Source organism: Stenella coeruleoalba, assembly GCF_951394435.1.
Source record: "Stenella coeruleoalba genome assembly, chromosome: X".
NCBI classification, from domain to species: domain Eukaryota; kingdom Metazoa; phylum Chordata; class Mammalia; order Artiodactyla; family Delphinidae; genus Stenella; species Stenella coeruleoalba.
Window position 1 is genome coordinate 39,967,352 of NC_137152.1, and position 144,179 is coordinate 40,111,530.

The 144,179-nt window shown below is 39.0% G+C and overlaps 1 protein-coding gene and 1 long non-coding RNA gene across 3 annotated transcripts; one reads left to right on the plus strand and one right to left on the minus strand.

Annotated features, from left to right (window-relative positions):
• Positions 1 to 25,424: 25,424 nt before the first annotated feature.
• On the minus strand, positions 25,425 to 32,670 carry LOC307179993 (diphosphoinositol polyphosphate phosphohydrolase 3-beta). 2 transcript variants are annotated; one of them, XR_013825634.1, is made up of 3 exons: positions 31,449 to 32,670; positions 29,019 to 29,097; positions 25,425 to 27,255 (listed from the first exon to the last, which is right to left on the minus strand). XR_013825634.1 is itself a non-coding variant. In XM_079909895.1 (2 exons), coding segments are annotated over exons 1-2 (495 nt in total). In that variant the 5' UTR covers positions 31,943 to 32,669; the 3' UTR covers positions 25,429 to 27,254. The 2 variants fall into 2 exon arrangements, 1 of the variants encoding a protein (XP_079766021.1); XM_079909895.1 differs by lacking the exon at positions 29,019 to 29,097 and having other exon boundaries at positions 25,429 to 27,255; positions 31,449 to 32,669.
• A 2,633-nt stretch (positions 32,671 to 35,303) lies between these two features.
• Positions 35,304 to 79,128, plus strand: LOC307179994. Its single transcript, XR_013825635.1, has 4 exons — positions 35,304 to 35,579; positions 69,967 to 70,013; positions 77,331 to 77,375; positions 78,915 to 79,128. It is a non-coding gene; the product is annotated as an uncharacterized lncRNA (long non-coding RNA).
• The last annotated feature ends 65,051 nt before the right edge of the window (positions 79,129 to 144,179 follow it).

A 144,179-nucleotide genomic window follows, 5' to 3' on the forward strand; every position in this document is an offset into this window, starting at 1 on the left:
ACATCTTCTTTATCCATTCATCTGTTCATGGACACTAGGTTGCTTCTATGTCCTAGCTATTGTAAATAGAGCTGCAATGAACATTTTGGTACATGACTCTTTTTGAATTATGGTTTTTTCAGGGTATATGCCCAGTAGTGGGACTGTTGTGTCGTATGGTAGTTCTATTTTTAGTTTTTGAAGGAACCTCCATACTGTTCTCCATAGTGGCTATATCAATTTACATTCCCACCAGCAGTGCAAGAGCGTTCCCTTTTCTCCACACCCTCTCCAGCATTTATTGTTTCTAGATATTTTGATGATGACCATTCTGACTGGTGTGAGATGATTTCTCATTGGAGTTTTGATTTGCATTTCTCTAATGATTAATGATGTTGAGCATTCTTTCTTGTGTTTGTTGGCAATCTGTATATCTTCTTTGGAGAAATGTCTATTTAGGTCTTCTGCCCATTTTTGGATTGGGTTGTTTGTTTTTTTGTTATTGAGCTGCATGAGCTGCTTGTAAATTTTGGAGATTAATCCTTTGGCAATTGCTTCATTTGCAAATATTTTCTCCCATTCTGAGGGTTCTCTTTTTGTCTTGTTTATGGTTTCCTTTGCTGTGCAAAAGCTTTGAAGTTTCATTAGGTCCCATTTGTTTATTTTTGTTTTTCTTTCCTTTTCTCTAGGAGGTGGGTCAAAAAGGATCTTCCTGTGATTTAGGTCATAGAGTGTTCTGCCTATGTTTTCCTCTAAGAGTTTTATAGTGCCTGGCCTTACATTTAGGTTTTTAATCCATTTTGAGCTTATTTTTGTGTATGGTGTTAGGGAGTGTTCTAATTTCATTCCTTTACAGGTAGCTGTCCAGTTTTCCCAGCACCACTTATTGAAGAGGCTGTCTTTTCTCCACTCTGTATTCTTGACACCTTTATCAAAGATAAGGTGACCATAGGTGCGTGGGTTTATCTCTGGGCTTTCTATCCTTTTCCATTGATCTATATTTCTGTTTCTGTGCCAGTACCATATTCTCTTGATTACTGTAGCTGTGTAGTATAATCTGAAGTCACAGAGCCTGATTCGTCCAGCTCCGTGTTTCTTTCTCAAGATCCCTTTGGCTATTCGGGGTCTTTTGTGTTTCCATACAAATTGTGAAATTTTTTGTTCAAGTTCTGTGAAAAATGCCAGTGGTAATTTGATAGGGATTGCATTGAATCTGTAGATTGCTTTGGGTAAGAGAGTCATTTTCACAATGTTGATTCTTCCAATCCAACAACATTGTATATCTCTCCATCTATTTGTATCATCTTTAATTTCTTTCATCAGTGTCTTATAATTTTCTGCATGCAGGTATTTTGTCTCCTTAGATAGGTTTATTCCTAGATATTTTATGCTTTTTGTTGCAATGGTAAATGGGAGTGTTTCCTTGATTTCAATTTCAGATTTTTCATCATTAGTGGATAGGACTGTCAGAGATTTCTGTGCATTAATTTTGTATCCTCCTACTTTACCACATTCATTGATTAGCTCTAGTAGTTTTCTGGTAGCATCTTTAGGATTCTCTATGTATAGTATCATGTCATCTGCAAACAGTGACAGCTTTACTTCTTCTTTTCCGATTTGGATTCCTTTTATTTCCTTTTCTTCTCTGATTGCTGTTGCTAAAACTTCCAAAACTATGTTGAATAAGAGTGGTGAGAGTTGGCAACCTTGTCTTTTTCCTGATCTTAGTGGAAATGCTTTCAGTTTTTCACCATTGAGGACGATGTTGGCTGTGGGTTTGTCATATATGGCCTTTATTATGTTGAGGAAAGTTCCGTCTATGCCTACTTTCTGCAGGGTTTTTATCATGAACAGGTGTTGAATTTTGTCAGAAGCTTTCTCTACATCTATTGAGAGGATCATATGGTTTTTCTCCTTCAGTTTGTTAATATGGTGCACCACATTGATTGATTTGCGTATATTGAAGAAGCCTTGCATTCCTGGGATAAAGCCCACTCGATCATAGTGTATGATCCTTTTAATGTGCTGTTGGATACTGTTTGCTAGTATTTTGTTGAGGATTTTTGCACCTATGCTCATCAGTGATATTGGCCTGTAGTTTTGTTTGTGACATCTTTGTCTGGTTTTGGTATCAGGGTGATGGTGGCCTCGTAGAATGAGTTTGGGAGTGTTCCTCCCTCTGCTATATTTTGGAAGAGTTTGAGAAGGATAGGTGTTCGCTCATCTCTAAACATTTGATAGAATTTGCCTGTGAAGCCATCTGGTCCTGGGCTTTTGTTTGTTGGAAGATTTTTAATCATGATCTCAATTTCAGTGCTTGTGTTTGGCCTGTTTACATTTTCTATTTCTTCCTGGTTCAGGTTCAGAAGGTTGTGCTTTTCTAAGAATTTGTCCATTTCTTCCAGGTTGTCCATTTTATTGGCATATAGTTGCCTGTAGTAATCTCTCATGATCCTTTGTATTTCTGCATTGTCAGTTGTTACTTCTCCTCTTTCACTTCTAATTCTATTGATTTGAATTTTCTCCCTTTTTTTCTTCATGAGTCTGGCTAATGGTTTATCAATTTTGTTTATCTTCCAAAGAACCAGCTTTTAGTTTTATTGATGTTTGCTATCATTTCCTTCATTTCTTTTTCATTTATTTCTGATTTGATGTTTATGATTTCTTTCCTGCTGCCAACTTTAGGTTTCTTTTGTTCTTTTTTCTCTAATTGCTTTAGGTGCAAGTTTAGGTTCTTTTTTGAGATGTTTCTTTTTTCTTAAGGTAGGATTGTGTTGCTATAAACTTCCCTCTTAGAACTGCTTTTGCTGCATCCCATAGGTTTTGGTTCATCGTGTTCTCATTGTCATTTGTTTCTAGGTATTTTTTGCTTTCCTCTTTGACTTCTTCAGTGATCTCTTGGTTATTAAGTAGTGTACTGTTTAGCCTCCATGTGTTTGTGGTTTTCACAGATTTTTTCCTGTAATTGATATATAGTCTCATACCATTGTTTTCAGAAATGATACTTGATAGGATTTCAGTTTTCTTAAATTTACCAAGGGTCGATTTGTGACCCAAGATATGATCTATCCTGGAGAATGTTCCATGGGCACTTGAGAAGAATGTGTATTCTGTTCTTTTTGGATGGAATGTCCTATAAATATCAGTTAAGTCCATCTTGTTTAATGTATCATTTAAAGCTTGTGTTTCCTTATTTATTTTCATTTTGGATGATCTGTCCATTGGTAAAAGTGGGGTGTTAAAGTCCCCTACTATGATTGTGTTACTGTCGACTTCCCCTTTTATGGCTGTCAGTATTTGCCTTATGTATTGAAGTGGTCTGCTGTTGGGTGCACTGATCCCTTGATCATTATGTAGTGTCCTTCTTTGTCTCTTGTAATAGTCTTTGTTTTAAAGTCTATTTTGTCTGATATGAGAATTGCTCCTCCACCTATCTTTTGATTTCCATTTGCATGGAATATCTTTTTCAATCCCCTCACTTTCAATGAGTATGTGTCCCTAGGACTGAAGTGGGTCTCCTGTAGAGAGCATATATACGGGTGTTGGTTTTGTATCCATTCAGCCAATCTATGTCTTTTGGTTGGAGCATTTAATCCATTTACATTTAAGGTTATTATCTATATGTATGTTCCTATTACCATTTTGTTAATTGTTTTGGGTTTATTATTGTAGGTGTTTTCCTTCTCTTGTGTTTCCTGCCTAGAGAAGCTCCTTTAGCATTTGTTGTAAAGCTGGTTTGGTGGTGCTGAATTCTCTTAGCTTTTGCTTGTCTGTAAAGCTTTTAATTTCTCTGTCAAATCTGAATGAGATACTTGCTGTGTAGAGTAATCTTGGTTGTACCTTTTTCTCCTTCATCACTTTAAATATGTCCTCCCACTCCCTTCTGGCTTGCAGAGTTTCTGCTGAAAGGTCAGCTGATAACCTTATGGGGATTCCCTTATGTGTTATTTGTTGTTTTTCCCTTGCTGCTTTTAATATTTTTTCTTTGTATTAATTTTTGATAGTTTGATTAATATGTGTCTTGGTGTGTTTCTCCTTGGATTTATCCTGTATGGGACTCTGTGATTCATGGACTTGATTAACTAATTCCTTTCCCATATTAGGGAAGTTTTCAACTATAATCTCTTCAAATATTTTCTCAGTCCCTTTCTTTTTCTCTTCTTCTTCTGGGACCCGTATAATTTGAATGTTGGTGCATTTAATATTGTACCAGAGGTCTCTGAGACTGTCCTCCATTCTTTTCATTCTGTATTCTGCTCTGCAGTAGTTATTTCTAGTATTTTATCTTCCAGGTCACTTATCCATTCTTTTGCCTCAGGTATTCTGCTATTGATCCCTTGTAGAGAATTTTTAATTTCATTTATTGTATTGTTCATCCCTGTTTGTTTGCACTTTATTTCCTCTAGGTCCTTGTTGAACGTTTATTGTATGTTCTCCATTGTATTTCCAAGATTTTGGATCATCTTTACTATCATTATTCTGAATTCTTTTTCAGGTAGACTGCCTATTTACTCTAAATTTGTTAGGTCTGGTAGGTTTTTGCCTTGTTCCTTCATCTGCTGTGTGTGTCTCTGTCTTCTCATTTTGTTTAACTTACTGTGTTTGGTGTCTCCTTTTTGCAGGCTGCAGGTTCGTAATTCCCATTTGTTTTTGTGTCTGTCCCCAGTGTCTAAGGTTGGTTCAGTGGGTTGTGTAGGGTTCCTGGTGGAGGGGACTAGTGCCTGTGTTCTGGTGGATGAGGCTGGATCTTGTTGTCCTGGTGGGCAGGTCCACATCTGCTGGTGTGTTTTGGGGTGTCTGTGGCCTTATGATTTTAGGCAGCCTCTGTGCTAATGGATGGGGTTGAGTTCCTGTCTTGCTAATTGTTTGGTATCGGGTGTCCAGCACTGTAGCTTGCTGGTCGTTGAGTAGAGCTGGGCCTCTCCACAGATGGAGATCTCTGGGAAATTTTCGCCGTTTGATATTACGTGGAGTTGGGAGATCTCTTGTGGACCAGTGTCCTGAAGTTGGCTCTCCCACTTCAGTGGCACAGCCCTGACACCGGCTGGAGCAGCAAGAGCCTGTCCTCCCCACAGCTCAGAATAAAAGGGAGATAAAAAAGAAAGAAAGACATAAGAAGATAAAATAAAATAAAATAGTTATCAAAACAAAAAATAATTATTAAGAAAATAACTTTTTTTTTTTTTTTTTGCAGTACACGGGCCTCTCACTGTTGTGGCCTCTCTGGTTGTGGAGCACAGGCTCCGGAAGCGCAGGCTCAGTGGCCATGGCTCACGGGCCCGGCCACTCTGTGGCGGGTGGGATCTTCCTGGACTGGGGCATGAACCCCTGTTCCCTGCATTGGCAGGCGGACTCTCAACCACTGCACCACCAGGGAAGCTGCAAAAAAAAAATTTTTTTTAATTAAAAAAAAAATGTACAGACAGAACCCTAGAACAAATGGTAAAAGCAAAGCTATACAGACAAAATCACGCACAGAAGCATACACATACACACTCACAAAAAGAGAAAAAGTGGGAAAAAATATATATATATATATCTCGTTGCTCCCAAAGTCCACCTCCTCAATTTGGGATGATTCGTTGTCTATTCAGGTATTCTACAGATACAGGGTACATCAAGTTGAGTGTGGAGCTTTAATCCGCTGCTCCTGAGGCTGCTGGGAGAAATTTCCCTTTCTCTTCTTTGTTCGCACAGCTCCTGGGTTTCAGCTTTGGATTTGGACCCGCCTCTGTGTGTAGGTCACCTGAGGGCGTCAGTTCTTTGCTCAGACAGGACGGGGTTAAAGGAGCAGCTGATCTGGGGGCTCTGGCTCACTCAGGCCGTGGGGAGGGAGGGGTACGGATGTGGGGCGAGCCTGTGGCAGCAGAGGCCAGCGTGATGTTGCAGCAGGCTGAGGTGCGCGGTGCGTTCTACCAGGGAAGTTGTCCCTGGATCACGGGACCCTGGCAGTGGAAGGCTGCACAGGCTCCCGGGAGGGGAGGTGTGGGTAGTGACCTGTGCTTGCAGGCTTCTTGGTGGCAGCAGCAGCAGCCGCAGCCTTAGCATCTCATGCCCGTCTCTGGGGTCCGTGCTGATAGCCGCGGCTTGCGCACGTCTCTGGAGCTCCTTTAAGTGGAGCTCTTAATCCCCTCTCCTTGCATACCCGGAAACAAAGAGGCAAGAAAAAGTCTCTTGTCTCTTCGGCAGCTCCAGACTTTTCCCCGGACTCCCTCCCGGCTAGCTGTGGTGCACAGCCCCATTCAGGCTGTGTTCACGCAACCAACCCCAGTCCTCTCACTGGGATCCGACCTTCGAAGCCCGAGCCTCAGCTCCCAGCGCCCACCCGTCCCGGCGGGTGAGCAGACAAGCCTCTTGAGTTGGTGAGTGCTGGTCGGCCCCAATCCTCTGTGCGGAAATCTCTCTGCTTTGCCCTCCACACCCCTGTTGGTGTGCTCTCCTTGGTGGCTCCGAAGCTTCCCCCCCGCCGCCACCTGCAGTCTCCGCCCGCGAAGGGGCTTCCCAGTGTGTGGAAACCTTTTCTCCTTCACAGCTCCCTCCCAGAGGTGCAGGTCCCGTCCCTATTCTTTTGTCTCTGTTTTTGTTTTCTTTTGCCCTACCCAGGTACGTGGGGGAGTTTCTTGCCTTTTGGGAGGTCTGAGGTCTTCTGCCAGCATTCAGTAGGTGTTCTTTAGGAGTTGTTCCACATGTAGATGTATTTCTGATGTATTTGTGGGGAGGAAGGTGATCTCCATGTCTTACTCTTCTGCCATCTTGAAGCTCCTCCAACATACTAATTCTTTAATTATTCTACTGATGATCAAAACTAGAATTCAAAGTAGACAATTTTAATTCAGGAAGTCTCACAACCTCAGGTCAGAGGGCCTATATTTATTACCATTTTACAGATGTGGAAATTGAGGCTCAGAGAAACTTTCTGACTCTTGATATATCATTGCTAGTTGTGCTTGGCTCTAGAATCAGAATTCCTAGTTTAAATTCTGATTTTCTGTTGACTCACTATGTGTTCCTACATAAGTTAAGGAACCTGGGATCCTAAATTTCCTCATTTGTTAATGAAGCACAATAAGAGTGCATGCCTCCTAGATTGTTGCAAGGACTAAAATGGATGGTGTGTGTTAAGTGCTTCCGACAGCATCTGGCACATAGTGAGTGCCCAGTAAAGATGGCTCTTATTCTGATTAGGATTATGATCATATACCCAGATACTTCTAACTCCAGCAGCTAGATTCTTAACATTTTACAGATCTTTCTCAAGCAATAATCCTTTAATTTCTTTTAAGATTTTTTTTCATGTGGGCCATTTTTTTAAAAGTCTTTATTGAATTTGTTACAATATTGCTTCTGTTTTATTTTTTGGCCACGCGACACGTGGGATCTTAGCTCCCTGACCAGGGATCAAACCTGTACCCCTGCATTGAAAGGTGAAGTCTTAACCACTGGAACACCAGGGAAGTCCCGTCAAGCAATAATACTTTAAAATCAAATTAGCTATTTCAAAAATAGAAAGGACAACTCATTATTGTACTTACTTTATAATATGTACATATTTCTACAGGCTATTGAGCAACATTTTTGCCAACACCAGAAGCCACTGCATAAAAATGTAAAAAGCAAAGTGTTTAGCTTCCAAAGTACAAACGCTAGGAATTTAACAAATTTGCACTTGAAGTATTTATGTAAGTACTTATGAGAAGGGTATTTTCCTCCAGGAATTTTTTGCCTTCTTAATTCGTGGATGAATAGAATACACCTGGGATTTACATTATTGCCTGCAAGTTATCTTTACACATTGCATGACATGTAGATATAACAGATAACAATCATAGTATGTTTATCTGTGCTAAGTCCTGTACAAATTTTAATATTTGTACATATACTAACTCTTCTAATTCACAAAACAGTCTTAGGGAATAGGTGTTCATACTGAGCTCAGTTTTATGGATAATGAAATTCAGGAACAGTGGTTACTGATTAATAAGATATAATAGGAAGGAAACGCGATAGTTCAGACACATTAATATGCTGCTGTTTAATACGAAGAAAGGTGTTGTTTTGTATTGTGTAAAATCACTCTATTCACACAAACTTCAAATGGAAAGTGAAAAATTCCAGCTCAGCCAACATTATCTCAAAGGCACATGTGAAAATGATCATAGCAAGAGATTATAATTTATTGTACAGGGAAGATTAATCTACCTAGAATCAGGAGCAAGCTACTTAGAAAGTGACATTACTGAGCTCTTCTTGGAAATTTTTGCACCCTCTCTAGTATTATGAAAAGATGTAGTCTTCCTTTGTGTCCCTGCATCTAAGAAGTGTCCAATCCCCTGAAACAGCTGTGAACTGGGAAAGGGAAGGGGAAAGGCCTATGTCAGAGAACTGCATCATTCACAGCTAAGCTGAGCTTTTACCCCAGGGTTCTATTGTGATGAGGAACCAGGAAATACCAGAAAGACCTTCTGTAGTCTTTTCCCTGGAAGTTGCCTGCTGATTGACTACTATGCTGTACAGGGCTGGTTTCGTGGCATGTGACATGTGCAGTTGCTAAGGCCCCTGATTAGTTTAATGATGAGCTACCATTGTCTTAAAATTCTTAATGAGTTTTTGAGCAAGGTACCCAGCATCTTCATTTTGTACTAGGCCCCACAAATTATGTAGCCAGTCCTAATACTGTATTTTATAGGATTTTTAAAACAAAAATTCTGGGCAAGTAGAGTCCCAGGAAATGTAGTGGTGGCTGTGAGTTAAAACAGATGACATTCAACTTTAGGGTGTTGGTCTGAAATCAAAAAATAATTATGTTGATTAAATGTGGAGTAAAAACAAGGCAGAGAATTATCGCTTAAATCTGTGGGCTTACAATTACATCCACTTTATAATATGTGTTTAACATGGTGTGGTGGTAAGCACACTGTGGAAAGATTTGCCAGTACCGTGAACATATAAAAAAAAAGCAAAACATTTGGTATAAAAGAAGCTTTACAAAGATTGCAAAATCTAGAGAAGTGAATAATGCCTATAATGGAAACTTATTATTTGCTTATTTCAGATTTGTATCACACTTGTTAAATGCCCAGTATTAAGACATGACACATAGATTTTAGAGAGTAGGGTTATGTGGTAGTCTGATATGTGTTTCTATATGTCACATGGTTTTGATCTCTCCTTTTGTGTTGAATTTTAATGTATAAGTCAATATAAACGCTAATAAAACTCCCAAACATTAAACTCAGAAAAAAAAGAAAAAAAAAAAAGATGACATTGTCATAACAGTGACTGCAGGGTTGTATTAAGCATATTTTTTATTCCAATGCTTTGCCATCTTGTGGCCTTGCTGACACTGGAAGGGACTACCCCTCCCAGGGTTAGCTCATTCCTAGAGATAATACTCCTTCCAAATGCAAATCAGCCAATAGAAGCCCACACCCGAACTACATTCTTTATCAGGCTCTCATGGGTGTTCTCACACTTAGGTCACTATTCTCCTGCCCTAATTACCCAAGAGCCAGGTACCAGACAAGTAGGTGGAGTCCCTATGCCCCAGAGCCCACTAAAATTATTCAAACTTGCCAATCCTAAACCTGCTTACCCTGCCCTGACCGTTTCTTCCAGCAAAAACCACAATAAAGGCTCTTGCCCATGTTGCCCTCCCCCAGCCCCCTCTCCCTGCCTGCTGACTAACCATGGTGCTTCCCCGTGGCCCTGCCTGTCATGGCATGCCCCCTCTTCTAGGGAACTGTGAGTAACAAACTGTCTTTTCAATGGCAATCCTCTCTTGGTCTGTTGGCCTAACCATACGTGAATAATAATAAAATCTACATTTTAAAACAAGGGTAATGTACCAGAGAAATTTACTATCGTCTATGTGGCATTTTTAAAATGTCCTTCTAGTCCTTGTTTTCTAAGGTCTTTTAGAAAAATAAAGAATGGCTGTTAAGTTTAAATAAATAAACAAACAAACAAATAAATAAATAAATAAAACAAGGGTAATGTAAACTGCAGAGGGCACTGAGATCACACAGACTTGGGTCTGAAAACTGGCCATACCTTGGGATTACTGTGTGACTCTGAGCAAATATAACCAGACCCTTGGTCTCCTCATATGTAAATTGGGGTTAATAATGGTATCTAGTACATAATCCTTCCTCTGAGAAGTACCTATCCTGATCCTGTTCACCCACCCCTCCAGCTGCGATTTAGGGTCTTTCCTCTGTATTCCCAGAGCCCCTTGTTCTTAACCTTGCCAGAGCCTTCTACACATTTCTGGAAATTACATTTCTGTATAACCATCCTCCCATTGGACTGTGAGAATTTTGATAACGTGAATGGAGCCTGAATGTTTTGTATCCCCAGAACTCAGGAAAGTGCCCTGGGGCCTGGTATCCAGAAATAATTATTTATTGAATTAATGGTGATACCACAAGCTATGTGCTTAATAAAGAATAAAAACTAATTTACAAAATATTTATTTGTTGAAAATAACCTATAAGAAATGCATGAACTCAGGATATTTCTCTAACCTTAATTTTCTTCACTCAGGGAGGGCTTGTACCTATCATTCTTTTCCTTTTTCAGAACCATCAAGAATCAGTGTGTCCCAGATATAGTAGGTTCATAACATAATTAGGACCTTCTGTTACTCCCTCAGCCTCAGATCTGGCCTCACAGTGGGACTGCATTGGATATGACACTGAAGGCTTCCCAAACAAGTACTATTGATGCTAAACAGCCCCTCAAAAATATCTGCTGAACGGATGTCTGGTTGGATGAATAAAAACCAGCTAATTACAGCTAAAACTGTTATGTTTTGTTTTATAGGTAAAAGGCTTACATATCATTTGATCTTAAATTGACAAAATTGAAGACATGAACCAAAAAGTCAGTAGAACTGTGAAAATCAAGTGATCACTTCCACACAGAGAGAGCCTGCTCTACTGGTGTTCCTCCCTCTTCCATGACCTGTCATCTCCAGTCAATTTCACTTTCTTATCTTCTCCTGTGCCTTTTATTTTCATGTCAGTACACTGTACCTGCAAAGACTATCTAGTCCAGCTAATGATCATGTGACCTTTATTGATCATATGATTGCCTTCCTCAACAGAATGTGAGACCATGCTTCCTTGGTCATTGCCAGAGCCAGAATCCAAGCCAATGCCTAAAATATGGTGGGGATCACTGAATAGTTGTCAAATTAATTAATCTTTTGTTGTGACATTTATACAAAAAATATCTACCTTCCAATCTGGGGATCATTCTAGATACTATCTGTTTAGCCAACATATGTGCATCTTTTGTATATCAGGTACCAGATGCACTCTGGTATTCAGGTGTGAGTTGAGGCGGAATTATTCCAATTCCTTTTTCTATATCATTTTGTATAGTAAGTACTACAGTTTTCAGTACAAACCTTAAATAAGGGTAGCATTTTACAGACCTCAGGCATTTGTAAGAAACTTTAGGATTTTTTCTTTTCTGTTTTCTTTCTCTAAGTGTTTTTATCTTTCTCTTTATTTCCTTCTTTCTCCCTTTCTCTCTTACTTTCTCTCTCACTTTCTTTCCTTTCCTTCCTTTCCTTCCTTTTCCTTCTTTCCTTTCCTTCCTTCCTTCCCTCATACTTCCCTTTCCCCTTTCCCCTTCCTTTCCCTTCCTCTACTTTCCCTTCCCTTTTTTACAGCTTAATTGAAGTATAAGTGAGATAAAATAAATGGACATATTTAAACATATGATTTGATAAGTTTGGACATACATATATTCCCATGAAACCATCACCAAGTTAACAAACAAATACATTACCCCCAATGGTCCCTTATGTCCTTCCCCACCAGGCCTCATCCATGGACAATTACTGACCTGCTTTCTTTATGTACTGTGTTGCATTTTCAAGACAGTTTTATATAAATTGAAATATGTAATGTATACTCCTTTTTGTTTTGTCTCTTTCACTTAGCATGATTATTTTGAGATTCATCCAAAACAATTGTGTGTATCAGTAGTTAATACTTTTTACTGCTGAGTGGTATTCCATTGTATGGATATACCACAATTTGTTTATTCAAACATGTGTTGATGGATATTTGTTTTTCATGTTTTGGTATTAGACATAAAGCTTCTGTGAACATTTATGTACAACCCTTTGCATAGACATGCTTTCTTTTCTCTTGGGTAAATACCTAATAGTGAAATGTCTGGGTCATATGGTAAAAATATGTTTAACTTCTTTTTTAATTTTTAAAAAAATGTTTTATTTTTATACAATTTTAAAGGCTACTTTCCATTTACAGTTATTACAAAATATTGGTTATATTCCCCGTGTTGTACAATATATCCTTGAGCCCATCTTACACCCAATAGTTTGTACCTCCCACTCCCCTACCCCTTTATTGCCCCTCCCCCACTGGTAGCCACTAGCTTGTTCTCTATATCTGTGAGTCTGCTTCTTTTATGTTATATTCACTAGTTTGTTGTAGTTTTTAGATTCCACATATAAGCAATATCATACAGTATTTGTCTTTGGCTTATTTCACTTAGCTGCTGCAAATGGCAAAATATCATTTTTTTATTGAAGTATAGTTGATTTACAACATTGTGTTAGTTTCTGGTGTACAGCAAAGTGATTCAGTTATACATATATATACATATTCTTTTTCAAAGTCTTTTCCATTATGGTTTATTATAGAAAGTTGAATATAGTCCCTTGTGCTATACAGTAAATCCTTGTCTATCTATTTTATACATAGTAGTTTGTATCTGCTAATCCCAAACTCATCATTTACCCCTCCTCCATCCTCTTTCCCCTTTGGTAACCATAAGTTTGTTTTCTCTGTCTGTGGGTCTGTTTCTGTTTCGTAGATAGGTTCATTTGTGTCATATTTTAGATTTCACATGTAAATGATATCATATAGTATTTGCCTTGCTCTGACATACTTCACTTAATACAATAATCTCTACGTCCATCCATCTTGCTGAAAATGGCATTATTTCATTCTTTTTTACAGCTGGGTAGTATTCCATTGTGTACATATAAAACATCTTTATCCATTCATCTGTTGATAGACACTTAGGTTGCTTCCATGTCTTGGCAATTGTAAATAATGCTGCTATGAATATTGGGGTACATGTATCTTTTCAAATTAGTGGGGTTTTTTTTTCAGATATATACCCAGGAGTGGGGTGTGTGTATGTGTGTGTGTGTGTGTGTGTGTGTGTGTGTATAGTCATATGGTAGTTCTATTTTTAGCTTTTTGCAAAACCTCCATACTGTTTTCTACAGTGGCTGTACCAGTTTACATTTCCACCAACAACATACAAGGGTTCCCTTTTCTCCACATCCTCGCCAACATTTGTTATTTGTAGACTTTTTGATGGTAGCCATTCTGCAGGTGTGAGGTGACATCTCATTGTGGTTTTGATTTGCATTTCCCTGATGATTAGCGATGTTGAGCATCATTGCATGTGCCTGTTGGCCACCTGCACTTCCTCTTTGGAAAAATGTCTATGCAGTTCTTCTACCCATTTTTTAATTGGGTTTTTTTTTGATGTTGAGTTGTATGAGCTGTTTATATATGTGGGATTTTAATCCTTTAACAGTCATATCATTTGCAAATATTTTCACCCATTGAGTAGGTTGTCTTTTCATTTTGTTTATGGTTTCCTTTGCTGTGCAAAAGCTTTTAAGTTTAATTGGGTCCCATTTGTTTATTTATGCTTTTATTTCCTTTACTTTAGGAGATGGATTGAAAAAATATTGCTTCAATTTATGTCAAAGAGTGTTCTGCCTATGTTTTCCTCCAGGAGTTTTATGGTATCCAGTCTTACATTTAGGCCTTTAATCCATCTTGATTTTTGTATATGGTGTGAGAAAAATTTCTAATTTCATTCTTTTACATGTAGCTGTCCAGTTTTCCCAGCACCACTTATTGAAGAGACTGTCCTTTCCCCATTGTATATTCTTGCTTCCTTTGTTGTAGATTAATTGACCGTAAGTGTGTGGGTTTATTTCTGGGATATCTATACTGTTTCATTGATCTATATATCTGTTTTTGTGCAGGTACCATACTGTTTTGATTACTGTAGCTTTGTGGTGTAGTCCAAAGTCTGGGAGCCTGATACCTCCAGCTTTGTTCTTTTTTCTCAAGATTGCTTTGGATTTGGGGGATGTTTTGGGGTTCCATATAAATTTTAGGATTATAAGAGCTTGGTCTCTGCCATCTGGAACATACACATACAGTGTACATTTGGTAGCCAGTGAAATAGAATGGGATTCCAAGCAGTCTTTTGTCTGTCTGTGCCAACTCTCAGGGGCCTTTGTCATTTCAACCTTCATTGCATCTGCCTGTGCAATGAAGGTATTTACTTTCTTAGACTAATTTTGGGAGTTAACTTTCTGGATCTTGTAAAGGCTGCAAATCCTTTACAGTATCTTGTGGGGACTCCTCTTGCATCTTTTTGGTTTGAGTCACTATTAAGATGCTACTTGTCAAAGGCCAGATGATGGATCCTTTAAATTTTAGAAACTTCTAAATTGGTAAATTTTAAGAGAGCTCTCATATGAAGAGCTGTTTTGTTGGTACCTATGAAAAAAAACAAATTAGAAGGTGGATACAAAAAAAAATAAAGGCTAACTAAGAACTCGCTTAGTCAAAAACAAACAGAAAAACATTTTAGGAAGCCTTATTTGTGGTCTTGGCTTCCCCTCAATGGGTCTTACAGATGCTAATTAAAACATTAGGTTAATTAATGTTAGGTTGATTAACGGGGGGAAAAATGCTGAAGGGAAAGTCAAGAGTCTTCTTCCCAGCAAGGTGAAAACTTCAAAGGGACTTGTTCTGGTAGGATAGAAATCTTTAGATGATTATAAAGAAATGGGATAAATAAAACAGACATTAATAGGATTAAAACAAATGTTTTGATAGAAAAATACCTAAGGTTGGGTGGGGCAAAGGGACCGGCTATTGGTCCCCAGAATTAAACGGCCCCCAAAATGTCTCCTCTATTTACCCCAGTTTAAAACATATATGCATTTGAAAGGCTGGAAGAAAATTACACTAAGATACATGACCAGCAATTACTTGCTGGAATGTGCACCAGGGTGGTCATAGTAAACTGGTCAGAGTTCCATGCAGTTTCAATCTGCTTTCTCCACTTTGTTTTGGAAGTAAGTAAGTGTGGGTGCACTCTTCTTGAGTGGAGTCTAGGTTTCTTACAGCCCTCATGTTAGTCCCACTGGTTTTCTAACCATCTACAAGTCTCATCTTCCTGGGCTTTGCCCCCAGGCCTGGGGCACCCAATATGCTGCTTCACCCAGTCTTAATAACAATTATAACTTAGTAAATGACCTCTCAAGATCTAATCAAATAACAATATAATGTGGATCTTTATACAGATACTAGAATTTCCTCCCCTGAAACTCCTCCATTTGACTATTCACATCAGTGAAAACTGGACTTGGAGTATTATAAAAATCCTGCTCGAAAGCATATATTAAACCATTACCATTTACTATTAAGTACACATTTAAAAGGGCCAATTAAATACATGCTGCACATGGGATTTCAAAAAGCTAGCTTCTATCACTCTTAAATGATTTTCCCCTCGCCTTTTGGGTATCTGGACTTCATGGATCAGAAGTAGTAGTATCCTAGAATGAAAAAAACTAAAAATAAAACTTTTCCTCCATTTTCTTCTTTTTTTTAAAATTTATCTCTACACTATACAGTGACCTTAGTGAGAAAAACTGTGATAACCAAATATGTGTGTGTGTGTATTTCTGAATGGTATATTTTCAACCATTTATGACCATTGTCTGTAGAGAAATTGCCTAACATTTCTGATTTTTGGTTTCCCCTTATGTAAAATGTTGGGTGAAACAACTACTTCCCAGTGACGGTGTGAGTATTAGATGCCATTATTGTATGTGGAAATACTTTTGTGAACTATAAAGGGCTATATATGTGTTATATGCTCCTTAGGAACATTCTGGTGCACTACACATGTAAACCACTGAAAATGCAATTTTTATAAAGGCAAACAGTTTCTCTAGCCCAATTCCTGGTATGCGATAGTGCTGCATAATATATTTTATTGTACCAATGAATTTATGCACACTTAACACATTTGGAAGCCATACTAAATTATGCTGACACCACACTAGGAACCTGAGATCCAAATGGACAAAACAGGGTCCGTGGAACTCATGGTCTAGTAGGAGAACAACCTGGAAGCAAATAACTCAAGGACTATGACAGGGTACACAGAAGTGTATACTGGGTAAAGTGTGGTTGTATAGGTACTCCCAAATTCTTTCACCCTCTCAAGCTCTTGTTCCATTGGTTACCACATCTTCCTATGTCTTCATCCTCTCACTCTCTACTGGCTCCTCCCCATTAACAAATAAGCTATGCTACCATCTCTGTCTTAGTCACAGTTTAGTGAGTCAGACAAGTACTTCCAAGAAACTGATGGATTCACAGTGGAATTTCATTTTAAAGTTAAATGGGAAGGGATGGCTGTGGAATAGTGGTAGGGTGAGGTGTTTGGCTTTAGTTACTGAGAATATGGTGGGGTCATTTGCCAAGACAGGGAACCCAGGAAGAGGGAAGTTATTAGGGAAGAGAGGCTTTGCAAAAAGACAGGTTCAGATGTAGATGAATAAATCAGAATAATGTTTAATGCTTTGTACTTGGCAAGAAGTGGAACAAGATAACTGTGGAAGAAGATAGTCTTTGTCAGGCCAAATTCAGCTCACATCCTGGCTCTGGTGTACATTAGCTCTATGACTTTGGGAAATTGACTTTTATGTGTTAAAGGTTCAATTCACCCAACATTATTGGTAAAATTAAAAACAACAGTATAAGACATACTATGGCACAGTGGTTGAGACTCTGGAATTGGATTGCCTAGGTTTGAAGCTCAGTACTATCCCTTACTTGCTATAGGAGAGTGAGTAAATTTTAACCTTCCAAGTATTCTCATCTATAAAATGGCATATTAAATACAGGCATACCTCCTTGTTTTATTGCACTTAGCAGATATAGTGTTCTTTACAAATTGAAGGTTTGTGGCAATCCTTTGTCAAGGAAGTCTATTGGTGCATTTGCTCACTTCCTTACTCTGTGCTACATTTTGGTAATTCTCCACCAGATATTGTAAACCCTCCACCAGGAAAATAATTAAGACTCCCTGAAGGCTCAGATAATGGTTAGCATTTTTTGACTTCTTACTTTTGTAAAAAGTGCTTTTGTTTACTTTTAAATTAAGGTATACACATTGGGATTTTTTTAGACATAATGCTATTGCACACTTAATGCAGTGTAAACATAACTTTTATATGCCCTGGGAAACCAAAAAACTGGTGTGACTCACTTTGTTGCAATATTCACTTTATTGTGGTGGTCTGGAACTGAACCTGCAATATCTCCGAGGTATGCCTGTAATAGTGATGACTTCACAGGCTTCTTATGAAAATTCAAATGCTTATTATGTTAAATAGTATAGAACAGTACCTGGTATATAGAAACTGCTATGCATTTTCTAAATATATTTAAAATACATAATTAAAAGTTTATTGCAAATCTCATAGGACATGAAAATAATAAATAGTAGTTGTTATTATGCCATTATACTCTCTTCTAAAATCCTGTTTAAAAAATGTCATGGCATGTCTTCATAGTTTAGGATTATCTTTAACTTTAAAATAGAATTCCACTGTGAATCCTATGGTCACTTGAAGTCCTCACCTGACTCACCCACTAAACTGTGACTGTGACAGAGATCTGCTGAAGATGTGACCCCCATGCTGAGGGTCATAAGACCTGAGATCACCAAGTTTGCTTTTCTCCTTTCCTTCAGAACTTTCCCCTACATTCCCTCTGACATTTCATAGGGCACACAAATGTCCTAGTGTCTGGCAAAGTGCTATTAAGACAAGTAATGAGACAGACTGAATATGTGGATTTTGAGCTTCCTGAAATAGGTAAAGTACAAAATCTAAATAATGGATAATATATATTCAAATAGAGGCATTGTTTTTTTGTTTTGTTTTTTAACATCTTTATTGGAGTATAATTGCTTTACAATGGTATGTTAGTTTCTGCTTTATAACAAAGTGAATCAGTTATACATATACATATGTTCCCATATCTCTTCCCTCTTGCGTCTCCCTCCCTCCCACCCTCCCTATCCCATCCCTCTAGGTGGTCACAAAGCACCGAGCTGATCTCCCAGGGCTATGCGGCTGCTTCCCACTAGCTATCTATTTTACGTTTGGTAGTGTATATATGTCCATGCCACTCTACCACTTTGTCACAGCTTACCCTTCCCCCTCCCCGTATCCTCAAGTCCATTCTCTAGTAGGTTTGTGTCTTTATTCCCGTCTTACCCCTAGGTTCTTCATGACGTTTTTTTCCTTAGATTCCATATATACGTGTTAGCATACGGTATTTGTCTTTCTCTTTCTGACTTACTTCACTCTGTTTGACGGACTCTAGGTCCATCCACCTCACTACAAATAACTCAATTTCGTTTCTTTTTATGGCTGAGTAATATTCCATTGTATATATGTGCCACATCTTCTTTATACACTCATCTGATGATGGACACTTTGCTGGAGAGGGTGTGGAGAAAAGGGAACACTCTTGCACTGCTGGTGGGAATGTGAATTAGTACAGCCATTATGGAGAACAGTATGGAGGTTCCTTAAAAAACTACAAATAGAACTACCATATGACCCAGGAATCCCACTACTGGTCATATACCCTGAGAAAACCATAATTCAAAAAGAGTCATGTACCAAAATGTTCATTGCAGTTCTATTTACAATAGCTAGGAGATGGAAGCAACCTAAGTGTTTTTATTTTTTAAGGTTTTGTTTTATTTTATTTATTTTTTATTGAGGTGTAGTTGATGTACAATATTGTATAAGTTACAGGTGTACAATATAGTGATTCACAATTTTTAAAGGTTATGCTCAGTTTATAGTTCTTATGAAATATTGGCTATATTCCCTGTGTTGTACAATATATCCTTGTAGCTTATTTATTTTACACATAATAGTTTGTACCTCTTACTCTCCTACTCCTATATTGCTCCTCTTCCCTTCCTTCTCCCCACTGATAGCCACTAGTTTGTTCTCTATATCTGTGAGTCTGTTTCTTTTTATTATATTCACTAGTTTGTTTTATTTTTTAGACTCCAGAAGTATTGTTTTTAGAGTGGAAGCAGTAGAAGTTTATTTAGTCTGTCATTTAACTGTAAAGAAACAGGGTCACATTAAATAGTTTCTGTGGGTCTATAGCCACTTGTCACCACACAGGTGTTTTCCGACCTCACCTCTCACTGCTGCCTAGAAATCTTGCTCTATTTTCTTCGTTCTCTTTTCTGTTCTCCACAGAGTTATTCAATACATCAATTCTGCTCTTCTTTCTCCTAACCTCTTATATTACACATTCTCTCCTCACACAGTAGATGATTTGACTCTTACCTCCCCAAGGGAAATGAATCTCTCAAGTGTAACATACCTCAGTTTTACAGCACAAATGTACAACCTTCCTTATACATAATCCAGCCTTTCTTCCTTCCCTCCAGGTATGGTGGAAGAGGTAGCCTTCCCCCCATCTAAGATAAATTCCTTCACTGTGCTTCACACACAATTCGTTCTACCCTCTTGTTCCATTGGTTACCACATCTTCCTGTGTTTTCAGGCTTTCCCTCTCTGCTGGCTCCTCCTCATCAATAAGTAAAGGTGGTCAAGTGTCTGCCACCTTGAAAACATTAAAACTGTCCTTCAATGTGACATCAACTTTGAGCTACCATTCCATTTCTCTCCTCTTTCATAATTAAACTGCTTGAATGAATTATTTAGACTCACTGAATCTAATTCCTTATCTCCCACTCATTCCTTAGCCCACTGTCATCTGTCTTCCCACCCTTCTATTTTATTGAGGCAGTTCCTATTAATCATTTTTTCTACTGTCATTGTCACTGTAACACCCCATATGCCTTAAACTCCCTCCTTAAAATGTTGTATGCCCTCAACTCTGTCATTACTTTCTCCCCATTTCCCTCTTATTTTGATAACTACTCCTTTTTTTGATGATCGTTTTGTATGCAGTTCTCTCTCTGCCCAACCCAGAAACTTTTGTTAACGGTTTTATTAAGATGTAAATTACATATCATAATCTTCACCCATTTAGTGTATAAGTCAATGGTTGTTAGTGCATTTATAGAGTTGGGCAACCATCATCATAATCTAATTTTCAAATATCTTCATCATTTCAAAGAAAAACCTTGTACCCATTAGAGGTCAATCCCTATTCCCCTTTCCTTCAGGCACAGGCAACCATTAATCTATTTTTTTGATTCTATATGTTTGCCCATACTAGACATTAAGTGAAATTGTACAATATGTGATGTATGATGTCTGGCCTCTTGTTCATCCATGAATAGTATAGTACTTCATTCCTTTTTACTGCTGAATAATATATCCTGTTGTATGAATGTACTACATTTTGTTTATACATTCATCAATTGATGGACATTTGGGTTGTTTCCATTTTTTGGCTATTATGAATAATGCTGCTATAAATATTCATGAACAAATCTTTTTTATGGAATATGCTTTTATTTCTCTTGGGTATATATCTAGTAGTAGAATTGTTGGGTTATGTGGTAACTCTATTTAACATTTTAAAGAACTGCCAAACTATTTTCCAAAGTGGTAGTAATATTTTACACATATGAGGGCTCCAATTTCTCCACATCCTCAATAGCACTTGTTACTTTTAGTCTTTTTCATTATAGTCATTCTAGTGGGTGAGTAGTATCTCATTGTGGTTTTGATTTGCATTTCCCTAATAGCTAATAATGTTTCATGTACTTATGGTCCACATGTGTATTTCTTTGGAGAAGTCTATTCAAATCCTTTGCCCATTTTTAATTGCATTATTTGTTTTATTATTGACTTATACATATTCTTAATATTCTGGATATAATACAGATTGTTGATCATTTCAAAGAGCCAACTTTTAGTGTTGTTGATTCTCACTATTGTTTTTCTATTGTTTAATTTATTTTCATTCTATTCTTTTGTATTACTTTCTTTTTGCTTGTTTTGTGTTTACTTTGCTATTCTTTTCATAGGAATTAATAATTATGAATTATCCTTTAAAGTACTGCTTTAGCTGCATCTCAAGTTTTGGTGTTTTGATTGTATCCATCTCAAAGTATTTTCTAATTTCCATCATGATTTCTTCTTTAACCCATTGGTTATTTAGGAATGTATTGTTTAATATACACATATTTGTTAGTTTCCCATATACCTCTCTCTTGTTGATTTCTAATTTAATTCCATTTTGGTTAGAGAACATAATTTGTATGATTTCAATCCTTTAAATCTTTTGAGGCATGTTTATGGCCTAGCATACAGTCTTTTTTGGAGAAGGATCCATGTTCTTGAGTGGAATGTACATTTTGTTGTTTTTTGGTGGAGTAGTCATTAGATGTATATTAGTCTAGTCGTTTTATAGTGTTGTTCCCCTGTTGCTACTAGTATCCTGGAGCTACCAGGCCCCTCTTAATTGCTCACCATTAAGATCCCCATTGTTTTTTTCAAAAATGCCCTTAGGCATAAATATTTCCAGGTTCTTTTCCAAATAAATTCAGTCCCTTCAGGCAAAGCTGCTGTGCTTAGTTCTTACGGCCTGCTTCTGCACCCAGGGAGAAACTTCAGACAACTATACCTGAACTGGGGGTGGATATAGCAGGACACTTCTCCTGCAGTAACACCCCATTGGGCATTCAGGGGAGATAGTAACACCTGGTTATTTCAGCTTGCCTGTCTCCATGTAGAAACTTCACCCTATAAATGAACTTGGGCAGAGGAGATTGGGATCCTACTTTTACTGGCCTCTCATGCCTGAGGACAAGCCCTCATCCTATAATTGGGAGTTAGTCCTCTAGCCCAGGCTTGCCTGGAATAGTGCCTTGTCAACTGTGGTGGAATAAAAGACACTGGTGACCACCTCCTGGGATGAAAGTATAGCCCTAGACTAGGAACTGAGGGGATAGGGAGCCCTCGTCTTCTTGGGCACATCCATATCTGGAGTAAAGCTTGTCACATAGAGCTGTGGGAGATGGAACAGGTTATAGCTCAAATGCTAGATTCTATTTTTACAGAGATTTAGTAGATCTTTTTGAACAAATGTTTATCCATTTGCTGTATGCCCTTATGACAATTTCTAGGGACTTTAAACATGTGTGTGTGTGTGTGTGTGTGTGTGTGTGTGTGTGTGTGTGTGTGTGGTATGTGTGTCTGTATATACATATTTGTCACCAATTAAATGGTGTTTTACTGGAGAGTGGATCCACCAAGATCCTCACACAACTATTCTGGAAGTCCTGCACCCACCCTTAAATGTTGATATTCCTCAGGGAGATTTTCACTGTCCTCTCTGTACACCCTCTCCTGGATGACCTTGACCCACCTCTTCACCTATTATCCATCTACTGATGATTCCAGAATCTACACTTCCAGCTCATTCTTCTTTCCTAAGCTGCTTGACTATGTATCTCTGGCCTTTTGGACATGTACAAGTTAATGTCTCTTGGGCACCAGAAACTAACAGTTATAAAACTAATCTCATCTTCTCAGTCCTCTGTAACTAATGCTTTCCCTCTATTAGATTCCACCTAAGGGAATGGTACCATCAACTCAGTTGCTCTAGCCAGATATCTTTAAATATATCTATATCTACCTCTCTCTAATCTCCTACATCTAATTAATCAACTCATACCCCTTTAAACCCTACAAATTTCTAAAATGTGTTCATGCCTATAAATATACTCAATTACCCTAGTTAAGGTCAGCATCATTTCTTACCTGAACTACTACCACAGTCTTCTTTCCCTTTACAAATAGTTTTCCATTCTTCAGATAAATTGATGTCATGTCTCCTCTCCTCAAATCCCTGAACAAGTCACATCAGACCCTCTGTAATCTTTTTCTTACCCCATTGACTTCATCACTAGATCCTTTCTTCTTCTCTACATGCTCAAACTATGTTCCAGACATAATGAACAAGTTCCTGTTCCTAAAAGCATCATACTTTATCTGTCTTCTAGAACCTCACACCTGCTCTTCCCTCCTTCTGGAGGAATACCCTCCCACGACTTCTCCTGGCTAAGCTCTATTCACCCTTCAGGTGAAGGCACTTTCTCTGAGAATCTCTCATCCCCGCTAAACTAGGTTAGTTTACTATGTGCTGCCAGAGCCCACTGAATCCCTACTATCATAAAAACTGTACATTTTGCTGAGATTTGTTTTATCATCTGTATCCCCAGTACACTGAGAGCTCCAATTGTAAGGACTGAGGTACTAGATAAATGCAAATACTTTCCTATTTATATACCAGGTTAAAGATAGATGAAAGAACACAGCTTAAAGACTCAAAATTTTATTGATTGGGACATGATAGAGGGTCTTTCTTCATATATAACATATTAAGATTTAATTCAGGATTATGAAAAAAATGTAAATAGACTTGGACAGCAAGTGCTCTTGGGCAGCAAAGTATTGATATTCCTGGGATGGGTTTCCTTGCTCTAAACAGAATGCATCCAGGATTGGGTTAATTCCTAAAATGCCCACTAGGGATTGTGATGCCATCGCTGATACCACCTACTAAGAATGATTTTGCAGTCCATTTATCTTTTGTAACACCCAAGAAATGAGGTCTAAGTTTGAGTGCATAGACAAAAGGAAAAGAGAGAATTGATACCAACTCTGTTCCAAGTCCTCTATGCCCTCAGCACTGGCCCCAAAGAATTCTAAACTTCTAGAGGTCCTGCCTGCTTTTTCACACTGCTGTGTAGGATTACACAGGGGCAGGGTGTTAAGTCTTCTTGGACCATGGATGGACATTTTGGTTCCCTATGTTTACTATCCTGGGAAGAGGTGGAGCACTGAGTTCACTGTAAGATATTGTCAGCCCTGTTCTTCTTCATCTTAACGTGAATCATGATCTTTGGAGTAATAGGAGACTGAATTTCTATATCCAACCCATCACATTCTAGCCCTTTGATCCATTCCATTGATTTCAGGTAAATTTGAGACACTTTGAGTACTTTTTAGAGATTGAGTTGTGGGAGCAGCTTTCCCTTCTCCATGGTGAGGATGAGTTTATCCATGATTTGAAACTGCAAACTCTCAGGTTTTTGGTAGTGATGGGGAGTGGGGGATTGAGGGACTTTCCTAGGCCATTTGGAGTCAACCTGCATTAGGGAATTGGTCTAGCAATGGAACCTAGAAAAGATATGAACTGTGCAGTAGGTGTAAATTGTGTTCTTTGCCTCACATAATCTGGTAATCTTCAATAAAATCTCATCAAAAGTTACGGCCTTGTCTCTGGAGTACTGTAGGAAATTAGGGATGGATGAGGGCACATTCTGGGGTAAAAAGGTAGAAGGGTGAGAACGGGGTTCCATTTCCTGAGTCCAGAGTGGTGGTGTCCTTGTTTACCAGTTGAAAATCACTGTCCCCAGAAGAGCACATGAGGGTCAGAGGCTACAGACATGGTAGCTTGCTGAGGATTCAGAAAAGACAGAGGGAACTTTCTGGAAAACAAGGTAGTAGCAGGCCTACTTTTAGCCAATACATTGCAATGTGTGATTTAACAAAGGGGCACTCCCTCTGAATTGATACTTCCCCCTCCCCTGCCAGCCTCAGTGCTTGGTGAGTAGGAAGTTTGTGTGGGAATTAGAAGAAAAAACAAACCAAACCAAACCAAGCCTATTCTTCCCTACATCAGGACTTGGTAGAGAGCTTGATCTGGATTTGACACCCAAGTTTTGTGCCATGCTTGCCGCACTTGTGCAGGAAAGAAGTAGCACAAATTCCATGATGGCCCTGAGCATTAGCCTAAAAAACTGAGGAACAGCAAGGTGCCTGTGTGGTGCGTGCTTAACAAAAGGGGTCATGGATTTTGGGAAATATTCTGGAGGAAGGGGCTCACCTGTGCCATCTGTGTCTGGGTTACATATGTTTATATTTGAAAAGAAAAAAGGCTGGAATACACACACACACACACACACACACACACATATTTTTTGAACTTGGTTATTCTGTGTAGGGGGTCATGTGATTTTTGATTCATTTATTTTGGGGGGAATTTTACAAATTTTCTGAAATTAAGATGAATTAATTTTGTAATCAGGAAAACAATTCAATTTTTTTAAGGTAAATTGTAGAATGGGGAGTGGAACCTAAGCTTATGTCCACCACTGGGGTTCCAAACTTTCTGGTCATGTCTGACATACTGATGCGACTAAAAGTCTTTTTACATGTAGAACTGGGAGACCTCCAAGGAAAGAATTCACACTAAGGGAAGAGCAAGTCTGCCAACATGTCAGCTCGGGAACAAAACCTAGGTTTTTGGAGGGGAGGAGAGAGTCTGGCAACTGGGCTGTAGATTAATGTTCCAACCAAACTTCTCTACTTAAGTCTTAGGGATAGAGGGGGTCCTAAAAGTAAACTCTGAAGAATTTTTTTTCAATTTTTATTATGGAAAATTTCAAACATATACAAAAGTATAGAGAATAGAATAATAAACTCCCAAATATCCATCACGCAGCTTCAATAATGATCAATTTATCACCAATTTCAACTATATGCTCACTTACTCCACCCTCAGATTATTTTGAAGCAAGTATCAGTAGCATATCACTTCATGTGTCAAACTTACAGTACATTTCTCTAAAAGATAAGAATAAAAAAAAACATAACCACAGTACCATATCACACCTAAAAAACCCCAATATGTTGGGGAGGTGTGTTTTTATTTCAAATTCTGTAAAGGTTGGGGGAACAATTAATAAATAAATATATTTCACTGTTAACATGAGGAAGGGTGTAACACTCAAATGGAGCCCATTTTTTTCCTGATGTAATTGCTTTACAATGCAAAAGAAAGAAAACTACCATATTAAAGCCACTTTAGGGCCTGTGTAGGGAGCTGGGGAAGAGTGCTGACATCACAAACCCCATGGCAGAACTCCATAAAACTTCCTCTAAACACCTTTGTCATTTTCTTAAAGTTGATCTCCTGGAGGTAGCTGACCCAAGTCCTCTCTAAATCTTTCATTTTCGGTCCCCCCGCCAACAGAAGTTTTTTTTCCCCCCAATGCCTTTGCCAAGTGACAACAATTTAGTTGTCTTTCAGTCCTCTGCATTCTCACATGCAGAAACCAGGGGGGATGAGGAGCTAGCTGATGTATTGGAAAAGGGGAGGAAAACTGTGGCTAACTGAATCACTAAGAGATGCAAAAGAAACCTAGGCAAGCTAAGAGGCATGATTAACTTTGGAAACTGCCTATAGCAGTCTTTTTGCCTCTGGCATCAAATAATACAGTATACTGAATCTGAAAAATAAGAAAAACCATCTTTTCTTCAAAGAGATGTTAAGATTACATGGAAGAGGTGGTTAGGGCAGTGCAAAAACATTAAATTTGTTATTTGTATATCATTTTAAAATTTTATAAAAAGCACATTATCTTATGTTCATTGTATTTATTTTTATAGTTACTTTTATAGCAAGTGATATTTTTGAATAAAATTTTAAGCAAATTAACAACAGTACAAAAACACTGAAGTTGTTACATAAAGGACTGATTCTACAGAATGTTGCCTTAAGTGATGGGTAATCTTAAAACTGTGCTAGCCACTGTGCGGTATGCCTTAGAAATATGAGTAATAATTCTTGTCCTTGAATATCTTACAACTGCCTTGAAAAGTTTCTGAAACACCTGATACAGAAAAGCCACACACGTGGTGCCTGGACAGCATATACTCTACTAGCACCAGATTGGAAGGGGAACGTTTTGCCATGTAGTGATTATAAAATATGAGTTGAATCAAAGAACCTTCAGTGATGCCAACCATATTTCAAGTAGTGTCTAAGATGCAGAATATGCAAAGAGTAAGGAAGTGTGGTCCTTGCTCTCAAGGATATCATAGTCTAATGGAGAAGGCAGACATATCAAAAAAGCACAATAAAAGGCTACGGGTGCTGAATAAGAGTCTGTTCACATACAATAGTACAATCACCAGGGCAAGAGGAGTCAGTGGAATAGACAGGGAAGGAGTGTCCCAAGATGTAGGAGGAAAACCAGATGAGCTGTCTCCTTGGAAGCATGGAAGTGCTCACCTATACTTGCCAATTCCATTCATCAGTGGTTCACATCAATGACTCTTTCAAAGCAATCCTGGGTATCTTTGCTGTTCATCTGGAGAAACAAACCAACATACAATTAGCAGGCTCATACTAATTTAACAATTCTTCCAATTGATAAATTTACAAAAGGTTTATTATCTGTATCACTCACTTTGCATTTGGAAAGCCTTCACAGAATTATCTAATGCAGATGCAATGTGAGTCTGGATCAGCAGCTGAGGGAGTTACAGGTCAGTATATGTTACAAAACAAAGAAGTCAGGAAAGCAGTGATACCAGAAGTTTTGCAAAGGGGGAGTGGTCATCTAAGACATAAAAAAGTCCTAAATTCCATGTTCTGGACTCTAAGCTTATGGCAATTATTCAGGCTGGTTCCTATCCATCAAAAAGTTTGTTGTCTACTGGCCACACAGCCATGCAAATAGAGAAGTACAATAAATTGTGAGAACCATGACACACACAGAAGAGGGTACGTTGACCCAGGTGGTCAGAAAAGGCTTCTCGTAGAAGTTTATGAAGTAACTATTTTTATTATCTTCAATTTTATATTAAAAAACCCTGAGCATGAGATAGTTAGATAACTTGGCTGAAGTTACAGAATTAACAAAAACTGGAAGCAGTTTTCAACCCTAGGTCTGTTTGACTTCAAAGCCCAATGTAGTTTGATGTATCACATCAAACTCTCATAAAAATGTCAAGTTTTATTTCAGTCACCATAGTGACTTTTCCATTTCTCATAATGCTGTTTGCCCATAAAATCTGTTAAATACAGTGTAACAGTTTGTCAGGAGACAACTACCAGGAAAATACTGATGAAACTGTGGTAGTGCCTGGTGGCTTCCCCATATGGGACGCCTGGAAGTAAAAGCTCTGCCCCCCAAATATACATTATTTGTGTGTGTGTACATATACAGACACAATTTCTTGAAAAAAATTTATACTTTATAGACATAGCAATAATTATTTCTAGTGTTTCTATGTATCTACATTAATCTTTAATGTTTTCTCTCTATACATTAAAATAATAAAGTATTTGAGCAGCTGAAAATATATGCTGTTTATTAAACATGCAGAAAATAAATCTGATTCATTTCTGCAAACTTCAATTATCTATGGAGAGTACCCTTTCTCCGTTTTTACCAAGGGGAGGGCTGAAAAACCAAACAAACAACATATAAGTGACTTTTTAATACTCTTACAAGGAAAAAGAATCCCAACTGTACATCAATCTTTGGAGCACTGAGGTGGTAGAAATTTTCTGTATATGACCTCTGCTCACCTGTTTAGCCTGAAACACTTGGTCTTAAAGAGAAAAAACGAAATCTCCTTGGAGCTTTAAACTATTTTAGGCTAGGTTCCAGAGAATATTTCACAAAAACTACTTAAATGAACCTAACGGTCAATCCTTAAAAATAGCATGACAGGGCTTCCCTGGTGGCGCAGTGGTTGAGAGTCCGCCTGCCGATGCAGGGGACACAGGCTCTTGCCCCGGTCCGGGAAGATCCCACTTGCTGCGGAGCGGCTGGGCCCGTGAGCCATGGCCGCTGAGCCTGCGCGTCTGGTGCCTGTGCTCCACAACGGGAGAGGCCACAAGAGTGAGAGGCCCACGTACCGCAAAAAAAAAAAAAAAAATAGCATGATATATTCTAAATGTTTCTGGCAAAAAACAACGACAAAAAAAAAAAAACAACCAAAAAAACAAACCCACAACATATTTATAGGCTAAATTGTTTATAACGGGTTAATATGAATATTGTACATTTTTGCCTTTGTCAGATACTTAATTTAAGAACCAAATAAGATGATGCATTATTACCTCTAAGAATAACAAGTTATGGCTCCAAAGTATTTGTGACAGCATTTCAGGTGGAAGGGGTTTTTATCTGCAAAAATATCTGTAAAATAAGAACCCAGTATATCTGCTGTGTTAATGTTAATGTAGAATTTAAGAATCTTCTTGAATAACTAGGTTATTGGGGGAAAATATCTTTGGGTCTATTTGAGATTGAATGAATAGTAAAAGTCAGATTGTTTGGAATTAAAAATATGTACTCAAATATATATTCGATATATATCACTTTTGCAGAGAAAAACAGAAAAATACACAATAACCATAATTAATCAAATGATATAATACAGATAATAAAACTGTCATTGGTTTTAAAAACCCACTCATTTTTTAGTTTACTTTGATAGCCATTACTACCGAAAATGTTTTGTGAACTGAAACTTGTACATTGTTTATCTGTGCTTGAATGTGTAATACGATTTGTTTTCAAAAGAGTGGTACTGAATTTCTTTATAAAGTGGAACAGAACCCACTTTTTAGAAGCAATCATATAAGCATGTTACCAATTTGTAGAATTAAAATGCAACCAAATAGAGAAAAATATGAGTATTTTGAGGAACAAAATACATATAGCACACAAGGGGGCAGCACAAAAGAGTATCTGTTCTAAAATTCAATATAAAGTTCAAAAGCAGAACTTAAAAGATAGGAGGGGTAGTACTGATTAGGAAGAGGAATGCAATGGGCTTTTGAGTTACAGGTAATATTAATTTCTGGATCTGAACTCTGGTTACATGTATGTGCTCACTATATAAAGATTCATTAAGCTGTAAAGATTTGTCAACTGTTCTGTATGTATGCTGCACAACAGTAAGCTATGAATTAATTTAAGAAAGGTAACTTCCATTAAATCTTCAGCAGTAATTGTGTTTAAAAACAGGTTACTTTGAGGACTAACAAAATGTTTTAAACAACCATTATTTTCTACCTTATTTATTTACTAGAAGGATGTTTTAAAAATGCTTAAGCGTTATATAAGCAATGACCTTTCCGCCCTGATGTCCTCTTCAGAAAGTAGATTTTCCCACTACCTAACTCCCGACATGGCTAGAGGAATAAAGGTAGTTCCAGAAGACAGACCTATGCACCTTAGATAGGATCCCTGATTTCAAACAAGTACTGATGCAAATGTAAGAGCTTTTAATTTGGTAGCTTTTAAGTCTGTCATGTGACACAAAACCTTTATCCTAAATCTTCACGAGAGATTGTTCAGGCGTCCTGACAGTTTGAGGATTCTGTAGCAGCTGAATATCAAGAAGGCTAACTCACTGAACTGGGATGTAATTACCATATAATATTCCATTCTTTTGGCTACTGGTATTCCGACAAGTTTAAGTGGACTATCATGAATTCAAATATGTGAACTAACTTTCTTTCAAAGACTAGTTTATAATGAGAGAACCATGTTGTCCCAGGGCACTGAGAAAGGAGCAATGGCAGTTGAAAGTTGAGCACGCTAAATCACACTCAGAATACAGTTTTCATAGTATGTACATATCAGGATATGTACATAACAATACCTTCCCGAGAGGGTCTTTATTCTATAAAATAATATTTTGCTAAGCTACATTCAGGCTCAATGGAAAATGGCCATTTCAAGTAAGAAGTAAAAAACTACCAGTTGTGAAAATGTTCTGAAAATTGAATTATCAACATATGAATTAAGCAATTTCTGAAAAAGGCAAATTAGATCACATATCTGAAGATAAAATTATTGTTCAGTGTGGAAAGAGCACATGATGTGAAATTCCTTAAATAGTTCTTTGAAATTCAACACTGGTCCTTCAAACCAATCCCCATCACAGAAGGGCTTGCTGACAAGAGCTAATGCTGTGAATGAGAAAACAACTTAAGAGAAAAAATTAATGAAGTTGCCATACAACCAAGGTGATCAGATTTTAAAGGCCTTCACTACAAAAAACCCACAAGACTGGTACCAAAAGTGCACATACGCACACAGACACACGCAGACACATACGGACACACACACACGTGTGAACTGTAAAGAAAAAACAAAACCACAACACGTATACACGTGTACACACACACACACACACACACACCCGCCCCCCAAAGACTGGGTCAGCAGTTAAGGCACCTTTATAAAAAACAAACAAACAAACAAACAAACCAAAAAATCCCATGTGGCTTTGGCTTTCCGAAATGTGTTACAGTGCTACCAAGAAGCGATTCTGAAAGCATCTGAAAACGTGCAAAATGTCTGAAAACAGTGCCTGGCAACTGAGACAGTTTGCAAGCGTGATTCAGAGGTCTGCCAAGGAAACAAAAGAAGCCTCCCTCCTCCCGGTGAGACCTCACACGGCACCAGGGGCGCTCCGGGCACTATTTACTGTCAGGTAGGTGGAAAGCAAGAGTCTGTGCAGGAGCGGTACATACTAGGGATCGCTCTCTGGCGGGGACGGGGCCATGGAGTTTCCACTGGTTGGGGAACCGCCCAGCTTTAGTTTTTGCAGATATTCGGCATGCACGGGCTTGTGGCACTGGAGAACCTTGATCGCATCTTCGACTTTGAACCACTCTCGCTTCCTCCCAATGCTAACCGAATCTTCCCAATCCTCCAGAATCTCAGTGACAGTCAGTACATACACGTACGTTCTGTGCTTGCGATCTTGGTTCTGCTCGAAAATGCCCAGGAGCCGGCCCAACTTCCCCTTGACTCCCGCCTCTTCGTACACCTCGCGGACTGCAGCACCGCCCGGCTCCTCCTCGGGCTCCATGCCCCCGCCCGGCACGATCCAGCGGTCCGGGTACCGACTGCTACTCACTAACAGCACCTCGTCTTCGCGCTCGCTCCGGAAGCACAGGCACGCCGCCCGCTTCTTGAACCCCTCCGGGTCGTAGGTCCGCGTCTGGTTCGGCTTGCACTTCATCCTCGAGGCCGCTCGCCGCTGCTCGGGTCCCCGCTGCCGCCGCCACCGGGACGAGGGACTCCGAGGTGCTGCCGAGAGAAAGGGCCGCGGCGAGGGGCGGCGAGAGGCGGCGAGAGAGAGAAGCGCCTCAGCCCGCGAGCCCCGGGCGCTCGGGGAAGATGAGGCGGGGGCGGGGACGGAGGCGGGGGCGCGCGAGGTACGTCAGTCGGTCCGTCCCCCCGCGCGGCCGGGGGGTCCCGGGCGCAGACGCCTGAGTGGAGGAGGCGCCACCGCCCCCGCCCCCATCCCCGCCTCCGCCCCGGAGCCCGCCACTCTGCGCGGAGCCCACCCGCGTCTCCGGTGCGCGTCCGCGTCCCTCCCTCCTCAGCCGACGGGGCCGGGGTTGAGCGAGGTGAGGCGCATTCGCGGGCGCGTCCGCGTCCCCGGGCACGTGCGCGTTCCCGTCGGAGGGCGGGGGGCGGGGGTCTCGTGGCTCCCGCAGCGCGCGGCGCCTGGGGCGCACTGCGCAGGCGCCCCGCACCTCCGGGCTGGGAATCTGCAGCCCCCGGGGTGAAATGCACCGCCTTGTGACCTGGGCCAAGCTTGCTTCCACGTGTGCCTTCGAGCCAGACGTGGCTGTGGCGCGGCCGGACGTTTCTCCTCACCCTCCCCACCAGGTTGCAGGAAACACACACGCAATCGTTTTACACACAGGACGGACGGTCAAGTGCGTGTGGTCCTCGTCATCACCCATAAGGTAGAGTGCCGGCTTACTTACAGGAAGGCCCCGGTTTTGTCAAGACGATCCTCGGTATTCTTGACAAAACAGTACCTAATCTTTGCTGAGTCATATCATGCAGTTTTGTTTCTTCAGCAGGTTCTTCACCTTGCCAGGCATCTCGGCACAGCCCATAAGTGAACACCTTTCTTGAACCCCTATTGACATCTTACCCAACCTCTGGTCCTCGGTTTGCTCAGCAGTAAACTCCTCACCTACTTGGTTCAGACCTTTGCACTTTGGGTCATGTTCACCCAACAGCTGGAGAACCACCCAAAGCAGTGTTTTATTAAATCCCAGGAATCTCTCCCCTCCACACACTCCACCCTTGTCTCTCTTTCTCATTGAGAAGTACTGGTTGAGGCTTTGGGAAACATGCCTCTGGCAATCCCTTCATATTTTGCATGTTGATTTTTAGAAGCCTCCTGGCCAGGGACTCCAGCAAGGCCACTTGGTGCTCTCTCCCCTCTGTCTGGTCATCCTGTCCCCTTGGCCAAGAAGTGGCCCTCCCACAGCCCCAGATGTAACAGCCTAAAGCCTTCCCCCTCCTTCGTATTTTTTCTTATTGTTTCCCTGCTCTCACAGTAACCTGTGGAGAAGACCTCTGATATCCCCTCCCTTTTGCCTTATTGCAACTTAGGCATCTTTGTCTCTCTCTTACCCACAGACCGTCTGCTGGCATCAGGCAAGCAGGATCACAACACCTCACTTTTCCAGTGAAATAATCCATTCATCAAGGAGAAATTGAATCGGAAAGGTATGTGGAAAATGGTTACGAAACATACAGTCCGGTTTTTAAATAACAAGTTAGTTCAGCTTGCCAGTTCAGCTTGTTCCACGCCGTGTGTATCCAAATAGCTCATAAAATTGATTCTGTTCCTGGTGGCAAGACTACCCTCAATATCTAGAAGTATAATAAGACAAAAATATATGGGCATAATATAATAAAACTGTATGAAGAAAATGGTAAAATGGAGAAATGAAGAGAATGACCTCAACCAATAGCGATACTAGTGCTAATGACCATATTTTACCGATATATGGATGATCAAGGAACATTTGGAGGAAGGCAACATACCGTGATTAAAAACAAACTAGGAGGACTTCCCTGGTGGCCCAGTGGTTAAGACTCTGCGCTTCAATGCAGGGGGCACGGGTTGGATCCCTGGCTGGGGAACTGCCTCACGCCGCGAGGTGTGGACAAAACAAACAAACAAACAAAACACAACAAAAAAACCCCCAAAACACTAGGAAAATAGATTTCAGCACAGGCTGTATACCTCAGTGTGCCCATACTCACAAATAAATGATGTTAAACAACTAGAAACAAAATCCATTATAGTCAGGATCTAGGCAAATATACCAATTATCACCCATATTATTACATATCATTTTAGATTTTCTCTCCCGTGCAATGAGATTGTAAAGAGAAAAAAGCCTACCATTTTGATAAATAAGACAAAATTGTCATTCTTAGCAGATGGTAGGAATATATTCTTGGGAAACACCTAAGAAACGATGTAAAAATAAATTTCTTTAGGGCTTCCCTGGTGGCGCAGTGGTTGGGAATCCGCCTGCCGATGCAGGGGACACGGGTTCGTGACCCGGTCCGGGAGGATCCCACATGCCGCGGAGCGGCTGGGCCCGTGGGCCATGGCCGCTGAGACTGCGCGTCCGGAGCCTGTGCTCCGCAGCGGGAGGGGCCACAATGGTGAGAGGCCTGTGTACGGCAAAAATAAATAAATAAAAATAAATAAAAAATAAATTTCTTTAAATGGTAGACGTTAATAAACATTAACATTTAAAATCCCAAGAGCTTTCATGTATGCCAGCAATAACCTTGTAGAAAATATAATGTGGAAACGATGACATCACAGTAGCAATATCAACCACTACAAAGTAAACAAAATACCGAGGGATCCTAAAAAATATGGTTAGGGCATTGTAGTAGAAAATGATAAAACTTGTACTCAACTCTAAAAGATATTTGAATTAATCAAGAGGAACTTTAGCAAAGCTGGGAGATTGGACTGGTGTCTGCAGGGAGGTGTGGACCAAACAGGCCCCAGCCACATCACCAGTCTGCTTCACAGTTACCAGGTAGTATGTCCTTGTCTCACCAGAGGTGCCGTTTTATAGTCTGCTGCATCACTCCCACATCAGATTATGCCTATGCAATATGTCTGTGCTGGGGGTGGGGCATATTTATTGGAAGGGGGAGGAGAAGCAACATTATAATATGGAAGGAGGTAGAGACTGAATTCCTACTGGCAAAGTCATAACATGTTCCTGGATAAAGAGATCCACAGGTTGTAGGTTTAGTGCAATGCCAAGGAAGTTTCCAAATTAGTTTTTTTCCAAATTTCATAAAATAATTTTATTTTCCACCTGTTAAAACAATAGGGCAAGACAGTTTTAACTTTTTCTAAAGAAGAGTAGAAATCTTTTTTGGGAGACTAGCACTCTGCTGTCTGGTTTATCTATAGTTCATTGTTTCTCCACTGATGAACAGGGTTGTTTCATGAGCCACTGTGGTAGCAGACTGTTACAGCAACAGCTGTGATACGTGCATGCCTCCCACATTGTCCTTGGCCTTGGCACGGAGCTTGCTTTGTGCCATGGGACCATAGCAAGTGTGAAGCAAGCAGAGAATTGAAAAGTGCCTGTGCACTGGGGTTTGCCCTCTCTTGCTGCTCGTGAAACAAGATGACAACAATGTGAAGAAGCCTGGGCTAGGTGAATGATGAGAGATCCACAGTCCATGCATCGCCTTCACCCCACCTTACAGTGGATCCTTTGCCAGAAATGTAGGTGAGACCATCCTAGACCATACAGCCCGCAGCAGAGCCAGTTAGCCGATAGAGCACTGACCACGGATGCGTAAGTAAGCCCTCTGAGAAGAGCAGAAGGACCAGTCACCCGAGCCCAGCTGAAGTCGTTGGGCTGCAGAATTATGAGCAAAAGAATCAGTTGTTGTTTAAAGCCACTAAAATTTGGGGTGGTTTCTTATACATCAAGAGCTAGCTGACACCACCATTAACTGCCATCCATCAAAATCCAACCAAAAATAAAGAAAGTATGTTTGCCAGTAGAAATTCCACCTCTTCTTGAAGAGGTTGCCATTGAACTTTCCCTGGAGTCAGAAGGAGAGGGATGAAGTTAAGACATGTAATATTTGTACGTGTCAGTCTTTGTGCCAGACCCTGTGTTGAGCCCTGTATCCTGTTTAACTGACAGCCCATTAAATCCTAAGGAGACAGTTATTATTTCCGTTTCATAGAAGAGAAGGCTTAGAGTGGAGTTAGTATTTGAATTCAAGTCTTCATGTCTCTATAGCTGTGCTCTCACAAAGTCACCATGTCTTGTCAAAAGGATTCTTTTTATCAAGAGCTACGGTTTGTTGTGGCATTTAAAAAAATTTATTTTATTGAAGTGTAGTTGATTTACAACGTTGTATTCATTTCTACTGTATAGCAAAGTGATTCAGTTATACATATGTATACATTCTTTTTCATGTTCTTTTCCATTATGGTTTATCACAGGATATTGAGTATAGATCCCTGCGCTGTACAGTAGAACCTTGCTGTTTATCCATTCTATATATAATACTTTGCATCTGCTAATCCCAAACTCCCAATCCATCCCTCTCCCAGCCTCCTCCCCCTTGGCAACCACGAGGCTGCTCTCTATGTCTGTGAGTCCTTTTCTGTTTCGTAGATAAGTTCATTCGCGTCATATTTTAGATTTCACATATAAGTGATATCACATGGTATTTGCCTTTCTCTGTCTGACTTCCTTCACTTAGTATGATAATCTCTAGGCCCATCCATGTTGCGGCAAGTGGCATTATTTCATTCTCTTTTGTGGCTGAGTAGTGTTCCATTGTATATAGGAACCACATCATCTTTATCCATTCCTCTGTCGATGGACATTTAGGTTGTTTCCATGTCTTGGCTGTTGTGAAGAGTGCTGCAGTGAACACTGGGGTGCATGTATCTTTTCAAGTTATGTTTTTCTCCAGATATATGCCTGGGAGTGGGATTGCAGGATCATACGGCAACTCTGTTTTTAGTTTTTTTGAGGAACCTCCATACCGTTTTCCACAGTGGCTCCACCAGTTTACATTCTGTTGTGGCATTTTTGGATGACGTTCAGAGTTGACTTCTTAGGTAAGGTGTTCATTTGCTAAGGGTCACTGAGTTCAAAGGAAGCTATTTCCGCTCTGGATGTTCTTCTCCTGAGAAATATAGTGAAAAGCCCACCTGAGGGCCCATCTCACTCCCACCAATGAAGGATGTCACCTTGACACGTTACTTAACAACTTGACGTTCAATTTCCCCTGCAAGCATAAAATGGAATTAGTGTTACAGAGAAGAAGACGTTCTATTTTGTCATCATCCTGGGCATTGATTTTGATTTGTCGAGGGTCCGCTTTATGCATGTAATATTTATTTACCAGCAAAATTGAAAAATGAGTATCAAAATCTCCTTTCAACAGATTAAGAGACAGGCTGAGATGGGTTTAAGGAGGTGAGGCAGCAAGTGATGGAGCTGAGTCACACGCTGGTCTGCCTGACACCAAAGGTAATCTTCCCTTCACTATGACAGATTTCGCACGTGTTGAGAGTTGCTGAGATACACACACAGTGCATGTCATTCCTTGTGGCGCAGACTTCCTCCGCTCTCGTTTTTTTCTGCCTGGGAGATCTGGGCAGCCAGGAGAACACAGCTTCTATGTAATGTTCTAAAACTGAGAGGATCTGCTCTGAGCGCAACTAGTCTGGGATACATATTTCCACATGTTTTCTGATTTAGGAAAGAGCAGGCAGATTGGAAAGTGACAGCAACATTAGAAGCATGGTCCTGGGAAGTTGGGTGCCTTTCTTGGTGAGATGGGCATGGAACCTAGAGCTGCCTCTTTTGTGATTAATTTTAAGTGGAATGCAATTCTAAGAGGGAGGAGCTCTCCAGAACAGCTGTCACCGCAGAAGGAGAACGTTACAGACCTTCTGAGAGCCTTGTGGTCTTCACAGCTGCACCCAGCTTTCAGGAGAGTGACCACACATACCTGAGAGGATTTCTAGACGTACTAAAGGGAAGCAGAGTCGGGAAATGTGATTTTAGTAGTAGTCAGTGAGTGGGAAAAAAATGGGTGTTTTGTAAACCAAATGCCCTAGAACTTAAGTCTGGCTCTCTCAGTAGCTGTGCAGCCTTAAGCAAGTGAATATCTTGGACCTTGATAGTTCTCATCTGTAAAATGGGGATAGTAAAAGTACCTAACTCATTAACTTCAACCCTCCCCCAAAGGCTTTCCTGACCATGTGTACTCACCCACCCCTTACACTGCGATTAAATGACCCTCCTCCATTTTACCGGGCTCCCTTGACTTTAATTCTGTCATGGCTCTAATCAAGGATCGAGCGCTGTGATGATCTGTCTGCATGTTTGTGAGAAATTGAAAGGCTAGGGTCCAGCCTGATACATACCTGTTCCCCCTGAGTCAGCACAGTGACCTGAGCTCGGCATCCAGCAGGGATTCAAAATACATTGATTGACTGAAAGAGTGTGACAGAGCCTACATGGATCATAAAGGATGGTTCTCATTGTACCTAATAATTGTTTATTACAAATATAAAATGAAAGACGAGTGAAGAGAGGCAACTCCACACATAGCTTTTCACGTGTGTGAAAAGGGAGGCTTCATCATGTTCCTTGGATAATCTGTTTTTCCTTGAAACACAGCAAGGGCTTCAGGGTGGGGCTACAGTAGGTAGTTCAGTAGAAACTTCTCAAATACAAAGGGATTGGAACAAAAAAATACCTCCCCATTTTTTTTTCTTTGCTTAATGGATGAACCATGGGGATGAATACGGGACTTGTAAGTTTGTGATTTTGTGAGTAACGGCACACGTGTGCACAGTCACGGGCGTGAGCCCAACGGTCAATGGAGGTCAAGTCCAGGTGAGTGTTTCCACTCTCTCGCAAAGAGGCAGCACTCCTTGATTTCTCCTGCTTCTTTGATCACTCCCTCTGGTCCCCTGACTGCTGTATCCCTGCTCTTCACTGATACTGTCCTCTGTACAGACCTCTAATTCAGCAACTAAACCCTTCCTAGCGCTGTTCCGTTCATGGCTCAGAGTCAAATGCGAAACCCTCAGAAAGGTGTACGAGGCCCTACAAGATCTGGCCCCATTTCCTCTCTGACTTTACCCCACCAGCCTCGCTTCAGTCACTCAGGTCCAGGACTCTGCAGTTTCTGGATCTTGTCAGCCAGGCTCCCTCCTCAGGGTCTTTGCTCTAGCTCTTCCCTTTGCCCGGATGCTCCTCACCCACATCTGCCTGGCTGACTTCCTCATTTCCCTGGAGGCCTTGCTCAGTTCTCGCCTTCTCAGTGAGGGCTAAGCAGGCCACAGAACAGCATATTGCCAAGTGCACCCGTCTTTCCCACCCTCCACCCTATCCCTGATCCCCTTTGCCTTGGCCTAAATTGTCCTTTTGTTATAACACTTATCAACTAACAGACTCTGTTATTTACTTCTTTGTTATGTTTGTTGCTTATCTCTGTCCTCCCCCAGAGCTCCCAGCTGTGAGGTCCTTGGTCTTAGGGATCTTTGTCTCTTGCTCACTGGTCAATCTCCAGCAGCCCAGAACTTTGCTGAGCACACATTGTAGTCATGCAGAGGATATCTGTTGATGTAATGAGTGTGTCTGCCTCCCTTGGTACATTGTGATACCCTTGAGGGCAAGGGCCATGTTTCATTGGTCTTTGTCAGTCCATGATCCAGGACACTTTCTGATACAACTGGGAAGGCACTACGGAATATTCATTGAATTAATCAATCCGTTAATTAATTAATTTGTGAAAGCGATACTAACAGGGAAAACATTCTGTTTACAAACTGCAGTTATTCCAGTAGGTGCCATCTGTGTGAGCACCATGTCTGTATCAGCTGCCATGCAAACTCTGCTGGTCGGCGCGGCCAGATGTCTGACTCATTTTCCGTGGATCCCTCCTAGGCCAGCCCTGTGCTTACTACACAGCATGACTTAGGGTGGCGTTTCCAGACCTCAGGCCTTCGTCACCTAAATAGACTTTGCTTTATCTGCGCAGAACATGTACTAATTTACATAATATATTTTCTTCAAATAAAAGTGTATCTTTGAGAATAAAAGTAATCATACAGTTAAACGTGGTGAACGCAAAAGAATGTCATGAGCTAGTTGAAATGAAAGTTGAGATTAATGTGAAGTAATAGTACATGCAGCGATGGGCACCAAGCTAGGCTCTTCATTGATCTTCTGTAGTTGAATCCTAGGACTACAGGATTTGTAGTTGAATTCCTTCAGAGGAAATATTGTCATTCCCACTTCGTAAGGGAGACTGTTGAGATGACGGACATTCTGTAAGTTGCCCACGATCTGGCAGTAGATAGCCCAAATGAGAGGGAAACTCGGGGCTCACCGATGATAACACCCCAGAAAGAGTGCAGCATAGGCAGACCCCCGCTTAATTTGCTCCCAGCAGTCCTGTCCGGTTCCCTTCCTTTTTTCACTGATCCAGCTCTCCAAAGCTTTCATCCCATCTCCTAACACTTGCAGAAGCTCTTCATCCCAGAGATCTCGCCCCAGCTGCTTTGGCCAAATGTTGGTATATTCAACACTGATTCCTGCTGCTGCAGATGGAAGGTGACTATTCTGAGTCCTTGTGAAGGAACAAAGTAATTGTTGTTTACACTCCTTCATGACTTTTGATGATTGTGGATCCTGGGGAGGGTCCTTTGTTGCAGAGCTAGTTTCCTTGTGTGAGAATCCTGTTCTTGGCAGGATGCCCTTTTCTTCCACAAAGACATCCAACTGGCCCAGGAGGGAAGATCAGGAGTTTACTGATCAATGCTGCTGTGCACCCACAGGCCCAGGCACCGTGAGACCAGTTCCCTCAGAAGCAATACTACAGATTTCTCAGGGTTACCAAGCTGTTCTGCACATTTCGCAGGCTCCTTTGATGAAGACCACAAGCGAGGTATAGAATCAAAATTGGGATCAGGAAAACGGCCACATTCTCCCGGTACCCCCAGTAAAATCCACCTGTTCTGGGAAGGTGCACCATTAGTGAGCAGCATGGTAGGGTGGCTCTGACCAGGGGTTCTGAGCCGGGCATCATCCTCTGGAATTCGAGATTAGTAGGAAAACGGCTTTTCCTTTACTCTTTTCCCCCCATCTTCTCCTCGGGTGTTTATTATTTCAGGGCACATTGGAAAATCGGTGGTTTTCTTAGCAGTTTTCCCCAAATACGAGATCTCCTAGGAGAGGACACCAATTAGACTCTTAGTTTCTGAGCTTCGCTTTAACTTTGATCAGATAGCTTTTAGTACCAGCCTACGTCTCAAAGGAGGTATCCTTGATTTGTTGCTTCGGATGAACTTTCTGCTGTGTGTAATTCCCAAAATTCTTGTAAAGGAATCCTGTTTTTCTGTTGTTGCTTTTTCCTAACTACATATCAGAAGAGATGATAAAATCTCTTTGAGGGCCTACCATGTGTCAGGTATTTACATATCTCACTGACAGTTTTCATAAAATCCCTGTGGCATAAGTACCATTATTCCAGTTTCACAAATGAGGAAACCAAGGCCCAGGAGGGTAGATACCTTGCTCATCACAGAGCTAGGAAGTGGCAGAGCTGGGATTTAGGAGAACTGCTGTCACAATCCATTGTCTGCATATCTCCACATTTTTTAAAAGTTTTTGAAAAAAATTCCTGTGTTCTTGAGAGTCACCAATGTAAATTTTAAAATTCCACACCGTTGCTATGTCATCATTCTATTTATTTTTCGAGTTTTTCTCATGACAAATAGTACCTTCCTTTACAGAAAACATTAAGCTTATAACATTAGAGTTGGGGGTGGCAGACATGGAAAGGCTAACACATGGCTAAGTTCTGGGAATTGTTGCTTTTAGCCATATTGTGGGCTAAAGACCGTGCCACGTGCTGTGTAGAGGCACATGGACAAATGAACCAGATCTCGTCCTCCAACACCTCCTAGGTTCTAGAAGAGTTTGCATGATACTCAAAGACCACACACATGCTACCTATATAGAATGCATCTACTGTCCTACTCCCAGATTGCAAGTGGATGCTTTTGCTGTCAGAGTTTCAGTATGAAAGAAATGCCTTCAGCAAACCTTCAGCAATGCCTACCATGTTTCATGCAGTGTACGTCGTACAGGATAAGCAAAGAGCAAAGAAAATATGGTACCAGCCCTTAAGGATCTCACAGGAAAACAAACATAAAAAAGAATGTAATTTCTGAATTAGAAGTATCCACGGAGTACATTTACAGTGCAAGAGAGGAAAAGAGGAAGAGGAGACACAGACTTGGGTGATTAAAAAAAATAGAGGCAGTAGGATCAGGAGTCAGATCAGGGGAACTGAGACCTTGTGACTGTGAACATGAAGGCCTCTATCTGAAAATTCGACTGTTTGGGGGCTCATGGATGTGATTCCTTAATCCCGAATATTTGTGATTTTCAGCAAAACAAATAATCAAATTACCAGTCTTATATTCACTAATTAATTTCTGCAGTTAAATTTCTTTAAATGATTTTTATGCTTCAGTCACTTTTCACTTGCAAAGCCTAGGGGCTTTAAAAAGGCTCCCACCGTGAGGACATTTCAGAAACTGAGAGATTGTTAGAAAGGCCAACACTGATCACGAAGCCAGGAAGTCAGCAGTGCACTGGTACTAGAAGCTGCTGAATACAGGGAGCTGGTGTAAAAGTCAGAAAATGCGTATGTTCCACGTGCCGTGGTAGGCTCTGGGGTTAGAGGGATCAGGCAAGCTGATCCAGCTGTCTTCGTACAGAAAATCACGCAGGCAGATCTTAAACCCAGTGGTCTGTAAAGATTTGTCAGGATTATCGAGGAGGCGTCTCACCTGCGCACACACGCGCGCACACACATACACACACTCACACACAGTTAATAACTTAGAATTCTGAAACACAGCTAGGATCACAGAGTGTTGGAGCCAGTCTGTCTACCTCTAAAGCCTCAAAGAATGTCTATGGCACCAAACCCTTTTTCGTAAAACTTTATTTCCATTTAATTCAGAGCCACTACCTGCAGTTCCCCTGACTGTGCTTGCCTGCTGTTGCCCTGTAGGGAGCCTGGGAACTGAGTGTTCTGCTTTATCTGAAGTGCAGGGACTGAGTGGGCAGCTCCAGTGTCCAAGCCCTTCACACTGAGTATGGCCCTATCTTACCAGGACGTGCCCTCATGTTGCTGTCACACTGCAGGCTGTCTGTTCTTGCCTCTGTATTGCAGTTAATCTTCCACTACACTAGCGTTAGAATTCTCTGCCCTGCGACTTTGGTGGCGCTTATTTTAATTTGCACCTTAGAGGTTCATGTGGTTATGGCTGGGCCAGAAATGATTCCTCACCCTCCCCAGTAGGTTGGATACTACAGAGAATTACCTTACGCACAACAGATTCAATATGCTAATGACCTGAATACCGGTGTGTCAGCTTTCTAGTGCTGCGTAACAAATTGCCGCAAATTTGGCAGCTTAAACCAGCACGTATTTATTATTTCACGGTTTCCACAGGTAACACGTGTGGCATGCATCAAGTGAGTTCTCTGGTTAGGGTCTCACAAGGCTGAAATCAAGGTGTCAGTGGGCCTGGGACCTTACCTGGAGGCTCCGGGGAAAAAGCAGCTGCCAAGCTCATTCATCCAGGTGAGTGGCAGAATCCAGCTCTTGTGGTGGCAGGACTGAACTATGTCCTTGCAGGATGTCGTCGGGGCTGCTCTCAGATCCTAGAGGCTGCCTGTGTGTGGTTCCCTCCATCTTTAAGCAAACAGTGGTGTGTCAGATCCTCCTTGGGCTTCAGATCTCTGTTGCTTCCCTCTGCTGCAAGCCAGAGAGAACGGTCTGCTTTTAAAGGGCTCCTGTGGTTAGATTAGGCCCTTTTGGATAATCCAGGATAATCTCCTTATTTTAAGGTCAGGGGTTTAATAACCTCAATTACAACTGCAAAATCCTGTTAGCCATGCAGCATAGTGCAAATGTGCACGTGATTCCTCCTCTAATTCGCAATACCTGGGATTATGGTGGGATATGTTGGGAGACCAGTTTTAGAATTCTGCCTACCACAGCCTTTACTAACCATCAGATGATTATTTGTTAAAACCCTGTTTTGCGACCCTGATGGGGTATCTGTAATTCCTGTGATCATACTGCCCACTCTTTACTGAGTTCCATCATGTCATCATGTAGTTTTACTTGCACCAGGTGCTTGTGCCTTCCCAAGTGTATTGGTCAGGGTTCCAGAGGAACAGGACCAATAGGATATTTAGAGAGAGAGAGAGAGAGAGAGAGAGAGAGAGAGAGAGATTTTTTTTATTAGGAATTGGCTCCCATGTTTGTGGAGGCTGACAAGACCCAAGACCTGCACTTGGCAAGGTGGAGACCCAGGAGAGCTGATGGTGTAGTTCCAGTCCGAGTCCAAAGGCCTGAGAACCAGGAGAGCCAGTGGTGTAAGTTCCAGTCCCGAAGTTGCTGGCATCGTCTCAAGAAGATGCGCTTTTTCAGTTCAAGTCCGCAGGCAGGGAAAGACCAGTGTCCCCCCTCAAGCAGTCAGGCTTGAGTCCCTCCTGCTTGAGGGAAGGTCAGCTTTTTTTGTCCTATTCAGGCTTTCGAGTGATTGCCATGGGACACTCCCACTAGAGGGCCACCTGCTTTACTCAGTCTACCTATCCAAATGGTGATCTCATCTAAAACTCCCTCACAGACACGCTCACAATAATGGTCGACCTAATATCTGGGCATCCTCCGTGGGCCAGTCACGTCGACACATAATATCACACATCACTCCAGGCACCTTGACACAGTCCATAATTTAACATTTATTTAAAAATTCCTATTCTATCTCAATTAACTGTTCGGTTTCCCAGCTTCGTCGCCTATAAGACGGAGTTGTGAATAATTTCACTTTGTTCGTTGCATTTAAACTAATTACCTTTAAGGTTATATGTGTGAAAGGGAAAAACGGATCAGGAAGCAGCTTACATTCTTTACCGTATAGGAGAATTCTGCATCATGTGGCATGCAGATTTAATAATACCTAATATTTATGAAATATTTACCATATTTAGCAAGTCCTTTTGTAAGCTCTTTAAATGCTTTACCTCATTTGTTCAGCAGAACACCATGAGATACATGCCATTGTTAGTCCCCTTTCCGTATGAAGAAACTGAAGCACAGAAGTTAAGTAATTTGTCCAAGATGACAGCTGGTAAGTGGCAGGCCCAGGATTGGAATCTATGGCTTCAGAACCAATGTCCCTAACTAATTAGTGTGACCATATAATTTGTCATCCACACCAGCATGAGAGCACTATTAAAAATTATACCTCAGTGGGCATAAAACAGGAAAGACTTACACGTATGAAGACACTGCTCACTCTGTTAGTGAACATTCTTTGGGTTGCAAGTAGCAGAAAATTCTTTCCTAGATTGGCTCAATTCAAAAGGAAATTCATGATCTCAGAGTATTTGCAACATCAGCATCACTTTTCCTCCCTCTGCTCGATTATTCCTGTCAGCATACAAACTGGTGTTGTTATTTTTATTATTATTATTATTAAAAAACAAACACAAAACGACGTTCTTTTTGCCTCACTCCCTCTTACCTCCTATGGGGCCTTTTCTCCTCCCCTTGGTAGCAGACCTCCCATAAGGAGCGTCTACACTCGCTGTCTCCAGTTCCCCTCCTCCCATTCTGTCTTAATCTCACTCTGATCGAACAAGTACACCTTCACCTAAACTGCAACTGTTGCGGTCAACGTAAGAATGACATTGATATTTCTAAGTCAATGGCTGTGTCACAGTCCCCTCCTTAAGTGACCCGTCCATAATTTTGGACCCAGTTGATCCCTCCCTCCACCTGGAACTACTTTCTCCTCTGATGTATTATTCAGCATTCTCTAGAGACGTGGAAACAATAGGATATGTATACGGGAAGTGATTTATTAAAAGGAATTGTCTCACGCAGTTGTGGAGGCTGAGAAGTCTCCCAGTCTGGTGCCTGCAAGCTGGAGACCCAGAAGAGCTGGTGGCCTAATTCAGTTTGACAGTGGCCCGAGGACCAAGAGAACCAACGATGTAGATTCCAGTCGGGGTCTGAAGACCTGAGAAACTGTAGTGCCGAGGACAGAAGAAGATCAATGTCCCAGTTCATTCAGTCAGGCAGGAAAGACTCAGTTTTTCCTTCCTCCACGTTTTGGTTCTGTTCAGGCCTCGAGGGATTGTTTGATGTCCACGCGTGCTGGGAAGGGCACACTGCTTTCCTGAGTCCACAGATTCAAATGTTAGTTTCACCTGGAAAGAGCCTTACGGACATACCCAGAGATGACGTTTAGCCAAATATTTGGACACCCCGTTATCCAGTCAAGTTGACACATACACACCTGCGTTCCAGGACAGTACTTTCCTGGTTGTTCTCTGATGTCATGCAGCTGTAGCTCCTCAGTCTTCTTGGCTGTTTCTCCTCCTGTTCCTGTGACCTCTTGATACCGACAAACCTCAGAACTGAATCCTTGTCCTCTTCTCCTCTCTACCTACACTCATTCCTTTCGTGATCTCATCCAGTACTGTGGCTTTCTATGCCATCTGGACCCTCTTCTTTCCCCAGTTTAGATATCCAACTTAGACTCCAGCGTCTGTTGCCACTGTCCACTTGGAAGTCCACGTGGATGTCTAATAGACATTAGATTTTAGCCCTGTAAAAACTGAACTTATTTCAAACAGTCGACTTCTGTTCTTTGTCATCTCAGTTAACATTATCCTTCTAACGACAGCCTCTTCAATAAGTGGTGCTGGGAAAACTGGACAGCTACATGGAAAAGAATGAAATGAGAACACTCCCTAAGACCATACACAAAAATAAACTCAAAATGGATTGAAGACCTAAATGTAAGGCCAGACACTATAAAACTCTTAGAGGAAAGCCTAGGCAGAACACTCTATGACATCAATCACAGCAGGATCCTTTTTGACCCACCTCCTAGAGGAATGGAAGTAAAAACAAAAATAAACACATGGGACCTAACGAAACTTAAAAGCTTTTGCACGGCAAAGGAAACCATAAACAAGACGAAAAGACAACCCTCAGAATAGGAGAAAATATTTGCAAACGAAGCAACGGACAAAGGATCAATCTCTAAAACATACAAGCAGCTCATGCAGCTCAATATCAAAAAAAACAAACAACCCAATCCAAAAAATGGGAGGAAGACCTAAATAGACATTTCTCCAAAGAAGACATACAGATTGCCAACAAACACATGAAAGGATGCTCACCATCACTAATCGTTAGAGAAATGTGAGTGAAAACTACAATGAGGTATCACCTCACACCAGTCAGAATGGCCATCATCAAAATATCTACAAACGGGCTTCCCTGGTGGCGCAGTGGTTGAGAGTCCACCTGCCAATGCTGGGGACACGGGTTCGTGCCCCGGTCCGGGAAGATCCCACATGCCACGGAGCGGCTGGGCCCGTGAGCCATGGCCGCTGAGCCTGTGCGTCCGGAGCCTGTGCTCCGCAATGGGAGAGGCCACAACAGTGACAGGCCCGTGTACCGCAAAAAAAAAAAAAAAAAAAAAAATTTACAAAAAATAAATGCTGGAAAGGGTGTGGAGAAGAGGGAACCCTCTTGCACTGTTGGTGGGAATGTAAACTGATACAGCCACTATGGAGAACAGTATGGAGGTTCGTTAAAAAACTAAAAATAGAACTACCATATGACCTAGCAATCCCACTCCTGGGCATATACCCTGAGAAAACCATAATTCAAAAAGAGTCATGGCCCACAATGTTCATTGCAGCTCTATTTACAATAGCCAGGACATGGAAGCAGCCTAAGTGTCCATCGACAGATGAATGGATAAAGAAGATGTGGCACATATATACAATGGAATATTAGCCATTAAAAAGAAGCGAAACTGAGTTATTTGTAGTGAGGTGCATGGACCTAGAGACTGTCATACAGAGTGAAGTAAGTCAGAAAGAGAAAAAAAAAATACCGTAGGCTAACACATATATATGGAATCTCCAAAAAAAAAAAAAAAGAAGTGGTTCTGAAGAACCTATGGGCCAGAAAGGAATAAAGACACAGACGTAGAGCATGGACTTGAGGACACAGGGAAGGGGAAGCTGGGACGAAGTGAGAGAGTAGCACTGACATATACACACTACCACATGTAAAATAGATAGCTAGTGGGAAGCAGCCGCATAGCACAGGGAGATCAGCTCGGTGTTTTGTGACCACCTAGAGGGGATGGATAGGGAGGATGGGAGGGAGACGGAAGAGGGAGGAGATATGGGGATAGATATATTATGTATAGCCGATTCACTTTGTTATACAGCAGAAACTAACACACCATCGTAAAGCAATTATACTCCTATAAAGATGTTGAGAACAAGCAACAGCAGCAAAACAAGCAAACAGAAAAACACGTTATCCTTCTAGATGCTCACTTAGAAAGATTGGGGTCAGTCTTGCCATTATATCCATCCAGAAATCCTGTTGCTTCCATGGTCTAATGCCTCCTCCCGTGCTACCACTTGATTCTAAGCCACTACACTTTATTGCCTTAGAACAACAACAACTTGCAACACCTTTGAAGTATTTACGTGGTCTACCATTTTCTACAAGATTTGCTCTTGTGTTACTTCTCTGAAATCCAACTACACTACCACTAGATCCCTCCACACCTACCTTAACCCTAGTAGTTACACTTTAACTGAAGCCTCTTGCACTGGCGGTTCTCTGTGTTGCAAAGGTTCTTCCTCCACATATTTAACAGCTCGCCCCGTCAACTCCTTCAAGACTTTACTCAAATATCACTTTCTGAGGAAGGCCTATCCTGACCGCTTCACAAAATTTCCAGTTTCTCAGCATTCCAGACCTAGTTTGCTTTTCATAACAGTGTAATCTTCCTACGTACAGTATAATTTAATCATTTATTTTATTTATCGTTTATACAGTTACCCCAAAATATGAGTTCTATGAGGGCAGAGACAGATGTCTGTTTTGTTGACTACAGTATCTTCAGGGTCAACAGGAGTGCCTGGCAGTTAGCTGGCAGTCACTACCGTTTGGTCCATTTCCCAAATAGACTGGAAGTGCAAAGTAGGGTGGGTTCCAGACATGGCGAAGTCTAGCTCAGGGATGTCATCAAGGGTTCAGATACTTTCCCTCTCTTTTTCTCAGCCACCTCAGTGTCCTCATCATTCTGGTCCCCAGATGTCTGTAGCAGTTCAGGGCTCGTATCTAGGCATGGTAATATTTAGGCAAAAAGGGAAAATATCTTCCAGTGTTCCTTTTCAAAGAGAAAGAAAACTGACATGATACTTTCCAGAAGATATCCACCCGCATCGACCCAAACATATGAGACTGAATCTGGTCACATGACCAACCTAAAATCAGAGATTGTCAAGGATATTGGATGCATCGTGACCGGCTTAGATGAACATGAGATGATGAGGAGTTTATCACAGTGTTCCCTGAAACACATCTGTGCACTGGTGTGATAAGATGCGAGCGAGGTCGGGGGCGGGGCGGGGAGAGAGAGGGGAGAGAGAGAGAGAGAGGTTGTGTGTGTGTACTTGATAGGGGGCGGAATTCTGGTACTCAGTGGTTTCAGATTGTAAAGAAACAGATTATGGTAATTCAGGAGGCAGAAGATGGGGGAAAGTTGACGTCTTGCATACAAACTCCTGGTCTGTTAATGGCATGCGGCTAACATCATCTGATATGTCCATCTCATACTAGGTAATGCTTTGACAGAGGCACCAGAAATGCTCACAGTCAAGTTGGTAGAGACACTTTTACCCACACAGTGTTTAGATAGGCATTAAAAGTGTTTTATTTCATGGATGAGTAACCAACCCTTTCTGACTGATAACATCTTCACGTAGCCATGTTAATACCTTTATTCAAATCTCAAGGCTTCCCTGTCTTGGGACCTTCCTATTCTCTTTTGTTGGGTTCAGTTTTGAAATAATATATACGTGCATACAAGAGAAGCGTAAAACATATATACGGAGATTTATAATGAGCAATTATAACGTGAAAACCTATGTGACCACCACCCAGGACAATGAGTCAGATAGTATGAAAACCCCAGAGCCCCTGAGGCTTCCCTCCCTGACCACAACCGTGTGTCTCCTCAGTAGAGAAATCTGCCATCCTAATCGTTGTTCAGTATCTCTTTTCTTTTAATTCATTCATTCATTCATTCATTTTGGGCTGCGTTGGGTCTTCGTTGCTGCGTGCGCGCTTTCTCTAGTTGAGGCGAGCGGGGGCCACTCTTCGTTGCGGTGCGCGGGCCTCTCATTGCGGTGGCTTCTCTTGTTGCGGAGCACGGGCTCTGGGCCCACGGGCTTCAGTAATTGTGGCACGCGGGCTCAGTAGTTGTGGCTCACGGGCTCTAGAGCGGAGGCTCCGTAGTTGTGGCATGCGGGCTTAGTTGCTCCGCGGCGTGTGAGATCTTCCCGGAACAGGGCTCAAACCCGTGTCCCCTGCCTTGACAGGCAGATTCTTAACCACTGCACCACCAGGGAAGTCCCCAGTATCTCTTCTTGTTGCTCATTGCAGCTTCACCTACCACCTATGTAAACTACACTAAACTATCTAGTTTCATTAAAGAACAAAAACAAAAAGCCCTTATGGCATCAGGCATCCCATGTCTGCTTTGAGTTTTTAGTGTACACTCAGAAAACCACCTCATGTAACTTGTGTCTAGAGGCTCCTTGAAATGTATAAAGAAATCCCTCTTCCCAGGTTAAAGGGACAAACCCTCTTCCCAAATATGTGCTTGGGGGTGAATTCAATGCCAGGGTATACATGAGAGCTAAACGGTGTTCTCTACCTCCAGTGAGTCTATAGTCTAGGTAGGAAGATGGTGCTTACCGACGCTGTGCACTGGGCAGAGCTGAAGACAGCTCAGGTTAGCAGCAAGGCCGTGGGTGAGATATTCTCTGTGCCGCCTCTCCCTAGTTTGTGATTTGGGGCGAGGCTCTCTACCTCTCTGAGCCTGTGTACTTACTTCTTAAAGAGAGATTTAAAACCTGCTCCCCAGGGTTGCCATGTGTGGAAGTTTGTAGCTCTCTGCTGTAACCCACTGCACTGCTCCGAAGGAAGGGTGAACAATATTTCGGTCCTCCCTGAACAGTCTACACGGCATACATACGAGCCTAGTGACTTTAGTACCTACTAGGTGTTAATGTGAGGATTTCTGTGGCCCCAGGAACACACCAAGGCAGCTAAGTGGAGTGGTAGGAGGCTGGACATTAAGATCAGAAATATTGGGCTTAATGATGATATTCATGGTGAAAGCTAACTTGTATTGTGCACTGTAAGCCCCCACAGGCACAGGGAGTGTGCCTCGTAGCGGGCACCTCAGTGACACAGTAAGATCTGAGTACTGAGACTAGAAGCGTCTAGGTTAATGATGTACTTTACTTTTTAAAGAATCAAAAACGTTAGAGAGGCTTAAGTTCTGTTGAGTATTCCCTGCATCCAATCTATTGCTCAAAACATATTATATGCACCATCTCATTTAATCCTTACCATGGCCTGAGGAGGTAGGTATGCTCAGTGATTACCCCTATTTACCAGTCAAAAACCTTGAATTCAGAGATTAAGTAACTTTTCTGTGATCACACAGTTAATAATGAAGGACACAGGAAATGATCCCAGTCGGTATCTAGAACCCACATTACTTTTTGTGAGGGAGATACTTTTTGGGGGAAATAATTTCAAACTTAGAGAAAAGTTTCAAAAATAGTGCAAGGAACTCCCATTTCTACTTCACCCAAATTCCACAATAGGTAATAGTTCCCATATTTGTTCTCTCTCTCCTCCACCTTTCTCTTTCTGTCTGTCTCACTGTCTTGTTTTCCTGTCGATACACATACCACACGCAGGCGCACATACGTACAAACTTTTTCTAAATCGTTTGAGAGTAAGCTGCAGACATGTCCTTTGACCCCTAAATACTGCAGTGTTACTTCCTGAGAACTAAGGCATCTTTTGGGGTAAGCACTGTACAATTATCAAAGTCAGGAAGCTAACATTGATACAGTACTATTATGTATCTCATCACAGACCTTATTCAAATGTGGCAATTATCTCAACAATGTCATTTATAGAAAGTTTTATAATTTTCTCTTCTCCTCTCCAGTCTAGAATGACGCTTGTATGTATTTGTTGTTTCACTTTAGTCTTCTTCAGTCTGGGACAAGTCCTCAGACTTGCTGTCTTGAACGACCATAAAAGTTTTGAAAGTATGAACCATGCCCCTCAATTTGGGTTTGCCTGATTTTCGATTCTCATGACTAGATTCAGCTTGTGTATCTTTGCCAGGGAAACGACAAAAGTGATAGTATATCCTTCTCAGTGCATTATATCAGTCGGCACATGCTATTTATTTATTCTGTACTGGTGAGGTTAAAGTTGATCACTTGGTTAAGGTTGTATTCACCAGGTTACCCCAAACTAAAGTGATTATTTTCCCTTTGTCCACTTAAATATATTGTGGGGGGATACTTGGAGACTATGGAAATATCCTGTTCTACCATCATTGATGATTCTTCCCTAAACCCACTAATGAATGGTGGTTGAAAAATCATGCATTTCCAACTCCATCATTTCCCCCCCATTTACTAGTTGGGATTCTTCTGCAATGAAGAGCTTTTCTCTGACCCTCATTTGTGAATTATTCATGTCTTCATTGATATCCTATGAGCTCATGGACATATATTTTATTCACTGGCTATATAAACCCATTACCATCGCGATTCAGTTTGATGCTCCAATTTGCCCAGATTTGGTCAGTGGAACAATGGAAGCCCCGTAAATCTTGTTCCTGTATCCTTTTAGGTGTACCCCTATTTTTCTTTGAAAATTTCTTTTGGTACAGCAAGGTATTCCTGGCTCTTCTTGTACTTTCCCTGTTCCGGCCCTGGAATCAGCCATTTCCCAAGGAGCTCTGGTTTCTTTTGTGTAGAATGGTATTTAGAATCAAGTCTGTGCTTTTAACTATTGTTCTCTTACTGGCAGTATGAATTTACACCCCCCTACATTTCCCTTAACTTCATTACCCAATATGTGGAATTGGCATAAAAATAGGAATTTTTTTTTTTTTTTGGCCGTGTTGCGCAGCTTGTGGGATCTCAGTTCCCTGACCAGGGGTCAAACCCAGGCCCCAGCAGTGAAAGCGCTGAGTCCTAACCAATGGACCGCCGGGGAATTCCTAAAAACAGGGGTTTTGTTATTGGTATGTTGTAAGGTTTAGATACAGTAATGAAGCATGTAGTACAGTGCCTGGCACACAGGTAGTTTTTAAAAAATAGCATAATTTCGGCATCAGAAAGAATAACAACAATAATAATAATAATGGTTTATCACCCAGTGAATAAAATAAGAATCTATAAGTCCATTTGAAAATAAGTGGTAGCTATTTTCATCATCATTTTTGTTACTACCAAGTACTTCTGACTGTCAATAAGAGATACCTCTGGGAAAACCCTCAGGTTTACAATAGTAGCCTTGTCAAGTCAAGGCCAACTCAACAGCATCACAGAGATTGCAAAAACAGAAACATGAAGAATGATCGCAGAAGCAGGCCTCAGGCCTTGGTGACTGACACCACTTCAGTATTAGAAACAAAGGACATGAAGTGAAGAGCACCAGCTAGTCCTACAGCCTGCTTCTGGCACCCAGGACCTCCCTTATCATGGCCCTAAGAGCACTGTGCTGTGAACAGTTGTTTGTCTGCTTCATTCATTAGACTGTGAGCTGATGGATGTAACTTGTTTATGACTTATTCTCGGCACCTAAAACAGTACCTGTCCGATAGGAGACATTCGACAAATGTTTGCCGACTGAATGAATGGAAGTGTTGAGCAGTTTCAAATATCTCATTAGGATAACTAAGGAAAGGAGGAAACTAAGGCTCAAAAAGGTAGAGAAGCATCCCCAAGGTCATACAACTAGTAAGAGATAGAGGTGGAATTCCATCCTGGTCTGACTCTAGAAGCCTGAAGTCTTAAGTTGTATTGGCCTCTTTGGACAATGGGCCTTCCCAGAAAGATTAACTTGTCCAGTTTCCATGTTTCCCAGAGTCAGGTGGGAGACCCATAGGCACCAGATTGCATATCCGAGACTGCTTCAAGGATCAGGCATTTAATTCAACAAATATTTATGGATCACTTACTATAGGCCTTTCCATCTCGGGGGACAGAGCTCTGAGCACAATAGTCAGATCCCCTATGATCATCAATATTTCATTGTAGTGTGAAAAGACAGACAGTGAAGAAAGGGATAGATAAGATTTAATATGGTGGAAAAGTTATAGCTTGATTATCAAATAGGTAATCATCCATCATGTGTGTGTGCAGGAGAGAGAGTGGATGTGGAGGTGAGAGAGAGCTTGCTGGGTTCAGGGAAGTAGGAGTAGTTTGTAATGGCTGGAGGTAGAATGAGATGTAGACTGGGGACTGAGGTGGGAAATTGGAAAGCAGAATCCACAAGAAGGTGAGTCACTTAACTTCCCTGAGATGAAGTGCTCTTTTCAAGAAAATGGGGATTTGAATATCTGAGAAAATGCATGGAAATGTCTAAGGCTGAAATCTAAAAACAGTAATTTTATTGTTATGAAGTAATGTACATTTAAGATTCTTTCATGTCTTTTCATATCTTGAGAGTTCATTTCCTTTTAGCTCTTAATAATGTTTCATTGTCTGGATGGACCACAGTTTATCCATTCACCTGCTGAAGACCATTTATTGCTTCCAGGTTTTGACAATTGTGAATTAAGTTGTTATAAACATTTGTATGCAGATGTTTATGTGTTTATAAGTTTTCAATTCAGTTGGGTAAATACCAAGGAGCATGATTGCTGGATCATATGGTAAGAGTATGTTTAGTTTTTTAAGAAGTGCGAAACTGTTTTCCAAACTGACTGCACCGTTTTGCGTACCCACCAGTAATGAATGAGAGTTCCTGTTGTTTGATATCCTCGCCAGCATTTGGTGTTGTCAGTATTTCGATTCGGCCATCCTAATAGGTGTGTAATAGTATTTCATTGTTGTTGAACATCTTTTCATATGCTTATTTACCATTTGTACATCTTCTTTGGTAAGGTGTCTCTTCATATCTTTTTTTTTATATTAGGCTATTTTTTAAGCTTTATTGAGGTATAATTTGTATACAAAATATTGCACATGTTTAATGTATATATTTTGATGAGTTTGGTCATGCGTATACACCTGTGATATCATATCTGCAATCAAGGTATTAAACATATCCATCACACCCCAAAATTGTGCTCTTTTGTGTATTTTTTATCGTTGTTTTGTGTGGGGTAAGAACACTTAACATAAGATGTATCCTCTTAACATATTTTAAAGCACACAATATTATATTGTTAACTATAGGTACTGTGTTGTACAACAGATCTCTTCTTGTTGAGTTTTAAGAATGCTTTGTATATTTTGGATAACAATTCTTTATCAGATGTGTCTTTTGCAAATATTTTCCCTAGGCTGTGGCTTGTGTTCTCATTCTCTTGACATTGTCTTTTGCAGAGCAGAAGTTTTTTATTTTAATGAAATCTAGCTTATCAGTTATTTATTTCATGGATCGTGCCTTTGGTGTTGCTAGCTACCATGTAGGGCTGCTAAAATTTTTTTGTTGATGAGATTCTCACAGAAAGGCTCACAGTTGCAGAGTGGTCTGCTTGGAACCTGATCTCAGAAGTCGTAGAAATAGTGTCTGCAAAAATAACATCTACTGTATCAAGTCCCTATTGGAAGTGGGTATCTTTCCAATCTGTGGTCTCTATAAAATATTAATTTGTTATGACAGCAAATACTCAGTTATTCCCACCATATTTCCAGAAGTGTTCTGTACCCTGGATATGCAAAGACCAATGAAATATGGTATATCATAATCATGGATTTCACCATCTTGTGTGGGAAACAGACAGACAAATGATAAAAGAAGGAACTGTAGACTCTGAGATATAAATCTGTACATACTACAGTGGAAATACTAAGGAGGGACACAGGAAAAGTGGACCGGAGAAATGGGCAGAGAAGGAGTATCCCAAAATAAGGACAGGAGATAAGGGCAGGAGAGCTGTCTCTTCCTTGTTAAGGTCAGAGACTTCACCTTTACATGACCATTGATTTCTTCATTGAATTCACATCCTTGTTTTTATCTGTATAAACCTGAATGAAATATATCTTTATTATGTGAAATTAAATAATTTAATTATCAGACACGTATTTGTTCAACTGTTTCTCCATCCAAAAAGTAAAAACTACTTGAGAAGCTATGTTAAAAATTAATCAGTTTATATTTGATAAGTTTTTGGAGAATTACCAAATCAAGTCCAACTGTAAGTTCAGATCAGACGGTCAGAAAATAACAGACTGTCCCAAGTACATTGTGAAATCATATGTTAAGAAGTTCAGAATGTGCTGGTACTAGATATTTCTCAAAACAGAGCAATGATCAAGTACATAAACTTTCTCTAAGTGAGGGTAAACTGAGTATAGTGATATCCTGCATTCAGTAATTTATCATGGATTTTCCCCAATGAACAAATGGCTCATAAAAAATAGCCATGTTTTATTGGGTGATTATCAGATCATGTGTCATCCACATTTATACCACGAATGTTTATTGAGCACCTGCTGGACACATTTCCAGGCTATGTGCCAAATTCTGTGAACACGTGTGACATGGACTGAGTCCCATTTTTCAGCGACTTCTCAGATTAATGAACATAAAAACACAGAAACAGATAATTTCTGGATTATTATCAAGACAACATGACAGAAGTAAGCACAGTGGACATTAAAAACAGAGAATGTGATGCTAATTCAAAATTTCTAAACTGCTTCTCATTCTTTATTAGATAGTTGCTATTATTATCATTCCCATTGTTCAGATAGGGAAACCTAGGAACAGAGAGAATGGTGCCAGGAAGATAGCAGACACTCATAATCTGTGGAATGCATGAAAGTATTTGACCAACATTTCAGAGACGGATACTGTATGGAAGTAACTTTTTATATTAAAAAATTAATAATCTTTTTAGAGCAGTTTTAGGTTTATGAAATATGAACAGAAATTACAGAGTCTCCATATAACCCCTCACAACCCCCTCCCCCCTGTTATTAGCATCTTGAGTTAATGTGGTACATTTGTAACAATTGTTGAGCCAATATTAATATACTATTAATAACTAAAGTCTCTAATTTATATAAAGTTTCACTCTTTGCATTATACCGTTCTCTGGGTTTTTGTAAATGTATTAGATTTTTCTACCATTACAGCATCATACAGAGTAGTTTCACTGCCTGAAAATCCTCTGTGCTCCACCTGTTTTAGCCCTTCCTCCCTCCCCCCTACAACCCAAACCCCTTGCTGCCACTGATTTTTTTACTCTCTCCATAATTTTGTCTTTTCTACAGTGTCACATAGTTGGGATCATACAATATGCAGTCATTTCAGATTGGCTTCTTTAACTTAGCAATTAGGGATCCTCCATGTCTTTTTATGGCTTGATAGCTCTTTTCTATCATTGAATAATATTCCATTTTATAGATGTACCACAATTTATCCATTCACCTTTGAAGGATATTTTGGTTATTTCCAAGGTTTGGCAGTTATGAATAAAGCTAGTATAAACATCTGTGTGCAGATTTTTGTGTGGATATAATTTTCAATTCATTTGGGTAAATACTAAGGGGTTTTGTAAGAAACTGCCAAACTGTCTTCCAAATTGGCTGTACTATTTTTCATTTCCACCAGCAATGAATGAGAGTTCCTTTTGCTCCATATCCTTGCCAGCATTTGGCAGTGTTTTGGATTTTAGCCATTCGAATAGATTTATAGCGGTTTCCCGTTGTTTTAATTTGCAATTTCCTCAATAAATATGATGTTGAGCATCTTTTCACATGCCTACTTTCCATTTGCATATCTTGTTTGGTGAGATATTTGTTCATATCTCTTGTCCATATTTAATTGGGTTGTTTTCTTATTGTTGAGTTTTTTCTTTGTATATTTTGGATATCAGCCTTTTATTGGATCTATGTGTTTTGCAAAGATATTTTTCCCAGTCTTCAGCTTATCTTTTCATTCTCTTAAGAGTGTATTTTGCAGAGCACAGTTTTTAATTTTAATTAAGTCTAAGTTATCAGTTTTTTCTTTCATGGATCATACATTTGGTATTGTATCTAAAATGTAATCGCCAGGGACTTCCCTGGTGGTCCAGTGGCTAAGACTCCATGCTCCCAATGCAGGGGGCCCAGGTTCAATCCCTGGTCAGGGAACTAGGTCCCACATGCCACAACTAAAGATCCTGCATGTGGCAACGAAGATCCTGCATGCCACAACTTAGACCCAGCACAGCCTAACTAAATAAATAAATGTATGTATGTATGTATGTAATCGCCAAACCCAAGGTCACCTAGATTTTCTCCTATGGTTTCTTCTAGGTGTTTTATAGTTTCATGTTTTACATTTAGATCTGTGATCCATTTTGAGTTAATTTTTGTGAAAGATGTAAAGTCTGTGTCTCCACTCATTTATTTTGCACGTGGATGTCCAGTTGTTCCAGCATCATTTGTTGAGAAGACTTCCTTTGTCCATCAAATCGCCTTTGATTTTTTTGTCAAAGATCAATTGACTTGGGCGTCCCTGGTGGCGCAGTGGTTAATAGTCCGCCTGTCGATGCAGGGGACACGGGTTTGTGCCCCGGTCTGGGAAGATCCCACATGCCGCGGAGCGGCTAGGCCCGTGAGCCATGGCCGCTGAACCTGCGCGTCCGGAGCCTGTGCTCCGCAATGGGAGAGGCCACAACAGCGAGAGGCCTGCGTACCGCAAAAAAAAAAAAAAAAAAAAAAAAAAAGATCAATTGACTATATTTGTATGGGTCTGTTTTTGGGCTCTCTATTCTGTTCCATTGATCTATTTGTTTATTATTTTGCCAATATGACAAGGTGTTGATTATTGTAGGTTTATAGTAAGTCTTGAACTTGGGTAAAGTCAGCTACCAACTTTGTTCTTCTTCAGTATTGTGTTGACAATTTTGGTATTTTGTCTTTCCATATAAACTTTAGAATCAGTTTGTCAATATCCACAAAATAACTTGCTGTTACTTTGATTGATCTATAGCTAACATCTTGACAATGTTGAGTCTTCCTATACGTGTACATGGAATATTTCTCCATTTATTTAGCGCTTTTCTGATCTTTCATCAGAGTTTTATAGTTTTCCTCATATAGATCTTGTGCTTATTTTGTTAGATTTTTTACTTAGGCACTTCATTTTGAGGGAAATGTTACTGTATATGGTGCTGTGTTTTTAACTTCCAGTTCAAATTGTTCATTGTCTGTACATAAGAAAGCAGTTGAATTTTGTAAATTAGCATTGTGTCCTGAAACTTTGTTATAATTACTTATTAGTTCCAGTTTTTTTTGTTGTTGTTGTTGATTCTTTGGAATTTTCTATATAGACAATCATGTCATCTGTGACCAAAGATAGTTTTATTTCTTCTGTCCCAATCTATATACCTTTTATTTCCTTTTATGTCTTATTCCATTAGCTAGATCTTCCAATATAAAGTTGAATAAGAGTGGTGATAGTGGACATCCTATCTTAGGGGGAAAGCATCTAGTTTCTTGTCATTGATGTTAACTGTAGGATTTTGTAGTTATTCTTTATCAAGTTGAGGAAGTTCCACTCTCTTCCTTGTTTGCTGAAGTTTTTAATCATGAATGGGTATTGGATTGTTTCAAATACTTTTTCTTTATCTACTGATATGACAATATTATTTTTCTTCTTTACCTTCTTGATGTGATGGATTACATTAACAGATTAGTAAATATTGAACCAGCTTTGCATACCCGGAATAAGTCTCACTTGGCTGTTGTGTGTAATTTCTTTATACTTGTTGGATTCAATTTTGTAATATTTTGTTGAGGATTTTTGCATCTATGCTCATGAGAGATATTGACCTGTATTTCCATTTCCTATAATATCTTTGGTTTTGGTGTTAACGTAATGGCTGGACTCATAGAGTAAGTTAGGGAGTGTTCACTTTGCTTCTATTTTCTGTGAGAGATTATGGAGAATTGGTATAATTTCTTTCTTAAATGCTTGGTAAAATTCACCAGTGAACCAGTCTGTGTTTGGTGCTTTCTGTTTTGGAAAGCTCTTAATTGTTTATTCAATTGCTTTAATAGATGTAGGCCTATTCAGTTTATCTAATTATCCTTATGTGAATTTTGGTAGATTGTGTCTTACAAAGAATTGGTCCATTTCACCTGTGTTATCAAATTTGTGGGCATAGAGTTGTTCATAATATTCCTTTATTTTCCTTTTAGTGTCCATGGGATCAGTAGTAATGGCCCCTCTTTCATTTCTGATACTAGCGATTTGTGTCTTCTCTCTTTTTTTCTTAGTTAACCTGGATAGAGGTTTAACCAGGTCAATTATTTTGGCCTTTTCAAATAACAGATTTTGGTTTTGTTGATTTTCTGTATTGATATCCTGTTTTCAATTTCACTGATTTCTACTCTAAGTTTTATTATTTTTCTTTTTATTTTGAATATAATTTGCTCTTCTTTTTCTAATTCCCTAAGGTGGAGACTTAGATTATTGATTTTAGGTTTTTCTTCTTTTCTAATATATGCATTCAATAGTATGAATTTCTCTCTAAGCACTGCTTCCACTGCATCGCACAAATTTTGATAAGTTATATTTTCATTTCATTTAGTTCAAAATGATTTAAAATCTCTCTTGATATATCTTCTTTGACTCAGTATTTATTTAGAAGTGTGTTGAAGAAGTGTGTTTAGAAGAAGTGATCTCCAAGTATTTTGGGATATTCCAGGTATCTTTCTGTTATTAATTTTTAGTTTAATACCATTGTGGTCATTTTCGTTTAATTCCATTGTGGTCTTTGTATGATTTCTATTTGTTAAAATTTGTTAAGGTGTGTTTTAGGGTACATAATGTGGTCTGTCTTGGTGAATGTTCCATGTGAACTTGAAAAGAATTTGTATTCTGTATTCTGGTTTTGGATAAAATATTATATAAATGTCAGTTCATTCCAGTTGATTGATGGTGCTGTTCAGTTTAACTAAGTCCTTACTCATATTTTGCCTGTTGGATCTGTCAGTTATATAGTCTCCAACTATAATAGTGGATTCATCAATTTCTTCTTATAATTCTGTCAGTTGGACAAAATATTATATAAATGTCAGTTCATTCCAGTTGATTGATGGTGCTGTTCAGTTTAACTAAGTCCTAACTAATTTTTTGCCTGTTGGATCTGTCAGTTATATGGTCTCCAACTATAATAGTGGATTCATCTATTTCTTCTTACAATTCTGTCAGTTTTTGCCTCACATATTTGATGCTTTGTTGTTAGGCACATACACATTAAAGACTGTTATGTCTTCTTTGAGGATTGACCCTTTTATCATTATGTAATGACCCTCTTTATCCCTGATAATTTTCCTTGATCTGAAGCCTGCTTCCTTTGAAATTAATATAGCTGTTAATATAGCTATTAATATAGCTATTAATATAGCTACTTAAGCTTTCTTGATTAGTTGTAGTTTGGTAGACCTTTTCCCACCACTTTACTTTTAACCTGTGTCTCTATATTTAAAGTGGGTTTCTTGTAGACAATATATAGTTGTGTCTTGTTTTTTATCCACTCTTTTTATTGGTATATTTAAACCATTGACATTTCAAATGATTATTGATATAGTTGGATTAATAGCTACCATAAGTGCTACTATTTTCAAAACCAGGTTTTTATCTTATTTTTTTAAAGAATGAATACTCTTTTAATCATTTCATCTCCTTTACTGCACAGATACTAGCTACATTTCCTTGGCTTTGCTTACCTATAAATTTGAAAACTAAATTTGCTCAGGATAGTATAAAATTGACCAGGAGAAAACGTTCAAGGCAAAACAGCTAAAAATCTCTGTTTTTGCCTGATGCCTAACTTAATCTTCATGGGAACATTATGAACTATTTTCTGACATATGGTATGTGCAATGATTTTCCTAATTCCACAATAGAGGAAGCAGAGGCACTTGAGGCATCTCAGGTCACTTGCTGAAGGTCCCACTGCCAACAATGGCTGAAGCTGGAATTTGAACCCAAGTGGTCTGGCTCATTACCCATGTTCTTTAACTTATTCACATTAAGCAGTTGGGGCCCTGATAATTTTGAAGGGGGGTGTGCAGCTGCATACACCAATATCTTCTGTCATCTGCTACTGGGGCTAGTGAAGAAGATTGCTCCTTCAGTGCTCTCTCTGTCCCCCAGGATCTCATTCATGCTGTTCCCTGCCTGGACAACTCACCACCCACTCTCCACTGGGCTACCTCCTACTCATCCTTTAAATCTGAACTTACTGGTCACTTGGGGAGACTTATACCCTTAAGCAGCATTATAGTCCCCTGCCATATGCTGCTAGAGCTCACCGAATTCTGCTCATCACAAAGTGCACTCATCACAGTTGAAGATTATTTGTGGTCTGCCTCCCCTCAGCTGACTGTGAATTCCCTAAAAGCAGAGTCTATGTCTGCCTTTCTCAGCTGAGAAGCCCCAAATCCTCACTATACAGGAATGTGAGGTCCATAGATCTTAGAGGAATTCTATTCCTGCTGGGACCAAATGATTGGTTGAGGGTGGGTGCTAGCATATATATGAATAATTCAACATCTTTTTCCTATTCAACCAGGAAAAATTTAAAAATGGATAAAAAGATGCAGCTAAAGATTGACATTTTGATGGAATGCAAAATGATGGATTTCTAGGGAAGAGACTGGTTAGGTTATTTTATTATAACATACTTATGTGTGTAATACACACATGAGATTATATATTTGAACCATTAATGTATTAACAAAACAAAATGCTCAAAGTATTTCCTATATATTATATGTAGTATATAACATATATAATATGTTAATGCAGTATATATATAGGCAGATACCTAGATAAAGGGAAATATTCACTTTACACAGTAATTAGTACTAGAACAGCCATTTAGGGTTTACAAAAGTGAACAATCTAGTACACTAAGTGAATGAAGCAGAAATTAGTAACTGAAATTAAAGTGTCTCTAACAGAGTGCCTGTTATATACTGGGTGCTCAGTAAGTATTTGTTGTGTAAATGAATCTGTGCATCCTTTTCCCTTATAGTTGGCATTCATGGAGCACTTATGCGCTTCACCTAAATGCCGCCTGGAAGGCCTTCTGCTTTTCTGTAGTAAGTACTCTCTTCCATCCTGCACACAGCTTTTCAAAACTTCTCACCTCTCATCAGACCTTTCCTTTCACTAATCACCTCCACCTCAATCGTAACATATAAGCCTGACTACTTAATCAAGGAAGGAGGAAAAAAATCTAGTAATTTTTTAAACAGTTCTACTGCATTATAGTTAATATACCAAAAAATTTACCCGTTGTAACTCTAAATTTAGAGAACTTATAGGAAATGTTTACAATTGTACAAACATTACCACCCACAATCCAGTTCAAAAACACTTACATTATGGATAAAATTCCCTCATACTTATTTTTTAACAGCTTTATTGTGGTATAATTTTCATATACAAATCAAATATACAATTTGATCTTTTTACATATGTATATACTTTTGCAACAATTACCACAATCAAGATAGTGAATATATTCATGTCTCTTTCTCACTCCTCCCACCACTCCTTATCCCCATGCAACCATTGATCTGATTTCTATTATTTTTTATTAGTTTATATTTCCTAGTTTTATATAAATGGAATGACACATGCAATTTCTTTCTGGGTTCTTTCACTCAGATAATTATTTTGAGATTCATCCTTGTTGAAATATTTTGAGTTATTTCTTTGTGGTTGCTTTGAGGATTACAATATGCATTTTAATTAAACCAATCTACTACAGATTAATACTAATCTAAATGCAGTAGTGTATAGAAAGTTTGCTCCAGTATAGCACCCTTTTGTCCTGTTATTTCATATGTATTACCTTTATGTTATAAACCCAAAAATACAACGTTGTAATTTTTCATTAAACAGTCTTATATTTTCAAAGAAACTAAGAAAAAAAATATATAATATATGTATAAATACTGTGTATAGTATTTACTCATATATTTACTATTTCTGGTGCTTCTCATTGCATCTTATGTTTTCAAGCTAATGCCTGATATAATTTCCTTTCAGTTTATAGGACTCCCCTTAGGATTTCATATAGGGCAGGTGTGCTAGCAATAAATCCTCTTAGTTTTCATTTATCTGGCAATGTCATTATTTCCATTTATTTTTAAAGGATAGTTTCACTGGATATAGAATTTTGGTTGACTTTTTTTTTTCCTTTTAGTACTTTGAACATGTCATTGTACTATCTTCTGGCCTCCATGGTTTCTGGTGTGAAGTCAGCTATTATTGTATTGTTATTCCACTATAAGTGGTCATTTTTCTCTTGTTCCTTTTAAGATTTTCTCCTTGTATTTTAGACTTCGACTATGATGTGTCTAGGTAGGGATACCTTTCTGTTTATCCTACTCATGGTTGATTGGGCTTCTTAGATCTATATATATTGTTTCTATTAAATTTCAAAAATGTTGGCCATTATTTCCTCAAATGTTTTTCCACCTTTCTCTCTCCTCCCCTTCTGGCATTCCCATTAAATATATATTTAGGTGTATAACATGTTGGTTCACAACTCTCTGAGGCTCTGTTAATTTTTCTTCATTTTTTATTCTCTCTGCTCTTATTTTAAATTTTTTATTGACGTATAATTGACATACAACATTGTATTAGTCTCAGATGTATAGCATAATGATTCAATATTTGTATATATTGTGAAATGATCACCACAATGTCTAGTTAGCATCTGTCACCATATATAGTTACAGAATATTTTTTTCTTTGTGATGAGAACTTTTAAGATCTACTTTCTTAGCAACTTTCAAATATAGAATACAGTATTCTTAACTACAGTTGCCATGCTATAAATTATATCCCCAGGGCTTATTTTATAACTGGACTCCCTTCACTCATTTTGCCACCAACCAAGCCATGCCCCAACAACCAGCAATCTGTTCTCTGTACCTATAAGCTTTTTTTTTTTAAACATCTTTACTGGAGTATAATTGCTTTACAATGGTGTGTTAGTTTCTGCTTTATAACAAAGTCAATCAGCTATACATATACATATAATCCCGTATCCCCTCCCTCTTGCATCTCCCTCCCACCCTCCCTATCCCACCCCTCTAGGTGGTCACAAAGCACTGAGCTGATCTCCCTGTGCTATGCGGCTGCTTCCCACTAGCTATCTATTTTACATTTGGTAGTGTATATATGTCCATGACACTCTCTCACTTCGTCCCAGCTTATCCTTCCCCCTCCCTGTGTCCTCAGGTCCATTCTCTATGTCTGTGTCTTTATTCCTGTCCTGCCCCTAGGTTCTTCAGAAACTTTTTTTTTTTAGATTCCATATATATGTATTAGCATATGGTATTTGTCTTTCTCTTTCTGACTTACTTCACTCTGTATGACAGTCTCTAGGTCCATCCACCTCACTACAAATAACTCAATTTTGTTTCTCTTTATGGCTGAGTAATATTCCATTGTATATATGTGCCACATCTTCTTTATCCACTCATCCGTTGATGGACACTTAGGTTGCTTCCATGTCCTGGCTATTGTAAATAGTGCTGCAGTGAACATTGTGGTACATGACTCTTTTTGAATTATGGTTTTCTCAGGGTATATGCCCAGTAGTGGGATTGCTAGGTTGTATGGTAGTTCTATTTTTAGTTTTTTAAGGAACCTCCATACTGTTCTCCATAGTGGCTGTATCAATTTACATTCCCACCAACAGTGCAAGAGGGTTCCCTTTTCTCCACACCCTCTTCAGCATTTATTGTTTGTAGATTTTTTGATGATGGCCATTCTGACTGGTGTGAGATGATATCTCATTGTAGTTTTTTTTTTTTTTGCGGTACGCGGGCCTCTCACTGCTGTGGCCTCTCCTGTTAAGGAGCACAGGCTCCGGACGCGCAGGCCCAGCGGCCATGGCCCACTGGCCTAGCCGCTCCGCGGCATATGGGATCCTCCCAGACTGGGGCACGAACCCGCGTCCCCTGCATCAGCAGGCGGACTCTCAACCACTGTGCCACCAGGGAAGCCCTCATTGTAGTTTTGATTTGCATTTCTCTAATGATTAGTGATGTTGAGCGTCCTTTCATGTGTTTGTTGGCAATCTGTATATCTTCTTTGGAGAAATGTCTATTTAGATCTTCTGCCCATTTTTGGATTGGGTTGTTTTTTAGATGTTGAGCTGCTTGTATATTTTGGAGATTAATCCTTTGACTGTTGCTCCATCTGCAAATATTTTCTCCCATTCTGAGGGTTGTCTTGTTTATGGTTTCCTTTGCTGTGCAAAAGCTTTTAAGTTTCATTAGGTCCTATTTGTTTATTTTTGGTTTTATTTCCATTTCTCTAGGAGGTGGGTCAAAAAGGATCTTGCTGTGATTTATGTTGTAGAGTGTTCTGCCTATGTTTTCCTCTAAGAGTTTTATAGTGTCTGGCCTTACATTTAGGTCTTTAATCCATTTTGAGTTTATTTTTGTGTATGGTGTTAGAGAGTGTTCTAATTTCATTCTTTTACATGTAGCTCTTTAGTTTTCCTGAGCTTGTTTTTTTTTTGTAGATTCCACATATAAGTGAGATCATATGGTACTTGTCTTTGTCTGATTTCACTTAGCATAATGCCCTCGAGATTTCATTATATTTATGGCTGAATAATATTCCATTATATATATATATCACATTTTCTTTATCCATTTATATTTTGATAGATATTTTGTTTATTTCTGTATCTTGACTATTGTAAATAATGCTGCAGTGAACATGGGGTGCATGTATCTTTTGGTTTTTTTAACATCTTTATTGGAGTATAATTGATTTACAATGTTCTTTTTGAGTTAATGTTTTCATTTCCTTCAGATAAGTACTCAGAAGTCGAATTGCTAAATCATATTCTCTCTGCTCTTTAGATTAAGTAGCTCTCTTGGTATATAGTCAAGTCCACTGACTCTTTCTTCTGACATCTCAAATCTGCCATTGCACCCCTGTAGTGAATGTTTAATTTTATTATTGAACGTTTCAACTCCAGAATTTACATTTGGTCCTTTTTAATAGTTTCTCTTTATCTGTTGAGACTCTCTATTTGTTTTGTCATTGCCATTGTATTTTCCATTGATTATTTTAGTATTGTTTCCTTTAATTCTTTCAGCATACGTGTATACCTTGTTTTATTGTGCTTCCCTTTATTGCATTTCGCAGATACTGCATTTTTTACAAATTGTAAGTTTGTGGCAACCCTGCATTGTCAGGGTTAGAATTTTTTAGCAATAAATTATTTTTTAATTAAGGTATGTACAGTTTTTTAGACATAATGCCTATTGCACACTTAACAGAGTGTGGTATAGTATAAACAACTTTTATATATACTGGGAAACCAAAAAACTTGTGTGACTTGCTTTGTTGTGGTATTTGCTTTACTGCAGTGCTCTAGAACCAAACCCGATCTCCATTGTATGCGTGTAGTTATATTGGGTTGGCCAAAAAGTTCGTTCAAGTTTTCCATAAGATGTTATGGAAAACCCGAATGAACTTTTTGGCCAACCCAATAACTGCTTTGAATGATCTGTCTGCTAAATATAACATCTGGGCCAACTCAGAGTAAGTTTTGCCTATTTTTTTTCTCCTATGTATGTGTCACACTTTCGATTTGGTTGTCTCAAAACTTTGGGTGGTAAACTGGATATTTTAGATAATATATTGTAGCAATTCTGGATTTGGTTTTAAATTTATGAGTTGTTGTTTTTTTTTTTCTGGAGAGTTGCCTAGCTTTAGCATTGTAATTTCTCATTCCATGGTAAGCAGCCACTGAGATCTCTGTTCAGTTTTTAATTTTAATTTTTTATTCTGTCTTCCTGTTGGTTACCCCTGTGCCTATATAGTTTAGTGGTCAGGCAATGATTTGGGAAGAGGTTGTTCTCAAATATCTTGAGGTTGTAAGGCTTCCACTCTCAGCTGCTCTGGGAAGCACCATCAACCAAATGAACAGATTTTACCATTTGTTTCCTAATGAGTTTACAAGCGTTAGCTAACGGTGACCTGTTTTTTCCCCATCTGACCCAAATGGAATTTACTTCCTCTCAGAGTAAAGCTGCTAATTTTGGGGGGCCAGCCCATAGTTTGGTAAAACTATCCTTTTCACCTTCATAGCTGAAGGGGAATGAAGTAGATGCTGTATGGGAATAGCCTCATGCAAGGCCACAGACTCCTATTCCTATACACAGCTCTAGTAGTTTTTCAAGGCAGTGTCTCAGTAAGTTGTTTGCCTTCAGTAGACTTTCAGAGATGTAAAATAGTTGCTTGTTCTGTATCGGTCTCAGCCTATCAATAGTGATGCTCTCAGCTACAAATGCCTGGGGGCACTCATCTGGACCCCTACTACTTGTGGGGAGCCCCCACAGACATTTCCCCAACCAGAGCCAATCTCGCCCTTGTGATGCTTATTATGATAGCAAGACACACCTCAGCAGTAACCATCATGGAACTTCGAAAAATACAAGGTTTATTACTTACAAATCCTGGAGGGTACGTGGCATACCCAGGGCCACAAAGGGAGGTCATGAGGAGAGACAGAGAGAGAGAAAGAACCTGAACCTGAAGTTCTGCCTTTATTTGGGGTTGAGGGTGAGGCACCTAGGGTTTCGGGGGTTCACTCTTTATTGGTGAATTTAAAAGAGGAGAGCAGGTATTAAAGCATGGGAAGGGAAAAGCAGGATCACTCAAATTGTCAGTAATCTAGGTCAACCAGGGATTTCTAAAATGGGTGAGGTGGCCTGGCTTCTTATCTAGTTGTGTATTGGGCAATGTGCTTGTTGGAGATGGATGTTGGAAATAGATGCCTCAGCAATCAAAAGCTTAATGTCAGGCAGTTACATTACAATCAGCAAAGCTAATTGTCTGGAACTTACTACATTACTTTTGACAATTTTTTCCAGTTTTATACTTGATTTTGGCAGAGAGGATTAGCCAAACTCTTCAAGCCACCATAACCAGAATTTTCACTCTATCAGGTAGAATTCTTCTCATTTTCTCACAACCAAACCTAAAAACTTTGCCACATTCACTCTTGTATCAGTTTGTTATTGCTGTACAACAAATAACCCCTATACTTAGTGGCTTAAAATGATACCCATTTATTTAGCTCTTCTTACTCTGGGTGAACAATTAAAGCTTAGCTCAAATAATCAGTTCTTCTGGTCTCAGTTGGACCCATTCATATTCCTCTGGTGAACTGACAGATAAACCAGGAACTGGATTTTTTAAGATGACCCCAGAAGGGTTGGGTTGTCTGTCTCTGCTACATGTGGTCTCTCATCCTTCAGCCAACTGGCCCAGGATTATTCACCTGGAAACTGATCAGAGTTCCAAGAGTGAGAGCCGAAGTACTCAAGTCTTCTTTAGGCCTATACTCAGAATGAGCACAATACCATTTATTCAGCACTTTATTAGTCAAACCAAGTCACAAGGCTAGCCCCAATTCAAGCTGTAGAGAAATAGACTACACCTCTTGATGTGAGGAGCTTCAGAATCACATTGGAAAGGGATGTAACCCAGGGAGGGGTAGAGAATTCCACTTTTTTTTTGAAATTGATCACAGCATCCATCTTCCCTTCCTTTCAAGTACAGTGGAATAGATGTTCTTTCTCCCACCTAAGATAAATCCATCCACTTGTGCTCTGTATGCTCACTTCTTCTACCTTTTAACTCTCTAGAGGGAAGGTATCATTGGAGCAATCAGGCAAAAAGAAGATGGTGGTTTTATTTACAGGTATTTCTTTGAGAGATCATAATAATGGATGGGTTTGTCCTTTATGTGTGAATTTCCAGATACTCCCTTGTTCATTTGTAAGTATGAAAATGATGTCCTTGCTAAATATGGATGTTTTGTGTTACTAGATATTTTCCTTCTATTCAAGAATAGTCAAGGGTAGTATTGATAAACATGCATGTTCCCTAGGTCCTGATTACATTGTTGCTCTAATAATTATTGTTGGCCCCATTTTACAGATGAAGAAAATGAGGCAGCAAGGCACTGCTCCGAGTTTAAGAAATGGGTAAGTACATATTTCAATCCATATATGCTCTTCCAGATTTTGTGTTTTCTCCATCACACATTTCAAGTGATATATTCAGGGTTCGGAGAAAAACGATCACAGCTGAAGTCCATTTTGAGGGATGGAGGTAACGTATAGAAATAAAGACTTTGTCACATTCCTTTTCTTGTTCCAGATTTCATTTGCTGCTCATCACATACCGCTTTTCATACAAGTAAAAGCTTGAAATTTCACTGGCTGGAGCTTGATGGAGGTTCATTATAACTATCTAGAATGGACCAAGGTCTAATTCCTCTTCAAACAAAGATCACTGGAAATAAAGTCTGTTAGCGTGATTAATATATGTAGTCTAAAACATTACATGTTAGCTTTTTTTCTGTTGCAGCCTGCCAGATTATTGAGTTGCGAAAGATACTTTTTGTTTGACTTAGTATTATTATTTTAGTAGCATTTTTAGTTGTGAGAATGGAAAGTCATTAATGTATTTAGAAATGGGGGAAAAGAAAGCAACCACTCATAACATTTTCACATATTTCCTGTTCAGTCATTTTTCTGTTTATTTATATGGGTAAATATTTTTATATTTTACATTTTTAGCAAATACGAAATATATAGTTTTTGTCTTGGGTATTTTAGTTCATTTTTCTGATTAAAAACATAATAATTTTTAAAGTAAAACATAAACAGTAGAGATTTGGGGGAAAAGTAAACAGTCTGTATAGGGTCCCCTACAAAATTAAAATGTACACTAACAAGCATAACACTGGTTAAACAAATAATTCCTTATTTATAAGCAATTTGATTGTATATCTAGAAAAACAAAGAGAGTTATTGGTGAAAATAAGTCTTTTAGTCAAAGTGCTTGGTCAATCATCTATATGCACAACTCCTCCCAGATTGGTATTTCCCAATATACCATAAATAATGACTTATTGACACTGGTAATAAAAACGAAATACCTTAAGAATAATATAAAAGAGAAATGGGTCCTATATGAGGACAAATATTAAATGGAGTGAGAATAAAAGGTGATTTGAACAAGCTGAAATATTTACTGTGCAACTGGATTTGAAGACTGTATTATACAGATATAAATTATTTTATACACTCAATAGATTTTCCAAATGCACTCAATAATAATACAACACCTATTCCCATTTTTTAAAAATGTATATTTTAAAAGTAGATATGTAGTAGGCTATATTGATGTGAAGTTTTGGGTTTTTTTCCTGTAAAAAGACACAAAATGATTTTATACCACTGGAGGAAATTCCATTAAAATTAGGACCAAGACAAATATGCTCATTATCCCTACTACCTAATACTGCTTTAGAAATTCTCTCCACCATAAAAATATGTTAAAAAGAAATAAGGGGGCTTCCCTAGTGGCGCAGTGGTTGAGAGTCCGCCTGCCGATGCAGGGGACACAGGTTCGTGCCCCGGTCCGGGAGGATCCCACATGCCGCAGAGCCGCTGGGCCCGTGAGCCATGGCCACTGAGCCTGCGCATCCGGAGACTGTGCTCCGCAACGGGAGAGGCCACAACAGTGAGAGGCCTACATACCGCAAAAAAAAAAAAAAAAAAAAAAAAAAGCCTATAACTTTCAGGACAGAGAAAAAATAATCATTGCTTGAAGATGAAAGCAGTGTATTCTTGGAAAACACATTAGAAACAACATAAAATGCCTTGCTATACGTGAATTCTATAAAAAGCTAGAATAAGCAGTGACTATTTAAGATATCAATAACTTTTACATGTATCAGCAGGAACCACATACAAAGCATAATGAGAGAAATGATGGCATTCACAACAGTTAGTTAAAAAGAAATGATAAAATTGAGAGTTTTGAAAGAAGGTTTGAATGATAAATGGAGAGACAGTTTTGCAGAGCTGGGGATGATTGAGGTGGTAGCTGGGGTGATAAGGAAGCAATCACAATGCCCCTCTCAGATTATAAAGTCCCCAGGTTCTAGCCGTGTCACAGGGATCCCTTGTAATCATTAGGCAGGATTCCCATGTCTCATCTATGTGTCCTTTTGTATAATTCATTATAATTGAATAATTCAACACTTCCACAACGCATTATGCCCTTCCAATCTTTGCAAAGACCTGTGTCAAAGGGAAGGGGAAAGAGGAGAAAGGCGTGCTAACACAGGAGGGGAGTTATGGGATAGGTGGTCCCCTAATGATGATGGTAGACAAAACTTTATTTCTAGAGTGCAAGGGCCATAACTTACAGGCTTAATACAATCCCAATCAAAATGTCAATGGAATTTTATTTTCAGAACTCAGCATAACCATGTTAATATTCACCTATTAGAATGACATTGAAAGAATGCATAATTTAAGCTGAGTAAAATCATTTTCAAAAGCTTGGCGTTCCAATGTCTGAATTTGCAATAATTATTAAATAATTAGCTAATGTTGCTTAAATATTATTTGCTAACTGCTTTGAACTTTAACTCCCATCTTTTAGCTTCACCACAAGGGAGAGAGACAAAAATAACACAAAACTTGCTTTTGTAGTAGAAATTAAATCTATGATCGGGGGGTAAATGCTTAACATTGCCTAAGTAGAAGGAAAGGGACAGGTTTAAGTCATCCAACATTGGTTGAGAACAATCTATGTGCCAGGTCCTGTGCTAAGCACTTCATGTTTAATTCTCATAACATTTTGCTATTGATGCTAATTATATTAAAGGAGACCAAAGATTAGAGTGGAGTTGGGATTTGAATTCAAGTTTTTCTGGCTCCCTATCCTGTGCTCCTTACACCACCACCATGACTAATCTAAAGAATTATTTCACTGAGTACTGTTTTTTTGGTTATGTTCAGTTTTGGTGGTGTATAGAGTTTACAACTTAGATAAGTTCCTCATCTGCTTAAAACACTAGTTCCCTGGATGGTGTTGGCTGTGTTGGATGTTTCCTTCTTCTGCAGGATATAATGAATAATCTTGAGTTTTATCGTAATACAGATCTGCATTCCAATTACATTCCCAGCAGTTAATAGCTGTGTAACCTTGGATAAACTGTTTAAAAAGTTGGAGCCTCAGTTCCCTCAACATACATAAAACTTCAAGTAGTCACTCAGAAAAGAGGATAGTCTACTTTGCCATCACTCCATACAACCATTTTGATAAAAATCTTCACCTTCACAAGGGATTCTGTGACATTTTGGGTAACGATGATATTGTCGAGTTGCCTTTATTGTACCTTAACTGTTGGGTGTGTTTATCACCCAGCCTAGTGTAGAATGTGAAGAAACAAATCTGGTCCACATCTAGAAACATCCAAATCAAAGCCTCAAGTAAAAATAACGAAGTTAAAATTCATAATACAGGAAAATTTGAATTTTCTGTTTGGTGGGTTAGTAGTTTTCATAGAAGTGTTGGATACACTTTCAAATGGAATCACATTATCTTGCAGAGGAATAGACCAAGAATGTATTTGATCAACTAGAATACCCTGACACCAAGTATGTTAGGAGCTGTGCTAGGTATGGAGGTGCAGAGATGAATCATATAGAAGTCCTTCCGTCAAGATGTTAAGAGTCTAGTTGGGGGAGAAACATAAACAGATTAATAAATCATAACCTTTCTTGATGATCTACTCTGTGCCATGCAAATTTATATATATATATATTTATTATATATAATTACAAAGTATTATATATGTATATATATAATATATACATAATTTTTTTTTCTCAATGGGGTTTTCTCAATGTTGCTGAGAGGGTAAATAACTAAATAGTGCTAAAGCTGGGACTTACACTAAGTATTTTGACACTAAAGCTGATCCTCTTTCCACTCGTTATGGCAACACTTATTTCATATGTAGTAGCAGGTATAATTCCCAATGAGACAGTCATCCTGTTCCCAGTAGGATTCATGTCTGGAAAATCCAGGCATACAGCAAGGCTTAGCTTCCCTGTAAAGAACCAGATCACTCTCAGTCAGAGCACAGATAAGAAATGTGCTTTGTGTTAGTGTCATCTTAAAGAAAATTGCACAATGTAAAAGTTGTGAATTAAGTTTTATTCTGGGACTTACTGAGGACTATAGCCCAGGAGACAGCCTCTCAGAGCTCTGAGGAACTTCTCTGAAGAGGTAGGGGAGGAGCCAGGATACATACACATTTTTTTGGCTGGGAAATACATGTAGTCAAGCATACATCTTGGTAAAAAATGATTGCTAACTACAAAGAACATATACTTCAAGTTAATGATTCTAGTGCTTTTCTATGTATAGGAAGATGCAAGGAGCAGGGGTCATTGAAATTCTTCCTTAGATATGCATGTTAACTATCTAGGGGCCCACGTATCCAAAGCACAGAATGTTCCATCCTTCCCCCACCCCCACCTCATCCCGAGTTCCCTTAGGGCACACTGTCAGTGGGCTACTGCAGTGGGTTGCAACTTAACCCTTTGCATAACTAGATGATGAGCAACACTCTTTGTTCTTTTTGTTTACATTAGGAATGAGTGGAGAGCTTGGAAAGTGAGAGCCACAATATTGGGCCCTTCTGTGGAAGGTGGGTTTTACCCAGTATAAAGGGCTGTGAAGCTACAGTTGCCTCTTTGTTTCTGCCATCTCAATGGGGTCCAATGCTAAGAGAACAGTTCTTCAGAAACAATTGTTCCATTGTATATATGTGACACATCTTCTTTATCCATTCATCTGTTGATGGACACTTAGGTTGCTTCCATGTCCTGGCTATTGTAAATAGAGCTGCAATGAATATTTTGGTACATGACTATTTTTGAATTATGGTTTTCTCAGGGTATATGCCCAGTAATGGGATTGCTGGGTCATACAGTAGTTCTCTTTTTAGTTTTTTAAGGAACCTCCATACTGTTCTCCATAGTGGCTGTATCAATTTACATTCCCACCAACAGTGCAAGAGGGCTCCCTTTTCTCCACACCCTCTCCAGCATTTATTGTTTGTAGATTTTTTGATGATGGCCATTCTGACCGTGTGAGATGATATCTCATTGTAGTTTTGATTTGCATTTCTCTAATGATTAATGATGTTGAGCATTCTTTCATGTGTTTGTTGGCAATCTGTATATCTTCTTTGGAGAAATGTGTATTTGGGTCTTCTGCCCATTACTCAGCCATAAAAAGAAACGAAATTGAGTTATCTGTAGTGAGGTGGATAGACGTAGAGTCTGTCACACAGAGTGAAGTAAGTCAGAAAGAGAAAAACAAATACCGTACGCTAGCACATATATATGGAATCTAAAAGAAAAGTGTCATGAAGAACCTAGGGGTAGGATGGGAATAAAGACACAGACCTACTAGAGCATGGACTTGAGGATATGGGGAGGGGGAAGGGTAAGCTGTGACAAAGTGAGAGAGTGGCATGGACATATATACACTACCAAACGTAAAATCGATAGCTAGTGGGAAGCAGCCACATAGCACAGGGAGATCGGCTCTGTGCTTTGTGACCACCTAGAGGGGTGGGATAGGGAGGGTAGGAGGGAGGGAGATGCAAGAGGGGAGAGATATGGGAACGTGTGTATGTGTATAGCGGATTCACTTTGTTATAAAGCAGAAACTAACACACCATTGTAAAGCAATTATACTCCAATAAAGATGTTAAAAAAAAAAGAAACAATTGTTATTTTGGAAAGGGGCAGTTAAAGGCCTGGCTCAGTGCCTTCAGCCACTCAGAGCTGGGCAGATCTTTCACCTCCAGGGTTCCCCTGTGAGAGGTAGCAGAAAAAGTTTCTTTAGAGAGTTCAACAGATTTTAAGTAGAACCAAAAGAGCCATGGGACACAGAAATGAGAACATACTGCAGGTTGGAGTCAAGAGACCCAGAATTGAAAATTGACTTTGCCACTAGCTAGCTGTGTGATACTGATTATAGAACAGTTCCTGACATTTGTATTCACTCAATAAATATTCATCCATTGAATGAAGGTCTTTGTTTCTCCCACTAGATTATGAGATCCTTGAGGGCAAGGGCAAGATTTCGTTGGGCTTTGTAAACCCAGCATCCAGTTCACTGTCTAAATCCTGTTAAGCACCACTAAATTTTGAATTAGTTATCCTTTTGTGAGTAACATTGATAAGAAAATCATTCTCCCAGTGTGGACATTGTACAGAAGATATTATTGATGTAGGCACCACATATTTTGCTCTTGCATACAGGTACCAAGCAAATTATTCTTTCTAATCAGCTGAGTTTTTGAGAGCAAAGAAATCTGACTCATTATCTTTGGTAGTCCACACAGAAGCTAGTATTTATAGTACATGTAATGATTTACTGCAGCTTTTCCTTAATCTCAATCATTCAAGTGTCAGTCGTACGGTTTTTGCTTTATCTGTGCACAATCTGTACTTTTATTAAAATGTTTTCATTTTTTGAAATAAAAAAGTATCTTTTAAAGTGAAACATAACTCTAAAAATTAAGAACACAAAATAATGTTATGAAATATCTTAAAATGAAATTAAGATTCTGTACAAGTAATAGTAAGCTAGTATGTGCATTATACTAACTACTTTACATATCTTCTCTTTTTCAATACTCATAATAGCTCTTCTAGAAAAATGTTCTTCCCATAAGCACAGATGAGATTAAGACCCAGGGAAGTTAGGCAACAGCCCAGGGTCACACACCTAGGATAAGGGAGAACCTGAACTCTAACTCAAGGTTTTTAGATGCTAACGCCCACATGGAGTGCACTGTCACTAACTTTATTATTCCCAAGTACTTCCCCCTGAATCCTTTCCCCTTTTTCTCACTGATACAGACTTCCCTGGTTTTCAGGCCAGCTCCTCTTCACACTTTCAGCAGCTCCTCATCCCATAGGCCACTCCCCAGATCCTGTGGCCCACTGCCTGTACAGTCAACACTGAGGCTTGCTAGAACAGAGGAAAATGAATATTTTAAAGTCTTTCTGAGAACATTAAATAATTGTTACCTACACCTTCCTGAGAACTATTAAGGGGTGAGCGTCTGAAGAGGGCTCTTTGTGATTGAGTTTCTTGGAGTGAGAATGCAGATAGGGGCCTGAAGGAGAGATAGAAATTGTCCTCCTTGTGCAAAGGACTGGGGGAGGAGATGGAGTCTGGAGGATCTAGAGGCTGCTTTGGAGGGAGGAAGGGAGAGTGAGCTGCTGATCTGCAGGAAATATAGGAGACAAGGGAGGGCTCATGGTGGGTACCCAGTAAATGTCCATAAGTTTTAACTAGAGAGAGATGTGGTAAATTATGGGGAACCATATCAGGAAATTGCCTTCCAAATTGAAGCTGTGACCAGGAACTTTGCCTTTGGGTTAACAAAAATCTTTCTTCTGTTTCAGAAGCTGAGTAGCCAGATCAAGGAAATGAGGCAGCAGTGATTTGAGGTGAGATGGGATTCAAGGAATAATGAATCTGGAGCTCGTAGCTAAAGCCAAGGGATAGAATATGTAGTAAGAGGAAGAGGGAAGGGAACTATGTTGCTTATTGGCACCTTTCCTCCACCATGTCAGGTAATTAATGTATATTACTCCATGAAATCTTCAGAGCCAATCTGCAAGGCAGTTGTTGCCCCCCACACAACAGATGAGGAAATAGGCTCAGAGTGATTGAATGTCTCGTTAAAGGTCACACAGATTGAAAATGTCAGCGCTCAGGGTGTTACTTCTAGTTGTTTGTGCCCCAAAGAAAAAGTTTATGAGGACTCCTGGATTCTAGAGTAGGAATGTGTGTTTGATAAAGGCGTCTCTACACGCTTGGTAGACAGCAGTGTGGTTCCCTGGAACAGACCCTAGAGCAACCACAGGACTGACCCAGGACGTGTCCAGTTTCCTTAGACTCATGTAATCATGGTCCAAGCCACAGCTTCCAAACCTGGTGAAGCTGAAGCAAACTCTGAGTGAGTGGACCATGGAAAGAAGCTGTGTCCTTATTCTTTAGTCAAACTCAGAGCAGGGTGACAGTTAAGACTAGTAAATCATCACTTTTCAGAATTATCTTCATACTAGAATCTTCTAGGGGAGTCATAGATCTTGGGGAAAGGCTGACTTGGGTCAGGACTATGTGTCAGAACAGCTAGGGTAGTCTTTGGATTTAGTGAGATTACACTGTGGGTAAAGAATGTCACCTGCCAGATCAGTAAACAAAGGATGTTGTGGCCATTAAGCCATCAGCCACTGTACCCCCCCTCCCCATGGTGCACCCTGAGGGCATTCAGGATGTAGAAAACAGGATATTGGCCCTAGATAGCTAAGGTGCATATCAAAGGAATGATTTCAGTGAGCCCAGACTCTTGCATTTTCCCAAACATAGAAAAGTGCTAAATTCATTAACTTGAGATATCTGGTTTTTCTTTAATTAACAGTAATCCTTTGATGTTCCGACTACCTGGTTTTTTTTTGTTTGTTTGTTCTTGTTTTGTTTTGGTTTGGTTTGCAGAAACTCCTATATATATCCTGGCTCTTCCCTTACCTCTTTGGAACAGTCCCTCAGAGCTATCTAAGAGACTGTCTCTCAGGCTTAAGTCCTCAGCATGTCTGCTGAATAAAACATAATTCTCAGCTTTTAGGTTGTGCATTTATTTTCCAGTTAAGAATACTATGTCACTGAACATCTCTGAAGCTCAGTTTTATAAAATGTGGATGCTCTTATCTACTGCCAGGATCTTGTGGGGAATGGAGATAATATTAGACAAGAGTTTGCCACAGCAGGTTAAGACCATGATATTAGCAGCTCTGGTTTTCGGAACATTTAAAAAATTCCAGCATACTTTGTATATAACTATGTGTGTATTTGCACATTAAAAAATATAAAGGTCTGTAATTCGTAGGCAGTAAGTAGTTTTTGTTTTCAGTTTTTTATAGTTATGATGAATGCTGCAATAAATTCATTCATTACAAAGGTGTTTTTTTTTTTGCGGTATGCAGGCCTCTCACTGTTGTGGCCTCTCCTGTTGCGGAGCACAGGCTCCGGAAGCGCAGGCTCAGCGGCCATGTCTCACGGGCCCAGCCGCTCCGCGGCATGTGGGATCTTCCGGACCGGGGCATGAACCCGTGTCCCCTGCATCGGCAGGCGGACTCTCAACCACTGCGCCACCAGGGAAGCCCCATTACAAAGGTTTTAATAAAACTCCTTTGCCAGCAAAACATCTAATAGAGTTCAGTTTATGTGTCAGTTTTTATGTGTGTATGTGTCATATATACATCCTAGTTATTCTATTTGAACATATCTAGATACATCAGAGATGCCTACTGAATACTTATACATTTTTTTATTCAAAAAAATAAAATTTATTTCCAAATCCTTAAACGAATAAATAAGACTTATGGAAAATAAGAAAAATTTCAAAAAAGAGGAAAAATTCTTAATTTTTTGCTACTTTAAGCAACGTCCAGTGTATAACGTAATTAAGACTTAGGCCACAGAGTTACATTTCTGGAATTATGGCAGAGACCAAGTCCTACTGAAAACAGCACAAAATGCTATGGTAACACTGTGATCTATCCTTTTGGGAGTATTTTGTCTGAAATTATTAATTGTTCCTATAAGAAAATATGAATTGATTTTTGTTTTGTTCTAACTCAACAGTCATCATTCAGACAGCTCCAAGTCATTCTAATATTTTGTGGAAAAGGGCACTTCCTTGGCTCAGGAAGGAGGGGATTAGCAGGTAGCATACCATTAATATCCATTTTAAAAACAGTGGTTCTGACAGATACTTGGTAAATGAGTGCTTCAGGTGCTCCTCCTCTGTAATACAGTCTCTTCCTCGTGGCTTTAGCATGCCATATCCACTAAATGCACAAAGTCTTTTCTCAAACTCTTTTTGATGATAGATTTTTCTAGAGAAAGTTGAAAAATCATTATTATTTATAGGATGTTAACTATATTCCAGGAACTGGCTTAATTTACCCCCAAATCCAAGGGAATACAAACTGTTAAATCCACAAAACAACATAGACAATACAGACAATTAATTACTGATTTTAGATATAAGGAAAGTGAAGCTCAGGATAAGCAACTTATCCAAGGTCGTATAGTTAGTAGCTGAAAAAACTAGAGTTGGTGTTAGGGGAAATACAGACTGAAACTGCCTGCCCTGGCCAGGCAAAGACAGTAACAATTTGCATGAGTAATTTTATGACAGGAGATCCTGGTAAGGAACATGGAACTAACAAGCCACCACCAACCAGAAGAATACGGGAAAGGTGAAAAGGAGAGGAGACACCAGTCCATCTGTTCTACCATCCCCCCAGAATCCTCCTCGCAGGAATCCATCTTGGCTGGGTGGCTGTGCACACCACCAGGAAGGACCCTGAGTCAGAATGATTGGCTAGAGACAACCCGGAAACTAACCCCATTATCATAAAACCCAAGACTGTGAGCCACGTGGCAGGGCAGTTCTCCTGGGTTCCCTTACCCTCCTGCTGTCTGCCCGGGTGCCCCTTCCAAAGTCTCTTGCTTTGTCAGCACGTGTGTCTCCTCAGACAATTCATTTCCAAATGTTAGACAAGAGCCCACTCTCAGGCCCTGGAAGGGGTCCCCCTTCCTGCAACATTGGAACCTAACGTGGTCAGTGGTATGCTGGTAAATGTTTAAAAACCGTCAAGGGAAGAAGGAGAGGCCTAGGAGTACATATTTTGTAGAGTTTTCTGATTTCTGTGGTGGAAATAATCCACCATAACCAATTTCAAGGGAAGGATGCATACAATCAGCTCTCAAGAGCCAGTGTGAGCCAGCTCCAGCATACCACTACAATGGGTCAGGCAGTTAAACAGTCAGCATCATAATTTCCTCACTGTAAACTGAGAATGAGAATAACTTCACTGAAGGAATGCTCTGAAGGCTTACTGGGATAACAGTGGGAGAGTGCCTAACACTGGGATTGGCCCACAGGTACTATAATAGTGACAAAAATAACTGCTTTCTCTGTAACGATAAAACAAGATCATTACCACTTTCCTTAACTAACTCCTGAATTGAATCTACTCTTTATGAGCAATAACTAACATATTTACCAGAATATTCCTGTGTGGGCCTTTCCCTAGAGATAAATTTAAAAATTAACATATGAACAATAATTTATAACATGTAGCACAGAAAACTGTAGACTGACTGGGTTCTGTGTGGCACACCTTAACTCTTAGTTATCTGACCTTTCTGAGTTATAGCTCCTAATTAAACAGGCATCATATGAGTTACACTTCAAGTCTGGTAGGATAGTGAAAGAATTTGGTGGCACATCTGGCACGGAGTCTGGTACATAGTGCAAGCACTTATATATGGTACCTGCAGACTCATATAATAATTCACACCCTGAAGCTTTCCCTGATATAGTAATTTTCACCCTGAAGTTAGGGAGGATGTTCTTCTTTCCCCCAGGGACACTGAGAAATGGAATATTTCCTGCCATATCAACAAACAAAGGATGTCACAGTCGTCAACGATTTCAGCCCTCCAATGTGAGCCAGTGAGCCAAGGAAATTCAGGGCTGAAAAGAATACCTGCCATCTAGCAACCATCAGACTGCAGCCACTCCCTGTGGTGAGCCCTGAGGAAACTCAAGATGTGTCTGGATACTGGCCCCAGATAGCTGAGGTGCATATCAAAGGAATGATTTCAGTGAGCCCAGACTCTTATATCTTCCCATACATAGAAAAGCGCTAAATTCCTTAATTTGGGGTGTCTGGTTTTCTTCAATTAACAATAATCTTTTGACATTCCCGACTACCTGTCCTTTGTTGCAAAACTCCTATACATCCTGGCTCCTCCCCTCGCCTCCTTGGAGCAGTTTCTCAGAGCTATTGGAAATGCTGTCTCCTGGGATGCAGTCCTCATTTTGCCCCAAATAAAACTTAACTTGCAACTCTCACGTTGTGGATATAGTTTTTTAAGTCAACACACCAAACAAGACTAGGAGAAAAGATTGTTTCCTTACCAGTAGCATAGTGTATGCTATCAGACAGAGACTCCATGGGACCGGTCCCCACACAGGATGCACCAAGGGTCACCAAGCAGCTTCAGAAATCTCACAGATTCCTGAGATTGAAAAATAAAAAATAAAAGCTCACACAACTATCTTTTTGGTCTCAGAATGTACAGTCAGTAAGTAAAATGGCTTGCATTTCCTGTTCATTTGTAGAAGCTTTTAAGTGCCTTTCTGTACAATCAGCCTATTCTGGAGTGATGCCTCATTAGCCGGCACCAGTGGTAGAGAGGTTATGACTGCAGGCTCTGATTCAGGCATTATTTTTTGGAATCTGTCTGGAAGGAAAACAACTTTTTCTTTCATTTTATTTTATTTCAGGTTGTGTATTTCAGGACCATTTTTTCCAATAAGTAGCTGTATTTTAGTTTTACCAAATTACAGTAATGCTCTGTAGGAGATATCAATTAGATGTTTAGTTTATGAGCTTCTCTTTTGCTTTAATCTGATAGCTTTCAATATCAACGTACATCTCAGAGGGAATCATCCTCAACTTAAAAAAATTTGTCTGTTTTTGCAATTACCAAGATGCCTATTTAAAAATTCCAATCATATGACAGACACTTTATGGATATGTGGTGTAAGACCAAAAATGTAGGCTCAATATTATGTATTACCTTGACATGTGGTGAACTGAGGAGGGTGTTGAATGACCTAACCATGAGTTCCCCTCCCCAGTTATACCATGGATAAGGTCCTTTAATCAAACAGCCTTCCTTATCAGGATGACCAGGCACAGTTCCTGCTTATCCCTGAGTAGCAGGTTTCACTTCCCTGAATGCCTAAGGAATTATTCAAACAAGCCAATCAAATCCTCCCATGGGAAACAGGGGCACCTCAGCCTCTTAATACTACAAAACCTGCTTTACACAACACTAGTTGTCTACTCTGCTCCCAAGTGCAACCACTGTGTGGCCCTGCATGGCATGAGGTGTCCTTCTCCCCCAGGTTGTGAATATAGGTGACTGATAAACTACTGTTGATTTCATCTGTTCAGTGTTGAGTGTCATGTGTTTGGCCATCCCCATCACCAAAGCGCAGGAATATCTCCCTCAGCAAAGTAGTGAATAGAAGGCAATCTTACTGCTAATTATCACTAAACCCCTGTGACATAGGTGTTTTTATTACAATTTTACTAATGTCAAGAAATTAAGATTCAAAAAAAGATAACTTTCTCCCAGTCACACAGCTAGGAAGGTGCCACACTAGGGTTTAACTCAGTCCTTTCACACATCAAAACTTGTGCTTGTGTTAGCTAACTTATCTCAAATGTCCAAAAAATTGAGAAAAACTCTGCTTATTTTAAATATCCAATGTAATAAACTTATTTTAAAGAGTCCGTATTAAAACAAGGAAGCAAATAAGCTAGATACTAGGTGCACGCAGTGTAAGGTAAGCTCTTGTCAAAATGAACCCATATTTGCATGTGAATATATTTCCCAAAATGCTTTGAAAGAGGTATTGTGTTTTCCTTGCAATGAACATTCATTCCCAGTCATTTCTATTTTTCTCCCCTGAATCTCAGTGGCTGGAGACCTGGAAAATATATATTTTTCCTAGACCTCGACCTCCTTGTCAGCAGGAATGTCAATGTTTTTATGTGTTCAGCTAAAAAGATGACCTCTTATGAGATTTGGAAGGTGTAGGGGAAGCAGCAGCCATTTTTTCCCCAGCTACAGTGGCTTATACATTGGTTTTGGTAAACATGGGTTTTGCAGGGGCTTCTGTTTTCCCTTATCAGTCATCTGCCTCAGAAATGCAAAGGATTAATGGAGTTTGCTAGTTTTCTGTTCTCTGGGTGATAGCAGAAACTTCTGTTTTCTCAATTCTGTGGCAAAGAACCTAAAAACTAGAGATGAACCCTGTATCGATTTCATTCACCTAATTCCACATATTAAATATCATCCACTGATAGCTTCATTCTTTTCCCTATATCCACTGCATCTTCAGGACTTTTCACTCATCTCTGTTAATAGATGACCAATTTATGTCTCTGTCTAAGCCCCATATTGCATGATCACTTCCCAAACTAGGTCTTCAACAAGGGATCCTTCTCAGAATCTTTACTTCTTATAGGAGGCACCTGGAAACATAATTCTTTCTCACTCTCACAAAAGTTCAAAACAAATTTCCCTGACACAATATAACTAAAACACTGATATGGTTCAGGTTGAAAACTAGTTTAAATTAACCAGATAGTTGCTGGAGATTCTGAGAAGTTTCTGAAATAAAGAGCTGGTAGAAACTCTTAAGAGGAAATTAGATTACAAACTTTGGGGAATTTCTTAGAAAAGAGAAGGGAATCAAGGCTAACTGTTGGGACAATAATCAAGATGGGGGCTGGCTATGCAAGTCTCGAGTACACAAACAAAAAATGGGATTGAATACTACTTCTGAGCATAGAGTTGATTACAGTATTTACTTATTATCCCATAAACCCTATAGAGTCTGTAGCAATAGCCCCTCTTTTATTCCTGATATTGGTATTTCGTGTGTTCTCTCTTTTGTTCTTGGTCTGGCCAGAGGTTTATCAATTTTATTGATCTTATCAGAGAACCAGCTTTTAGTTTTATTGATTTTTTAGTATTATGTTATCAATGATAATGATTTCTACTCTTTTTCCTTCCTTTTGCCTTCTTTGAGTTTTATGTTTTCTTGCTTTAATACTTTTGAGGTATCATTTACTTACCATGAAATTCACTGATTCTAAGTGTCCAATCAGTGGTTCTTAATAAATTTACAGTTATGCAACCATCACCAAAATCAAATTTTAGAACATTTCTTCACACACACACCCCAAATCCCATGTGTTCATTTGCACTCAATCTTCATTCTCATTCCCAGCCCCAGACAACCATTAATCTACTTTCAATCTCTGTAGTCTTGCCTTTTAGCCTTTTAAGGTCCTTTCATATAAATTGTATGATACAATATGTATTCTTCTGTGTCTGTTTTTTTTTTTTACTAGCATAATGTTTATGAGATTTATCTATGTTGTAACATTTAACAATCCTGAGATCTTTTTATTGCTGAACAGCATTTTGCTTGGATATAATTCAGGTTGCAAACATTCACAGATTGATAGGCATTTGGGCTGTTTTCAGCTTTTGGTTATTAAGAATAATGCTGTTGTAGACACTCGTCAAGTCTTTGTAAGGACATATGTTTTCATTTATCTTGAGTAAATTCCTAGGGGTACAGTCATATGGTAAATTTATGTTTAGCCATTTAATAAACTGCTAAACTCTTTTCCAAAATGGCTGCTTCATTTTACATTTCCACCTACAATGTAAAAGAGTTTCAATTTCTCCACATCCTCATAAACACTTCTTGTTGTTTGTCATTTTGATTATAATCATATTCTAGTGGGTATGAAGTGGTGTAGATTTGTATTTCCCTAATGAGTAAAGATGAGTTTCTTTTTATGTGCCTATTGGATATTCATATATTGTCATCAGTGAAAAACTATTAAAATGTTTGATCAATTTTGGTTGGCTTATTTGCCCTTTTGCTATTTAGTCATATAAATTCTTTATATATTTAAGATACAAACCCTTGTCAGAAATATGATTTGCAAATATTTTACCAGTGTGTGGCTTGTTTCTTCTTACTCTTCTGAAGTGCAGCTCTACTGATGTTGATGAAGTACAACTTATCATTTTTTTCTTTTTGTGGATTGGGTTTTTAGTGTTGTATTCAAGAGATCATTGCCTAACCCTAGGATATGAAGATATGAATTTTTTTTCCCAAAAAACATTATATATAGTTTTAGCTATTACATGTAGCGTTAAGATCTGTTATGAGTTAACTTTTTGTACAGTATGAAGTAAGGGTCTAAATTTGTCTTTTTGCATGTGGATTACCAGTTGTCCCAGCACCATTTTTTCCAGCTCTGTTGAGGTAGTATTGACATAAAACGGTGTGTACGTTTAAGGTGTACAACATGATGATTTGATACACTTATATATTGAAAATAATTACCACAGTAGGATTAGTGAACACATCCATCACCTTGCATAATTACCATTTCTTATTTATGGTGAGAACATTTAAGATCTACTCTCTTAGCAACTTTCTAGTATATAAGATAGTATCATGAACTATAGTCACCCTGCTGTATTTAGCTCTCCAGAATTTATTCATCTTATAACTGGAACCGTATATTATTTGACCAACATTTCCCTATTTCCCCCTGCCCCCAAACTCTGGCAAGCAACATTCTGTTCTTTGTTTCTGAGTTCAGCTTTTTTAGATTCCACATATAAGTGATAGCATACGGTATTTGTCTTTCTCTGTCTGACTTATTTCATTTAGCATAATGACATCAAGGTTCATCCATGTTGTCACAAATGGCATGATTTCCTTCTTTCCCATGGTAATAACATTCCATTGTGTATGTATATATATAAACACACATCACATCTTCTTTATCCATTCATCTATAGACAAGACACTTAGGTTGCTTCCATATCTTAGCTGTTGTGCATAATGCTACAATGAACATAGGAGTGCAGGTATCTCTTCAAGATCCTAATTTAGTTTTCTTTGGATATAGACTCAGAAGTGGGTTGATGGATCATATGGTAGTTCTATTTTTACTTTTTTTGAGGAACCTCCTTGCTGTTTTCCATGGTGCTGTACCAATTTATATTCCCACCAACAGTGCACAAGGGTTCCTTTTTCTCCAAATCCTTGCTAACACTTGTAATCTCTTGTCTTTTTGATAATAGCCATTGTGAGGTGTGAGGTGATATCTCATTGTGGTTTTGATTTGCATTTCCTTGACAATTGGTGATGTTGAGCATCTTTTCATGTACCTATTGGCCATGTGCATGTCTTCTTTGGAAAAAATGTCTACTCAGTTCCTCTGCTCATTCTAAAATCACATTATTTGTTTGGTTTTGTTTTGCTATTGAGTTATATGAGTTCCTTATATATTTTGGATATTAATCCCAAATCAGATATAAGGTTTGCAAAGACATTCTCCCATTCTATAAGTTGCCTTTTCATTTGGTTGATTGTTTCTTTTGCTGTGCAGAAGCTTTTTAGCTTGGTGTAGTACCACTTAATTATTTTTGTTTTTGTTGCTTGTGCTTTTAGTGTTGTATCCAAAAATTCTTTGCCAAGATCAGTATCAAGTAGCTTCATCCCTATGTTTTTTTCTAGCAGGTTTATGGTTTCAGGTCTTATGTTTAAGTGTTTAATCCATTTTGAGTTAAATTTTGTGAGTGGTATAAGATAAGGTTCCAACTTCATTCTTCTGCATGTGGTTATCCAGTTTTCCCAACACCATTTATTGAAGAGACTGCCCTTTTCCCATTGAGTATTCTTGGCTCCCTTGTCAAATATTTGTTGAACATATCTCTGGGCTCTCAGTTCTGTTCAATTGGTCTATGTGTCTGTTTTCATGCTAGTACCATACTGTTTTGATTAATATGACTTTGGTCAGGTTTGTTAATATTTTGTTGCTAATTTTTACAAATATATTCATCTAGGAATATGGATGAAATATTAAATGTTTGGTGAAATTCACCATGAAATCATCTGGTTCTGAGCTTTTCTTTTTGGGAGGTTTTTGATTACCAATTCAATGTCCTTACTTGTAACTGGTCTGTTTATAGTTTGTATTCCTTCATGATTCATTCTTGGTATGTTGTATGGTTCTGAGAATTTATCCATTTCTTCTAGGCTATCCAATTTGTTGGCATACAGTTATTCATAGTATTCTCTTATGATCCTTTGTATCTCTGTGATATAAGTTGTAATGTCTCCTCTTTCATTTCTCATTTTACTTATTTGCATCTTCTCTTTTTCTTAGTCTAGCTAAAAGTTTGTAAATTTCACTATCTTTTCAAAAAACAACTCTTAGGTATGTTGATCTTTTCTATTGTTTTTCTGGTCTCTATTTCATTTGTTTCTTTCCTGATGTTTGTTATCTCTTTTCTTTTGCTAACTTTCGGTTTAGTTTGTTTTTCTTTTTCTAGTTCCTTGAGGTGAAAAGTTAGGATGTTTGTTTGAGATCTTTCTTTCTTCCTAATGTATGTGTTTATTGCTATAAACTTCCTTCTTAGAAATGCTCTTGCTGCATTCCACAGGTTTTGGTATGCTGTGTTTTCATTTTCATTTTCTTCAAGATTTCAAGTTTCTCTTTTGTTTTCTTTGACCAATTGGTTGTTCAGGGGTGTGTTGTTTAATTTCCACCTATTTGTGAATTTTCCCGTTTTCCTTCTTGATTTCTAGTTTCATACCATTGTGGTTGGAAAAGATATTTGGTGTGATTTCAGCCTTCTCAAATTTGCTAATACTTGTTTTATGACCTATCATGTGATCTATCCTCAACTGTGTGCTTGAGAAGAATATTTATTCTGCTGCTCTTGGATGGAATATTCTGTATATGTCTGTTAGGTTCATTTGGTCAAGTTCAATGTTTCCTTATTGATTTTCATCTGTATGATCTATCCATTGTTGAAAGTAGGGTATGGAAGTCCCCTACTATTACTGTATTTTTGTCTATTTCTCCTATTAGATCTGTTAGTATTTGCTTAATATATTTAGGTGCTCCAATGTTGTGTGCATATATATTTATGCTTATTATATACCCTTGATGAATTGACCCCTTTATCATTATATAATGACCTTCTTTGTGTCTTGTCACAGCTTTTGAGTTAAAGTATATTTCGCCTGGTATAAGTATTCTATTCCTGTGCTTTTTTGGTTTCCACTTGCATGGAATATCTTTTTGCATCCCTTCACTTTGAGCCTATGTGTGTCCTTAAAGCTAAACTGAGTCTCTTGTAGGTAGCATGTAGTTGGGTCTTGTTTTTTTGTCCAGCCAGCCACTCTCTGCCTTTTGATTGAAGAATTTAATCAATTTACATTTAATGCAATTATTGATAGGTAAGGACTTACTATTTCTGTCCTATTAATTGTTTCCTAGCTGTTTGGTAGTTCCCTTGTTCCTTTTTTCCTCTCTTGCCACCTTCCTTTGTGAACTGATAATTTTATGTAGTGGTATGCTTTGACTCTTTCTCATTATCTTTTGTGAATCTGCCTTAGGTTTTTACTTTGTTGTTACCACGAGGCTTACATAAAACATCTTATAATAGTTATTTTACACTGATAAAAATTTAACTTTAATTGCATACAAAAACTCTATTGGTTTACTCCCCACCTTTTTATGTTACTGCTTTCACAATTTACCTCTTTTTTATTATGTAGTCATTAACAAGTTATTATAACTATAGTTTATTTTAAATATTTTGTCCTTTAACCTTTATACTAGAGTTAAGTGGTTAACACACTGTCATATTAAAACATTAAGGTATCTGAATTTGAGCATATACTTACCTTTACCACTGTGTTGTGTATTTGCATATGTTTTCATGTTACTGATTATTGTCCTTTAATTTCAGTTTGAAGAACTCCTTTCACCACTTTTTGTAAGGCAGGTCTAGTGGTGATGAATTCCCTCAGCTTTTGTTTGTCTGGGAAAATCTTTTAACTCTCCTTCCTTTCGGAAGGACAACTTTGCCAGATAGAGTATTCGTGGTTGGCAGTTTTTTTTTTTTTCCCTCTGAGCCCTTTGAGTATATCATTCCACTCTCTCCTGGCCTGTATGGTTCTACTGAGAAATCCTCTGATAGGCTGATGAAGGTTTTCTTGTAAGTTACAAGCTTATTTTCTCTTGATGCTTTTAAGATTATCTCTTTGTCTTTGATTTTTGACTGTTTTATTATAATACGTCTTGGAGAAGATCTCTTTCAGTTGAGTTTATTTGGGGACAGTTGAACTTCATGAAGTTGGATGTTCACATCTCTCCCCAGATTTGGGAAGTTTTCAGCTGTTATTTCTTTAAATAAGCTTTCTACTCCATTCTCCCTCTTTTCTCCCATGACTCCAATAATACACAGATTTTTAAAAATGATTTTGTATCAATCACATAGTGTTTCTTTACTCTTTCCATTGTTTTTTCTTTATTCTCTGACTGGATAATTTCAAAGGTCCTGTCTTCCAACTTACAGATTCTTTCTTATTTGATCCATTCTGCTGTTGATTCTCTTTATTGCATTTTTCATTTCATTCATTGTACTATTCAGCTCGAGAATTTCTGTTTGGTTCTGTTTTATTATTTCTATCTCTGTTAAACTTCTCATTTTGTTCATTTTGTTTTCCTGATTTCATTGAAATGTCTCTCTGTGTTTTCTTGTAGCTCATAAAGCAGCTATTTTGAATTCTTTATCAAATAAATCACAAATCTCCATGTCTTTTATGTCAGTTACTGGAAGATAATTGTGATCCTTTGGTGGTGTCTTGTTACCTTTATTTTTCATGCTCCTTGAAGTCTTGCATTTCTGTCTTCACATAGGAAGTAGCTGTCACCTCCTCCAGTCTTTCTGACTGTCTTTGGGAGAGAAATACCTTCCATCTGCTCTGCTAGTGATTGTGAATTTTTCTCAGACCTTCTATGGATATGCCTGCTCCACACTTCTTGCTCCCTCTGTCACAGAATATTGAGCATATATGCTTTCTTTTAATTCTGCAACATACCAGGCTGAGTGCTGACATCCTCCCTTTGCTTTCTCAAGGGCAGTGCTAAATCTGAAGTTTGTGGTCTCTCCCTGGTTCACACATTTGGGCCATCTTTCTGTATGTGTTCACTAGCCATCTGCCAGGCTTGCTCTTGCCACATTCAGGCGTGCACACAGGGAGCTGGCCACAGGGTGGGGGATTGTGTACGTGAGGCGTGTGGAGTGCTGGAGGTGCCTGTGTTTCATGGGGGGAGATCAGCAAGTGAGGTTTCACCAGTGTTTCATACCCAGACTTCTTAATGGAGTCTGTAATGTAGTTAGTAGAATCTGTTCCTGTTTAATGCCCTCTGAGAGTCCTATCTGCTGCTCTCCCAGCTTCCTCCTTCCCACTCCCCTGCAGTCATCAAATTAACATCTCAGTGCTCTGGATGCAGCAAGAGAGAAATGGGCCTCTTTGGCAGCATCCAACACAGCTGGAGAAGCTGGACAGTTACTCACATGGTCTCACATTCCCCCATGGGAGAAATCACAAGCTGAGAAAGTCTCTCTTGGCACTAAATTGTGCTGCCTTAGGAGAGAAGGGACACAGTTAAAGTCAAACTGTTCCTCTTAATCTCTCCAGTGCATCCAAACTCATATATATATATATATATATATATTTCTCTAACAGTGTGTTGGAACTTCTCTGCTGGACTCCTGCACTCATGGACTTCCATGAAGGCTCCCTTTCTATGCCTGATTGTCTAACACAGTGTATTCCAAGGGCCTATAAACTATGGCTGAGAGGGACTTGTGCCAGTTCATGGGCCACTGTAGGGTCCACAATCAGGACCAAGGTCTATATGCCTATTACCCAAATGCACAAGTGGGCAAATACACTCTCAGGTCCCGTGGTGTATGGTGTTGGATTCTACAGCTCCCACAGAAGCACTCTTGTCTGTGGGTGGATGCCAAATTGTTGTTATTGAGGGGGGGATATGAGCAAGGGACATCTTATTCGGGCATTTTGCTGATGTCACTCTTCCCAGCACCATTTGTTGAGAAAACTATCCTTTCCCCGTTGAATTGCTTTAGCATCTTTGTTAAAAATTAATTATAAATGTAAGAGATTATTTCTGAACTTTCAAAATTATTCCATTGAACTATATGTCTTTATGCCAGTAAAAGTGTTTGATGACTGTAGATTTATAAAAACCTTTTAAACTGAGTGATATAAATCCTCCAACTTTTTTCTTTTTTTTCAATATCGTTTTGCCAATTTTAGATCTCTTGTTTTCTGTATTTTGAATCAGATTGCCATTTTCTGTAAAAAGGACTACTTGAATTTTTGTGTCAGGGTAATGGTGGCCTAGTAGAATGAAGTTGGGAGTGTTCCCTCCTCTTCAATTTTTTGGAATAGTTTGAGAAGGATAGATATTAGTACTTCTTTATAAGTTTGGTAAAATTCCCCTGTGAAGCCACCTCGTCCTGGACTTGTGTTTGCTGGGCATTTTAAAATTACAAATTCAATTTCAATTCTAGTAATTGGTATGTTCAAGTTGTCTGTTTCTTCTTGATTCAGTCTTGTCAGATAGTATGTTTCTAGAAATTTGTTCATTTCTTCTAGGTTGTGAAGTTTGTCGGCATATAACTATTCATAGTATTCTCTTATGATTTTTTTGTATCTCTGTGGTATCAGTTGTTATTTCTCCTTTTTCATTTCTTATTTTGTTTATTTAGGTCCTCTCTTGATAAGCCTGACTAAAGGTTTATAAATTTTATTTATCTTTTCAAAAAACCACTTCTTGGTTTTATTGATCTTTTCTATTGTTTTTTAGCTTTATTTATTTCCTTTCTGATCTTTATTATTTCCTTTCTTCTGCTGACTTTGGGCTTTGCTTGTTCTTCTTTTAGGTGATAGGGTAGGTTGTTTATTTGAGATTTTTCTTGTTTCTTGAGGAAGGCCTGTGTCACTCTAAACTTCACCCTTAAAACTGCTTTTGCTGCATCCCATAGATTTTGCAAAGTTGTATTTCCATTTTCATTTGTCTCAAGGTGTTTTCTGATTTCCCCTTTGATTTCATCATTGACCCATTGTTTTTTTAGTAACATGTTGTTTGGTCTCAATGTGTTTGCTCATTTCCCATTTTTCTTTCTGTAGTTGATTTCTAGTTTCATATCTAAGTCTTTCTTTTTTATCTTAGTCAATGTAAGTTTTTCAAGGTTGTTTATCTTTTCAAAGAACCGGTTTTGATTTCATTGATTCTCCTTTGCTTTCCTGTTTTCTCTTTTGTTTATGGCTAGTCAATCTTTATCATTTCCTAACTTCTGCTAGCTTTGAGTTTAGTTTTCTCTTCTTTTTCTAATTACTTAAGGTGGAAAGTTATGCTATTGACTTGAGATCTTTATTATTTTCTAGTATAGGTAGTTACAGCAATAAGTTTCCTCTCCGAGCACTGCATCCACTGCATCACTATAATTTTTGGTATGTTGTGTTTTCATTTTCATACATTTCAAAGTATTTTAAAATTTCACTTGTGATTTTTTCCTTTTACTCACTGGCTATTTAAAGTGTGTTGTTTCATTTTCAGATATTTATATATTTTCCAATTTTTCTTGTATTAGTTTCTCATTTCATTCCATTATGGTCAGAGAGAGTACTTTGTATGATTTCAACCTTTTAAAATTAATTCAGACTTGTTTTTTGATCTAACATATTGTGTATTCTGGAGAATGTTTCATATGCACTTAGGTTTATCCTATTCTGGGTTCACTAAGCTTATTGAATCTCTATATCTTTTGCCAAATTTGGGGAGTTTTCAGCCATTATTTCTTTGAATACTTTCCAGTCCCTCTCTCTCTCTCCTCTCCTTTTGGGACTCTGATGATACAAATGCTAGCTCTTGTTTTATTGTCTCATAGGCCACTGAAACTCTCCATTTTGTCAGCCCAATGTCTCTCTGTTGTTCAGTTTGGGTAAATTCTATTGATCTGTTTTCAATTTCACTAATTCTATCTTCTGTCATCTCCACTCTAATTTTGAGCCCTGGAGGGACTCACTGAATGTGAGAGGTTTTTTAAAAATGTGTTTATTGTGTCTTTCATTTCTATAATTTCTATTTATTTCCTTTTCATAGATTCTATTTTTTTGCTGAGATTTTCTATTTTTTCATTTGTTTTAAGAGAATTTATTTTTTTGTTGTTGAAGCATCTTTGTGATGGCTGATTTAAAATTCTTATTAGAAAGTTACAAAATCTGGCTCATCTCAGTCTTGTTGTCTGTTGATTGTCTTTTCTTATTTGTGTTGTGATTTTTCTGGCTCTTGGTATGACATTTGATTTTCTATTGTATACGGAACATATTAGATATTATATTGTGAGGCACTAGATCTTATTTATTTAATCCTCCTCCTTTTAAACCTAGTGTAGCTTCTGTCAAGGTATAGCACAAGGGCAAGGTGAGTGTGTATGTTCAGCTCCTGCTGGGCCCTACTTATAATACCCTGGCAAAAGTAAGTACTCACTAACACTGCCTCATTGCAAACTGCTGGAGTGGAAATTCAGCTTCCTCCTTTGATCCCACTAACTTCTTCATGATGGTAATAGGGTACCAACTTTCACTGTATCTGTTTCCTCTGAGTGCTGGTGTAAACCCAGATCCCAGTTTGGCCTTTTTGACACAATGTTATGGGTAGCAGGAAAGTGGAGTGCCAACTACCTTCACATCACAATATCATTCTGTCTCATTGATGCTGGGTGGGGAGGTGGAGGCTTCAGCTCCTCAGCCAGCCCTGCTGACACTGGCAGGAATGGCAGGTGAAGCATAGTGGTGACTAGCTCTACCTTGAACTCCCTTGGTAAGTCTCTTTGCTTCTGTATGTGGTTGGACATCCAGCTCACTACTGGACCCCACTGAGAACATCCTGGCAGGAGAGTCTGCATTGCCTCCTTCCACCAAGTGAGGGGTGGCAGATCAGCTCCCCTTCACACCATCCAGAAGTACAAGCCCTGCATGGGAATCATTAGAGCATCACAGCCTGCTCCCTTCAAATAGAAGTGGAGGATCATTTTACTTCTTGGCACACTGAAACTATTCAGTGGGGCAATAAGAGCACTACCTGCTTCTTCCAGGTGGGAAATGTAACATTAGCTCTCTGCTCAGCTTCACCAATACCACTGGGTTAGAGAATTACAGGACTGTCATTGTAGGGGGAGGTGGGTGCAGTTTTTTCTTTGATGCTTGGCTGGAGTAGTGCCGATATTGCCAAAAAGGTTTTCTATTGTTAGGGCACACTTTTCTGGTCCTTTGGATAAGAGGAACAGCTTTTTTCTTGAAGCTTTTTGTCTATGCCTGTTAGCAGTTCTGGGTTGGAGGCTTCTGCAGAGCTCTGTCTGTCTGGAATATAATGGAGGCAATAAGGAAACTTGGGAAATCACTACCTGTGTTGTTCCTTGAGTCTCAATGTCCCTAGGCAGCCTGATTTTTTTCCACCTTTCAGGTGTTTTCATATTCACAGTGTTATGTCTAGATATTTTTACTTATAAGAAGGAGAACCTTAAAGCAGTGGGGCTGCTCCATCTTGCATATATCACAAATTTTGAAAACATTGTATTTTCATTTTTATTCAGTTCCAGATATTTTAAAATTTGTCTTTAAACTTCCTCTTTGACTCATGGGTCATTTATAAATGTGTGCTTTTGTTTGAATATAGTTAGAGATTTTCCCAGATACCTTTCTGTTATTAATTTCTGGTTTAATTGTGCTGTGGTTGAGGAATATATCTTATATTCTTTCTATTCTTTTAAATTTGTTAAGCTTTTCTCTTTTATGGCTCAGATGAAGGCCTATCTTCTTTAAATGTTCAATGTGTACCTAAAAAGACTGTTTATTATACTGTTATTAGGTGGAGCGTTCTACAAATATCAATTAGGCCAAGTTGGTCAGTGATATTGTTTGGGTCTTTTACAGTCTTGCTGATTTTCAAACCACTTGTTTTATTGATTGCTGAGAGAAGAGTGCCAATACTGAAAGTTTAATTATGAATTTCTGTAGTTCTGCTTCATGTTCTATCAGATTTTGCTTCATGCACTTTGAAATTTTGTTCTTAGTGCACACATATTTAAGATTGTCATTCCTTCTTTGTGAATTAACCCTTTTATCATTAGCTACTGTTCCTCTTTATGTCTGATACTTTTTCTTGTTCTGAAATTTGCTTTCACTGATATTATTTTAACTCTTCCAGCTCTCTTTTGATTAGACTTTTTTTTTTTTTTTTTTTTTTTTTTTGCGGTATGCGGGCCTCTCACTGTTGTGGCCTCTCCCGTTGTGGAGCACAGGCTCCGGACGCGCAGGCTCAGTGGCCATGGCTCACGGGCCCAGCCGCTCCGCGGCATGTGGGATCTTCCCAGACCGGGGCACGAACCCGTGTCCCCTGCATCGGCAGGCAGACTCTCAACCACTGTGCCACCAGGGAAGCCCTCTTTTGATTAGACTTTGCATGGCATCTTTTTTCTATCTTTTACTTTTAGCCACCCATGTAATTTTATTTAAGGAGTGTTTCTTATAAAAGGCATATAGTTTAATATTTTTTCCTTTACCTAATCTGATATCTATTTGTAATTAATTTGTTTTGAACATATATATTTAATATAATTATTGTTATATTGGATTTAGCTCTACTATTTTATTGTATTTTTGTTGTTGATTTTCCCCTGCGTTTTAAACTTTTCTGTTCATTTCCTCCCTTATTTTATGTTATTTGAATAGTTTTCATATGACATTTTATTTATCTTTTGTTTTTTTTAACTATCTCCTTATATTAAGATTTTTAGTGGTTGTTCTAGGGATTCAAATGTATATACCTTACTTTAAAAAATCTACTTCAGTTAATGTTTTACCATTTCAGGTAAAATCACCTCCCCTTTATAGTTGTAGTAAGTCTTACATCTACATACTGTGGTAACCCCACCAGTTAATGTTACATGTTTTTGCTTTTTATAGCCATACATATTTTGAAAAATTTAAGAAGAGAAAAATAGTCTACTATATTCATCCAGAAATTTACCATTTCTATTTTTATTCATTCTGAAGTTCAAAGTTTTCTACCCCTATCATTTTCTTTCAGTCTAAAAACTTTATTAGCATTTACTTTAGACTTGTTTTTCTAGCAGCAAACTCTATTAGTGTTCTCTTTATCTGAGAAGGTCATTATTTAAATGTCATTCGTTTAAGGGTATTTTTTGCTGAATGTAGAATTCCAGGTTGACAATTATTTTCTTTCAGAATTTTCAAGGTATTGCTACATTCTATTCTGGCCCCAATGGTTTCCTAGGAGCAGTGCACTGTTATGTGAATCATTATCCCCTTATATCTGTTGCATTATTTTTTATTGGCCATTTTCAAGGTTTTTATTTTTTTAATCTTTGGTTTTTAGAAGTTTGATTTTGATTGTTCTGGGCATGGTTTTCTTTGAGTTTATAATCTTTGTGGTTCACTGAGCTTCCTGAATCTGTATATTTATGTATTTCACTTATTTGGGGAATTTTCAGAAATTATTTCTTGAAATGTATGTTCTGCACTAGTATCTTTTCCCTCTCCTTTTTAGAGTCCAATGAATACCACAATTTATGAGTCTCTGCTTATTTTATTTCCATCTTTTTTTCTCTTTGCTTATGTGGTTGGATGTTACTCAGTCTGTCTTTATCATTTCTGTTCTTCTACTGAGCCCATCTAGTGAACTTTTAAATATCTGATATTGTATTTTTGATTTATGAAATTTCCATTTGGTCTTTAAAATAATTTATATTTCTCTGCTTAAAACATCTGTCTTTCCTTTCATTTCAACAGCATCTACCTTCACTTCACCTTCACCCATGGAAGATGGTTGTAATACCTTCTTTAAAATCTTTGTCTGGCAACTCCAATATCTGGGTCACCTTGAGGTTTGCACATGTTGAATTTTCCCTTACACTTCTTTTCAAACTTTCCTTGTTCTTGATATGTAGTATATTTTTGGATTGTATTCTTGACTGTATAGTTGTATTGTATTCTGAATATTATATTGTTTGACTTTGGGTCCTATTAATATCCTCTGGAGAATACTTTTTTGTTTGGTTGGTTGGTTTAGCTAGAAATCACCCTGGTTAGGTTTAAAGTAAAAATCCTATCTCACCTTTGGATGATTATTCCATTTTAAGTTCAATTTGCAAAGAAATTGCTATGCTGTTTTGACTGTCTCACACATGCACCTCTCAGGATTTAGTCTGAGACTTGAGTGGTGGTTTATGGCATAGTTAAGTTCAAAGTATCTTACTATGCTGCTTTGGGTCTATGCTGTGCATGTGCAACTTAACAATAAGCCTGAAATGTATAGAAATTTCATTCACAGAATTAGGATATTCCCTTCTTGCACACTGTCCTCTCCAAGATTCCCCTCTCCATATTCTATGGCTTCCAAAGACCCCTGTAACTAATCTTCTGTCCAGAAAGATAGAGGTTCTCTTGGGTTTTTAATTACCCATGCCACCACAGGGGAATTCTGTGGATGACAATTCTCTTTAGCTGTGAGTGGCACAGGGCTTTCAGGTAAGACATGACCTCTTCTTTCCCAGATAACAGCTGTTATTGAGAAGCTGCTGTCTTTGAAGAATGGACCCTATTTGAAGGGCAGAACAGAAGAAGTGGCTCTGTTTCCCAAGTCCTTTAAACTCCGTAAGGTACCCATCCATCTTGTACTGTCTTTTACTTTTGTTGTTTAGGTCACATGCTCCATCTTCACCAGTGGAAATTTAGAAAGATAGAACCCAATCTTGTTGGTTTCACAGAAGAGCCTTTTAGTTTTGGTCAAGAATACTTTATAGGGATGCTATGCCCTGTGAGGTGCCTATATTTTTCAGGAAAAATAGTATTGGAAATGGATGACTATCTTAGGAACAAAGACATCTGTATCTCAGCAATTCTAATATAACTGAATTGCTTTTATCATCCAAAACTGAATATTTATCTACATGCTGTGAAATGGAAAATGGTCCATTACACTCAGGTTCTTAACTGCATGACAAAAAAATTGTATCTAGCAGTATAATAAAATCTGTTTCCATTTTTAAATAACTAAATATATATTTTTAATTTCCTCAATATTAAAAGCTAATTTGGAAAAATATCCCCTTACATGAGTCTACAGCAGATATCTCCTCCTCATGCCTAAGTCCTTGAGCTAGAATTTAAACTATGTAACCTTTCCCCCACCCGCACTCTCTACAATAGCCTCTTTGAGAATAATCCTGATGGTCACTACTTTTGGATATATTGTAATTTAAAATCTTTATCTTTTTCTCTCTTTCTGGAACACGCTATCTACAGTTAGTCATCAAAACTTTCTTTTTAAACAAAATAATCTCTTGTATCCAAGGGCAAGATGCAAATGGAAATCAGTGGCTAAGCATAAAATATACTTTTAAAGAACAATATAGTTCTGTTTCCCAGTATCCATTTCACTTCACCAAACTTGGAATCCAAGGTTCCACTATTTTTCCTAAATATTATGCTGGAGCATAGAAATTTTACTGACAAAATGTGTAGCTCCAGGACAGACTTGGGCCGGAGGCACAGAAATAATTTTTAAAAATTTAACATTGTCTGTTCATTCATTCCAGACAGCATGGATGGACACACACACACGCATGTGCATTACAGCAAAAGAATCTCATATAAATTCTACGTTGGGAATGTTTGTTTATGGAAGATGCTGTGTTAAGCAAACAGGGATGTTGGAAACCTCTGAACACTGATTTTAAACCAATTACCTCTGAACTGATTTTCACAGAAATATTGATACTAATACTTATTGACTACTTAGGATGTGCCAGCACTGCTTTAAGTACTTCATGTTCAGGGACTGACTTAATCCGTACTTCAATGTGGGCACTATTACTTTTTAAATATCACACATGGGTACATGGGGGACCTTAGTCAATTTACACAGCCAGCAAATGGTGGTGCTGAGATATGAATCCAAGCACTAGTCTGGTCCCCATATCCACAATCTTAGCCTTACTACAGGACACTATTTCCTTCTTATTTGTGAAAAGAAGAAACTGAAAGACATTTTAATACAGAAATACAGACATGGTAAGAACATAACACTTTCTCTTATTAAACCATTCTCTTTCCCTCCCCTTTGCTGCCACAGTCCATCAAATCCATGCTATGTGATATTGCACACTTCTAAATTCAAGTGCTCCTTTGACATTCTTTGACTACAACCTCAAAATAAATGGATACTCTGGGAGAGACACGGTTAATACCAGAGACAAAGAGTCCTTTTGGCATGTTAAAGGAGCTGTAGCCCTTGGAGGCTCTCCAGAAAGTGGAAGTGATTGACTATAGCAGTTTCTCCTGAAAACAAAATGTCTTGGTTGTCAGATAACCTGCAAAGGGTGTATTAGGGAAAATGGATCCTAAATTCATTCTTAAGGCAGGGATGGATAAAGGAGCAGGGATGGAGGGTAGAGCGTGGGGGGCAGACATAAAGGGAAGGTGGGCATCTCTGTGTGAGGGCTTAATTGTTTCTACCCCACACAAAATACATCACTACTTCTTTGGATTCCAAAAATACTAGGTCCCTTAGCACTGGACAGTGTCTGCACAGTAGAGGGCTGCCACTCCCGGGGTGGTGATTTGTGATGACAGGTGATTCGTGAAGAAAAAGTACAGGAGGTTACAGGGTACTGGACATGGAGTTACAGCAAAGGGACAGGTTGGAGACCCTGTTTTGTTTTTTTTTTTTTATTCTTTGGGTGGCAGGCAGGAACTTTGGGAGGCAGAGGAGGGTGGGAGGGTTGAAGGGGATGGGCTTCTCTGTGTAACTGGCATTATAGGTTATTTCTGTTTTACTATGCTCATGTGGGAATAAATGACTCTTCATTTGAATTTTTATGGATTTTCACAAATAGTTTATAATATTCACTTGGTAAAGAATTTAGTAATTTTCCAAGGGAATTAAGTGTATTGGTCAATAGATTCTCCATCCATTTTTACCTAAGTGTAGCACATTGTACACACTGTTCTGTACCTTGCTCTTTGGAATTAGCACTGTAACCATAGACAACCAGAAAAAAACCCCTAAATGTTTACCAGTGTGGGTGGTGATTAAATGAATTATATTATAACCATGAAATTGGATATCATGGAAACATTAAAAATGATGATGCAGGCATATATTACTTGACATAAAAGTATATTCACCTTCTAAAGCCAAATGAAAAAAGTGACTTTTGAAATAGAGAAATGTGTTTGTGTATGTGTGTGTGTATGTGTGTGTGTGTCTGTGTGAGTGTGCATGCATGTGCATAACCAGAAGTTTGGAAAGATACACAAACACAATCATGGCTGACTGTGGACATCTCTGAGTGAAGGCATTATAGATGCTATACTTTGCCATTTTTATGTGCATTTTATTATGTTTATGTTTGCTACCATGTGAACAAATTGCATATTTGATTGTTTTACTTCTGATTATAAGTCTTTCACAGAATTAAAAAATCAGCAAATAAGACCAAGATCTTATTCGGGCTCAGAAGAATTAAATTGGAAATAGAATTTGGGATTTCTGTGAAGGGTTTTCTTGCTCCTCAGAAAGGACACACAGGAGAGAGCAGCCTTCTTTTTCTGCTGAATGTAGTTGTGCCTAGATTTGATGCCTGGAACTCTTATGGCAGAGAAAAGCGTCGTAAGTGAAATATCTTTTGATGTCAGAAGGCTCAGTTCTTTGACCCTCTGGAGACAGAAACCATCTATCTGCCAGCTTCAGGGAATCTTTCCAGACTTGCTGAAAAGGAGCCAGCCAAAACTTTGGCTTCACAAGGAACCTATCTAGGATTGTACAATTCCCCCCAATATCCACTGGAGGTCGCTACTCCATTGCTGCTATCATTTGCCATTTTCCAGTGAGAGTAAATGTGAATCATTTACAGCCTATTATTTATTATAAGTGCTCATAGCACAGAGCACATAAATGTAAAATAAAATAGGTCCAGGATTTAGTTATATGGACAAAAAGATAAAATAGAAATTGTAATGTTCCTGCCACTGGCCTTATTTCCCCCATCCCTGGCCTGAAGACTCCTGGGGTCCTGGCATGCTTCCCTCCACACTCATGCATGGCTGACAGAGGCACAGTGTGAATGCTCTTCCTGGAATGGCGCGTACTATTCAGCAACTCTATGTAAAGGATGCCATAATCCGGGACTGAGGGATTATCTCCAGCTGTGAAGTGCAAAATGGCTTATTCTAGACAAGATTATTAACTGTTTGCTCACCTATTCCACCACCTTCATGTGTAACTTTTCAATCCAGGCCTAACTGCAAAGCCCTTTCTCTTTCCTGAAAGTAAGAGCTCTCAAAAGTGTGGAACACAGAAAACTGGTGACACCCAGAATAATTTTAGTGCTACTTGGACACTAAAAACTTAATAGTAGGGCTTCCCTGGTGGTCCAGTGGTTAAGACTCTACACTTCTACTGTAGGGGGCATGTGTGTGGCATGGCCTAAAAAAAATTTAATAGTAATATATGTGTTTTATTTGGCAGTAAACATATAGCTAATCACAGCCACTTCAAGGCCTTGGTGGGATGATGAGGAGTGCGTTGACATTACACACTCCATGGAATATCACCATAAATTTTCCTCTAAATATCTCTGCTCTTTCCCCCAGATTTCTTCCTTTATTGGCAATTGACCAGTTTCTCTCTCCCCACTCTCACTCCTTCTCCCTGTCTTCCTCTCAATCCTCCATCCCTTATCATACTTCTTGATTCTCCAGGAATAGAAGCTGCCTCTCCTTCCTTCCCCTCTATCATCTGTTTTTCCAGAAGCCAACTCTAAGCGTCTCATTTGCATACTTTCTACCAGAAACCATTTCTGCAATAAAGGACTCTCCTCAGAATACAGTTTTTTGTATGACAGCAGGACAACTGTAAACAGCAATGAATTTTCCCTCTTAGAAAGTGTTCAAATAAATTACCCTGTCCCCAAAAGACAGAAAACATAACTACATTTCAGGAAGAAGAATGCCATACTTAATCTCATTGGGGTGTCGTGAACATCTTGCCACAGGACCTGGGGAGATGTCTCAGGGGTGATAAATTGGCTGATAGTATTGAGAGGAAATGGGATGTAAACTCCATAAAACTATGTCAGAGAGAAAAGGAAAGGGACAATTTTTGGTAGATAATTAAGCTGAGGAGCACCTGCACGGCCTGCTCAGCAGCCTTTGTGGGCCTTGGCATGGTATGACTGTGGGTTTCCATCCTAAGTCTGTGACATAGCACTTCTCTTACTTTGTGCGTGTCTCCAAACTTCTCAGATCTCAGTTTACTCATCTTGAAAAATGGAAATGGTATTATGCATTCTTGATTGTCTTATGAGAATTAGATGAGAGAATACATATGAAATGTTAAGTAGTACGGACATCAATTCATTTCACTCTTTTTATTTCAGTTTAAAATTTAAAATGAAAATGTAAAAAAAACTTTTAAACATCTTATTGTATTTATTTATTTACAACTTTATTACAGTATAATGGCTACACAATGGTGTGTTACTTTCTGCTTTATAACAAACTGAATCACTTAGACACATACATATGTTCCCATATCTCTTCCCTCTTGCACTTCCCTCCCTCCCACCCCTCCAGGCGGTCACAAAGCACCGAGCTGATCTCCCTGTGCTATGCGGCTGCTTCCCACTAGCTATCTACCTTACATTTGGTAGTGTATATATGTCCATGCCTCTCTCTTGCTTTGTCACAGCTTACCCTTCCGCCTCCCCATATCCTCAAGTCCATTCTCTAGTAGGTCGGTGTATTTATTCCCATCTTACCCCTAGGTTCTTCATGACATTTTTTTCCTTATATTCCATATATATGTGTTAGCATATGGTATTTGTCTTTCTCTTTCTGACTTACTTCACTCTGTATGACAGACTATAGTTCTATCCACCTCATTACAAATAGCTCAATTTCGATTCTTTTTATGGCTGAGTAATATTCCATTGTATATATGTGCCACATATTCTTTAGCCATTCATCCGATGATGGACACTTAGGTTGTTTCCATCTCCGGGCTACTGTAAATAGAGCTGCAATGAACATTTTGGTACATGACTCTTTTTGGATTATGGTTTTCTCAAGGTATATGCCCAGGAGTGGGATTGGTGGGTCATATGGTAGTTCTATTTGTAGTTTTTTAAGGAACCTCCATACTGTTCTCCATAGTGGCTGTACCAGTTCACATTCCCACCAGCAGTGCAAGAGTGTTCCCTTTTCTCCACACCCTATCCAACATTTATTGTTTCTAGATTTTTTGATGATGGCCATTCTGACTGGTGTGAGATGATATCTCATTGTAGTTTTGATTTGCATTTCTCTAATGATTAATGATGTTGAGCATTCTTTCATGTGTTTGTTGGCAGTCTGTATATCTTCTTTGGAGAAATGTCTATTTAGGTGTTCTGCCCATTTTTGGATTGGGTTGTTAGTTTTTCTCTAATTGAGCTACATGAGCTGCTTGTAAATTTTGGAGATTAATCCTTTGTCAGTTGCTTCATTTGCAAATATTTTCTCCCATTCTGAGGGTTGTCTTTTGGTCTTGTTTATGGTTTCCTTTGCTGTGCAAAAGCTTTTAAGTTTCATTAGGTCCCATTTGTTTACTTTTGTTTTTATTTCCATTTCTCTGGGAGCTGGGTCAAAAAGGATCTTGCTGTGATTTATGTCATAGAGTGTTCTGCCTATGTTTTCTTCTAAGAGTTTGATAGTTTCTGGCCTTACATTTAGGTCTTTAATCCATTTTGTGCTTCTTTTTGTATATTGTGCTAGGGAGTGATCTAATCTCATACTTTTACGTGGACCTGTCAAGTTTTCCCAGCAGCACTTACTGAAGAGGCTGTCCTTTCTCCACTGTACATTCCTGCCACCTTTATCAAAGATAAGGTGACCATATGTGCGTGGGTTTATCTCTGGGCTTTCTGTCCTGTTCCATTGATCTATCTTTCTGTTTTTGTGCCACTACCATACTGTCTTGATTACTGTAGCTTTGTATTATAGTCTGAAGTCAGGGAGCATGATTCCTCCAGCTCCGTTTTTTGTTCTCAAGATTGCTTTGGCTATTTGGGGTCTTTTGTTTTTCCATACAAATTGTGAAATTTTTTGTTCAAGTTCTGTGAAAAATGCCAGTGGTAGTTTGATATGGATTGCATTGAATCTGTAGATTGCTTTGGGTAGTAGAGTCATTTTCACAATGTTGATTCTTCCAATCCAAAAAAATGGTATATCTCTCCATCTATTTGTATCATCCTTAATTTCGTTCCTCAGTGTCTTATAATTTTCTGCATACAGGTCTTTTGTCTCCTTGGGTAGGTTTATTCCGAGATATTTTATTCTTTCAGTTTCAATGGTAAATGGGAGTGTTTTCTTGATTTCACGTTCAGATTTTTCATCATTAGTTTAGAGGAATGCAAGTGATTTCTGTGCATTAATTTTGTATCCTGCTACCTTACCAAATTCATTGATTAGCTCTAGTAGTTTTCTGGTAGCATCTTTAGGATTCTCTATGTATAGTATCATGTCATCTGCAAACAGTGACAGCTTTATTTCTTCTTTTCCGATTTGGATTCTTTTTATTTCCTTTTCTTCTCTGATTGCTGTTGCTAAAACTTCCAAAACTATGTTCAATAACAGTGGTGAGAGAGGGCAACCTGTCTTGTTCCTGATCTTAGTGGAAATGCTTTCAGTTTTTCACCATTGAGGATGATGTTGGCTGTGGGTTTGTCATATATGGCCTTTATTATGTTGAGGAAAGTTCCCTCTATGCCTACTTTCTGCAGGGTTTTTATCATAAATGGGTGTTGAATTTTGTCAGAAGCTTTCTCTGCATCTATTGAGATGATCATATGGTTTTTCTCCTTCAATCTGTTAATATGATTTATCACATTGATTGATTTGTGTATATTGAAGAATCCTTGCATTCCTGGAATAAACTCCACTTGATCATGGTGTATGATCCTTTTAATGTGCTGTTGGATTCTGTTTGCTAATATTTTGTTTAGGATTTTTGCGTCTATGTTCATCAGTGATATTGGCCTGTAGTTTTCTTTCTTTGTGACATCCTTGTCTGGTTTTGGTATCAAGGTGATGGTGGCCTCGTAGAAGGAGTTTGGGAGTGTTCCTCCCTCTGCTATATTTTGGAAGAGTTTGAGAAGGATAGGTGTTAGCTCTTCTCTAAATGTTTGATAGAATTCACCTGTGACGGCATCTGGTCCTGGGCTTTTGTTTGTTGGAAGATTTTTAATCACAGTTTCAATTTCAGTGCTTGTGATTGGTCTGTTCATATTTTCTATTTCTTCCTGATTCAGTCTTGGCAGGTTGTGCATTTCTAAGAATTTGTCCATTTCTTCCATATTGTCCATTTTATTGGCATAGAGTTGCTTGTAGTAATTTCTCATGATCTTTTGTATTTCTGCAGTGTCAGTTGTTACTTCTCCTTTTTCATTTCTAATTCTGTTGATTTGAGTCTTCTCCCTTTTTTTCTTGATGAGTCTGGCTAATGTTTTATCAATTTTGTTTATCTTCTCAAAGAACCAGCTTTTAGTTTTATTTATCTTTGCTATTGTTTCCTTCATTTCTTTTTCATTTATTTCTGATCTGATTTTTACGATTTCTTTCCTTCTGCTAATTTTGGGGTTTTTTTGTTCTTCTTTCTCTAATTGCTTTAGGTGCAAGTTTAGGTTGTTTATTCGAGATGTTTCCTGTCTCTTAAGGTAGGATTGTATTGCTATAAAGTTCCCTCTTAGAACTGCTTTTGCTGCATCCCATAGGTTTTGGGTCGTCGTGTCTCCAATGTCATTTGTTTCTAGGTATTTTTTGATTTCCTCTTTGATTTCATCAGTGATCACTTCGTTATTAAGTAGTGTATTGTTAAGCCTCCATGTGTTTGTATTTTTTACAGATCTTTTTCTGTAATTGATATCTAGTCTCATAATGTTGTGGTCAGAGAAGATACTTGATACAATTTCAATTTTCTTAAATTTACCAAGGCTTGATTTGTGACTGAAGATATGATCTATCCTGAAGAATGTTCCATGAGCACTTGAGAAAAATGTGTAATCTGTTGTTTTTGGATGGAATGTCATATAAATATCAAAAGTCCATCTTTAATGTATCATTTAAAGCTTGTGTTTCCTTATTTATTTTAATTTTGGTTGATCTGTCCATTGGTGAAAATGGGGTGTTAAAATCCCCTACTATGAATGTGTTACTGTCGATTTCCCCTTTTATGGCTGTTAGTATTTGCCTTATGTATTGAGGTGCTCCTATGTTTGGTGCATAAACATTTATAATTGTTATGTCTTCTTGGATCGATCCCTTCATCATTATGTAGTGTCCTTCTTTGTCTCTTGTAATAGTCTTTAGTTTAAAGTCTATTTTATCTGATATGAGAATTGCTACTCCAGCTTTCTTTTGGTTTCCATTTGCATGGTATATATTTTTCCATCCCCTTACTTTCGGTCTGTATTTGTCTCTAGGTCTGAAGTGGGTCTCTTGTAGACAGCGTATATATGGGTCTTGTTTTTGTATCCATTCAGCCAATCTGTGTCTTTTGATGGGAGCGTTTTGTCCATTTACATTTAAGGTAATTATCAATATGTATGTTCCTGTTCCCATTTTCTTAATTGTTTTGGGTTCGTTATTGTAGGTCTTTTCCTTCCCTTGTGTTTCTTGCCTAGAGAAGTTCCTTTAGCATTTGTTGTAAAGCTGGTTTGGTGGTGCTGAACTCTCTCAGCTTTTGCTTGTCTGTAAAGGTTTAATTTCTCTCTCAAATCTGAATGAGATTCTTGCTGTGTAGAGTAATCTTGGTCGCTGTTTTTTTTCCCTTCATCACTGTAAATATGTCCTTCCAGTCCCTTCTGGCTTGCAGAGTTTCTGCTGAAAGATCAGCTGTTAAGTTTATGGCGATTCCCTTGTGTGTTATTTGTTGTTTTTCCCTTGCTGCTTTTAATATGCTTTCTTTGTATTTAATTTTTGACACTTTGATTAATATGTGGCTTGTCGTATTTCTCCTTAAATTTATCCTGTATGGGAATCTCTGTGCTTCCTGGACTTAATTCATTATTTCGTTTCCCATATTAGGGAAGTTTTCAAGTATAATCTCTTCAAATATTTTCCATTCCCTTTCTTTTTCTCTTCTTCTTCTGGAACCCCTATAATTCGAATGTTGGTGCGTTTAATGTTGTCCCAGAGGTCTCTGAGACTGTCCTCAGTTCTTTTCATTCTTTTTTCTTTATTCTGCTCTGCAGTAGTTATTTCCACTATTTTATCTTCTAGGTCACTTATCCGTTCTTCTGCCTCAGTTATTCTGCTATTGATCCCATCTAGAGTATTTTTAATTTCATTTATTGTGTTTTTCATCATTGTTTGTTTCATCTTTAGTTCTTCTAGGTCCTTGTTAAATGTTCCTTGCATTTTGTCTGTTCTATTTCCAAGATTTTGGATCATCTTTACTATCATTATTCTGAATTCTTTTTCAGGTAGACTGCTTATTTCCTCTTCATTTGTTAGGTCTGTTGGGTTTTTATCTTGCTCCTTCATCTGCAGTGTGTTTTTCTGTCTTCTCAGTTTGCTTATCTTACTGTGTTTGGGGTCTCCTTTTTGCAGGCTGCAGGTTCATACTTCCCGTTGTTTTTGGTGTCTGTCCCCAGTGGCTAAAGTTGGTTCAGTGGGTAGTGTAGGCTTCCTGGTGGAGGGGAGTAGTGCCTGTGTTCTGATGGATGAGGTTGGATCTTGTCTTTCTGGTGGGCAGGTCCACGTCTGGTGGTGTGTTTTGGTGTGTCTGTGGACTTATTAAGATTTTAGGCAGCCTCTCTGTTAATGGGTGGGTTTGTGTTCCTGTCTTGATAGTTGTTTGGCATAGGGTGTCTAGCACTATAGTTAGTTTGCTGGTCGTTGACTGAAGCTGGGTGCTGGTGTTGAGATGGAGATCTCTGGGAGATTTTCGCCATTTGATATTATGTGGAGCTGGGAGGCCTCTTGTGGACCAGTGTCCTGAAGTTGACTCTCCCACCTCAGGGGCCCAGCACTGACTCCTGGCTGCAGCACCAAGAGCCTTTCATCCACACGGCTCAGAATAAAAGGGAGAAAACGTAGAAAGAAAGAATTAGTAGAAGTAGAAAGAAAGAAAGGAAGAAAGAAAGAAAGAAAGAAAAGGAAAGAAAGAAAGAAAGGAGGGAGAGAGGGAGGGAGGAAGCAAGGAAGGAAGGAGGGAAGGAAGGAAAAAAGAAAGAAAGAAAGAAGATAAAGTAAAATAAAATAAAGTAAGATAAATTATAAAAAAGTTAATAAAATAGAAAATAATTATTAAGAAAATATATTAAAAAAAAAAAAACGGACGGATAGAACCCTAGGACAAATTGTGGAAGCAAAGCTATACAGACAAAATCTCACACAGAAGCATACACATACACACTCACAAAAAAAAGGAAAAGGGGAAAAAATCATAAATCTTGCTCTCAAAGTCCACCTCCTCAATTTGGGGTGATTCGTTGTCTATTCATGTATTCCACAGATGCAAGGTACATCAACTTGATTGTGGAGCTTTAATCCGCTGCTTCTGAGGCTGCTGGGAGAGATATCCCTTTCTCTTCTTTGCTCGCACAGCTCCTCGGGTTCAGCTTTGGATTCGGCCCCGCCTCTGCATGTAGGTCACCGGAGGGCATCTGTTCTTCGCTCAGACAGGATGAGGTTAAAGGAGCCGCTGCTTCGGGGACTCTGGCTCACTCAGGCAGCGGGGAGGGAGGGGTACAGATGCGGGGCGAGCCTGCGGCGGCAGAGGCTGGCGTGACGTTGCACCAGCCTGAGGCGCGCCGTGCGTTCTCCCGGGGAGGTTGTCCCTGGATCCCGGGAACCTGGCAGTGGCGGGCTGCACAGGCTCCCCGGAAGGGGGGTGTGGATAGTGACCTATGCTCACACACAGGCTTCTTGCTGGCAGCAGCAGCAGCCTTAGCATCTCATGCATGTCTCTGGGGTCCGCGCTTTTAGCCACGGCTCGCACCCGTCTCTGCAGCTCCTTTAAGAAGTGCTCTTAATCCCCTCTCCTTGAGCACCAGGAAACAAAGAGGGAAGAAAAAGTCTCTTGCCTCTTCGGCAGGTCCACACTTTTCCCCGGACTCCCTCCCGGCTAGTCGTGGTGCACTAATCCCCTGCAGGCTGTGTTCACGCCACCAACCCCAGACCTCTCCCTGCGCTCTGACCGAAGCCCAAGCCTCAGCTCCCAGACCCTCCCGCCCCGGCGGGTGAGCAGACAAGCCTCTCGGGCTGGTGAGTGCCAGTCGGCACCGATCCTCTGTGCGGGAATCTCTGCTTTGCCCTCTGCACCCCTGTTGCTGTGCTCTCCTCCGCGGCTCTGAAGCTTTCGCCCTCCGCCACCCGCAATCTCCACCCGCGAAGGGGCTTCCTAGTGTGTGGAAACCTTTCCTCCTTCACAGCTCCCTCCCACTGGTGCAGGTCCCGTCCCTATCCTTTTGTCTCTGTTTATTCTTTATTCTTTTGCCCTACCCAGGTACGTGAGGAGTTTCTTGCCTTTTGGAAGGTCTGAGGTCTTCTGCCAGCGTTCAGTAGGTGTTCTGTAGGAGTTGTTCCACGTGTAGATGTATTTCTGGTGTATCCGGCCCGCTGTCCCCGCGACTGTAGTGGCTTCTGGCGCCGGGGCCCCTCCAAAGCCGGCAGCCTCAGTGAGCCCGCCCTCCGCTCGGGCTCCGGGGCAGTTCCCTGATGGTGGAGTGAAGAGACCCCGAGCCGGGAGTTCCAGCTCTCTTATTGTATTTATTTTTATAGTCATCTTTCAATTACCATGATTTTTCATTTCAATCTTAAAAGTCATTCAATTTTCCTGAAAGTATTAGAAAAAATCAGCACAGTGGCATCCAGATATGTCAGATTCTTAAAAGTGGGGAATGAGTGACTGAGTTGTGAGAAATGCTAACCCATCTTATGCCCTGTGGTGTGGACTGCTGGCTACAATGAAGGATGACACTGAAAATGAGTAAGAATTCCCCTCTCTATTGTACCTCATAGCGCAATAGAGAACTTTACTTGGCACCTAATACACAGCAGCCAAATTATGGTACCGACTTTACTAATTCCAGATTGGAAGAGAGGTTTCAACAAACATTCAATGATGCTTACTATATTTCAGTCTGGATTTCCTGGGTGAGGCCGATGCATGCACAGGACAGCATAAAAACAGGACTGTAGGAGGTGAGTAAGAAGTCTTTACCCAGTACCGCAGGAAGAAAAAGATTAATTCATATAGATTGAAAATGAGCGGCCAAAGGAGTAGGAGGAAAACCAGGAGAGTTATCTCCTTGTGAGTGTGAAAATGTTCACTTATATTGGCAGTTTCACTAATCATTAGGTTGATGAATTTAATTCTGCCAGGATTTAATTCTTTCAAAATTCTATTATGAATTTAAATTCTAAAATTAAATAATACAGTTGTTAGGCTTGCATGAATTCAACAGTTTATTCACCCGACAAGGATTTATTAAAGACTCATTGTGTATAACACCGTTTGTATTTGGGAAAGTTTCGGTAAGTCATCTAAGGTGCTTTCACCCTGAGGCCATATTAGTGGATAGGATGATACCAAATTGTCCAAGATTCATTAATAAGCAAATAAGTCAGGAGTGGAAGATCTGGAGGGTTCTAAACACCAGGCTGAGGGGTGGGCAAGTGTGATCAGTAAAAAGGCTTAACTTGGTCAGGGACACAGTGGTGTAGTCAGTTCTCATCACTAGTGGTCCATGCAATTTACATTACCCCAAGCTCCCACCTATAACAGTGTCATCACTTTTAATTCAGAACTCAAATGTACACTGCCCCCTCACTCTGCTGTCACTTCCATGGTGCCTTCTCTTTCCTGACTCACCATAGAGAAAAGTTGTTGGTTTCAGGCCTATTGGTTTCAGAGCAGCAATTTTGAGATCTAACTTAACACTTTACAGGACTACTCTTCCCTGATGGGTTCCTAGATTTTGCACGTGTGAACCCTATCAGAAAACATAATGCATGTCTCATCAGGAAGGACAAGTATAACTCAGTAAGTATAATGTAAGCGAAATGTCATAGTGAGTGGATGAAGGTCTGGTTTTGGAAACAGACAAACCTGGATGTGGGTCCCAACTCCATCACTTACCACCCAAGTTACCTAACATCTTTCAGCTTGTTTCCTCATCTGTAGAAGGCAGGGGGTGGGTATTGAAAAATACCTCTCAGAGTAGTTGGGAAAGAAAACAATCCACATATTGAGATGATCTGTTTATGTTTCTGTATTGTTAGACTGTAAGTTCTCAGAGTGTAAGGACCTTTTCTGAGTCATCTCTGTGACCTGAAGATTCCCAGAAATATGTCCAGCCCAGTATAGCCACTCTGTCTAATTTCTCATGCCATTTTTCTGAACCAGGTTTCAGCTGCTTCTGCTCCGAAGTGACAATGCTTATCTTGAAGATTCCTTCTTGCATATCTTGGAGTTTCTTTCTTGCGTCCTAGAGGTCTATGGAAACTTTTCATGTGCCAACATTGATGGTCATCTCCACAGACGAAAGTATATTTTGCTCCATTGTGACTTTTGCTGTCATTTGAGTTAATGAGCTACACTTGGATGGAGCTGAGCCAGAAACAATTTGTCACTCTCTCTGCCATGTTAAATTTTATACACAGATGATTCAAGAGCAGGCTGGAGGCCTTTTAGAGGTGTATGACTTTATTACCAGAAAGGTTGGAGGCATGTGAACAGCAGCAGCTTCTTTTACTCCATCTGCCAGGGGCACTCTTATAATATCCCTGTCAGAGCCCTAATCCCATTGCACTGTAAACAGTAGTAACTTGTCTATCTCACAATTGTGACCTTCCAGAGGAAAGGAAATGTATTTATTCCTCTTTTTATTCCCAGCACCCATGACAGGTTCCTGGTACCTAGAGGACATTTGATAAGTGCTTCTTGAATAAATGAATGAAAGCTTTTGTGAATTTTATACAACTATGCAGAGGGGATAACAGGCTAAGAGTATTCCTAAAACAATCTTAATGTCACACAACTTGCAAGTGAGAGAGGCAGAATTCCATCCCAGTTCTGCCTAAAGCAGGAAGCGTGCACTCTTTGTTGTATTGGTTTTACTAGACTCTGGGACTCCCTACAGCTTAACTTGGCCACTTTCCATGCTACTCAGAATTCAGAATTCATCGTTGTTTAGGATGGACCTTGTGTCCAAAGCTGGTTCATCGATCAGATTATTCCTGTAACAAGTATTTATTATTCATTTAAAATGACTAGGCACCCCTGCAAAGACAAGGGTTAAAACCATAGAGAACAGAGCACCAAGCATAGTAGAGTCTCTGCATTGGTCCAATACGCCCAAAGATGACGGTGACTGCCTGGAGTAAGGGAGTAAGACCAGTGGTGTGCTGTAGGCAGCTCATACCAACTCAGAGCAGATGATTAAAAATAAATTATTTGAACTTACAATAAATTAATTATATAAAAAGGTAAAAATACTCAAAACTTATTGCTTCCTAATTATTTTATTACATTTTACTATTATCTATGTTCTTGAAGTTATTTATATCTTTTGTATCTGTATTGTGGAAATGTTATATAATGGTATGCAACTGCATATCTCTACTTAGATATGTATCCAGTGCCTTTACATTGGTAGCTGGAAACAGGCCATGATGAGGGTATTTACAGCACACTATAGACATCAGGAAATCAGGGTTTGATCGATTGTTATGTTGATTGTTTAGAATTAAGAAAGTGATGTAAAATATGTTTTTGTTTTTGTGGGGAGTCTTTGTTTGTTTTCTTTGTCTGTGAGACTTGGGGGATGTTAGTTCCCCAACTAGGCATTGAACCCAGGCCTACAGCAGTGCAAGTGCCAAGTCCTAACCACTGGACCACCAGGGAATTCCTTAAAATATATTAATGCAGATTAAATTTAAATGTGTTTTGTTTCTGTAGCCATTACATTGTGAATAGAATAGCACACAGAATTGAGGAACTAGTCTTTTAGTATTTGAAAAACTATTGTGGAATTCAGTAAGGAAGTCGTGGAAGTCATTAATGAATTAGTGAAGTTCTGATATAGGTCTTCACCTCTGTTTGAGTTTTGTCTCACTAGTTAACATAAACAACTTAAAAACCAAAATTCATGTCAGAACTACACTTGGAGAGACACATGTTAAGTATTTACCAGTATTTATTGGGTCAATACCCTTAACTCCCCCCCTCCCACCACACACACACACACAAAATAACCTGGCCTCCCAGCACTGACTAGTGGTTCCAGAGCAGTGTAGGTGACATCGGAAGAGATGATTAGAGAAAATGAGCCATAAGGTCTTGAAGCAAGGGGTGGGGGTTGGGTACAAATGGAGGAGGAAGGAGAAAATAATGAAGAAGGGGAGGAGTTAGGCCGTTTCTATGAGTAAACCTGTGTGAGAATATATATCTAATGTTTACTTTAGATTTGTTTGTTTACAAACTTCAAAACATATTCTATACAGATCCAAATATATACATGTACACAAATGTACACACACAGATAGATTTCAAGCATATAAATATGATAGATGTAATGAATTTTATTTAATTTTTAAATAAGTTAAAGCATAGACATGGCAGCTTTTACAGTAAATGTTCAAGAATTTTCAAAAACACTGGTTGGTTCTTTCCCCACATTTTGTACTCAAATGGTAAATACATTTTTCGGAATTTCTTACCATTGGCAAGAAATAGCTATATTTTAATTTTCATACTTTCTGAATAAGTTTGAATTTTATGAAAAGCCAGTAGTAGTTCTACTTCAATGTCTGGCACATTGTGGGTGCCCTTAGTTTATATATACATAGATATTTATTGAATACTGATGTATCAGATGCTGTACTGAGCACTTGGGCTTTAGAGAGAATTGGTTCGGATCCTTACCCTCAACATGCTTGCAGAGAACAACAAACAAATACAATTTATGATCGGATATTGAGGCCAGAAGTCTGTTCCTCATGTGCATCACACTCTCTACAACTTCTAAGACATCATATATATTATTCCTTTCCCTGGAAAATTCTAGTTCCATTTTACACCTGACCAACTCCTGTTTACTTCTTATGTCTCATATGACAAGTCTCTTTCTTTGAAAGTCTATAGCTTGCCCCCATCTTGATCTGTGTTATCAGGACATGTTGAATTCCCCCATCACTGTGAGCACCTACCAGAGTTTGTTGTAGTTTCTGTCTCCTCCAACAAGCTGCAAGCTTGGCAAGGACTGAGACCAGGTATAATCCCAGAGCCTATTTTAGGATGTCAATGAAAAAATGTCGCTTGCCATATCAAGAAACAAAAGATGTTGCAGCCATCAAGCCACTATATTACAACCACCCCGACGGTGAACCCTGAGGGAACTCAGGATATAAACAGGATGCCCACCATCAAGCCATCAACCACTGCATCCACCCCGCAACAGTGCACCCTCAGGAGACTCAAGATGAGAAAGCACAGGATATTGGCCCCAGATAGCTGAGGTGCATATCAAAGGAATGATTTCATTGAGCCCAGAATTTTGAATCTTCCCATACATAGAAAAGCACTAAATTCATTAGCTTGAGATGTCTGGTTTTCTTTAATCAACAGTAATCTTTTGAGGTTCCAAACTACCTGGCCTTGTTGCAAAAGCTCCTGTATGTCCTGGCTCCTCCCTTACCTCTTCAGAGCTGTCCCTCAGAGCTATCTGAGAGGCTGTGTCCCGGGGTTAAGTCCTCAGTTTTGTCCGCCAAATAAAACTTAATTCTCAACTTTTAGGTTGTGCATTTTTTTCAGTCGACAAGTACATACCACACTAGTATTAAAAAAAGGCACTATGACAGCTGGAAGTCTGAGTTTATAGGGTAAGGATAAAAAGCAGATAGAAATAATGCATCCACGTCAATTTCTTATTCACATGTCACAGGCAAAGGTGGATGAATAGACATGGCTAAGGACTGGAAATTTATTGATAGAGGTTCTTTTCTTAAGATACTAAATAGTACAAGATCTTATTCAGAAAAAGAAAACTGAAAATAGAATCTGGGAGCAATTATTTTATTAAAGATTTCCTATTTCATGAGAAGAGACACACAGAAAGAGACAGGTATTCTTTTTCTGCTTGACACTGTTTTTCCTGGTTGTAATTCCTGGAACAGTTATTGTAGAGGAAAGCATGCCACCCACTGGGGTTCTTTCCCAGAGACTCTGAGAAAGAAAGCTTCACCCATTCCCTTTGAATTTCTCAAGTGTTGCAACAAAATCATCCAGTAATGTGACATTACTTACAATGTCCACCGGAGGGCGATATGCTCCTACTGATACCACCTGTTGCATAATCTGCGAGGACTAACTTTAGTTACTTATAGTATTAAGAATACATAATAAATTAAATAAGTAAAATAAAAGATGCCCCTTCGATATATGTAAAGACATAGAGGAAAAGATGTAAATGGCACCAATCCTGCCCCCACTCCCATTTCCTTACCCATGGTTCCAGGGTAGACTATATTCCCAGGGGTCCTGGAATGCTTCTGTTCCACACTGATGTGTGACACAGGGCACAGAGTTAATGGTTTCGCCTGGAGTATAGCTGGTCTTCTTAGGTTCCTTTGTATCTCATCCTGGAGAGAGGACAAGATTAGGAGATGAATATTATTATTGTAACCATTTTAGAGATGAGGACCCTGAAACTGAAGCCCAGAGAAGTTTATTATCTGGTCCAAGAATAGGGGCCTCATCTCTGTGCTCCCACAGTACCCTGTTCTTTCCCTAGCCACACTCTGTTGTAAGCTGACTGTTATTTGTCTTTCTCATCCACTAGATGGAAGTAATAGATGCCTAGGGACTGCATTTTTTTAAAAAATGCAAATGGTTTTCTTTATATATATAAATTTATTTATTTATTTTTGGCTGCACTGGGTCTTTGTTGCTGTGCATGGGCTTTCTCTAGTTGTGGTGAGCGGGGGCTACTCTTCATTGCAGCGAGCAGGCTTCTCATTGAGGTGGCTTCTCTTGTTGCGGAGCATGGGCTCTAGGCACACAGGCTTCAGTAGTTGTGGCACGCAGGCTCAGTAGTTGTGGCTCGCAGGCTCTAGAGCACAGACTCAGTAGTTGTGGCACATGGACTTAGCTCTGCGGCATGTGGGATCTTCCCGGACCAGGGCTCGAACCCGTGTCCCCTGCATTGGCAGGCGGATTCTTAACCACTGCACCATCAGGAAGTCCCTGCATTTTAAAAAAATTAGTAAAAATTTAAAAAGTTTATTTTATTGAAGTATGATTTGATTTACAATGTTGTGTTAATTTCTACTATGCAGCAGAGTGATTCAGTTATACATATACACATACATTCTTTTTCATATTCTTTTCCATTATGGTTTATCACAGGATATTGAATGTAGTTCCCTGTGCTGTACAGTAGGACCTTGTAGTTTATCCATCCTATATATAATAATTTGCATCTGTTAATCCCAAACTCCCAATCCATCCCTCCCCCACTCCCCTCCTCCTTGGCAACCACGTCTTTTCTCTATATTCATGAGTCTGTTTCTGCTTTATTTGTGTCATATTTTAGATTCCACATATAAGTGATATCATATGGTGTTTGTCTTTCTCTGACTTACCTCACTTAGTACGATAATCTCTAGGTCCATCCATGTTGCTGCAAATGGCATTATTTCATTCTTTTTGATGGTTGAGTAGTGTTCCATTGTATATATATACCACATCTTCTTTATCCATTCATCTGTTGATGGACATTTAGGTTGCTTCCATGTCTTGGCTATTGTAAATAGGGCTGCTATAAACATAGGACTGCATGTATCTTTTCGAATTATGCTTCTGTAGGGACTGCATTTTGTTCACTGCTCTATCCTAGCATGGAGAGCAGTGCTAGGCAGCTAGTAGGCATAAAATGGAGTAAAGCTGGAGAGATAATAAGGTATGAGGTGGGGTAGGATGAGGTTCTATCTGACGTGATTCCTCTGTTAGTGGCTTGGATGAATGAAGACAGGAGTATGTCTGAGAGGAAAGAGAATAAATGATGTATGTTGTCTGATGAGTCCATTAAATGGGGAAAGAGCATCTAGCATCCTGCAGACTTGTAGCCTATTACTTCTTCTATCCCATCACTGGACTGCTCTGACTCTCACTTTAAGTGGCCAAAAATGGCACCTGAGAGAATGTATATTAAATTATCTGGATCCTAGAGCCAACTACAATCATGATCATTGATCCTTCTTTTCAATGCCCTGATATAATAACAGCAACAACACTAGCAGATTCTTATTGCGTGCTTGCTAGGTGTCACTCACTGTGCCAGGAGATCATATGCATGACCTCATTTAAACCTCACAGTGAAGTTGAGTGTGGGTTTTTCCAGATTTTACAAAGCCAGACATCAGTACGTAGAAGACTTGGGATTTCAGCCCAGGCCCAAATGCCAAGTCCTTGCTCTTTCCTTGAAGTAAGAGATGCCTAAATCATGGCACATAGACCACTGTAAGTGTCCACAATGACTTTAATGGTACATGGATGAACATCTCATATACAATTTTAAAGTATATTATATTTTTTGTGCAATAGAAGAGAAGACAGCTAACACATGAAGAAATATTGTGGCCTTCTTCGGAGGCAGGGGGAAAAACATTGACATCACACAGCCTGTGCAAGACCCTTTAAATACTCCCTTGAACACCTCTGTCCTTTCCCCACTGGGTCTAAGCTGCTTATCGCTTCTCTTTCCCTCCAATTCCCCATCCCCAAACACCTGGGAGGTCATCCACTTGCCCCAACAGCTTGTCCAGTGTCAGGTTCTAGCACTTTCTCTCATCCCTTTTCACCAGCACAACAGTTCTCGACTTTCATTCTCACACCAGCCCAGGACACATACGTTGTATGCCAGCTTAACAATGCTGTCTGCAACTCCTGAACATGGGTTTTTAACCAAATAAACTCATGAATGATTTGCACACGGCATAGAGAAGGAGAAAATAGTCAACATTCACTTTGAAAGAAAAGTCACTCTGAGGAAAAGAGAAAAATCATATATACACATTTCTTTGTACAAAAACACTAACATGATAGAAGCATGAAGTCTTGAACCACTTTTTTTCTTTCTCTCTCTGGATCCCATCCATGCAATGGAATGTCATATAGGTGTAACTCTAAGTGCAATTTAGTATTTTCTGACCACCAAGATGATGGAATCTCCTGGGGCATATATGTAAGTTAATGTTCTCCCTCCCTTTCTACATTTTCTAGCTCAACTCAACCTCTAAATGGTGAAGAGACAAGCTATTCCAAATAACAAAGGAGGAAGCTTGTGGAGTAGGGGGACATGTTAGAGAAACCAGGTCATAAAATCCCTCCCTCCAGTTTGGGGTGGGAGATGACGAAAAAATGAGGCATAGGGATTGAAGGATGATAGCTTCTCTGTGTGATGGCACAGTCATGTTACTCACAATTATACATGGAAACATATCCACTTAGTTGGGTTTTATTTATTAAAAAATAAATTTAAATGCTTTTATTATTATTATTATATTTTTTGGCTGCACCATGTGCAGCTTGTAGGATCTTAGCTGCCTGACCAGGGATCGAACCCGGGCCCTCGGCAGTGAAAGCAAGGAGTCCTAACCACTGGACCGCTAGGGAATTCCCCTGAGTTGGGTTTTAATTTGTTGATAAGTCAAGTTAAGCAATTCAATGCATATTGTATGCCCATCTAATGAAACATATGTACAGAAGAGAAACAGCAAGAAAATGACAAATTGAAAGAACTCCAGACACTTTTACCTAAGTGCTAGAACACTGAAGATCTTTATTGGAACTTTACTCCTATGAAATATTATTACCTCAGTGAAAAGCTGGAAAAAAAACTAAACATCCATCAGAAGTTGGTTAAATAAGTTATGGAAGAGCCATATTTTAAAATTCTATGAAGCCATTAAGTGATGATGTTTATACATATCATTTGGCATGAAAAGACACTGACCACCTATTGTTTGATAAAAATCTCCAGTATCAAGAAATTACGTATAAATTAATGCTGATTTTGTCGTATACAACATAGTAATACATATTTTCTACTTATTAAGTATTTATTTCTGAATACTTAACACATGTACAAGATAGGAATTTCAGAACATCAAACGGGGCATACAGTGCACAGATATCTCTCACTCTTCTGTCTCCCTGTCCCCCTACCCAGAGACAGATTCCAAAAGAAAACCAAGCAAAATGACAGCATCATTTGAAAAATAAGCACAATGAGGTATGTAATACTAATAAATCTTAAACATAGTATATAAAAATACATTAAATAAACAATGTAGCTGAAAATAACACCTATGTCTAAGTAGCGAAAATGTGAGTGCTGACCTAAAACATACACAGGGATAAGCAATAGAAAACGTCCTAAAAATGTTTAGGAAACCGTTTGGATATAGTGGTCCTTTGTACCAGATGCAACTGCTAAAAACAATCCTGTTCACAATAGCGCCATAACCGTACAGTACATATGAACAATCTGCAAATGATTTGTGAGAACTGGGTGATGTAAAAGACGATTTGAAAAAGTAGAGCCACTACTTGCTGATTGGACTTGCTGATTGGAAAATTATCATTAGCGTTGTACCCAGACAAATGTGTGCTTAGGTTTTTTGTTTTTGTTTTTATTGTCATTATGAGCAAGTCCATTGGAAAACACTGGTGGGGCAGGGGTAGAAACTTGGCGCGACATCACGGGTTCACCAGTCCAGAAACAGACCTCTGTCACACACTGTCTTTGACAAGCACTGAGGTGGTTCCCTCGTGTTTCAGGTGTGTTGCGGGCCCAGTGCCTGCCCCTCTTCGGGAAGAGAGGCAGGGGCTCACTTGGTAGACCCACCCTGGACGGCTCTGTGCTCCTTCATGACCCCCTCCCCCCGCAATCGCCACTGTTGAACTCCTCGACGACCACGCTGCACACGGTGCTCGCGTCCAGGCAGTGCGTGCCCGCGTCCAGGAAGTGTGAGGCGACGCTGTAAACTCTGGGGTGAGAGACTAACGCGTGGAAACTCTGCACCCTGCACCTGCTGCAGAAGCTGTGCAGAGCTGGGTGGGTGTGGGATTGGTACATCATGATGCTCCTGGCGCCCAGGAAGAGCATGAAGCGCGAGACTGGGACAAGGAAGTGTGGGTGCTGCTTCTTCCTGCACAGCCTGCAGCTGCAAACCAGAACTCACAGGTTTGCAGGGGCCCAGGCTCAAATTTAACCGTGTGGCAGTGGTTCACCCACAGTGTAGTTCACCAGGCCTGGGGACTCGAAGGTGTCCAACAAACTTGGCCGTATGCATGCAGCTGAGGCCTCACAGCTTCCCCAATGTCTCCAGCGCTCTGGCTGCGTGCCCAGGTGTATCTCGTTGAGGGGGATACGGAGGGTGCTGGCAGCTTCGGGGCTTGTGGCACACCTTTGGAGCCCGCCTCCTGGGCCCGCCGCCACCAGCGCTTCTGCTGAATCCTTACCAGATCCCACCTGGCCGCCGCTGGCCTCCTCCCCGCGCGTGGCTCCCCACCCGGATTTGGATAGGTGGGCACCGCGTGTCCCTGACCGGATGGCTGCACAGGCGGCGGCAGGATCCCCGGTTTCCTTTTGGACCCGCGGCTGAACGTTCGCGCTGCTCCTCACTCTGCCCAAAGTGCCTGCAGCCTTCAAGTGTGTGCCCCACGGCCCCTGGTTTCCCAGTAAGTTACTGAGCAGCCTCATTGCATCAGCCTGATTGACCACTTGTGCTGTGAAGAGACCCTTCCCTTGCCCCTATGAAACAGCCTTTACTGGCCTGAAATTCTGGCTGAGCCCATCAGCTGCTTCTTCTCCTAACTACTGTTTTCTATTGTCGATGCAAATCAGCAGCCTAACCTTAAAATATTGAAACACTGAAAATACTGCAGACCTTTTAGCTAGCATGCAGCAGCAGGCAGAACAGTTCAAAATAAGCATTGTTCACCTAGTAGAGTCAAACTGAGGTATACAAAAAGACTTTCTGTGTAGTGTGTGAGTAGTTGTGCTAAAGTTGGGAGTAGTAAAGATGATGACTCACAATACTGTGTTACAACACACCAGTGGATCCATAGAGAAACTGGATGTTAACCTCAATATAGGACAAAAAGTCACTTATTTAAGTTCATTCTCTAAGAACAGGAAGTAAAAGAAGAAACAATACATTAATTTGTCCATCTGTACCAAGAACAAATTAACAGCTCTGGGAAGCATAGATAGGAAGCTGAACCGTTCTCTGGAGATTGATGTGATCATTGGGCATGGCCGGAGGAGAGACCCCACAAAATGAACATAGATCCTCTTCCCTGAGGTGTAACAGTTAAACAGTGAGGAGTCTTCAAAAAATTACTTCCTGAATTAAGTAGTGACACCTACACATATTGGCTGCAAGCAGAGATGCACAAATCCACCCACAATCTAAATTCAGTCATTCTTAACATTTTGTCATATACACATATCTATATGCATGCATATATGTTTGTAGTTTTTCAAAAACATTTTTAAGTAAGATACACATATCAGTGCCATTTCGTCTCTCAGTACTTCAGCACTCCTGGCCTAAGAATAAAGACATAATTTATAGCCACAATATCATTATCACACCTATAAGTCAATGATAATTTTCTAATTTCATCTAACTTCCAGTGTAATAGGGAAGACCTTTTGTATTCTATTACAAGTTAATCACTAAAGGGATGTTGCCTATAAAGCTTAAATTATACCTAATGGTCCATCTCTGGGAACCCTGCCTCCCAGGTAATGAGTGTTAAGCTAAAATACCTTCGTTTAGCTCATAGGAAATGTCCTGACCAGGCCCACCTGTGAATGGCTGTGCAAAGGAACAAATTAACACATCCCCTCCGGAGTCTGGCTGGAACCAGGGCTTTACCCCCTCCCCTTTTAGTATAAAAGAAGCCTGAATTTTAACTCAGGGAAGGTGTTTCTTTGGGACACTAGTCCACTATCTTCTTGGTCTGCTGGCTTTCCGAATAAAGCTGCTATTCTTTGCCCCACCCAACAACTCATCTCTCAATTTATTGGCCTGTCGTGCGGTTAGCAGCACAAGCTTGACCTCAGTAACACCAGTATATATTTTCAATTTCCAAATTGTTTCCTAAATGTGTTTTTAAAATTTCCCCCCTCAACACAGGATCTATTAAAAACCACACATTAAATTTGGTTATGTCTTATTAGTCTGTTTAATCTAGAACAATCTCACCACCCTTTTTTTCTCCATGATACTGATTTTTTTTTAACAGACCAGGTCAGTTACCTGCTGATTTTACCTGATTGCTTCCTTGTGGTGTCATTTAGATTGTTCTTCTACCCAATTTATTTCCTATACAGCTAAAACTCAGGGCTAAAGGTTTGATTAGATTCAAGTTACACATTTTGGCAAGTATGTTGTTTTGGCAGATGTTGTTGCATACATCATACTGCATCATATCAGAGGTTCATGATGTCAAGTTATCCCAGTAGTAATGATACTAAATGTTATTCTTCGTTAAAATGATGATTTCCAGGTTTCTCCATTGTGAAGGTACAGTTTTTACTTTGCAATAAACAAGTAATCTGAGAGGTGTTATTTTGACACTGTGTAACTATCTTGTTCCTTTCCAACCCTTTGCCTAATGGTTTAAGAATCCATTGGTAACCTTTGATTGAACCAATTATTTTATTGTTAAATTACAAAATAGTGATTTTCTGATTCTAGATTTCCTTCTACTTTTATTAGCTTTCATTCATCCATAAAGATGAGCTTTCTCTCATCAGCTGCAGATGGACTATTTCTCCTTTAAAGGCAGGGTATGTACTTTATTCTTTACTCTGCAAACTGATAATTATAGGTAAAGAGTAGGAGTAATATTCTAATTCAAAAAGATACATGCACCCCAATGTCATAGCAGCACTATTAACAGTAGCCAAGACATGGAAGCAACCTGAATGTCCATCAACAGATGAATGGGTAAAGAAGATGTGGTGTATATATATATATATATATATATATATATATATATATATATACAATAGAATTTTATTTGGCCATAAAAAAGAATGAAATAATACCATTTGCAGCAACATGGATGGACCTAGAGATTATCATACTAAGTGAAGTAAGTCAGACAAAGACAAATATCACATAATATCACTCATATGTGGAATCTAATTTCTAAAAATGATACAAATGAACTTATTTACAAAACAGAAACAGAGTCACAGACACAGAAAACAATCTTATAGTTACCAAAAGGGAAGGGGGAGGAGGGATAAATTAAGAGTTCGGGATTAACAGATACACGCCACTATACATAAAATAGATAAACAACAAGGATTTAGTGTATAGCACAGGGAACTATATTCAATATCTTGTAATAATCTATAATGGAAAAGAACCAGAAAATATGTATAAATGAATCACTTTGTTGTACGCTGAAGCTAACACAATATTGTAAATCAACTATTCTTCAATAAAATAAAAATAAATAAAAATTTAAAAAGAGTAGCAGTAATAGTTATCTCCAATTACTGAAAATTATTCCCTCTCTCTGTCTCTTTCTCTCTTTTCCTCTGGGTATTATTTTGCACTCATGGATTTTTATTTATTCAGTAATTTACAGTCAATTTTTTAAAGTTTAAATTGTCCCAACTTTGGCCCATGGGAACCCTTTCAAACCAGCTCCTTCCTGTATCCTTTTGCATTTACCCATTAATCTTTGAGCACTTCCTTGTTTTCCAAATCAACTAGATGCCCCAGGCTCTCCTTGGACTTTTACTATCCTGGCCCTGGAATTACACATTTCTACAAAGAGCTCTGGTTTCTTTTAGTGGAGCATTATATTCAGAACAATGCCTGGGTACATCATGGCACACTTTTTACTACTGAACTTTTTATTGTGGTAATTGTAGATATGCATACAGTTGTAATATATAACATGGAAAGATTCCTTGTACCCCTTACCCAATTTCCCCCAATGATAGCATTTTGCAAAACTATAGTATGACAACTAGGATATTTTTATTCATAAAATCCATCAGATTTCCCCAGTTTTATGTATACTCTTTTGTGTGTGTGTGTATTTATTGATAGTCCTATAGTATAAGCCTGACAGTTGGCTTTTCTTTTTGTAATGCAAGTACCTGACTTAAGCTTTGATTGTCTAGGCATCCACTTCAAAGAAGCATTCACTTCAAAGGTGGCTATCTCAATAAACACAGTTGCCACCTATGTGACTACATAAAGAACCTGGCTGAACCCCATAGTCACCCCAAACTCCTTTTAGAGATCTTGGATGATTTTTATAACTGACCATTTGGGCCGCTTGTCTTTTTTTCTTCCCGACCTTTAAATTCCCATTCCTATGTTTTAAATTCACCAACATAAAGTGCAGACAAAAAAATGTTTCTTGCCATTTCAGTAAACAACAAATATTGCCCACGACCAAGCCATCAGCCACTGCAGCCAACCCCCCCCTCCGCAATGGTGCACACTGAGGGGAATTCAGGATGGAGAAAAACAGGATACTGGCCCTAGATAGTTAAGATGCATATATATCTAAGGAAAAATTTCAGTGACCCCAGTTTCTTGCATCTTCCCCTACATAGAAAAACACTAAAATCAACTTGAGATGTCTGTTTTTGTGATTAGCAGTAATCTTCTGATGATCGACTATATATTTTTTTTTCAGCAAAAACTCCTATATATCCCGGCTCCTCCTTTACCTCTTCAGAACACTTCCTCAGAGTTGAGAGGCTGTCTCCCAGGCAATAGTCCTCAGTAATTTCCCTGAGTAAAACATAACCATGACTTTTAGGTTGTGTGTTTTTCTTCCAAAGACAAGAGGGAGCCCATAAAACACAAGGTCCCCCACTCTAGACCTCTAAAAGCAGAACCCCGGATCTTGCCCTCTCTCTCTACCTGTGACCTTGCTGTGTGGCCCCAGGTGTGCTATGTCATTTCCAGGACCTGTAAGTAATAAACCTTCTTTTCAAAGTTTCTTGATGGTTATTGCTGAGTGTGTCTTGTGATTATAATAAGAACCACAAGGGCCAGTCCAGCCACAACATTGATTATTGATAGGTTGAGACCAGCACAAAACAAGTTCTATGCAATTATATCACATATATAGGTAAGTATCCCATCATCACAATTATTAACCACTGGTATGATAAATCTGTTTAATATTTCTAAATTTTATCATTTCCAAAATTTGATATAAATGAAATCAAACAATATGTAGCTATTTGAGATTGGCTTTTATTCACTCAGCATAATACTCTGGGTAACGTCCAAGTTGTTGGGAGTATCAATAGTTCATTCTTTTTATTGCTGAGCAGTATTTCATGGTGTCTGTTTTATACAGTTTGTTTAAAAATTTACCTGTTGAAAGACATCTGTGATGTTTCCATTTTTTAGTTATCACAAATAAATCTTCTATGGACACTATGTACAGGTTTCTCTATGAACATAAGTTTTCTTTAAGATAAAGAGTTCATTTGCTGGGGTGTATGGTAGTTGTATATTTAGTTTTATAAGAAACGGCCAAACTACTTTCCAGAGTGGCTGTACAATTTTACAATTTTACCAGCAATGCATGTGATCCAATGATGTCTCCATATTCTCCCCAGTGTTTAGTGTTGTCATTAATTTTTATTTTAGCCATTCTGATAGGTGTGTAGTGATATCTCATTGTGGTTTTCACTTGCATCTTCCTCATGGTTAATGATATAGGACATCTTTTCATGTGCTTATATGCCATCTGTGTATCCTCATGTCTTTGTCCATTTTCTAATTGGGTTTGGTTGGGATATTTTTGTTTTGCATTTTTACTGTTGAGTTTTAAGAGTTATTTATATATTCTGGATAGTTTTTTGTTGGATATGTGGTTTACAAATATTTTCTTCTAGTCTGTTCTGATTTTTTCATCCTGTTTACAATGTGCTTTGCAGAGCAAAAGTTTTGGATTTTCATGACATCCAATTTATCAATTTCTCTTTTATTGATCATGACTTGCTGTCAGGCCTCAGAACTCTTTGACCCTAAACCCCAAAGATTTTCTTAAGTTTTATCCTCAAAGTTTTAAAGTTTTATATTTAAGTCTGTGATTCACTTTAATTTTTATATAAAGTGTTAGGTTTAGATTAAGGTTTCTTTTTTTTTTGTCTATGGATGTCCAATGACTTCAGCACCATTTCTTTTTTTAGAACTATTTTATTTTATTTTATTAAAAATATTTTTTAGCACCATTTCTTGAAAAGGTTATGAAAAAACTGTTCTTCCTCTATTGAATTGTTCTTGCACCACTGTCAAAAACCAGATGAACATATTTGTGTGGGTCTATTTCTGGGTTCTCTCTCCTGTTCTATTGATCTATGTATCTATACTCACACTAATACCACACAGTATTAAGTATTGTAGCTATACAGTGTGGCTTCATATCAGATAGACTAATTCCTTGCACTTTATTCTTCTTTTTCAAGATGATTTATGCTATTCTAAGGCCTGTGCCTTTCCATACAATTTTTTTTTTTTGCCACACCACACAGCATGCAGGATCTTAGTTCCTCATCCAGGGGTTGAACCTATGCCCCCTGCAGTAGGAGCACAGAGACTTAACCGCTGGACAACCAGGCAACTCTTCCATACAAATTATTTTCTTCTCCAAAAAAAGCCTGAGAATTAGATGATTTATTTTCTTATTGTTATTTTTTTAGAACCTGGAGGGAGATGCCTTTTTTTTAATACATCTTTATTAGAGTATAATTGCTTCACAATGCTGTGCTAGTTTCTGTTGTACAACAAAGTGAATCAGCCATATGCATACATATATCCCCACATCCCCTCTGTCTTGAACCTCCCTCCCACCCTCCCTGTCCCACTCCTCTAAGTCATCGCAAAGCACCGAGCTGATAAATAAGCTTCTATATGTCTACAAAAACCTGGCTGGAATTTTAATATTGAATTGCATTAAAACTACAGATCAATTTGGGGAGAATTGATATCTTTACTATGTTGAATCTTCCAATTTCTGAACATGGTATGCCTCTCCATTTATTTAGTTATTCTTTGATTATTTTCATCAGTGTATTTTAATGTTCAGCATAAAAATACTGTACATGTTTTGTTAAATACATACCTAAGTATCTTAGTCTGTTTGGGCTGCCATGACAACTTACCATTGACTGGGTGGGTTAAACAACAGAAATTTATTTTCTCACAGTTCTGAATGCTGGAAGTCCAAGATCAGGATGTCAGCATGGTCAGGTTCTGGTTAGAGTTCTCTTCAAGTGCTTACATTGCATCTCCTCAGTGCATGCATGTGAAGGGGCAGGGGGAGATCTCTTCCTCTTCTTTTAAGGCCACGAATCTTACTGGATTAGGACTCTGAATTTTTGAACTCATTTAACCTTAATTACTTCCTAAAAGCCTTATCACCAAATACAGTCACATTGGGGCTTAGGGCTTCAACATATGAATTTGGGTGGGGACACAATTCAGGCCATAGAACTAAGTAATTCATTTTCTTTGGCATAATTGTAAATGGTATTGTATTTTTAATTTGGTTTCCACAAATTCATTGTCAGTATAAAGAAATGGGATAGATTTTAATGCATTGATCTTTTATACTGTGACATGGCTGACCTCACTTATACTAAATAGTAGGACGTTTTTGGTAGATTTCTTGGAATTTTACATGTAGACCATCATGTCATCTGCAAATAGAGACAGTTTTATTTTTCCTTCAAATTTTTATAATTTTTTCTTTATCTTGCCTTATTGCACTATGTAGAATTCCAGTATTATGTTGAATAAAAGTGGTGAGGGCATAAATCTTTGCCTCCTTTTCAATCTTAGAGGGAAAGCATTCAGTCTTTCTTCATTAACTATTTTGTTGGAAGTAGTTTTTTTGCAGATGCTCTTTACCAAGTTCAGGTAATCATCCCCTCTATTCTTAACTTGCTTAGAGGTTTGGTTTTCCCTCAATTTTTTTAAAAATTGAAATTTATTTGACATATAACTGTACATTTCAAGTATACAACATGGTGATTTGATACATTTATATAGTATAATATGACTGCCATTGTAGCAATAGTTAACACCTCTACACCATCACCTAATTATCATTTCTTTTTTGTGGTGGGAATAAATAAGATCTAGTCTCTTAGCAATTTAGATGATTATAACACAACATTGTTGTCTATATTCACTACACTGTAGATTAAATCTCCAAGACTTATTTATCTACTAGTTGCAAGTTTGTACCCTTAAACAACATCTCTCTCATTCTCCCCAATACCCAACCCCTGATAACCAACATTTTGCCCTATGTTTTTATGAGTTTGGCCTTTTTAGATTTCACATGTAAGTGACAGCATACAGCATTTGTCATTGTCTGATTTATCTCACTTAGCATAATGTCCTCAAAGTCCATCCATGTTGTCACAAATGGCAGAATTTCTTCTTTCTCATCGCTGAATAATATTCCATATTATTATCTGTCCATAGCAGACACACATCTTACATCTTCTTTATCCATTCATCCATTGATGGATACCTAGGTTGTTTCCATATATTGGCTATTGTGAATAATGCTACAATAAAGATGGGAGTACATATATCTCTTTGATATTCTGTTTTCATTTCCTTTGGGTATACAGCCAGAAATGGAATTGCTGGATCATATGGTAGTTCTATGTTTTAAGTTTTTTGAGGATCCTCCAGTAGACAGAACTTAGAGCAGTGCATCTCGTTGTTCATTTGACTTGAAGGAGAGATGGTCAGATATGTGATTATATCCCAATTCAAGGGCTATGGCCAGAGGTTTGGCTGGATGGTCAGGGATTTAGAAAGAACATAGAAAATTGTTGACAAGGAAATTTGGGGAAGAGGTATGTGAATAGACCTCTCTGAATGGGCAAAAAATACAAAATTATTTGTGTCCCTTGTCGATGTCCTCTTAAGCGTGACCTCAGCAAAGGATGATTTTAATAATCCACTGACACATTCTCTAAATACCAGTCAGCCTCCTTCACCAGCCACACCACAATCCCTGTCATTGTTTATTGGGCTCATGAACAAAGTGACCATGTTGTGAGGGAAGGACGTTATGCATGGTCCCAGCCACATGCACTTCCACTCACCAAGGTTGACCAGGCTGCAGCCACTGCTGAGTGCTCAATCTGCCAGAAGCAGAGACCAATGGTCCCCAATATGGCACCATTCCCTAGGGTGACCAGTCAGCTACCTGGTGGCAAGTTGATTAAATGGGACCCCTTCTATCATGGGAGGAGCTGTGTTTTGTTCTTACCAGAAGAGACACTTACTCTGGATATGGATTTACATTCCCTGCATGTGGTGCTTCTCCCAAAACTATCATATGTGGGCTTACAGAATTACTTATCCACTGTCATGGTATTCTACATAACAGTGCTTGTGCTTCTGATTAAGTTACTAACTTTTTAGCAAATGAAGTGCAGCAATGGGCCCATGCTCATGGAATTCACTGGTCTTACCATGTTTCAAACCGTGCTGTTCTATTTTGATAGAACAGTGGAATGACTCAGTTACAACTCCAGCTAAGTGGCAATATGTTGCAGAGCTAAGGCAAGTTTCTCAAGAAGGCTGTATATGCTCTGAATAAGAGTCCAATATGTGGTGCTGTTTCTTCCATAGCCAGGATTCATGGGTTCAGGAATCAGGGGGTGGAAATGGGAGTGGCAACACACACTGTTACCCCTAGTGACCCACTAGTAAAATTTTTGCTTCCTGTTCCTGTGACCTTATGCTCAGCTGGCCTAAAGGCCTTAGTTCCAAAGGGAAGAATGCTTCCACCAGGAGACACAACAATGACTCCTCTGACCTGTAAGTTAAGACTGCTGCCACACCACCTTGATCTTTTTGTGCCTCTGAATCAATGTAAAGAAGGGAGTTACTGTGCTGGCTGGGTGGCTGATCCTGACTACCAAGGGGACACTGGACAACTACTCTATAATGGAGGTAAGAAAGAGCATGTCTATTTTACATTTGGTAGTGTATATATGTCCATGCCACACTCTCTCACTTCATCTCAGCTTCCCCTTCCCCTTCCCCGTGTCCTCAAGTCCATTCTCTACGTCTGCATCTTTAGCTAATGGGAAGCAGCCGCATAGCACAGGGAGATCAGCTCGGTGCTTTGCGACCACCTAGAGGGGTGGGATAGGGAGGGTGGGAGGGAGGGAGACGCAAGAGGGAAGAGACATGGGAACATATGTATATGTATAACTGATTCACTTTGTTATACAGCAGAAACTAACACACCATTGTAAAGCAATTATACTCCAATAAAGATGTTAAAAAAATAGCCAAAAAAAAAAGAAAAAGAAAGAGCATGTCTGCAACACAGCAGATCCCTTAGTATTTCCACACCCTGTGATTAAGGACAATGAAGAATTACAAAAACCCAATTCAGACAGGATTGCTAATGGCCCAGACCCTTCAGGAACAAAAGTTTGGGTCACCCCACCATATAAATAACTATGACCAGCTGAGGTGTCTGCTGAAGGCATAGGGAATATGGAATGGGTAGTAGAAGAAGGAAGTTGCAAATACCAACTACAACCATGTGACCAGTTACAGAAATGGGGACTGTAATTGTCATGAGTATTTTCTCCTTATTTTGTTATGAATTTCTTTTTGTGTATATATACATAAAATAAGCATGTATCTTTTTTCTTTCCTTTCTTACCTCCTTATCATATGACATAAGATGTATTAACTGCATATGATAATATTTAAATGTTTTTAATTTTACATCATGGTAATTTTTTTTTTTTGAGCAGAAACCAGTCTCATTTTATTTGGAAGACCAAGATCGTCATGGCTACCTAAACTCCATGGGTTTTGAGCAACAAATCAGGACAGTTACTAAGTTTGAATTTGCCTACAGGGGAGAGCTTTTATATAACTGTATTCCAAACCGTCCTTCCCTCTACATGGGACATCTGCTGGCTCTAGGGAATCTGGCTGGAATACCAAAAGCTGCTATAAAATGTATATTTTGTTGCCCCTTCTGATTATGTCTGGTTACTGCCATATGTTCTTTATGAATTCACAGTTATTCTTAGAAAATATCCTTAGGGGTGTGGTAAAAATTCACAGGACAGAGAAATATAGGAAAATGAGAGTTTGGTTTTCAACCACAGATTCAACAACCTGGCCCTAAACAAGACTTCTGGCCTTACAACTAAGTGCTTAGGAGTGGAGACAAGAAAACAACAGAAAAATGTAACCAGATCTGTCATTATTACTCCCGGTAGCAAGTGTAAGATGCCTATATTAGTTTCCTAGGGCTGCTATAACAAATTGTCACAAACTGGATGACTTGGAACAATAGAATTCCATTGTCCCACCATTCTGGAGACTAGAAGTCTAAAATGAAGGTGTTAGCAGGACCATGCTCCCTCTAAAACCTATAGGGGAGGCTTCGATTCTTCTTAGCTTTTGGTGATTTGCCAGAAGTCTTTGGCATCCCTTGGCTTGTAGATACATCACTAGAATTCTCTGTCTTCACATGGCCTTCTCTCTGGGTGTCTTCTCATTGTCTTCCCTCTGTGTCTGTCTATGTGTCCAAATTTCTCCTTATGACAATATCAGTCATATTGGATTAAGGCCCATCCTGACCTTATTTTAACTTGATTACATCTGCAAAGACCTTATTTCCAAATAAGGTCACATTCTGAGATACTGGGGGTTAGGACTTTGACAGATCTTTTTTTGGGGGGTGGGCATAATTCAACCCATAACCTCCTAATGCAGTCACATTATTCTTTTGTTTTTTTCATGGTTGAATAATATTTTATTTATTGTGTGTGTGTGAATCTTTGTTTTTTTAACATCTTTATTGGAGTATAATTGCTTTACAAGACAACCCTCAGAATGGGAGAAAATATTTGCAAATGAAGCAACTGACAAAGGATTAATCTCCAAAATTTACAAGCAGCTCATGCAGCTCAATATCAAAAAAACAAACAACCCAATCTAAAAATGGGCAGAAGACCTAAATAGACATTTCTCCAAAGAAGATATACAGATTGCCAACAAACACATGAAAGAATGCTCAACATCATTAATCATTAGAGAAATGCAAATCAAAACTACAATGAGATATCATCTCACACCGGTCAGAATGGCCATCATCAAAAAATCTAGAAACAATAAATGCTGGAGAGGGTGTGGAGAAAAGGGAACCCTCTTGCACTGTTGGTGGGAATGTAAATTGATATAGCCACTATGGAGAGCAGTATGGAGGTTCCTTAAAAAGCTAAAAATAGAACTACCATACGACCCAGCAATCCCACTACTGGGCATATACTCTGAGAAAACCATAATTCAAAAAGAGTCATGTACTAAAATGTTCATTGCATCTCTATTTACAATAGCCAGGACATGGAAGCAACCTAAGTGTCCACCAACAGATGAATGTATAAAGAAGATGTGGCACATATATACAATGGAATATTACTCAGCCATAAAAAGAAATGAAATTGAGTTATTTGTGGTGAGGTGGATGGACTTAGAATCTGTCATACAGAGTGAAGTAAGTCAGAAAGAGAAAAACAAATACCATATGCTAACACATATATATGGAATCTAAGGAAGAAAAAAAGATCATGAAGAACTTAGGGGCAAGATGGGAATAAAGACACAGACCTACTAGAGAATGGACTTGAGGATATGAGGAGGGGGAAGGGTAAGCTGTGACAAAGTGAGAGAGTGGCATGGACATATATACACTACCAAACGTAAGGTAGATAGCTAGTGGGAAGCAGCCGCATAGCACAGGAAGATCAGCTCGGTGCTTTGTGACTACCTAGAGGGGTGGGATAGGGAGGGTGGGAGGGAGAGAGATGCAAGAGGGAAGAGATATGGGAACATAAGTATATGTATAACTGATTCACTTTGTGATAAAGCAGAAACTAATACATCATGGTATTTAAGTATGGCTGATCAAGGAGACGAGTAATCATCACCCAAGAAGTTTGTATCTTTTTTGAGGAAAAGGTTAGTGCATTTTCAGTTGTAGGCAGGATAGCTGTATCATGTTAGGTAGAAGGATGACCTTGTTATTGTCTTTATTTGGAGATTAAGTATGGTTTAAGGAGATGTATACAGGTGCCAAGTTGACATGGGGTGAACTTGTAATGCTTAATTTTATGTGTCAACCTGGAGGGTGATTTTGGATGAGATTAACATTTAAATCAATGAACTCTGAGTAAGCAAATTATCATCCATAATGTGGGTAAGACTCACCTAATCAGTTGAAAGCCTGAATAAAACAAAAAACTGGCCTTCCAGAGCAAGAGGGAATTCTGCAGCAGATTGTCTTTGGACCTCTTAAGCACCATTGGCTTTCCTAGGTCTCCACCTGCTGGCTTTCAGACAGGAGCTGCGCCATCAGCTCTCCTGTGTTTCCAGCCTGCCAGCCAACATTGCATTTTTTGAATTTGTCAGCCTCCATAATCGTGTGAGGCAATTATTTATAATAAGGCCACACACACACACACACACACACACACACACACACACACACACACACACCCTATTGGTTCTGTTTCTCTGGAGAACCCTGACTAATAGAAATACTTTTTCAGCCCCACATTCTTTCTCATCTCCTGGGGCATCAATGATATGAATATTAGATTTTTTGCTAGACTTCAACAATTCCTTGATACTCTGCTCATTTCACTTTTTCAGGCATATACTTTCTGTTCATTAGATTCAGTAAAATTTATTGATCTCTCCACAAGCTCACTGATTCTATTTTCTGTCATCTCTACACTACTATTGAGCCCATCCAGTGAACTTTTTGTTCTGTTATTATGTTTTTTGGTTCTATAATTTCTATTTGCCTCTTTTATATACTTGTACTTCTTTTCTTAGTTTTTTTCCTTTTTTCAAGCAAATTTTTGATTACTTTTTAAAAATTAATTAACTTTTTATTGAGGTATAATTGACATGCAACTTTCTATTAGTTTCAGGTGTACAACAAAATGATATATTTGTATATATTGAGAAATGATCACCACAATAATTCTAGTTAACATCCATCACTTCATATAGTTACATAATTTTTTTTCTTGTATTGAGAACTTTTAAGATTTACTCTCCAGAGTGAAGTAAGTCAGAAAGAGAAAAACAAATACCATATGCTAACACATATATATGGAATCTTATAAAAAAGAAAAAAGGTCATGAAGAGCCTAGGGGCAACACAGGAATAAAGACACAGACCTACTAGTGAATGGACTTGAGGATACGGGGAGGGGGAAGGGTAAGCTGGGACAAAGCGAGAGTGGCATGGACATATATACACTACCAAACGTAAAATAGATAGCTAGTGGGAAGCAGCCGCATAGCACAGAGAGATCAGCTCGGTGCTTTGTGACCACCTAGAGGGTGGGATAGGGAGGGTGGGAGGGAGGGAGATGCAAGAGGGAAGAGATATGGGAACATATGTATATGTATAACTGATTCACTTTGTTATAAAGCAGAAACTAACACACCATTGTAAAGCAATTATACTCCAATAAAGATCTTAAAAAAAAGATTACTCTCTTAGTAACTTTCAAATATACAGAACATTATTATTAACTAATTTTATAATTGGAAATGTGTACCTTTTGATTCCCTTCACTCAATTCTCTCACCTCCCCACTCTCTCCTCCCCCCACCTCTGGCGACCACCAATCTGTTTTCCTGTTCTCTACATTTATGAGCTTATTGTTTTGTTTTTTTTAGATTCCACATATAAGTGATATCATATGGTATTCGTCTTTCTCTGTCTGACTTACTTCACTTAATATGATAATCTCTAGGTCCATCCATGTTGCTGCAAATGGAATTATTTCATTCTTTTTTATAGCTGAGTAGTATTCCATTGTATATGTGTACCACATCTTCTTCATTCATCTGTTAATGTACATTTAGGTTGTTTTAACATTTTGGCTATTTTAAATAATGCTGCAATGAACATGGGAGTGTAGGTATCTTTTTAAGTTCGTGGGTTTTTGTTTTTCTTTTATGACTAAATACTCAGAATTGAAATTGCTGGATCATATGGTAGCTCTATTTTTAACTTCTAAAGTATTTCCATAGTGTTTTCCACAGTAGTGGCACATATTTACATTCCTACCAACAGTGCACTAATGTTCTCTTTTCACCACATCCTCACCAACACTTGTTATTTCTTGTTTTTTTGATAATAGCCATTCTACCAGGTGTGAGATGGTATTTCATTGTGGTTTTGATTTGCATTTCCCTTATGATTAGTGATGTTGAGCATGTTTTCATGTACCTGTTGGCCATCTGTATGTCTTCTTTGGAAAATTGTCTATTCAGATCTTCTGCCTGCTTTTTAATAAGATTGCTTGTTTCTTTGCTATTGAGTTGGGTGAGTTCTTTATATATTTTAGATATTAACCTCTTATTAGATATATGATTTGCAAATATTTTCTCCCATTCTGTAGGTTACCTGTAATTACTTTTTGAAGCAGTTTTATAGTGACTGCTTTAAAATCTTTATGAGATAGTTCCAACATCTAATTCATCTCAGTATTTGGTGTCATTTGATTGTCTTTTCTTGTTCAAGTTTTTATCTTCCTGATTCTTGGTATAATAAATGATTTTCAATTGTTTTCTGAACACTTTAAACATTAGGTTAAGAGACTCTTTGCCCTTTCTATATCTTCTATTTTATCAGGCAACCACGCTGTTAGGTTTAGTGTATAGGTTCTGGCCTGTAATTCCAATGACAATTTAGTCTCCTGAGATTTTTCAATGCCATTTGATCTGCTTTATTCTTCTGACTCTGCTTGAGCTTCCATTGTTACCACATGCAGGGAAAGAAGGTGCTTCCTCATCTCCCAGTGTAGTTAAAGTGAGTTGTGGGGAAATCTAGACCCGTAGGACAGAAAACATTTCTCCTGACCTGTTTTCCAGCCACTCACTGCCAGGAGCTTCCCACTCTATCTCTGATAGTGCAGCCAGGGATGGGCTGCCTTTTGTCATTGTGTGGAAGGCCAGAGCCATGGGTCTGGGTGGTGGGTCAGGAGACCCTGGCCCTGTTCATTTTCTGCCACTGAGTATAGACCCAGGAGGCATCAGGCCTAGGATGCCTTCAGCCGTTGGATGGAAGGCCAGGACCCCTGGACCTAGGCGGCTGGCTGCCAGTGAGTATAAGTTCAGGAAACATTGCCTTGGGCTGCCTTCTGCATTTCAGTAGAGGACTGGGAAACACTAGGGCAACTGGCATTACCACTGCAGGTGGAAGGACTCATCTGTTGTCTCATGATGTGGAGCTGGGAGTGTGTCAGCTCTCCCTAGTTCTGCTGTTACTGCTTAGAGTAGATCAGATTCTGCTGCTGCTGCTGGCTAGTGTGAAGCATGGGAGATAGATTGTCCTCACTCTCCCAACTCAGCTGGTAAAGCTACCACAGACAGGTAAGCCAGCTGCTGCCACTGGGTATGGATCTCCCTGCTAAGCTTTCCCTTTCCCAGATCTTTGTTCAGAGAGAAAAAGCTTTTTTTTCTTTTCCATTTTTTTTTTGGAGATTTTTTGGTCTGTACCTGTTAGCAGTTTGGGGGTTGCAGACCCAGTCTGGGTTATGGGAATGATTGATATAAAGAAAACCCAGGGAATTCTCTGTGCTGTCATTCTTCAAGTTCTGAGTTCACTATTCAGTCCATCTTCTTCTATCTTTTAGAGTCTATTGAATTATTTTCAGGATCTTTAGTTGTATTTAAAGAGGAGGATCAGAGAAAAGTGAGCCCATGCCATTGTCCCAGAAACAGACTATAATGACTAATTTTGACATACTATGATCTAAATATCATTGTTTTCTACTCTCTTGGCTCCAGCCAAGAAAGGTTTTGCATTTTAGACAAAATAAAACTCTCAGTCCCAGAGGGAAATTATTCCTGGAATGCAAGTGGAAATCAGTGGTAAGTCATACAACAAGTATCTAAAAACATTTTGGTTTAATTCTCCAGGGTCTGCTCTACTCCAGCAATAAAGGAAAACCAAGATTCAACTAGTTCTCTAAAATTATACTGGAGCTAGTTCATTTTTATTATAAACACTTGCAGCTCCAGGACACAGTAAAGCAGGAAACATGGAATGTAATAAAGATGGCTGTATCCCAGTTGCCATGAGAACATCTAGCACCCAGATCATTGTTTCTGAATGCTATTTCCTAATGAAAGGAATCACAGCTCCTTGGACAAATCATTGATTCCAAGTCTAAGATTAGTGTAGGACAGAAAATAAAGGAGTGCTCAAAAAACTTATGTGGGGTTGTCAAAAGAACACAGGAGGCAGCTTGAATGGGGCTTACACTGCCTAAATCTGCACAATATGAGGATTAGAATAGATAATGATTTAGAACATTCCCTAGGATAAATCATATGTTGCACCACAAAGCAAGCCTTAACAAACTTAAGATTGAAATCATGTCTACTATCCAAAATGGTATGAAACTAGAAACAGGAAGAAAACTGAAAAATCCACGTATACATGGCAACTAAACAATATGCTGCTGAACAGCCAATGTGTCAAAGAAGAAATCAAAAGGAAAATTAGAAAGTATCTTGAGACAAATGAAAATACAACATACCAAAACATAATGGATACAGCAAAAGCAGTTCTAAGAGGGACATTTATAACAATAAGTGCCTACATAAGAAAAAATATAGAGATATCAAATAAACAACCTAACTTTATACCTCAAGGAATTAGGAAAAGAACACAGTAAGCCCAATGTTAGCAGAAGGAAGGAAATAAAGAACAGAGCATAAATAAATGAAATAGAGACTAGAAAGACAATAGAAAAAAATCAATGAAACTGAGTTGTTATTTTTTTTGGAAAGAAACAAAATTAAGAAGCCTTTATCTACACTAACGAAGAAAAAAGAGAGAGAACATTCAAATAAATAAAATTATAAATGAAAGAGGAGACATTACAACTGGCACTACAGAATTACAAAGGATAAGAGGCTACTATGAACAGTTATATACCAAAAATTTGGATAACCTACAAGACATAATTCCTAGAAACACACAAATTACCAAGACTGAATCATGAAGATATAGAAAACTTGAACCAATAATGACTAAGGATACTGAAGCAAAAATCAAAACCCTCCCCAAAAATAAAAGCCCTCAACCAGATGGTTTCACTGGTGAATTCTACCAAAATGTAAAGAAGAATTAATGTCAATCCTACTAAATTCTTCCAGAAAATTGAAGAGGGGAGAACATTCCCAAACTTATTTTGTGAGGCCAGCATTATCTTGATACCAAAGCCAGATAAGGACATTACAAGAAAAGAAAACAATGGGCCAATATCCTTGATGAATACAGATGCAAAATACAAGGATATATTGTACAACACAGGGATATTTTATAATAACTATAAATGGAGTATAACCATTAAAAACTGTGAATCACTATGTTGTACACCTATAACATATAATATTGTACATCGGCTATAAGTCAATAAAAAATAAAGTCTTTTAAATGAAAAAAATTCTCAACAAATTCTAGCAAACCAAATTCAACAGCACATTAAAAGGATCATACACCATGACCAAGTGGCATTTATCCCTGGGATGGAAGGATGGTTCAACATATGCAAATGAATAAATGTGATACACCACATTAATAGAATGAAGGACAAAAATCATATGATCCTCTCAACAGATGCAGAAATAGCATTTGACAAAATTCAACATCCTTTAATGATAAAAGCTCTCAACAAATTTGGTATAGAAGGAACATGCGTCTACATAATAAAGGCCATATATGACAAGCCCACAGCTAGCATCATACTCAATGGTGAAAAGCTGAAAGCTTATCCTCTAAAATTAAGAACAAGACAAGGGTGTCCACTTTCACCATTTCTATTCAAAGTAGTACTGGAAGTCCTAGCCAGAGAAATTGGGCAAGAAAAACAAAAAGTATTCAAATCAGAAGAGAAGAAAAATTGTCTTTTTTTTTACAGATGGCATGATTTGTAACATCACCAACAACTGTTAGAATGAACAAATGAATTCAGTAATGTTGCAGGATACAAAATCAACCTTACAAAAGTCAGTTGCATTTCCATACACTGACAATAATATATCTGAAAGAGAAATAAAGAAAACAATCCCATCTACAATAGCATCAAAACCAATAAAATACTTAGGAATAAATTTAACCAAAGAGGTAAAAGATCTCTACACTGAAAACTGTAAGGCATTAATGAAAGAAATTGAAGAGGGCACAAATAAATAGAAATATATCCCACATTAGTGAATCAGAAGAATTAATATTTTTAAAATGTACATATTACCCAAAGCCTTCTATAGATTTTCTATTAAAATTCCAGTGACATCTTTCACAGAAATACAAAAAACAATTCTAAATTTGCGTAGAACCATAAATGATCCTGAGTAACCAAAGCAATCTTGAGAAAGAAGAGCAAAATTGGTAGCATCCCACTTCCTAATTTCAAAATATACTAAAAAGCTCTAATAATCAAAACAGTATAGTATTGGCATAAAAAACATACATATAGACCAATGGAATAGAATTTAGACCCCAGGAATAAACACATGCATATATGTTCAACTAATATTTAACATGGAATATAGAAATATACAATGGGGAATAGGCAATCAATAAATGGTGTAGGGAAAATGGATATTCACATACAAAAGAATGAAATTGCACTCCTATCTTATACCACTCACAAAAATTAACTCAGAATGGATTAAAGACTTAAATGTAAAATGCAAAACCATAAATTTCCTGGAAGAAATCATAGGGAAAAAAGCTCTTTGACATTGGTCTTGTCAATAAGATTTTGGAAAGGACACCAAAAGCACAAGCAACAAAAGTAAAAATTAAAATTTGGGACTACATCAAACTAAAAAGCATTTGCACAGCAAAAGAAACAATCAACAAAATGAAAAGTCAAACAAAATGGGAGGAAATTTTTGGAAACCATATATCAGATAAGAGGTTTATATACAAAATATATAAGGAATTCATATAACTCAATAGCAAAACAAACAAACAAAACAACAACAACAACAAAAAAAGCCGGATTTGGTTCAAGAAGGCAGAGTAGAAGGACATGCTCTCATTCCCTCTTTCGAGAACATGGGAATCACAACTAACTGCTGAACAATCATGGACAAGAAGACACTGGAACTCACCAAAAAAGATATCCCACATGCAAAGACAAAGGAGAAGCCACAATGAGACGGTAGGAGGGGCACTATCACAATAAAATCAAATCCCATAACTGCTGAGTGTGTGACTCACAAACTGAACACATACCACAGAAGTCCACCCACTGGAGTGAAGGTTATGAGCCCCACGTCCGGCTCTCCAAACTGGGGGTCTGGCAAACAGAGGAGGAATTCCTAGAGAATCAGACTTTGAAGGCTAGTGGGATTTGATTGCAGGACTTCGGCAGGGCTGGGGGAAAAAGAGACTCCACTCTTGGAGGGAACACACAAAGTAGTGTGCACATTGGGACCCAGGAGAAGGAGCAGTGACCCCATAGGAGACTGAACCAGACTTACCAGCTAGTGTTGGAGGGTCCCCTGCAGAGGCAGGGGCAGCTGTGGCTCACCAAGGGACAAGGACACTGGCAGCAGAAGTTCTGGGAAGTACTCCTTGGCGTGAGCCCTCCCAGAGTCCATCATTAGCCCCAACAAAGACACCGGGTAGGTTCCAGTGTTGGGTTGCCTCAGGCCAAAAAAAACAACAGGGAGGGAACCCAGCCCCACCCAGCCCCACCCAACAGCAGACAAGCAGATTAAAGTTTTACTGAGCTCTACCCACCAGAGCAACAGCCAGCTCACCTACCAGGAGTCCCTGCCATCAAGAAACTTCCACAAGCCTCTTAGATACCCTCATCCACCAGAGGGCAGACAGCAGAAGCAAGAACTACAATCCTGCAGCCTGCAAAACAAAAACCACATTCACAGAAAGATAGACAAGATGAAAAGGCAGAGGGCTATGCACCAGATGAAGGAACAAGATAAAACCCCAGAAAAACAACTAAATGAAATGGAGATAGGCAACCTTCCAGAAAAAGAATTCAGAATAATGATAGTGAAGATCATCCAGGACCTCGGAGAAAGAATGGAGGCAAAGATCGAGAAGATGCAAGAAATGTTTAACAAAGATCTAGAATAATTAAAGGACAAACAAACAGAGATGAACAATACAATAAATGAAATGAAAATACACTAGAAGGAATCAATAGCAGAATAACTGAGGCAGAAGAACGGTTAAGTGACCTGGAAGACAAAATGGTGGAATTCACTGCTGCGGAATAGAATAAAGAAAAAAGAATGAAAAGAAATGAAGAGCACCTAAGAGACCTCTGGGACAACATTGAACACAACAACATTCGCATTATAGGGGTCCCAGAAGGAGAAGAGAGAGAGAAAGGACCCAAGAAAATATTTGAAGAGATTATAGTCAAAAACATCCCTAACATCAGAAAGGAAATAACCACCCAAGTCCAGGAAGTACAGAGTCCCATACAGGATAATCCCAAGGAGAAACACACTGACACACATAGTAATCAAATTGGCAAAAATTAAAGACAAAGAAAAATTACTGAAAGCAGCAAGGGAAAAATGACAAATAACATAACATACAAGGGAACTCCCATAAGGTTAACAGCTGATTTCTCAGTAGAAACTCTACAAGCCAGAAGGGAGTGGCATGATATACTTAAAATAATAAAAGGGAAGAACATACAACCAAGATTACTATACCCAACAAGGATCTCATTCAGACTCGATGGAGAAATCAAAAGCTTTACAGAAAAGCAGAAGCTAAGACAATTCAGCACCACCAAACCAGCTCTACAACAAATGCTAAAAAGAACTTCTCTAAGTGGGAAACACAAGAGAAGAAAAGGACCTACAAAAACAAACCCAAAACAATTAAGAGAATGGTCATAGGAACATACATATTGATAATTACCTTAAATGTGAATGCATGAAATGCTCCAGCCAAAAGACACATATGCTGAATGGATACAAAAAGAACACCCACATATATGCTGTCTACAAGAGACCCGCTTCAGACCTGGGACACATACAGACTGAGAGTGAGGGAACGGTAAAAGATATTCCATGCAAATGGAAATCAAACAAAATCTGGAGTAACAATACTCATATCAGACAAAATAGACTTTAAAATAATGTTACAAGAGACAAGGAAGGACACTACATAATGATCAAAGGACCAATCCAAGGGCTTCCCTGGTGGTGCAGTGGTTGAGAATCTGCCTGCTAATGCAGGGGACACGGGTTCGAGCCCTGGTCTGGAAGGATCCCACATGCTGTGGAGCAACTAGGCCCGTGAGCCACAACTACTGAGCCTTCACGTATGGAGCCTGTGCTCCGCAGCGAGAGGCCACTATAGTGAGAGGCCCGCACACCGTGATGAAGAGTGGCCCCCACTTGCCATAACTAGACAAAGCCCTCGCACAGAAACAAAGACCCAACAGAGCAAAAATTAATTAATTAATTAATAAACTCCTACCCCCAACATCTTTAAAAAAATATAAAAAAGGACCAACCCAAGAAGAAGATATAACAATTATAAATATATATGCACCCAACATAGGAGCACCTCAATACATAAGGCAACTGCTAACATCTCTAAAAGAGGAAATCAACAGAAACACATAAATAGTGTGAGACTTTAACACCTCACTTATACCAATGAGCAGATCATCCAAACAGAAAATTAATAAGGAAACACAAGCTTTAAATGACATAATAGAACAGATAGATTTCACTGATATTTATAGGACATTCCATCCAAAAACAGCAGATTACACTTTCTTCTCAAGTGCACACAGAACATTCTCCAAGATAGATCACATCTTGGGTCACAAATCAAGCCTCAATAAATTTAAGAAGATTGAAATCATATCATGTATCTTTTCTGACCACAACGCTATGACATTAGAAATTAATTACAGGGAAAAAAATGTAAAAAACACAAACATATGGAGGCTAAACAATATGTTACTAAATAACCAAGAGATCACTGAAGAAATCAAAGAGGACATCAAAAAATACCTAGAGACAAATGACAATGAAAACATGATGATCCAAAACCTATGGGATGTAGCAAAAGCAGTTCTAGGAGGGAAGTTTATAGCTATACAAGTCTACCTCAGGAAACAAGAAAGATCTCAAATAAAGAATCTAACATTACACCTAAAGGAACTAGAGAAAGAAGAACAAACAAAACCCAAAGTTAGCAGAAGGAAAGAAATCATAAAGAACACAGCAGAAATAAATGAAATAGAAACAAAACAATAGATCATTAATACTAAAAGCTGGTTCCTTGAGAAGTTAAACAAAAAGATAAACAATTAGCCAGACTCATCAAGGAAAAGAGGGAGAGGACTCAAATCAATAAAATTAGAAATGAAAAGGGAGAAGTTACAACAGACACGGCAGAAATACAAAGCAT

Bases quoted from the DNA above. Each gene is read 5' to 3' on its own strand.
- LOC307179993 (XM_079909895.1), bottom strand. From the start codon at position 31,942: ATGAAGTGCAAGCCGAACCAGACGCGGACCTACGACCCGGAGGGGTTC.